The 143,167-nt window shown below is 43.4% G+C and overlaps 5 protein-coding genes across 9 annotated transcripts; 1 reads left to right on the plus strand and 4 right to left on the minus strand.

The window, feature by feature from the left end:
• Positions 1 to 5,215: 5,215 nt before the first annotated feature.
• On the minus strand, positions 5,216 to 15,997 carry GDF6 (growth differentiation factor 6). Its single transcript, XM_051785293.1, has 2 exons — positions 15,592 to 15,997; positions 5,216 to 6,110 (listed from the first exon to the last, which is right to left on the minus strand). Exons 1-2 carry the CDS (start codon positions 15,926 to 15,928, stop codon positions 5,248 to 5,250), a joined length of 1,200 nt encoding a protein of 399 aa, XP_051641253.1. The 5' UTR covers positions 15,929 to 15,997; the 3' UTR covers positions 5,216 to 5,247.
• Positions 15,998 to 48,521: 32,524 nt separating this feature from the next.
• LOC127470132 (cytochrome b-c1 complex subunit 7) lies at positions 48,522 to 53,195 on the minus strand. The gene is made up of 4 exons (XM_051785320.1): positions 53,095 to 53,195; positions 51,794 to 51,865; positions 49,949 to 50,115; positions 48,522 to 48,761 (listed from the first exon to the last, which is right to left on the minus strand). Exons 1-4 carry the CDS (start codon positions 53,111 to 53,113, stop codon positions 48,684 to 48,686), a joined length of 336 nt encoding a protein of 111 aa, XP_051641280.1. The 5' UTR covers positions 53,114 to 53,195; the 3' UTR covers positions 48,522 to 48,683.
• Positions 53,196 to 54,603: 1,408 nt separating this feature from the next.
• Positions 54,604 to 67,919, minus strand: MTERF3 (mitochondrial transcription termination factor 3). 2 transcript variants are annotated; one of them, XM_051785282.1, is made up of 8 exons: positions 67,804 to 67,919; positions 66,908 to 67,258; positions 65,291 to 65,443; positions 64,158 to 64,347; positions 60,841 to 60,988; positions 59,539 to 59,610; positions 56,624 to 56,785; positions 54,604 to 54,857 (listed from the first exon to the last, which is right to left on the minus strand). In XM_051785282.1, exons 2-8 carry the CDS (start codon positions 67,236 to 67,238, stop codon positions 54,663 to 54,665), a joined length of 1,251 nt encoding a protein of 416 aa, XP_051641242.1. In that variant the 5' UTR covers positions 67,239 to 67,258; positions 67,804 to 67,919; the 3' UTR covers positions 54,604 to 54,662. The 2 variants fall into 2 exon arrangements, with proteins under 2 accessions (XP_051641242.1, XP_051641243.1); XM_051785283.1 differs by having other exon boundaries at positions 67,707 to 67,811.
• Positions 67,920 to 67,968: 49 nt separating this feature from the next.
• Positions 67,969 to 96,406, plus strand: PTDSS1 (phosphatidylserine synthase 1). 4 transcript variants are annotated; one of them, XM_051785271.1, is made up of 13 exons: positions 67,969 to 68,295; positions 73,451 to 73,542; positions 75,057 to 75,101; positions 77,282 to 77,406; positions 80,365 to 80,523; positions 83,397 to 83,548; positions 85,519 to 85,660; positions 86,609 to 86,721; positions 88,114 to 88,179; positions 90,766 to 90,865; positions 92,019 to 92,087; positions 92,599 to 92,668; positions 93,954 to 96,406. In XM_051785271.1, exons 1-13 carry the CDS (start codon positions 68,117 to 68,119, stop codon positions 94,064 to 94,066), a joined length of 1,425 nt encoding a protein of 474 aa, XP_051641231.1. In that variant the 5' UTR covers positions 67,969 to 68,116; the 3' UTR covers positions 94,067 to 96,406. The 4 variants fall into 4 exon arrangements, with proteins under 4 accessions (XP_051641231.1, XP_051641232.1, XP_051641234.1 ...); XM_051785272.1 differs by having other exon boundaries at positions 93,957 to 96,406; XM_051785273.1 differs by lacking the exon at positions 67,969 to 68,295 and adding an exon at positions 71,745 to 71,815.
• A 7,620-nt stretch (positions 96,407 to 104,026) lies between these two features.
• Positions 104,027 to 109,821, minus strand: LOC127470127 (uncharacterized). The gene is made up of 2 exons (XM_051785308.1): positions 109,188 to 109,821; positions 104,027 to 104,848 (listed from the first exon to the last, which is right to left on the minus strand). The coding sequence occupies exons 1-2, from the start codon at positions 109,813 to 109,815 to the stop codon at positions 104,739 to 104,741; spliced, it is 738 nt and encodes a 245-aa protein (XP_051641268.1). The 5' UTR covers positions 109,816 to 109,821; the 3' UTR covers positions 104,027 to 104,738.
• Positions 109,822 to 143,167: the final 33,346 nt, after the last annotated feature.

The raw sequence follows: 143,167 nt of genomic DNA on the forward strand, positions 1-143,167 counted from the left end.
ACTTTTTCCAAACTGCCTATTGTCTTATTAGTCTTTCTCCTTTTGGCTCCTCCTTTCAGACATTTTCCTATTAATTGCCCAAAGTGAGGAAATCTGCCATACAGGAGTCATTTGGTCTTGCTCTCCACCTCTCAAGCCTCCTTTTCCATGGACATATGAGCTCACATTGCCTTCTAGTAAGCTTCTCTTTCATATCTATCATAGCTTATCTGGCTATGTCTCCTGTAACTGCCTCCACTCTGAAACAAAAGGCTGTCCCAACACATTCAAAGAACTTGAGGAATTTTTTTGTGCTGTGCTGTTGGGGTTTGGGTTTTTTTAATTTTTCTTACAGCAGATAACCTAGTTAGACAAAGTCCTTGATTACCATTACCTCGTATCCTCAGGCAATGAGTTGTCAACCAGACCTCCACTTTTCTTACTCACCTGAGGTCTTTCCTGCCCACCCAGTCAAAACCTTCTGTCTTAGGAGCCTTTTCACTAATTTTTCTCTAGTAATAAAATTCTCACATTCTGGAAAACAATGCTTTTTCACTGATTAAACAATGGTCCATGGGATACATTTTAGGAAGACATGAGGGTCTTCCTAAAAAATGGTGCAGAAAGTTGTTAGTAGAAAGCAGTCTTATGGGATAAAGGTCCACAGTCTAATTTCAGACTTCTCAGTTCCAGAGAGAGGGTTGACAGTGCTCATAGTTTAAACAAATACTAGCTTTGTCAAAATGCTAGCACATGGGCACATATAAAGTCCTATACTCTGCATCAGGCTGACATTGTGCAAAATTGGCTCTGGTTAAAACCTTGGGAGAACTCTTTCTAATTCCCAGTAGTATAACACACTAAATAATAACATATATTAACTAAGACAGTGGTACTTTTCAAGGCTGCAGTCATCAAGGAACAGGCTGATGATGAGCATAGCGGGGACAAGATGTTAATTCTTCTCCCTCACAATTATGAACAGCTGGAACATCCTCAGTTTACAATGGGTCTGACACTGCAAAGAAACGAGAACAAATATTTGGAAATCTAATCACATAATATAGCTGAATGCTGACAAGAGGACCCTGCTCCAGGGGAGTATACTCCTTTATAGCACATGGCTGCTATCTGAGAGAACAAGTTACATACTACTGAAATCTGCTGTCCTGCTGCCCAGCCTCTGAATTATTGACAATGGTGAAGTTCAGTCACTCGACTTCCTCAAAGCTTCAGATGTGCTTCTGAAGCAAAGATTAAGAGGTCAAGAAGGAAAACGTTTCATACAACACAATCAACTCTGTCCCTCAACTAACATTTGAGGTTAAACATTGAGACGTTAAAAGTAAACATGCTGATTTTATAATTTCAGTAAACAGAACAACCTTTCATCTATATGAAGATAACAAGGAGGAAGAGTGGGTCAGCTCTTCATGGGGAGTTTCCAGCTTTTTACCCACACATTTTCAAAAATACACCCCTCCCACAAATAAATGCAAGAGGGAGTCTATGGTCCAACAGAGATGTACTTACAAAGTAAGGGTTACTTAAGTCTCACACTATCTTTTTTCATTCATGTACTCAGAATTTGTTCCAATGCATATCTATACCTCAAAGATGAGTCAGTGGTTTTCTTGTGCTTGAGCATCACAGCCAGTGTGACGGATGAATCATGTAAAGTCTGCTGATATGCATCGCACCATCAGCCAGACCAACTCCAGCTGTCTTCTGTCCATCGGTGTCTATTCCCACTATTTTATAGATTCTGCTCCCTCTTCTGGCCAGCAACATAATAAAAGAAATAATTTCCCCTTTTTAAATGAAATTTTGAGCATGGGGAGTTGAGAAACGGAAAAGAAACTTTGTATTACTTTGGCAGGACAAAGAGATCTGAGCCGTGCATCCACTGCACTTCCATATTAGGATTTCTCTGTAACAAAGGCTTGCAGCATTTGTGGTAAAAGCTGAAAAAATAATTCTGGTATTTTTTGTTCAATGTACTGGCTATCTCTTGGGGGGAGGGTGGGAGAGAGGAAGAGAGATGCAAGGAAGGAAAACCATCGATCAGCTTTTCTGTATCTTTTCACTTCTCCCCCTCAGCATCATATTGCTCCTTTTCAGATTTCTACAAAAGAATACTGCAGACCTAAAAATGGAAGTGAGGAGAAATTCCATCTTTAGGAATAGCAGACTTGCCAAAATGGGCTCAGACAATGTTATATTACCTATAGCATCCAGAGCACACGCTCAAAAAGGCCAGTTTTCTCTCTTTCAGTATGTAAAATCCAAAAAGTGTGTCTCCAAAGCAGATACTGCAGTTTACAATTATTTTTGCCTTTTTTCAGGTTCTTTCACTTACCTTTGAGGTTACCAAGCAGAGACATTTGGGATAAAGGGCTTTGAAACCTTTTCTAGCCATTAAAGATGTCACCAAAAATTCAGCTAATGTAGATGGTACAAACTGCAAAATGTTGCCCCTTTGACAACTTCCTTTGATGGGAGATTTCTGAGGCCTCCCACAGCTGAACTTTGTCTGATGAAGCTCCCCAAAGCCACATCTGAGGTGGAGCAGAAAGGACAACTCAGTGACAGCACTGCTTGCCACCAAACGTGTGATAAGCAGGCTTTCAACAGAAGCAGTATTGGGTTTTACATGGAAAGGAAACTGCACTGAAAATCTCAATGTATGGTTTTAGCCAAAGCATTGTCTGTACACGCAATAATTCATTTGCTCAACAGACAGTAAAATGAAGAGATGATTCATTCAGCCTTCTCTAGTTGAGAATTTTGTAAAATTTCAGATTTTTACATTATGCTCATTTCAAGTGGCCATTGTCTCACATATCTTGATTACCTTTCCTCAGAGAGTACACTGCAGCCTGTTGGGCTTGAGCCACAGCAAAAGACTGAATTGGTGTGGTCAGAACAGCAACCAAAGTTTGCAGTGAACCTGGCTTTAAAACTAAAGCTGTTTTTAAAGCTGCAATTTCCAAATCTACTACAAGTCAAGAACACTTGAAACACTACTAAGTACTAGAAAGCAATATTCCTCTGGCAGTTATACCACCCCTAAGCCTAGAGTCTTCTACAGGTCTCTGCTGCTATTCACACACTCAGGCCCAATTCTGCACTCCTTTGTTCAAGCACCAGTCCAAGGGAGTGAAAGCTGGTCAGAGAAAAACGTGTGGCATCAGATCTTGAGATATGGTAAAAAAATTACACGTTCTATGAAAGGAACCTTGTTTTCAAACACATTCCACAAGGTGAGCAGCTCTTTCAGTCCTTCTGCATGTAAGATGAGGGGTTTATTTTTTTTCCCTGAGAGTGGGGCGCACAGCCCCCACACTGCTTGCACCATCTTCTCCGCACGCATCACTGAGAGAGGAGGGAAATCCTTCTCTTACTGAAACAGCTACTCATTGAATAGTTCTTCATTATCTAAGAGATAGCCAGGAAATATTTAATAAATATATTACCCATTGCATCAAAATAAATATAATTTATAAAACATTCATTGTCTTTTGCTCATCATCATCATCATACAGTGTATATTAATGTCCCCAGTACAGATGAGATTTACAAACGTTTGCCTGAATTCTTCCCCTTAATGCATTTTCCCACTTACAATAATCATTGCATAAAATGCATAAAAACATAACGCAGCTTTATGCCACTGGCATATACGAAAGACAAAACTAAAGATCTTGTGAATACAAAAAGTCTTCAGACAGGAGGAATGGCTTTAGGTACGTCTTCAAGTGGCACTTGCTCCAATTCAACTGTGCAGCATTTTAGAACTAGAGCCAATGTTTACTTGAGAACTCAGAGTTACTTAATCAAATAATAGAACATATAAAAAGCAAGCTGACTTTTTGGAAAAAAAAAAGTTTAATAATACAATAATAGTTGTAGTATCGTCCAGTAACGGTGTATTGTAAAAATGTTCTGAATATTAATTTACCTCAGATAACTTTAGAGTTGTAAATACTTGCATTATAGTGAGGTAGACAGTAAAAAAAAAATCTTTTCTCCATTATTAGCACAGAATTTAAATCTTGTAATAATATCTTAAGGAAATGATAATGTTAAGTAAGGATGAAATATTTGATTAATGCTTAATTCTGTACAACTCAAATATAAACTTTAAAAAATATTAGAAATTATAACATTTCGAGTGCATATCATGTTTTGTACATTAAAAAAGAAATGCATGTTGTTCATCTCCATTTTGCACTTTTCAGTCTGTTTAAATAAACAAATATTTACAACTTTTATATGAACAACAGTGCATCCAAAGCAAAATGTGCATTTTAAATTAATGCTCCTGGTCGAGTCTTTTTATCAGCATTTTATATTATTATTCTATTCTCTTTTTAATTTTTTTCCACGAGTTTGTAGCTCTGCAAAACCAGACAAGCCAACAATTCTAGAAATCAGTGTGGGAAATCCTGAAACTATGAACATAATAGTTACATTAAAAAAGGGCTAGGCATACTTCGAAGTGCACTTCCCTCAGGTGAAGCCACAGCTGACACCAAGGGTGGGAAAGAAACAGAAATCTTACACAGAACGCCTTTTCCAGCACAACATTTTCGTATAATACTGCTGCAAGTTGCAAAAGCTGCCGAGTCAGAACTACCCAGAGACCTGGCAATGGCATCCTTGCACTGTTCGTGAGATCCGAAGGAGTTTTCTTTCCAATCCACCCCGGTTGTCCTTTCTGTAACACTTCGCTTTTCACAGTTTTTCTTTGCTGTCTTAAAATGAAACCTAGCTGGTAATTACAATCTTAAGCAATTCTTTTTTTTTTTCTTTTCTCTTTTTTTTTCCCTTTAGGGGGTGGGGGCCGTAGGCTATTTCTGGCTGGTAAGCTTGCAGGAATGTGAAAGAGAGAGGGCAGAAATGAAACAGCCCTCTTCAGAGCAACTTCAGAGAGAGGGATCAGTCTGCTCCCTCTCCCTCCCCCGACTCTTTTTGTACTTGGTAAATTGCCTTCACCTTTAGAGGGAGGAGGATAGATCGCCAGATAAACCCCGGGGGGAGGAGACGGGAGCGGGGAAGGGACCGGGCGGGGGCCTCGCCGCCTGCCCGGCCCGCACACCCTTCCCCGCCGCCACCGCGGGCACCGGCACCGGGCCCCGCCCGCCCTCGGCCGGTCCCTCCGCCCCAGCCGCGCTCGGGCGGGCGCGGGGCGACGGCCCCGCTCGCCTTTGCCGGCGCTCCTCCGCCAGACGCAGACCCGGCTGCCGCCGAGGGGCGTCCCGCCTGCTACCTGCAGCCGCAGGACTCCACCACCATGTCCTCGTACTGCTTATACACCACGTTGTTGCCGGCGTCGATGTAGAGGATGCTGATGGGAGTCAGTTTGGTGGGGACACAGCAGCTGGGCGGCGTGGAGCCGGGGTCCATGGAGTTCATGAGGGTCTGGATGATGGCGTGGTTTGTGGGCTCCAGGTGGGAGCGCAGCGGGAAGTCGCAGACCCCCTCGCAGTGGTGGGCCTCGTACTCCAGTGGGGCGATGATCCAGTCGTCCCAGCCCAGCTCCTTGAAGTTGACGTGCAGCGGCTTCTTGCTGCATCTCAGACGGGACTTCTTGCCGTGCCGCTTGCCGTGCCTGCTGGCGAAGGCGGCGCGGCGCTGGCGCCGGGGCGGCGGGCGGCGGGCAGCGGGCGGCGGCGGAGCGCCCAGCTCGGCGCGCAGCTCCCCGAGGAGGCTCCGCCGCCGGGCGCGGGTGAAGACCACCAGCAGCGCCCGCTCCTGCGGCGGCCGGGGCCGCCGCCCGAAGCCCAGGCCTCGCAGGTCCAGCCAGCGCCGCGGCCCGCGGTCCGCAGAGGCCCGCAGTTCCAGGCACAGCCGCTTCCAGGGCCGCTGCTCCCGCAGGCCCTGCCGCACGTCGAACACCTCCCAGCCGGCGGTCGAGGCCGCCCGCGGGTCCAGGGCGCGGGAGTCCAGGGGCCGCGGCGAGAGGCAGGCGGAGAGCTGCACATGCAGCGGGGCGGCGGGCGGCGGGCGGCCGCGGGGGGGCCGGCGGAACAGGCGCAGCTCGGCCCCCACCAGCTCCTCCGTCTCCGAGAGGGTCGACACATCAAACACATACTGCTGCCGCCTCAAGGGAGCGGGCGAGAGATCGTCTGCGAGATAAAAATAATTACAGTCAGTTGCGCTCGGGGGGGATCTGCCGAGAGGTCTCTGAGGCGGCGAAGGGCGGCCAGCATCGCCGGCGTGCCCGGCCGGGGCCGCTCCTGCCCGCCTCACCCCCGCCCCCAGCCGGACCGGGACCAGGGGAGGGCGGGGAGAGGAGGAGAAGGAGAAGGAATATGGAAGGACCCGCACCAGACAGGAAACCACTCTCCAGCACCAGAGGCACACCCTACTCCACGCACATCTTCTGCCTATCAGTCCCACCAACAGTGTGAGACTGGCAACATTTGTGTGCCCACGTGCATTACGCAGATACATGCATATACATATATACGTATCTATTCTCCTCTAAGAGAAAAACCTGGACTTCTTTTTTGACACATCGGTGTACAAAATGCAGCGCAGAAAGCAAACCAGATTCCCTTGAACTGCTTTCCAATAAAATGTTTACAACCCAGCAAATACAAAAATTCCCAAAACCCCTGTGTTTCCCCAGAAGCTAGTAAAGCTTGTGTAGATTTCTATAGTAAAAATGTCACTGGAGCCTCTGTTCAGCAGCCCCTCGCCGCTTTTCCAAACTCAGCTCGCTCCAGGCATAAAAACAGATACTAAAGAAATATACACCCGCCTGTTATTTATCGATATCAGAGGTCATTGCCATTCCTAATCAGTGTGCTTCACAACCTCGGCTCTACCTGACAGGTCTGGGGGAACCTCTTGCGGGGCATGAGGGACAAGGGGATGATTTATGCAAACCAACATCTTCAGACGCGCCACAGCGATGTAAAAATCAATCCGGATTAACGTGCAGTTAATCAGTGCGGATTAGCATACTCGACAGTCGCCCTGCGTCGCTGCGTGTTCCCCTAGACGTGAGCAGGGAGATGGAACGTGGAGTGCAGCAGGGACAGCGGGAATTGCTGGGAAAAAGACCTGCCCAGCAGCCAGGCCATGAGACTCTCTGGCAGAGCCCGCCTGCCTGCCGAGCGCGTCGCCCCCACCCCGCCGCCCGGCCCGGCCCGGCATCCCAGGATCCATTCAGAAGCTGGGCACTCGCCGGGCCCTGCACACCTGCTCTGCCCCTAGAGCCAGGCGGCCGGAACACGGCCGCGCCCCCCGCCTCGCCCTGCGTGGCTCAGGGGGTCAGCGGGAGAGGGAGTTCGCGGGCCGGAGACTCCCCGCCTCCACGGGGCTTGCGCGGCGGCGGGAGCGGTGGGGAGATCGGTCAGGCCCTTCAGGCATCCCGGGGAATTTGAACCCAGGCCTTCCGCATCCCTGCCGCCGCCTCCCCCTTCAGGCTTAGCTGTTTCCTCGCGGCGGGGCTGCTCCTTACGCAGCGAGGGGGCGAAAGGCCGCCCGGCCGGCCGCGCATCCTGCTCGGGGGAGGGCGGGAGGAGACTGCAAAAAACACGCACCGAGCCTAAAAAATGTCGTCACAGTCCGTGTGACGACAACAGCTGCTCTATCAAGCTTCTGAAAATACAACTGAAATCCATCGGCAGCTGCCTAGAGGCGCTGGACGGTTTCGTCAGCGCTGCAAGTACGGAGCAGGATTTGATCCATTGTGGATTTGAGGCGGGAAGGGGGGAATAGTTCCCCCCTTCACAGGCTTGGGCCGTCGGGGCCGGGGGTTGAGGTGCACTTGGGTTGCGGGAGGAGGATCTGGCAGCTTGGATCTCTGGGACCATTGCCCCTTCCTTCAAGGGGGTCCTTGGCAGGATTGGGGGCTTCAGATAGAAGGGGATGTGCACCCCTCGGGTAAGAAAGCGCAGGTTCTCTTCCTGCTTCTCCTCCTCCTCCTCCTCGTCTTTGGTTTTTTTCTGCGTCCAGCATCTGTCAGATGCCCGGACACTCGACAAGGCACAGACGGATCTCCTGGCCCTGCCGAACTGCCTCAGACCTTCTTTCATGGGCTCCAGCGACCGTTGAGGAAACCAGATCAGCGCCTTCTCCTGCCCCTAACCCTGGTTTTGCGGTGTGGGCAGAGCTGGGCCTGGGCACAGATCTGCTTTTAGTTGCTCTTTTTGCTTAGGGAATGAAAAGGGGGATGTCACGCTTCGTTTCAAAGGGAGATGATCGCTCTCTTTGGTACTCCTTGCGATGGGGTGGAGGTGAGGAGAGCGCTGCCTGCAGCCCGCTGTCCCTCCGGACACTCCCGTGTCCTACTCTTGGCCAGTGTCACCGTCCTGGGGTCCCCCGCATCCCTGCCGGGGTGAAGGAGCAGAGCAGCACTGCCCGGCAGACCGAGCTTTCAATGAAAAGGCGGCCCTTTCCCGGGGGATGGGGGACACGGAGGTGACAGCGCCCACCCTGTCCCATTCCCAAGGAAACCTCACGCAGGTGACCGGCCACGGCGCGGGGAATCGTCCCATTGGGGGTGACATCCAAGCATGCGTGTTAGACGGGAGAGAAGCGGGGAGAGCCTGAATTCCCCGCGTATCCTCGATGCTGAAAACGGGGTTTAAAGGGTCTGCAGACCCCTGTCATACGGCGGTGCTGGGGGGAAGCCAGCTCCGGCACTGCCGGTGTCAAAACGCTTGCCGAGGGTGTGCACTCCCCAGCAGCATCCTTTGAAACTCCAGTTTGGCAGGGGTTGAAGGCATTGCAAGGCTGCTCCGGCTCGCTCGGTGGCATGGCACGCTGGGGACACGGCCGAATAGCAGAGAAATGTGCCCCCGGTCAAGGGGTTTCGGCAGCAACGACTCCGTGCTGGTAAAGTCCCACTGGCTTACGCAGCTGCCGGCTCCCGCACCTCTCTCCGAAAGGGGCAGAGCTGCCGGTTATTTCAAATGAGCAGCTTTGAATCCGATCAGATAAACGCTATTTATTCACTCTTGTAACCTAATAATTCCAGATGAATACATAATCCTAAAACAGTACTGGCTCGCTCCCAGGGCAGTCAAGGGGGTGGGAAGAGCAGCGGAGGGCGGGGAGGGAAAGCGCGACCTCCGGAGCCTCCACAAATCCGGGAGAGACGGGTCTAGGTTGGGGACCCTTTGTTCCAGCGAAGATGCCGTTTTCTCAGCACACAAAGAGTGGCAGCAGAGACGGCGTGGGGACACGCTGGCTGTCCTTCTTTCTCCCTGTGAGGAGTGCACACGGATCGGGGCTGGTTCTCTTCAATATTCCTTTAAACCCAAGGAGCGGCTGAAGTGTAATCCGGGGTTTCTAACAGCCAGCTCGAGATTTGCTTTTTTTCTTAGGCCAGTTGAGGCTGTCATTAGCGCTATTCCCGTTACTGAAATACTTGGTGAGAGCAGCAAAGTCATCTCACGTCCATCCGGGCTGGGGAAAGCCACACTGCAGAAAATGCACCAGAGAGGTGTGTTTATATTTGTAACGTTAATGTAGATGAATGTTAGTTCCGCAGTACTTAATAGTTCTATTTCGGCTCTCCATAGTTCATTTTTTTCGGGCGAAAATAAAATATTGGGAGCGGGAAGGAGGGTCAGAAGGAGGAACTAGGTCTATCTGGAATTTAAGGATGTATCAGTGGTGGGGGAAAGAGAGCAGCCCTACACCGTTCTGCCTTTCCCGAAGTGCCCAGGTAGCGGCGTGCCCGGTGCTCCCGCGGTCGGGCCGGGCCGGGCCGGGCCAGGGGGGCTGCGCCGGGTCCTCGCCCACCTTCTCTCACGCTTTTCTCCGCGGTGCGGTGGCTGCGGTTTTAGCATCTCCAAGGTTAAATGAACGACTGGGCTGGGACGTTTCCCTCAGCTCCCTGTGTGAAACCGCTCTCGCTTCCTGGGTCGCTCTCTCGCCGCAGCCTGGGCTTTGAGGCGAGACGGGGGTTAGCGAAGGCTACACAAAGTTTGCCTTTTCATGGCAGATCAGGTACTGGGCTCCCAGCCAATTCATCAGGGCTCAGATCTTAACTTTACATCACTGCAAATTATACCCAAACCACATTCAAGAAGAATTTTCCCATTCCCAAATTCTCTTTCAAGCCATATTTAAACTCGCAAACCAAAAGCACATTTGCAGTTTAAAGACACTTTGCAGGCACTCACACAACAATAATCTGGAAATTAAAACATAAATTGTCCCTAATTGCGAAGGTCTGCCCACACGTTGTCTGCAGAGTCGCAAGGCTGACAGGTATTTCTTTCGGAGCATTACCCAAGCTGTGGAAACAAGGGGCTGACTCTCCATGTGTGGTATTTCTTCGGGTTTCAATTCCGCATCTCCCAGCGCCTGTCTCGCCGTGGTTTTCTATTACATCGAGTGATTAGATTTAAATGTATCGTTCGCTTCGCTATCGAGTAACCGAGAAAGACCACACCTTCCTCGGACGAATTCCCAATCCTGCCAAAACCCCAGCTCGCTGATGGAGGGCTGTTTCCTTTTGTTTTGTTTTGTTTTGTTTTGTTTTCGTTTATTCTCCTCGGAGCGCGGAGGCACCTGGCTGTGATGTACCTTTGATCACCGCTGTACTGTACCTGCTCCGGGAAGGCTGCCTGCCCTCGCCCCACTGCCCCGCTCGTCGCCGCCTCTCCGCTTCCCACGAGAGACACTCGACCCTCAGGCGCAGAGGGACCGTCACAACACCCGCGGGACATCCCGCTGGGCTCCGGCCCCCTCGGCTGTTGGCATCGTCCCACGAGATGCGCGGAGGCGGCGAGGAGGTTCCTTGAGGGTTTCTACCTGCTGTAACAGACCTTAAGCGAGGACCCTTCCCTTTCCCCGTTTGCGGTGGTTACGCTACCCTAGATATTTCGATGGAGGAGAAATAATTCCTCCAGAATTATTCGGGTTGAGAAAATCGGACTAAATATTCCCAGCGCTCGGAGCTAAGAAATGGAGCAAGGTAACGCTTTGGAGTATATTTCTGAGCGATATATGTGGAAGCGCCGGGATACAGCAACAGAGCATACAGATCTGACTACAACTAGCAAGAACTGAAACGTCCCCTTTCGCTCATAAATCAGACTTCAGGCACGGGAGGACTCGCAAACTCAGTTCCAGCCTACCCCGAAATCGCAAGGAAAGGAGGATTTCTACGATCGGCTGGTTTTGGGTTTTTTTCTATTACGAAACGAGGATGTAAATGAGGGGAGCGAGGCGCCCCGCTGCCCTGCCCGGCGCCGGGTGACCCTGGCCTGCGTCGGTTTTCCTCCCCGCGGGCCGCTCGCCTCCCGGCTGGGGCCAGCCCAGCTGCGGCACGGCACCTCCCCGCGGGCGGCGGAAACTACACAGCTCCGAGGCGGAGAGCTCGACCTTCCGTCCCCCCAATCCCCTCCCCGCCCCTAAAAAATCAAACGCGACGCCTCAGCAAGTTCCGCAGGAGAGTTTCTGGATTTTAAAAATATTAAAAAAAAAAATCAGGACCGGGTCCGAAATGAGCCACCGGAATGGTGGCTTGACAGGCGTTAACTGCTCGTTAACGTTAGCAGAGCGGATCCGCGGCCGCGCATCGCCCCGCCGACCTTCTTGAGCCGCGGGGCTCCCGGGGCCGGTGTGCGCTGCTCCCCTGCATCGCCCTCCCCGTCCCGCGGCGCTGCCGGTGCGAGCTCCCGCGCCTTCGCAAGGACAACAAACAAACGAAAGGTAAATAAAAAAATACCCCCCCGCCGACAGCCCCGATTTTCACCGGGAAGAGGCGAGCGGTGCCGCCGCGGTTGCTGAGGGGACGCTGCGCTCCGCTCCCTCCTGCAGCTGCTGCAGCGCGGGGGGTAAAACATCGACCCCCGGAACACCCCTCCGGCGCAGGCAGCGCGGAGCCGCCGCCCGCTTCTCGCTGCCCCCGTGTCGCCGGCTCCGCGGACGCCGGGGCCGGGCCGGGCCGCCCGCTCCTTCCCCGGGCGCACGGCGGGGATGAGGAGCGGCTGCCGCGCTCCGGCCGTCTGGTCTGCATTAGTGTTTTTATAAGGGTCTCAAACAAATCGAATACAAGGTCACCAAATAATTAACAGTTGTGAATTCCCTCCTTCCCCATTAAAATACTTCCCTGCTTATTTTTCATTTTCCCTCTGCCAACGACAACATTGCCTGGGCAAAGGCGCTGCAGAGATTACACTACATTGCAGCTTTCGGTCCACCCAGAAACCCGCTGTTTTGCATAACTACGTTGCACTAGATGAACTTTAAGTGGGATTTACACTCTTTGCTTCTGCCACATGCACAGTCGGGCCATTTCCAGTTTCTCTGCACACAGGATCCCCCTTTTGTCCTGCCCCTCTACTCACCCCCCTCCCGACCTTCCTGGCAAGAGCAAAATAGCGATGGTCGGACCCCTGCCCATCCAAATCAGCTGCCCTCCTAACTGGAACGCGAAACTGCACAAAGAAAACGGGGAGGGAAAAAGGAGACGATCTCGACCTATTTCGACTTCCCCGTCCCTTAGGCGCGGAGCGGAACATTTCGCATGCGGCCGCGGTCCCGTGTCTGCGGGCAGCTCTGCAGACACAAAAGGGAAAGGCGAGGGGCACCCGCGGCAGCCGGCCCTTGTGGCACTCCCTTCCCACGGGAGATCCCTTCGAAAATCGCGCTCCCTCGCACCCTGGCTATTTCCTTTTTGTTTTCGGTTTGTTCTGAGTCGTGCCGCGTTTCTTGCTAGCCACGGAATTGCTTGTTTATAGCTCCCTTCTCCAGCTCCCTCCCGCTCTATCCTTTTTTTTTTTTTCCCCTGCCTGGTGGAGTCCTTGCAGCTCCTAATTGTCCTGCCTTACTGTGGAGCTCCAATGCTGGGGGTCCTGAGGCCAGTGAGAGCACCATCTGCGTTTTAATGAGTTACTTCATGTGCCAACAGTAATTTTCCTACATTCAGCTAGGTCCTGTCTGATCTTGCGACCGTAACAAGGGGGAGCGAGTGGGGGGCGGGAGGGGGTGGAGAAGGGAGAATCGCAAACCCTTTCCCCCCTTTCTGCACTCTTTTTTTACCGATGGGGAAAAAATTATATATATATTATACAGTAGTGTGGCTTCACTCCTTCTCGAGCTACCCTGAAAACTATCTTATTAGCTTCAAGCGGGAAGGGAAGAAACAAGAGGCGAAGGGAAGCATTTGTCAGTGTCCACACCGAAGCCTCGGAGTACGGTGGGACGGGCGGGCTTGGGACTGCTGCGGCCGAGCTGCCTGTCCCTCCGGACCCTCTCACGGACATGCGGGCACAGCAGCCCACGTCGTAAGGGAAGGGTATTTCGCGGCAGGACTAAAAGTTGTCTCACGCTTCTCTCCGGGCTGCTGTCCCCCCTAAATGCTACCATGAAGGATGGCGTGCGGCAGGTGGGACAACCACCGTCGTCTCCCCTGGGAGCTGCCGCTTAGGTAAAGAGCAGCTCATCTAATTGGGTCAATTTGGGCGGCTATATTGTCTGCAAATGAATTGACAGAAACTCTGATCCCCTTCCCCGTTTTCCCTGAGCAAAGACTGTTCACCATCAGCACAACTCCAGCTCGCCAATTAACTGGGCTAGGAGCCCACGGGGAGGTGGGCAGTAAAATAGCTACCACTTCAGAGGAACGGAAGCTCTCTTGAAGTTTTTTGGTGATGTGCCATTGGCTGGTCCGCTTCATTATGGGAGACTAGACAATATTTGATATGTTATGACATGAACACTCAATTAGATCACTGAGTTGAAATACTCCAATCAGTGGCTTGATGCTAAGCAACCCTCAGAAGGTCCAGCAGAAGGTCACAGCCTGTGACACATCAAATCAAAATCAACGGGGAAAAGTGAGGCTTTTCCTTAATCAAACCAGGACTTCTGTTAGCAAATCACTTCCCCTGGAGTAGAATCTCACATGCAGCGAGATGAGCTAAATTTGTTAAATTAACTGTCTTTCTTCTGGTTATCAAGAATAAGATGATCTCGAGCGCGGCTCCATTTCCTGCGGCTCTCAGACTTAGCATCTCGTTTCCTCTCCGCCAGGAAGAGCGGGCCAGCTCCTTTCTGACGGCTGAATTTTCGAAACCTTATTTCTAGAAGGCGAGTTCTCTTCCCCCCCACCCCCGCTTTCAACAGCGACGAAGAAAACAACCCCCATAAGGCGAAGGTAGATAGGAAAACCCGTGTCTCGTCTCCCCTCGGAAACGTCTGCGCTCTTCCGACCGTGAGGAGCACACAATGTGGGCGCTTCCACGCACCCTCCCGAGCCCAGAGTGGCTGGACGGGCACTGGGACGGGAGGCGAAGTGCCCCGCCGAGCTTCTTCCGCGGCTAAGAACACTCCGAGCCGGGGATAGCGATGGGGCAAGGGGCTGAGCCGTGGGTGCCGTGGGCGGGGAGAGGCTTCCGGCTCGGGGAGGCGGAGAAGGGGATCGGTTTGGGTTCGGTTCGGTTTAGGGGGCGATCGGCTCCTGTAGCTCCAGGGAGCTGCTCAGTTTTCCTGGCACTGCGTTTTGCCCTAAAACGGCTGGGACGCGGGGGAAGGGGGGCGAGCTGCCCCGGCAGCGGCGGGACGGCGCTGCCAGCCGCCGGCAGGTACACGAGGGCCCCGGGGGGCGCGGACGGAGGGGAGGGTCTTCAGAGCTGGGAGAGGGGGAGGAACGAAAGCACAACCTTCATTAAGAACCTGTTAATTAGTCTGTTCTTAATGGCTCACAACCAGAATAACGAAAAAAAGAAAAAAGGGGGAAAAATGGAGGCGTTTTTTATGGAAGGGAAATTTTACTCTGGATCGGCGAGAAACCTGCACCCGCTGCCCCGAGTACGAGCGTCCCGGCCAGAGCTGCAGGTCATGGAGGGGTCCCGGGAGCCCCGCGGCACCGATGCTGCCCGGAGAGAGCGGGGGCAAGGCGTGGGGCCCGGCTGGCCCCGGCGCCACGTCCGCCTCCCTCCTCCGGGGAGGCAGCCGAAGGCCCGGGAGAGCGGCCTCGGCTGCTAGTCCCAGACCGGGGGTGGGTGACAACCAGCCCCGTACACACCAGGCTCAAAGGGTGCGGCCCCGGAGCAGATGTCAAGTTCGGCCGCCCCCCCACTAAGCCGCGGGGCCGCAGCGGAGCCGGCCGGTCCCAGCCCCAGTGCGCTCGGATGGGGCCGGGGCTCTTCCAGGTAACCCCGATAACGCGACCCGAGGCGAGGGCAGCTTCAGGCAGCAGATATTTGCCCTCGGTCAGTTTAAACTTTCTTTCTGCCGTGCAGCCGCGGCGATAAGAGCGACCCTTTCTCCGGCGGATGGAAAGAAACCAGAAGAGTGATACTAATTTTCTTTTTTTTCATGACTGAATTTACGCCCAAAGTGCGCCTGCAAAGCTGGGACGTGTTTCCCACCACCTCGTGACGATTCGGGGAGGAACACGCGTGTTTCTCACAAGCAGTGCTTACGGCTGCCACGGCGCCGTTGGCTTTAAAATAAAACAACGCGTCCCCCAATTCACCGAAAAATCTGCACTTTTCTGCAATACCGGGGCGGAGAACAGCACCGGTGACCGCTGCAGAGCGCTCCCCGACTCCCCCAGCACCAGGCCCCGCAAGAAGGGGCGCCTGCAGCCCCGGCGGGACGGCGAGGGACGTGGAGGGGGCCAGAACTTACCTCGTCCCCTGTCTACAAAACTAGAGATGGTGTTGGCGGACTTGGACGACTGAAAAAAGCTGGCGTTGATGCCCAGTTTTTCCGCGATGGAGTAAGTCCTGAACAGAGACAACATGTACTCGTGGGGTTCTGCCCGTGGGAGCGCCCGGCCCATGGCGTGTCCCCCTTGCCGCGGGCGGTTCTCTCGTGGAGACCGCGGCACCCTGCGGCTGCGACCACCTTTGGAGGAGGCGGCGAGCTCCGAGGCGGCGGGGAGGGAAGCCGGGAGGCAGCAAGGTAAATCCCAGAGGAGACTGGCGAACAAGGCGGCGGAGAGTAGGGCCCGGCGTGCATTCATAGCGAGAGGCGGCGGCGGTGGGAAGGGAGAGGGAGGGCGGCCCGACGGGCGGCTCCGGCGGCCCACGGAGCGGCGCGGGGACTGCGCGACGGCGTGGCGCGGAGCGGGGACTGCACCCGGCCGGGCTCGGCCCGCAGCAGCCCGCCCCGCCCCGTGGGTACCGCCCCGCCGCGGACCGCCCTGTGGGGGCACCCAGCCCGCCCCCGCGGGGCGGTCCGCGGCGGGGCGGGACACCCCTTGGTCGAGTGCTTGGGGGTCCCTATGCTTTCTCCTTACTATGGACGCCACCCGGGAAGTGGACACGAAGGCTGGGGAGAGATGCTGTACATCTTGCTGCCTCCCTTCGGGTACCGCTTCTCATCAATCTGCCGATGGTTTCATCTGTTCAGGTGCCTCGCAGGTGCTTCAGTTTTGGGTGTGGGCAGACTCGTGTGATGTTAATGGCTTTATTTGAGGCTCTCTGTATTCCTGTGGCTGTGTGCCCAGGAACTTGGCACAAAGCAGTGGTCTTTCAAGGAAGAGAATTTTGTGGAGAGTGTCTCACCTTGGGATGTGCCAGGGCCCATCTAGTGAGCGCCCTTGAGGCAGGCCCTGCCACCCATCAGAGAAGGAAGGGAAAGCATAGGAAGTGCCAGAGACCATTCTCCTTGTCTCAAAATCTGCAAAAGATGCCAAAGAGGGGACCAGTCTGAGAGGAGCACAGTGCCAACCTGGGGCCTGGGAAAAGGCAGTGCTGGGGGGCACTACTGGGGCAGGCAGCACTGTCAAGATAATCAGGGCAGCCTGGGGCAGGCAGAAAGACTCCTCAAAGCAGGGCACAGATTTGCCTTGCACTGATCATGAAGAAGACAGCAGTGAAGCAGAAGTACGAGTATTCAAATATTCACCCACCCCTTTTCATTTGGCTTTTCAGAGGTACATCCTGCAGCATAAGACTGGTGTCACCTCTCCACTGTTTTCACCCAAGCACCTGTCCACGGTTCAAAGCCATGGTCACACACTTGTATTACCCTATCTGTCCTGATCACTATTTACTTTCTCTTCACCTTCTCATCCTTCTGCCTGAACCATGGCAGTGCTGCTGCAGGCAGCTACAAACCACCCTCCTCTGCTTCCCAGTGTGGCTTTTCTTTGCCCTATGCCAAGCTTCCCTCCTCTCCTCTCCTGATCTCCCATTTTCTAGTTCTTCCTACCTCTCCTATCTGCCCCAGCTCTGCCACTGGTGGATTTTCCTCTCATTGCAGCCAGAGGTCATGTGCATTTAGCCGTGAAAGCTTGGTCCATAGTAAATAAAAGGAATCTGGCTTTCACCCCACATTGAATCTGAGATTCCTGACCACGCTCCTCCATCAGGTGCTGTTCTTCATACGTTGGACATTCTTGTCTTTTTCTTCCCTGTTCTCATTTTCCACCAAGAGAGAGAGATTCATACCTGGACTTTTGGCACCACTCCCAGTGCAACACAGCATCAGTGAGATCAGGCAGACCCTGACAGGGCATATGGAGCAGGTATCTAGCTTGGCAGGTCCCAGCTTGCCTGTAGGGTCCTCAGTCCCACTGTTCTCCCCAGCTCCTAGGGAGAGATTCTGGGGGAGATGAAGAGCATGAGGGGAACGTTCAAAGCAAGTGAAAAACTCACATTCCAAGTGACCCAGGCTGCATCTCTACTAGGGAAAAAGATAATTCCGAGACAGGAGGTCCTGCAACCCTCCATACATGGCTTAGAGAGCTCCCTGGTGTGATTTTGGCCCATGCCAACAAGTGCTTTCCCAGCTGGTACCCAGGCCTGTTACAAGTTATGGCTTGTGCCAGGTGCTCTCCCCAGACGGCCATTTGGATGTGACCATGTAGATGTGAGACACATCATATAGCTGGTATTAGAGAATGGGGTCCATCCTTGCCTTGGCTTCTTTTTAGTAGGACAGATGTACTGCAAGGTGCTGGCAGATGAACTGTGAAGAGGCAGGACTACAAAAGAGTATCAGTGACAGTGCAGAAATGAGGCAAGTGTTCTGCAAAAACAATTCCTGCATCATTTCATCCCATTTTTTCACCCCATTTTATTTATTGTGCTTTCAGTCCTCCGGCCTATCCTCTGGCTTCACAGATATCCTCTTGACCATTTCCCTCCCCTTTCATCATCTGCTTTCTGCACTGAGACCTTCCCCTTTCCTCCTGTCCCTTTGGCTTCACTTTTCTGATGCCTCACTTTTGTTACTTCTGCTGCCCTTTGCCACTTCCATCCTTTCTGCATTTTCGCTATTTTTTTCTAGCCATGACCCAGTTACTTCTGGCACTTTATCCTCACTTCTTTTTTTGTTTCCTTCTGCCCCTTTTGTGCCCTATTCACTTATTTCACACTCCTGCCGACTATCTCCAATCAGCTGCCCAGCTCCAGTTTCTCCTCCATCAACTTCTGCCCAACCCTAGACCCCCAGGCTCTTTCTTTTCTCTCCTGCTGCATTTCATTGTCCTATTTTCCTTTTCTGATATTGTTCCCACTTCCCACATCCCCTCCTTGTGGTCCAAAGTGCTGCTGCTGCACGGCTGCCCTTTCCCACTCCCACCCTGCTGTTTTCCAGGGACCCCTCATTGCTCCTGGAGTGTCTGTTCCCTTCCTGCCTTTGTCTCTCAGTCTGTCTCTCTTCTTCCCTCTTTGTTCTCAGCTTTTTCCTCCCTTGGCCTCCTCCTCTCCCAAGGGAAGGTGGTTTCATACTAATGCAAAGCTTCAAGGATTGGGTGGTCTCAAGAGCAACTTCCATCAGCCTGATTTAATTTCTACCTGCTGTTTTTGCATGTTTTAATGCATTTCTCTAAAATTGACTTGGATGGCTGCTTTTCACTCTCACTTTTTTATCAGGAGCCTGACTTGAAGCCCTCTGCAGCCGACGGGGGCCTTTCCCTTGGCTCTGGTGACCTTTCAGGCAGTGTGGAGGCTGAGGGAGGCAGACACCCTGCTGGTAGCACCCCAAGACTGCGTTGCTTACCAGATAGTAGTACACACACAGGTAGTAGTAACAGTCATAAAGCAGGCAGTGTTGCTTTCCTGCCTGTTTCTCTCAGAGTTAGGTTGCTCAGGGTGTCCTCTTGCCATTTCGGAAGACAATGCCATTGTTCAATACAGCTAATTGCTAAGACAGTCACTTAAGGGAATGACAGTGCAAGAAACTGTGGAGATACAGCACTTGTGGCACCCTATGCAGCTACACAGTCAGGTCACTGCGAGGGACTTGAATATATCAAACCATCTTAAGAAATTTTAGTTTTGATTGTCACTGAGAAAACTGTTTGGAATTGGACCTGGGAACTGCAGGCAGGAGTGGGCACTTTGCGGGGCAGCATGGAATGGAATCGGCGCCTGTGAAATACTTGGGATCCTGCCTTCAGTGCTCAGCAAAGGGCGTAATAATGGCAGAAACAATAAAAAGAGTAAAATAATAACAGCCACCAGAAAAGAAGAATAGCATTTTTTGAAATTATGTTCTTTCCGGTTTTCTCAACAATAAAAGTTGGCCAGATTTCAGTTTATAATTGCATCATAAATATTTTGTAACTATTTTTTTATTTCAAATATGTTAGTTTGGAGACAGCAAAAATGCAGTTTTAAAACCAGTTTTATTAGTGTCCTTGCACTAGCACGCACAGTTTTCACATCTTTCACATTTTTTACTTTCTGTGAATTTGCTGTGCTGGGGAAAAGAAAAATTAATGGAGGCAAATTTGAAAGTCAGAAAGCAGTGCAAATGAAAGGTGATTTTTTTTTCACCTCGAAGTTTAATGGCAATGTCTCTTGCTATAACCATAACATGAGCAGTGATGTTGAGGAAGGGTGTCAGAGGTTAAAATTTGTCCCTGCACAAGTGGTCAATTCAAGACCTAAGCATCACTTATTTCACCTCAGGTTTGTGGCCATTTGTAAGAATTACGGTGGTGCATAAAGGGCATTAGTACAGAGTCGATCAGTTTGTAGACAATCCTTCTTAATATCTTTTTATTTTTTGCATCTAGGTTGTGGCTTGTTTTAACATGAACTATCCATTGTAGGATTTTTATTTCTGTGAACCAAAATCATTCTTTATTAGGATGACTAGAAAATGTACCCACTCAAACTATGGACTTTTTCTCCCTTTACCACAAAAAGCTTCAAAAAGACTGTGGTCACACCACATAATCATGAGGTAGTAATTCCTACCCACACAGCAGTTAGCACAACATTTTCTGAAATGCCTGTGTAGTCCGTATGTGCTGGTTTTCAGCAAAACACCAGCCTTCACAAACCTTGGCTTTCAAAACAGGACTTGTCTTTCAAAGGCCCTGGTTCTGAAGCATTAAATTCCCATCGCTTTTAGCCTCATCATTTTTAGCACCTCTGCTTCCTTGCTGCAGTGCTCCTGAAAAGCTTGGGTTTCAGTGCTTCATACTGGCAGGAATATTTATTTTCAGTAGGTATATTTTGACCCAGGCGTTGTTTCCCCTTCCCCAGGTGGACTTTCCCTCCTGGGTAAGGTGCCAGCTCCTCTCCCTGCCTCCCTGCTGGCTGGGCTGCCCTGATCTTGGCTGAGAGCATCTTCCGGGATGGAGCACCAAGCTCCCTTCTCTGCTGCCTGCATCCTGAACCATCACATTAGCCAAATATATATTTTTTTCCTTTTTTTCTTAATATGGAAAACCCATGATTTTTTTTTCTAAACGTATTTATTTCAGCCTACCCCATCTCCAAACTGTCAACATAACCCTCAAAAGTCTATGCAGACCAAGATTTTTAACTGCCAAAACTATGGTGTGCAAGCTAACAGGAGGTAAAGGGGCATAGCCAAATAAATAGGGTTGCCTCAGGAGAGTCTGAACTATCTCCCACATTGTGGTCCTCCAAAGAAAGTTCAGTTTCACTTTCCAAGCATCCCACAAGGGATCTGCACCTCTCCCAGCGCCTCACAGCCCACAGGGCTCTTCCAGGCAAGTCCTCCGCGTTCCAGCTCAGTGGAGGCTTGTGCAGCCCCACAGCATGAGGACAGGCTTTCCCATTTCTCTTCCTTTTGCTCCTGCTTTTGGTGGTTAGTCTTTTCACAAGAAAAGTCATGAGAAGGAGCAGGGCTAACCCTACACACCGCTGTTGCTTTTTACAGTGTTTTATTTTGCCACAAACCAGTGGCAACTTTGCTTCTCTGCAAGCTCTCTGCATTTTTGTCGCTGTCGTAGATTAGAACCATATTGTCTCTCACTCACAGTTAAAAATTTAATATATGGGCACGAAGAATGAAGCCACTCCTGCATTCTTGGTGCACCAAAACATATCCTGACATCAGGGAAACAAACTGTGGCACACAGATCAGGAGAAAGGGAAGAGGTTTGCAAGAGTGGTTCTGCTTTCATTTGCTCTGATGTAGAAAACTAAAATGGTGTAGGAAATTGTTTTTCCTGTTTAGAATAAATTTGGGTCTGAAAAATTACTGCTAACTTTGTAAACATTAAAATAGATGCAATAAAGATGTGAAATTTCACACAGGGGATCTACAATGTTTGTATAATTATAAGCATATGGTTACTTTACATGAGGTCTCTGTTATACTTTTATTTACTAGTGCTTGGGGAAAACAGAGGTTCTCAAATTCAGTGTTTATTTACATGTGTAGGGAATGTCACAGTTCCCATTAACCTGTCATAATCTGTATTTCTGTCTCGGAGCTCCAGCTATATAAACCGAACCCCCACTCATACTATCATTTCTAATTTGTTCAGCTACATTGCTAAATCAGACAATTTCTGTAGTTTCTAAAGAGTGCATATCTGTTGCCGGTGGCAGGATGACAACTGCTTACCACTTCAGTGCCTGCTCATTTCAGCTCCTACGGGTGTAAAAGTGAAAGGCTATTGCTTCAATGCAGTTTTCTTTGTTCTCAGGAATTCAGTGGCACTTAAATTTGTTGTTTTCTTTTTAGTCTGACTTTCCACAAGGCTAGGAACCAGCCCCAGAGGATACTCAACATTTCTTCTTTGATATCCAAAATTCCTAATTTTGTAGGACACAAAAGGAACTCAGATCCAGCAGGATTCAGCCCTGCATTTATGGGCTGAATTACATTATTTGTTGTCCTTAATACTGAGTGACCATATGTCTAGGACTGCTCTCCGCTTCAGTGAATGCAGGAGCTCCTATATGCATAGTAACTTCTGATCTTATAAAAATATGAAATAATTTGCAGACATTTCTTGCACTTTTTCATTCCATGTAAAGATACTTATAGTTTTGATAAGCTAGATTTAACTGTGTGTTTGGGTTTTTTTGGGGGTAACTACCTCAGCTCAGTCTTCCAGCTTTGGCTTCACTCGGGCTATTGCCAGTAAATGATGCTCGCTGTCACGAATTATCACAACCACACGTTCTGACTGGAGAGGGACAAGGACATACAGCAAATTCCTTTTTAAAGAAGATGAAGGAATCTGTACTAAGTGTTGCATCATCGCAGTCTGGCCTAACAGCACAAAGAAATTTATTTGCATCCTTTTATTTTACAATTCCTTTCTCGCTCCTCTCTTTTCCCTCACTTCCCTCTTATCACCTCAACACTGCATGGCCGCTTGTGGCATGGTAGCTGGGTTTTCTGACAGACCCTGAGATGACTTCAAGATGTCTCATTTACTGTTCTGCTACCAATTCCAGAATGCAGACAAGCAGCTTACCTAAGACTGCAGTGATATGTGTACCAATCTCACCTATACTCACACTACCTCAGGAATGTCACTACATTTCTTCTTACTGTTATTTCTGCCTCAATCCTTGTTTCAACTGCAAATACTTCAGGACAGGATATGCTTCCCACCATACCACTGCTGTTTATTTTTTTCTTGGTAGGAAAAATTTAATTTTTCCTTACACTTATGCAGTTCAAAGCAGTCTACCAGTGCCAGCTCTGCTGAGTCCACTGGGTGTTACTTAGTGCCTTCCCAGCCATTTCCCCTAAAGTAACCCTTTAGGAGCAATGCAGAAGAATCATTGCATACAGACCCAAACCAGGGGCATGCCAATGGAGCAGCCCCTGGCAAAAAAATCAAACTCCTGGGAATTACAAAATTTATGTTGACCTTGGCAACACTTTGGTGTTGGAAGGAGATGAGCTGCGGCAGTCCTCAGGCTTGGGATGTTCCCTGGTCCATGGAGGTTATGCCTGAGGATGGGTGCAGGGGAAGGAGAGGCACAGACTGAACTGAATTCCACCTTTCCCCCCTCCCCTTCTCTTTTTTGTTTGGTTTAGTGAGGAAGGAGTGAAATGCATAGATGGGAAAAGGAGGGGATCAAGGAAGGAGAGGAAAAGGCAGGCTGGTAGTGGGTTTATATCAAAAGGTTAGCTATCAGCTGGATATTCCCTACTAAATAAAGGGGCACGCTCAATGTGAATTCAACTCCGTCTCAGAAAACATGCCCACATGCTGCAAGTGTTCCTTTCCCTTGATATTTCTTTCTTTTTTTTTTTTTTTCATTTTAAAATCTCTGTGATTTAAAAAGTTGCTTTTGCTATTCCTCGTACAGCCTGAGAGACAGGCAGAGCAAAGAGAAGCTGATGACTTGCCTTGGAGAAACACTTGAAGTATTTCTCCAAGGGGCAGTGTTACAGCACACAGCCCCATCCCTGCCAGCTGCCACCGAGAGCTTCCATGCTCCTACTGCAGCCAGCTGTGGTGTCCACATCCTCTCCTAGTCCCAAATTAACTTGGCTATTTTGCTGAGTAAAAGATGATTAAACAAGCAATAAGATGTTAACATTAGAGGCTTCCTATTAAACTATGACTATAAATACTGGCATAGGGAGGATAAAGCTTCCTCAAGCTAAGCATGTTGGAAGCTAATGTTTCCTTAAACATTGTCCACAAAATGCATTGGTTGACCGAAGTGTTTATCAGTACTACTTCTTAGGAAACCAAACCAGTTTATTTTCAGTTTTTCTGACTGCTTTATATTTAGTGCAGTATATGTGGTCACCTTTTACATAAAACTACATCATTAAATAGATTCTCCAAACCATTTTCAACACCACAAATGCAAAAGACTCATACAAAAGAATGCAAAGGCTCAAAAAGAAGCATTCACCAGCTAGAGCACAGCAAAAACCTCTCATGCATAGCATATTTCATTTCCTTTGCAGCTTAATCATAATTCTGGATTCCCTTATATGAAATGCCTTTTCTGGGACTAATTAAATCAGCTGGTCTGATCCTGGAGCTACTAATGTGTACACTTATTCTTTCTTAATGTGCAGCAGGTTTTTTTCTATATATGAGGAGTGGTAACAAGCCAGAGCAACACCAGTGTGCCACAGCAAACAAAGAGCTCTAAAGCAGAAATGGATATCGGAATATCTTTTCTCCCCACAGATGCCAATGCTGCCCCGGCGCAGAGAATCACACTCCTACCATGTCCATGACTACTGGTGTGGGCTAACACCAGTGAGGCAGGAAGGAACTGAGAGTGACGGCAGAATAAGAGTATTACTGCATTTACAACAAGAAAATGTGAGCATGGCCTTTATCCTGGGTATTTTATCCATGCCAGTCAAGCAGCAAAAAAGTCCTTTAGAAAAACCAAGCTGAAACTGTGCAAACAGCGCAGATAACAACCCCCATGCTTGCTGCGGATGAACAGAGAATAAATATGCAATAGTTCGGGAGGTGTTGGTTTGCCTCTGAATTTCCGGAGTTTGCAGAGATTTATTCATTTTGGGCCAGAGCCCAAAGCCATCCACAGGCAAGGGGAGTCTTGGCTGGGGCAGAGAGCTGACCTTTTTATTGTGGGGCTGGTCTACTGTGATCAAAATAGAGCTGCTGCCGTTCAGCCCGCATCTTCTTCGCACAAGGAAACGCATCAGTGTTGCTCTCACTGACATTAATGGGAATTATTGTCGGAGTTTAACTTTCTCATGTGCCAAGGTATCCCACAGGTAATGACCCGGGTGTGTGTATATGAATTAGTTCTTAAAGCCGCACACATTTCTTCTCTTTATAAAAGAAGACCAGGCACTCTATAACTGCTAAGAACAGGCTGTCTGAAAGGTGTTTTATTAACTAAAGTTGGGGAAGAAAATGAAACTGAAAAGAATACGACTGCATATTAAACTACATGAAGTGGTCATGACAACTGGGGATCTTGGTATCATAAAATTTTAACAGCTGGATGCAATCAGTGGGGATTTTCCATTTTTCTTTTTTGTTAAGCTTAAGAAAGAAAGAGAGAAAAAAAGGGGGGCGGGGGGGAAAGGCTTCATTTTACTCAAGCAAGCTCTTTATCCAGCTCAGCTTTCTTTGCTTAATATCAGAAGTTGTCTTTACTTCTCTATAAATCTCAGCACTGCATGTGCTTGGTTGACATCGTCCTTTTCCCAGGGCAGGGATTCCACAACAGGAGGTGTTCAATATCCCCAACAGCAGCACGACAAGGAATGGAAACCAGAGAAATGCATGTTATAAGGAGACTTCCCCAGTGTGTATGCAATTTTCAGAACTTACCAAATAATTAATCAAAATCAAATTTTGCCTCACAATTCATCAGGACTCATTTGTGCCTGAAGTGCCACAGTAGTTCTTCAGCAACAGGACTGAGTTCCAGGGTAAGTCAACAGAAATACTTTAATGTTTGTCTGGGCATCTTCCATTTCATTGTATATAATCACAGCCCAGGCTTTCCCTTATATACATTTATTTTGCTCTTCTTGGTAATGTCATCACTTGCTTTGAGGTAGCTGAAGAAACATTTCACAGACTGAGCTCTATCAGAACTATAGAAATGGAGAGCATTGCCAAAAATAATGTAATTGACTTCCTACCCTCTAAGAAAAGCACATGTTTAGAAAACAAGTTCAGAATTATATATAACTTACTGGAATTGTATTCCTTGATAGCTCCAGTGAGGACTGGCTTATTCATCTGGGGAGTAATGGGATATTGTTCAGCATAACTAAGTTTGATGGCTCTCTGTCTGATTTGTATGACTTTGCTCAGGCAGCCTTACAAACAAGCAAGTTTTCTCAGTTTGTTGTAATTTCTGTGTCTGTTAAAATGCAAATCAGCTGCAAACTTCTGACTTCACCTTCCAGTGGTTACATGTGCTTGTTTGTTTATTAAAATAACTTAATTTTTCATTTACTGATGGCTCATGAAGCCTACAAAAAAATCCACACATCTGAAGAAAATCTACTGCTCTTGCTGCATTTTCAGCCTCTCCAAATCCCACTTGTCTCTGAAGTCACAGGTTTTCCAGAACAGAGGTTGCATTCTGGATAAACTCCTAAGCCCCTGTTTTGAGGACTGTAGATGGGCCTTGCCTCTCTTGAGGGACTCAGCACTGCACACTCATAGCAAGGCTCAGAGCAAGGCAGGATGGAGCACTGAAGCTGCAAAAAGAGCAGATGTCAGCCTGCGGAGTTTTCACCTTCAGTCTCCTGATTCCTTCAACGGGTTGCCCTAAATAATGTTTTCCACATTTCTCCCACAAAAGTAGTTTGGAAACACCTGTAGAAGGGCCAAAATAAACATTAGCTGATGGTGGTTGGAAAAGGTCATCGGCTGCCCTTTGCCAAGGTGCCTGGGAAGGGAGTGGAGCACATCACCTGGCAGTGCCTGTAGCAGTGAGCTATGGAGAGAACTGGTGAGTGATAAAACACTGGTTGGGCTTGGTTACTGCTGAGACCTGAGATGGAGATCTAGTCTATGATTTTGGGTGAACATGTCTGGACTATGAAGGACTTCTGAATGGTATGATTGCTTCAATGCCAGAAGTCTCTGAACTGAAGTAAGCCCTTTCCAAATGATACTGTGAAGCTGATGCATGTACTTTGAGCAGTGAGGTGAGCTCAGAGCCACCAGCACAGGTTAAGTGATCAGAGGGAAGAGCCAAGAAACATGCTTGTCTATGGAGGACTAGTTACTAGTAGGACCAAACCACTGTTATTAAAATACATGATGTATTTCAAAGGCACTGGGCAGGGATAAGGTTTTTACTTCTATTCCAAGAGAAATTGCCTCCTCAGGGGTCCTACGGGAGGATCACCGAGTCATTCCATGCATTACTCAAAAAGAACTAGCAGGACCCAAGTGAAAACCCGGGCAGCCTATGAATGAACATCCTCAGAGGGAGATGTTCGAGTGAAAAAAAGGATCGTGCTCAGACCTGACGGGTGTCACCAGTGGGTGACTCGGAATGCGCTCTGTTGGACTGGCACTTGGGCTCTGAGCAGAATTTTCCCCCTTAAGGCCAAGGGTGAGCCAAGGGAGCGTCCCTGCTCCCCTCCCGTCTCCCAGGCAGCCTCCCTCCCTCTGTCCTCCCTCCCTCCCTTTCCCTCCCCCTTTTCCCTCCTCCCTCTCCCATTCCCGGCGCCGCCGAGGGGCGGTCGGGCCGTGCCCGGGACGACAGCGCCACCTGGCGGCTGAAGCGCGCCGCGCCGCCGGCCCCGGGGGAGCCCCCCCGGCCCTCGGGGGTCTGCGGGCTGTGACCCCACTTCTGACGGACGGGCGCACACAAGCCACGCACACTGCTCGGAGTGTCCCCGAGCGCCGCTGTGACAGTCACACAGGCCTTTTCGACGTCGGTTCCCTTATGTTTCCATTCCCTGGGGTAAGGCTGGGGTGCCTCCACTTCCAAAAAATTTCTGAGCTTTCTGTGTTCATTTGTTCCGTGTGCTCAGTCCTGTCCCTAATGCAGCAGCCTGCAGACAAATTTTCCCACATGATGCTTGCCTTGCAGAAATGACAGCAGAGACATGAAGCAGCTACAGAGAGCCCCCTGAGGTGAGGAAACGAGAAGGCAGAGGTTGAAACAGTGGCAATCCAACCTGGAAATCTCATAGCATAGGGGGATGATGGGATCAAGGCTTTTCTTACAGTAATGAACTAGAGAAATGCGAGGATGTAAAAAATCGAAAGTTATTTTCCTACACTTATTGCAAGTCCTGGAAAAGTGAAAAGTTTGGAGAAAAGCAGCTCAGTGTGTGCTGGTCCGTGACCACTGGCAACCTGATGGGTCCAGCAGCTGCCCAAGGGACTCATGCAGCCTTCAATGCAGGTGTTCCTGCAGAGGATGCAAACTTTCCTATGATTCATGCTTTTTTTCCACATCCTCACAGGACAGTTTATAAACCCTGTGAGAGTTCTGCCTGAGATTATAGGCTCTCAAAAGTACACTACAAAATGATAAAGCCAGCATGAGCTTCAGGAGCAGTTCTGTAACTCCTACAGATCTGAAACACGAGCGCATATTCTCATGAGGCTGTGCTGAAGCCAAAACTCTGCCCTGTGTGTCACTAATCAGTATCAGAAACACCACTTGAGTTTCCAGATTACTCTGTCATGATGGTGTAAAAGTGCTAGACCACGACTGTGGCAGATAGAGGCAGGTTATATTCGGTTGTGTTGCCCCTGCTAGGTAGCAATGACTTCCAGCAAACCACCAAGAGTCTGACACCTCAGACAGGCATAGTGATGTCTAACAGCCTGTCTGTCTTCAGGAACCATAGACACACAGGCTTAGCATCCAAATGGTCTGTGAGATGACACATACGGTTCTGCACTTCTACTTGCGCAGCCAAGGCTCAGGTGCAGAAGTAAGGTTCTTCTGTGGCACCCAAGCCCTGCAGGTTGCTGTTTTCCACTCCTTGAAAGATTTATTCTTGATGTAGAATGAACTTTGAATGATTTTTTTTTTCTAACATGCACATACATTTTCTTCTTTCAACCTACTGATGAATATAGCAGCCTGCTTTCCAGTTTCCCAATGTGTTTTGCCCATGAACCTAATCTTCTCATCAGATGTTGAGAGCTGCAGAGGCACTTGGAAAGTTCTTGGCTCATATGCACTGGCCCAGACCACACCTTCTCCTTGAGGAATTCACAGGCTTTCAACTCCAGACTGTGATCTCTGTAAACCCTTGTCTGTGATGTCTGAATATTTGTAATGCTTCTCATTGTTCAGGATTTAGCTCCATCCAAGTGCATAAGGTGACTTGCCTTTCACCAGCAGAAATGTTTCAGGCTTCCTCCAGAAAATTTTTCTCACCTCTCCAAGCTCTCCTTTGTACACTGGCAGGCTGTCAAGGACAGCTGGGAGCAGAAAATTGTGGTCCCCTCAGCAGTCAATAGAAAACTTCCCACCTGCTTTTGCTGAGTCCATGCTGTGCCTTCCATGCCTTGCTGGCAACCCCAGTTCTTCAGCAGCGTCCTGGATCAGCTCCCAGTGAGGACTTTGGCTTCTCCCCATGGTAAGCTGTGAGGTGGAAGCGTCCATGGCCAGGCAGCGAGTGTGAACCTCCCTCAGTGCTGTGTCCTGCTGGGTCAGCCACTGGCCATCTTTGTTGGATCCATAGAGCCACACAGTTGTGGATCCTAAAGTATTTTGTGGGTGAGAGCAGAAAGACTGCTCTTAAACACACTCTCTCTGGGCATGTGAAAGATCAAGTCTTCAAATTGTACTTGGACTACTTGGTGCTTTGTAAGCTTTGGCGCAAGAAAAGGGAGAGCCTGGGAGTTCCAGTGAAAGAAAAAAGCCCACAGTACATAAATAAAATTTAAGACTAATGGAGCTGTAAGAACAATAATTGCAGAACTACATGCTGGTAAATTTTTATCACACAATAATACATATGGCACCAGCAAAGAGAGTCTCTGATTTCTTTGCTTAAGTATACGAAGTACCACACATTTATAAAAGCAACCATTTTTGTTCTCCTATGCTGTTTGGAATATGTTTGAAAAGCACATTAAAGTGTGGGGAAATGTCCAAAAAAGTTGCATCTGTCTGGTTTATGACTGACAGGAAAAGCCAAGCAATTATCTGAACTCCTGATGGGACAATTTTGTTCAGATGTATTTTGGGGTCAGGAGGCAAGGATTTCATCAGAGAGAGTTCTTCAGTTTATGAAACATACAATGTGTCCAAAACGAGGTCTGAAGTTGATTAGACATAAGTATTCAAAAGGAAATGATTTACATGACAGCCCTGGATGTATCGTCCTCTCAGTAAGATCTGACCCATCAAGGCTGAGAAAACTCACTTATGAAATAGGGCTTGTGGGCCCAGATAGACAATATTTTTTTTCATTATAATGCTTTGCAGGGAATTAGTTTATAAATCTTCAGGAACCAGGTGAAAATATAGGAACAGTTCTTCAGCTGGTGTAAATCAACATAACTCCACCAACTGTGCTAGAAAACTGGGGACATGGTTTCTAGATGGGCTGAAAGGTTTTGCTGTTTGGATGCTTTTGGCAGGTGCTTTGAAAGAGGCATTTTGGGGTATTTTTGCCAGATTTCTAAGTACCTGCCACAGACAAATGACGGGTTCATGGATTTTAGTGAAGCTCTTGTAAAACGATGCCAGTGTGACTGTTCAGCACTCAGGTTGCCCAGGCAGTTATAAAGCTGAGCATGTGTGTGGCATGTGCTGCATCTTCCCCTTCTATGCAGCCCATGCCACACACACACACAGCCTTGTCATGGCCACTGGGTCCATGGGGCCTGCTCAGGAACAGATACCAAAGACAAAAGAAGCAGCTCCCTTGTCACACAGGGCTTTGCCACCATGAGCACATTGGGGACACCTGCAGTTGGCACTACAAGGGAGCAAGAGGACAGAGGTTTTGTCTGGAGCAGCATTCCCCTCTTCTTTATCACCCACAAGACATATAGTCTGAGTGCCTTCCTAGGAACAGATCACATAAAAAGTATTAAAATAATAGTTTCCCTTCATGTTCTCCTTTTCCTTATTTTTCCTGTTACTTTTTTGGAGGAGGGGAGGGGGTATTGCAGCAGACAAAGCAGTCTATTTGCAAGTGTTTCATCTTTGCTGTGTTGAAGCATTTTTGTTTATTTCTATGAATTTTGCATTTTTGTCTTCCAATTCTAGAATGCACGTAGACTTTAGTGTGAAAGATGAAGAATAGGTATTTTTAAATACAAACAGGTTCACTTTTGAAAGCTTTCTTCTTACAGGTGAGATCTCTTTCTCACACCTTCTTAGAGGGCTTTGCAAAGGTCCCTCATGCTTTTAGCGAGACAGGCTTGATGTCTCCAGAAGATTTATTATGAGTCACAACTTAATCAAGGAACCAAGAAAGATTCATTTTTCATGCAACTTGTACAGCATCATCACCTGAGAGGCTCAGCACTAGTAAATCTTGCTGCCATACTGTGAAGGGTGATCCCAAGTTTTCAGAGACTCCCCAAATGCAAACTGAAGGGATACACTGCTTTATGTCTCCTTCCAAGCCAAAAAGAAATATGTTGGAGAAATAAGCCCTCTAGATGGTAATTTAATTTGGGGCAGATGTGCCCAACAGCTATGATATCATCCTAAGGCTGGTCTTTTCTCCTTCTTCACTCACCCCCTCCCCAGCTTTACAGGAAAGATATGGAACATAAAGGGATTTATCAGGTGTCTTATCATAAATGTGCTTTATATCCTGAAGTGCATCTGTGAGCTGGTTCTCATAGGTAAAACCAGCTGTTAGCTTTGAATCAGGACAAATAAACAGAAAACAAAAAAAGACTGTGCACAGGAAAGAAAGAATTTCCAGCAATCATGTGTGTTGTGGGAAAGAAGAATAAAATCAAATATACATCTCATTGGTCTCTAAGCATGTGATTTCTTTCACTGTTAGAACTGTAGGTGAATTTGCTTTCATCTGAAAGTGAATTCAGCTCTGCATTTAGCAGCAAGCAGTGTTGCTCACTACGAACCTGGAGAGACAGTCTTTGGCTGATGGATCAGGCTCCATCCATTTAGTCATTGGCACCTCTGCTGGGGCAGCCAGCGCAGATGTACAATAATGGGTTCCGGTCTCTGAGCTCCTCTTCTCAAAACTTCCAGCCACCACCAAATTAATTTAACATTAATTAACAATTACCATTATGCCTGAGGGACACATGGATGTCAGAAGGGGCCTGGGAAGTACCCGATTAATGTAAGTACCTCCTGGGAGGACGTGACTCTGGAGACTAAACCATAGCCTAGGATCTAGGTGGATTTTTGAGTCTAAAGTCCCAGTTTAGTTGTGTTTTAGGTGGCCTAGATCTTGCCCCTGTTTCATACCACAAGAATTATACTAGAAGGAAGAGACATGGAGCTTTGAGCTGCAGAAGGCATAAAGGGATCTTGTAGAATGCTTTTGTAGGCATAGCATGGAAGGGATTTTTCTCCATTTTCCATAGCTGTCCCAGGAAGCATAGAAATCCCTCAATCTTAGAGAGCGTTTTTTTAATATTATGATTTGGGGGTTTTTTATGTGAAGGTCTTTAGGTTTTCAGAGACCAGTAATGTCCCGCCTTTTGACAAAAATGCAGAGATCTCTTGGCATAGTCCAGCTTGTAAAGGGGAACATATAAGATACCTTATCACTTCAGCCAGTGCATGTGCTGAATGCTGAATGTGAATCCACTGCATGACAGAAAAAACCCTATTCTTTCACCACCCAAACCCCACATGTTTCCTTGGGTAAGGGGGAAAAGTTTATTGCTCATCACTGCACAGCGCTTGCTTCATGTCCACAGAAGCATAAATATCTGCCTAAATGAAAAAAGGAGAAGGAAAAATGCTAAATGAAAAAAACCCAAACCACCCAAAGTTAACTTCAGTACTTGCTCTTTTTGCTCCTTAAATATCTGCAGCCTGCAATGCTCACAGGGAGTGCCAGGAATACGAAAAGGTTGATGAAGGGTGAACACCAGCGATCTCAGTCTTTTCACACTTGTTGCTGCTGAATCATACATAATTCCACATAACTCCACATAGCCCCATTTGGGGCTGTGTGAGCCATTGCCAAGAGAGTGACATCTTTGGGCCAGCATAGCTCTGCAATGCGGAGAGCTGCATTGACCATTCTGAGAGAACTAGTGGGGGCAGAATTTATCCAAGCATAATAGAAATCGTGTATCTTGGGAAAAAAAAAAAAGGATCAGGATAAAATTAATTTTTACTGCAACCATTTAGGCCTTGGCTTTGTGAGAACTGCTTCAAGTCATTGCCTTTCCTTAGGAGGGTCAGCAGGCCAAGTCCAATGATAAATACAAAACTCTGAGATCATTATTCCCTTCTTGGATTTTAACTGATGAAAAGCTCCATTCTGTTTGGCTGGGCTGCAGTCCAAAGACCAGTGACCACCCTGCTGCAGCAAAATGCTGAGTTAGGGTATTCTTGAAAACCTAAAACATTGCTTTTCCTGATAGGACACAGATAAAAGTCCACTGTGTCTCTATCTTTAATTGTCTATACCCTTGCAGTCCTCTTCCTCTAGGCTTGGTAGACCCCTATTGCATTTGAAGGGTGTAGCAGTTTGGGCTCTTGGTGCCAGCAGAGGTTTTAGCACAGGGATTTCACTTGAAGCCAGGGGAAGGCTGGCTGCTGGCCAGGCAGTGCATAGGCAAGGCTACCTTAAGCCCCACACAGGCTGAGCTGGTGCTGCTGGCTGAGGAGTGACTAGGACACCTATCTTGCTGCTTTTTGAAGGTACCCACCAAAATCCGGGTTGAGAGCATCTTCTTCACTGGTGTTAGCAACATCTATGGGATCATGGCTAAAGTAACATTTACTTTGTTTTAATGTAGAGCATGAGCTCAGTGCATTTTCTGCAGTCTTAAACACTGAATTCCAGTTATCCTGTATGTTGAAGCTGGAATATTTTAATTTTAAACTCCACCACGCTTCTGATTTTAAGTGAGGATGAACATTTCAGGACAAAGAGAAACCCAAACCCCTTAAACCTATCCACCTCCACTGCAGTAGGTGAAACTTGCTTTCCACAAGAATTCCCAAGCAAATTATGGCAAACTTCCCCAACTTCTCTGCAGCTGTGCTGGCAGGGGGCCAGCAGGCTAAAGGCAGTATCAAATTGAATGTAAAGGTGTAATATACATAGCCCAGAGCTACCAGCAGAAAAGACTCTGCTCCAAATCCTGTGGCTGCAGAAGCCACCATGGCACCCAATATACACCCAGCCCTGGGCAACCAAAATGTGTATTAAAAATTATCTTTCTCTTCCCTTATAACAAAGTTCTGTCAATCCTGGAGCATCTTGTTCAAGCCTGAGCTTGAAGAGCATGGAGAACCTTCTCCTATTCTCTCCCAGGAGGACATTTCTCCTCCCTTTGACAGATCTCCCACTGTTGGAGGTTTCCCCAAAATGCATGTGAGGGCTGCATGGAAATGCTACTCCTTTCTTGAATAAAGGATAATGATTTTTACCTTGAAATAACAACAGTATGGCATTCCTCGGCCTTTCTGAGTCTGAGAGTACTTCTGCTCTCACTGCTGACTGCCAGAGGTGTTGGGTTTTGGTTTGGAGTGGCCTATGTATGTATGGACCCAGGTGTGGATCAGGATGAGGGAAGGTGCCTCGGTACAGGCTGCTGCTTCCCATGCGGGACGCTGCCCTGGTCTGCTCTTCCCTTCTTAGCTGTCTCCTTGGGTGCTTGCTGGTAACATTACAGACTTATGATCATTGCAGACCCCAGCACTGATCAGCAGAAAGAAAAAATGTATTTAACAATTCATTTTTTTACAGTTTTAAAATAGCAATTGCCCCTATTGAGTGGGGCATTTGAATGCATCCCCATGGTGTTCTCCTAGACAGCTAAGGAAATATAGGCTAGGTGAAATCATTAGGCAGTGGGTGCACAAGTGGTTGAAAAACATGCTGAACTTATCACGGTTTGTCATCAAACTGAAAATTCACTTTTAATAGGGTCACCCGGGGTCTGTTCAAGGCCTGTTTCAGTTTGATATTTTCATTAGTAACTTGGATAATGGAATAAAGTATGCTTATAAAACCGGCCCATCACACTAAGCCAGGAGGATTGCGAGCATATTGGGGCCCAGGATTAAAATTCAAAATCGCTATGAAAAATCGGAGAAGTTTTCCAGAATCAACAAATGGAACAAAAGAGAGATACATGCAAAGTGCTAGGAGGTCAAAAGGACTTGTACTGAAGCAGGGGGTGACCAACCAGGAAACAGAAGAGACCTGGAGGTAAGCACAGCCCAGGTGACCACAATGACACCCACAAAGGTACCCATGGGGGTGTGAAAGGGAAGGGTTGAGTGGTAACTTCATGGCACTGGGGACTTCTCAGCAAAAGTGTTGCATCCAGAAACTGGACATCACCTTTTAGGAAAGACATAAATGAAATAGAAAGCCCTGTGACACCAACAAGGATGTTTAGAGATTTATAAAACCTGACCTGTGAGGGGAGATTGTAAGAGTTTGGGATTGTTTAGTCTAGTGAGGAGAAGATAGATAGGTCTGAAGGGAGCAGGGTAACAGCCTTCAAATCTTACTGTAAAGAGGATGAAAATATGTTGCCTTGATGTTCACTGAGAGTGGACATGGGGAGTACTAGATTTAACAGGATGCAAGGGAGATTTAGATTTGATATTAGGAAAAACGTCCCAATTACAATCAAATAAAAGCTCAGGAGCAGGCTGCCTTTGTGGACCGGGGGAGTGCAGTCATTAGAGGGTTTTAAGAACAGATTAGATGAATGGCTGTCAGAGACAGTCTATTACAGCTCTTCTCACCTCAGCATCACAGAATAAGCCACATGGCCCTACCTTGATGGGATTATTTTTTCTTTCCCTGCAGTAGTTGACAGGACTTCTGCAGGAGCTGAGGAAGCTGTGCCAATGGCTCTTGGTCTGCTGCTCAGGAAGCAGAACAGCTCTGGCAAGAGGAAAACCCAACCATCTACCTGGGACGTGAGTAACATGAGCATGTGTGATCTGGTAGTTACACAGGCATTAGCCACAGCTGCATGCCTTGGCTTATAGAGCAAGTCATTGCAGAACTCCAGTTCAAGCTGTCCTTGGGCTTCCTTGCTCAGTTGGGTCTCCTTTAACACATCTCCTAAGGCACCCAAAGGCAACAATTAAGTGCTTCTCTCAAGTCATTCCTGATGTTTAAGCAGATTTGGTCCTCAGAGGCAGCTCTCATAGGCACCATTCTAACACCACAGTACTGAGGTTTTAAACTGAGTCAATCTCCATGACATAGTTCTTATTTAAAGGGATGAAAAGTAAAATATCACAGCTGTAAATGGCAAAGGCAACCATACTGCTTTGTACATTAAAACAAGTGTATGCTGATAATTCATTGTCTTCTGACTTCCCTACCTTTTTTTTGTGTGTGATACAGCCTGTGATAAAACATGATTTAAAAAGCAGATGGTTAAACAAGATGTGCAATCTGCTTACTATTATAGCTTCTACCCGAAGCTGTGAATTAGTGCCTCTTCACTGTGACAGTCCAAGATTATTCAAGCATATAGGTTTGTGTTCTAGGAAACAGTAAAAATTGTCTACTCAATGGTAAATAATTGCTTCTTCTTTAGAAGCACTTGTTATCACCTCCTCATACTGAATATTTTTAGTATAGCAAAGTATCTTCTTTTCAGCTCCCTTGAGACATCTGCTCTCCATATGGTGGACTTGCCTCTGCTTATACAGCCGGTTTCTGGGAAGGAGTCTCCCGGTATGACAAATTGGAATTATTTCCAGGTCTTCAAACACTTCACTAGTTCCTGACTTGTGTAATTGAGCCTAACAAATTCTGCAAGACTGTACATGTTTTAATCCCTCTTGTCTACCTAATTTTTGTCATATTGCTTCCACTGACAGCAAGCTGCCCTTAAAACATCAACACCAGATTGTCAGCAGTAGAGCCACTTAGGAGCCAATGCTGGTGCTGAGCCCAGCTAGGATACATCACCTCACCAAGCTGTCCTGCTTCTCTGCTCTTTGAAGTAAAGCTGCTGCAAGCAGCACGGTCACCCCATTCTGGCCATGACAATGGGGCCACTAGCAAGGGAGCACAGCCTCTTTGAGCATCTGTGCCAGCTTCTTAGCACTGTGACTCTGAAAGAAAAATCGGGCCACCCCATCACTATGGGCCACAGTGTTTGCTTCCCATGGTTTCTGAACTGCATTCTGTGGAGCAAAGACTCCTGCAATCACACAGAAAGGGGACAGCATTTTTTTTCCATTGGTTTGACAGCAAATGCCAGAGAATGAATCAACACCTAAAAAATAATCACTCATATTTGTGTGTTATGCATATATCTATAGTTACCCTCTTATTCCCCATTGTAGCCTGTGATGTATGTGTACTCTCTGACCTTGCACTATAAAACATATGCACTATTCAAATATATTTCCTCATGCCTTACTACAGAAACTGCCAATTTTAATTTTTCTAGAAGCTGTTACAGTACAAAGAGACACAAAGCTCTGTCAAGTAATTTATTCCACACAAGGTGATATTGCAAGTAACAGTGGAGGAAAACCACACAGATGATATTTTAAGAGCAAGACCTTTGTAAAGAATCAGTGGACAGCACTGAATATTGATACCTCTGACTTGCAATGTTTGTGTATTTTAATAACACTCAAAGCACCCGTTCTCCTTCTGTGCTTACAGAAATCAGGGAAGTGCCACATGAGCTAATGAGAAGAAAGCTGTGTGCACGGGGAGGACCAGCACCAATGCCCTGCCAAGCTGCAGAGAAGCAGGGAGCACTTGGCACTGGCAGACCCCCATCGTGCTGAGCCCCCAGCATGCACTGGCCATAGGTTATACTGAGCGAGCTGTGATTTCATCTTGAAAATCTAATGCTTTAAACTATTCACACAGCATTTTTTCCAAGATCTATAGCTAAAACTCCAAGGATACAATATGTAGCCTTGAGAAATGCATCTAGCCATACTATCTTTTCTATGGTACATATTAAATCCTTCTTAATTAGAAATAAGAGGAGTCAATTGTTTTGGCATCTGAGTGACACATACAAAATACCTGGAGAATAGAAAAGTATTCCGGATCCTACTGAAAATACTGGGGCCAAAGTAAAAGCAGAGTAACCCAGATGAAAACTAAAACCTGAGAAAAAAAATCACAATGTTTTTCTTAAATTTTTGGTTAGTGAGAACCTAACCTACCTGTCTTTTTATCTTTTAAATAAGATACATGAAACAAAGATTTCCTTCTTTGGAAAGTAAAGTAATATGTGGACTTGTTCTTTCGAGATAGCTCAGAAATCTGTGTTTTATGGAGTTGCAAATAAATTTGCTTATGAAGCAGCAGATAGGGCACATTCAGCAAGCATGTTATTACTTAGCTTCTGCATAAGAGACAGTTTCTCCAGCTAAACAATATTAAATGTTTCAGTAAATCATTGCATCGTTAAGGACCTAAAGGGCAAAGATGTGTCAAATTGAGTATGCTGCTTTGTCTCAACTTTTCCTACATCCAAGGTTACAGCAGGACAGTTCAGTGGCATGTTCCCAAACATTGAGCCACTGCCAACATTTTCTTAATGGGATTAAATTGTGCCTTGTTACTGTACAAAGACACATTTTAAGTACATTTGGCCATTTATTTGATGTATGATTCTCTTTGGCTGAATTATTAGCCTGGAATTGTGAATGGTAAAGTCTGTATTTCATTACATTCTGTAATTCTTCTAAAATTTATCTAATTAACGATAGAGATATTAATAGAATGGAGAAATAAGATGGGTCATTTAGCAGTTTTCCCCTCCTGTTAGTATCTCTATCAATAATTGAATAAATTCTAGGAGAAGTACAGCATTGTGATGTACGTAAAATTAAAAGAAATATTGAACTGGTAAACAGTTGTCAGGAGGAACTATCCTGAGATGGCACCATGCCTTGCAGAACCAGAAGAAGGGGAATACACATGGCAGCAATACTAACCACAGCTGGGATGATGGGCATGGGTCTTCGTCAAACTGGACCTCTGGTACCTTTCTGCCACAGGCAATGGAGCAGCAGAGATTATCTCTTCAAACAAAGTAATCCTTGGGCCGTGGTACAGGTGACAGCCACAGTCACAGCAGATTAAACATGCTGAAAATATTTCTGGTTGCTGCAAATTCTAAATTAAGTTGTAACTAAAAGACAGTTTTCCCTCCCTTGAAGCTGGCCAAAAAAACTTCTGCAGTATGCCCAACTATATCAGGCTTCTTTCCTCCCAGCTCAGCTCTCTCCCAGGAAAGCAGCAGCACAGTCTCCCAGGCAGCACAGCACAGCCTGGCTTGTCCTGCACTGGACCCCCACAGCAGGCACTTCCATCAGGCTAAGCAAATCATGCAAGAACTGCCTGTTGCAGAGGTGGGGAGGAAATCAGAGTTTAGATGCAATTAGATGTGTTACATGTAGGTGTCAACTCCAGGCAGGTGACACTCATGCAGGACTCCAGCCAGCAGCACTGGAGACCTCTGCATTCCCACAAGTGGGTGGCTTGCAAGATAGCAGCAGCATGCTAGAGCATTACAATAGCCACAATTGGTATTAATCCAGACCAAGCTCTTACTGCAGAGTTGTTAACCATCATAAAATCTATTCTACAATAATTTTTGAGAACTCCACACTCACTATGAGCATATCACGACCAGGACTCTACACTGCTTGGTTCCTGCAATTGTCCAGCAGTTGATGTCCTTCGCTCCCTAAAACGTTGATTTATTAAGGACTTGATTCTGATCTTATTTCACAGGTGTATATAACTCCACTGCTATGACGTTATCCCAAGTGACTTTAAAATACAATGCATAAATGTTGAAAAATTAGAAAGATTGCCAAATGATGCATGGGCAGAACATCCATGTATTTCATTTTGATGCTGAAGACCATAAGCCTGATTCTCCCCTCTTGAGGACTAGTAGAAACCAGAGCTCACATATATTGCATTTAGGAGGATAAATACAAGCATTTAATTAAGACAAATATTTATATCACAGATCAATTGTCTGTCTTTTGTTTTATTCTAAAAACCTTTCAATTTCTGTGTATAATCACCAAGGGTGAGTATTGTTGACTAACTGCTTTATAATGAAGCAGGGTTGCCCAGCTCCTTTCTACAAAGGATCCAAGTCAGCACTACCAAGGTCTGCACTGCTAACAAGGACTGTATCACTTCCAGTGCAAAAGCCACCATTGGTAGAATTAAAACAAATTTATGGCAAAAATTAAAACATTTATATTTTAACATCTCCAGACTTTATTAGGTGTTCTTTATACAGTCATCTGGTATGTTTAAAGAGTGAGCAATCATATAAAAGGAAATATGGTCATAACTGATTGAAGTAATAAAACCCTGGAACTAAATAACATCTCATAACTCATTACACAACATATATTAGATTTCATTACATCAGCATATGACTTAGTAGTAAATTCTCCTGTTGGTCATAAACCTCTAAAGTGTTGTCATCCTGAAAAATGAAATTAAAAAAGGGAAGAAGACAATGCCTGGACGCTCTGGTGGTGCTTGTACTGTTACAGCACAGCCCCACCTTGAGTCAGGGTGAGCTGGCTTTGATGGGTGATGCTGGAGATCGGTGATGCGTTTCTCCACCCGTTGCCACTGTGTCCAGGACAAAACCACCCCTCCACATGGGGCATTGGCATTGCCAGGGGTTCATTTTTGTACAGCCAACCTGCTGCTGAGTTTGTCACCCTCGTGTACTGCTGAAGCCACATCCATTTCCATCACTGGTCAGCTCCTGCAAGAGTGGTAGGTGAGCATACCCCTCCTGTGTACACCCCATTCTGCTGGGGGTCAGCAATCCCCCTGAGCAGGTGCTGGTAAGGCAGCAACATGCCAGTAACAGATGCCAGAGCCATGGATTTCCTCTGCTGTGGCACCAGGCAGTGTGAGCTGCTGGGGTTGTTTGTCACTCACCGCCTCAGGCAGGGCACATGGGGGGTTGCTGCCCACCTATCCTCCTCATCTTCTGCCAGAGGCCACATTTTCACTTGCCATTGTTCACAGCCTGACCTACTGCTGTGAGCCAGCAAATGCAAGCTGGTAGCTCTGTCACGTGCCCTGGGCTGCGGGGAGCTGGCTGGACACCCCAGCTACTCACCACGTAGGAAGTGGGCAAACAGCCCAGAGGGATGGCATGGCTGGAGCCCAGTAGGCCTATGAGCTGGGGTTGTCAGAAGGGACCTCGGAGAGGCAGCTCACCAACTCATGTTACCCCATGGAAACACCAGCATGGGGGATTTCCAAGATCCCCTCTCTTTCTAAGGTGAAGCTTCTCCCAGCACTTGGGTTGCTGAGTCCCAAAGGCTATTCAGGATGCTACAGTCTTCTAGTATCCTTCAAAGGGCTGAGCAGAGGTTCACTGATGACCTGAGCATGCCCCTCGAGGCCAATGCCCTGCTTGTGGGTGCAAGGATGGTAGTAGCCACCCTAGGGGAGGAGAGGAGTCAGGGTTCATTCCTGGCATAAGCTCACCAGCCCACAGCTTCTCTATGCTACAAACAGCAAATGCTTCACAGAAACTGCACAAAAATGAACCTTTGAGCTGGAGACAGGCTCTGGTAAGTGTCTGAGCCACCCAGCTACAGCATCAGGGACCTGCTCCCCATCTTCTTGCAGCTCCCAAAGTCTTGAACTCCTGTTGTGCTGCAGCACAGCACAACACCTCATCTGGAGTTCCCTCCTCCAGCTGCACAGGCCCAGTCCAAGTGGGGGACCAGCCTTTGGGATGGGAAAGTTGTTTTCCCCTAGGGCCAGCAAGGTGGCAGTTCTTCCCTGTTTCCCCTTCCCCACTGAATGTCATCTGCTGCCTCAGGATCAGATGGGCTTCTGCTAGTGAGGTGAGGGGCAAGTCCCTCACCCCAGGCTGGGAGATGCTGCCAAAATTATTTCTGAGCAAATTTGCTAGGATCATCCCACAGCAAACTCCTTGCTGAAAGGCTCATCTCCTCTATGCAGTGTGCCATAGCTCAGGCATAAGTTCGGCTCTGAGGTATGTCCATGACACCAGTCTGGCAAAGCCCAGTATAAGCAGAGGCTGTTGCGGCTCTGGGTGTCAGCTATGAACAGTGAATGTTCTACTCTTCTCTTCCCAAAAAAGGTCTTATGTTTTTTCCTCTGAGAACCAACATCCCCTCCTCCATTTGACAGTTTATAATTACCCAGAGCAACTGATCGGCAACTGTAGCATTTGCAACATCTGGGAGATCTTAAGGCATATCCCAGTCCAAGCTGCACTGATGTAATTGTTTTGCTGGGTGAAGGACGATAACTCTCCCTGCGTGTGTTTATACTCCTTCAAAATAATCCAATGGTTTTTTTGAAGCTCACTTATGTCAACACGTGCTTTATTGTGTCTTATATGTTTTTAAAGTGCTGGGTGGAAGCAGCTGGAGGAGAAGTCCCCTTTCAAAGCATACCTCCACATGTTCTTTTTGAAGTAGCTCGTTGAATAAGGCTTTAATGGCTGTTTTGGAGGTGTCCAGACACGCCACTAGGTTCAATATACTTATGAAAAACCAAAGAGAAAGAGATCCCCCAGAGCTTCAGAGGCGGAAGGGCTACACCTCTTCTTTCCATAAGAAAACGTAAGAGCCTGTGACCAGATAAGAACAAAGCTGAGCAAAGTCAGGCACTCTGCTACCCAAGCTCTGTACCAAGAACCAGCTCTGGGGAACAGCTGCCAACCTAAAAGTTGGCAGTTGGCCCAGCAAAAGATGCTGCTTCCAGCAGAAGTTGCCCTGAAGATCTGGGCAACAGAAGGGGTGATACTGATGCTCTTTGAGGTAAGCCAGGTGAACATGAGCTACCTCGTGCAAACATTAAACTACAAATCTAAATGTCTAATCTGTCATAATCACAACACCAGTCTTATAATAGGAATAGCAGCCTCTCTGTAAGACAGATGTAAAACATGTACTTTGAAAGGAAATATGCTCTGTTACTTTTCCCCTGGAATTTCTTTTATTCTGGTTTGTTGGTTTTGGTGGTTTGAGTTTTTTTGTGGGGGGTTTTTTTGGGGTTTGTTTGTTTTAGTTTGGAGTTTTTTTAATAGAAAAATTAAGCATATCCATTTGCTGCCAGTGACAACCTAGGTCTTGACTTTGCCCCTCTACAGCCTAAGCGCTCCTAGGCAGGGATGACTACCTCCATCGAGCTCTGAAATGCTGATCTCACCCCTCCTCCGGTACCTTGGCTTTTGCAATGCACAGAGCAGAGCTGAGTCATTCCTCACCTACCAGCAGAATGCATTTTGCTTTTTATCAGAGCCACCTCCACACTGCTGTGACAGTCTGGTGAGCTCCAGCAGACAGCCTGGGCACAGAGCATTGCTGGGGGCCTGCCTGCACACTGATGGAGTTTTCTTCCATCTTCTTCAAGATGAGAAACTGCAGCTGAGAAACATGGAGGATTTGGAGAATTTTTAGTTAATTGAAGTAAACCAAACATATCAAGCTGCTTTTATGACTATTTCATAACAGAATCTTTTTAAACTAATACTCCACCGGGGAACACAACTTGCAGACAGAAAACCCTCTGAAGTGCCTTGAAGAGATCTGAGCTTTGGACTCTGAACTTTGCTGCCTATAAACAATCACTTCAATCTGCTTGGCCGCAGTGGGAGTATGAGGCTTCATAAAAGGGCTTAGGTGTTGTAATACTAAGTGCAGCAGTGCTTAACTCCATGTCTCGCTATCCAGCCTCCCCATGCAATCCAGAAGATTTAGACACAAAGAACCAGATCTGTGCAGGCCAGTGGGGAACCGCTTTAGGAATGGCTGAGGAGAGCACAGCCCAGCTGTGCTGAGGTACCTCTTTCTGATCAGGTTTCAAAGTCCAGATCCTTTCCCAGCACAGGAACCAAAGCAGCACACTCTCATAAAAAAAAGCAACAGCAATTCCACCACTTGCTTAGGGTTTAGAAGAGAAAGAGCCAGTGCTCCTTTTTTGCTGCAGAGATGCAAGCATCCAAAATTCAGACCTACCCTAGAGCTGTTGGGGCTTATTCTTGAAGCTGCTCTAGTTTTCACAAAAGGAAACATGAGGTTGGGCCACAGGAGATGGGCACTTAGGCCATGTCCAGACATCATGGAGGCAGGACAAGGACAGCTTGGGTTCCACTCATGTTAAGGTCCAATGGATGATCCTTAAATATTTTTTAGCGAAAACTTAAGCCTCAATGAGTGCCATGAACTTGGCAAAATTAGGACACATAGGTGTCTCCCTCTGCAGTGGCCTGCAATCACCCTGGCCTTTGCCAAACCACCACATACCTCACTCCTCAGTATCATACTCAGTGATTCCATTTCCCAAAATGCATTCAACTGTGTTTGTGCATAAATGCATCAACTTCATCTCATCCTCACCATGCACCCTCAAAGCAGGCAAAGGGGATTGAGGTCTACTTATTTTCCTTATACTTCTTTCAGATCCCTGCACCTGGTTTCCTAATCCTGGGTCTGTCTCAACCCCTCACCCACTCTGCATTCCTCGCTCAAGCCCTTGGCATATCTCCTTGATCTGGGTGCCAGGCTTCAGATACTACAGGAGAGAGCAGGGCAGAAGCTCATGGGCAGTAATTGCCCAAGCAGGCAAATACCTCTAGGCAGGTGGAGTCAGGCATTGCCCTTATTTTGAAGCAGCCGGTAAATGAGCCCAGAAAGCAGCCGTAGCCAACCAACCAAGAGCGTCTCCTGGTACAGTTCATTAGACCTTTCATGCAGAACAGCTGGCCAAAGGGACTAAATAGCCCCACTTGCACTCCAGAAAATATATAAGTCAGAGATCTAATGCATTTTCAGAGAAGGGGACTGTGAATCCACACCTTTTGTGTGGAAGAAAAAGGAACTGAGCCCACAGGCTGCCAGCATAATATAGCTTTAAATCACCAGTGAGCAGAAGGCACTGAGGGCTCCTTCTCCAGACGCACCATGAGAACACTCACCTTGCCAGGAAGGCAGAGGTGCAGACGCTTTCTGGCATTCTGGGGCATCAGACCACCGCGTCATCTAGTCCCAGCACCACCAGCACTGAGATTCTGGGTGAGCCAGGAACTACCCGACACTGAAGGAAGCTTACAGCTCTGCATGGCCTGCAGGAGAGTTTGAGGAAACAGAGTTTTGGGATCAGGCCCAGTTCAAGGGTACTTAGATGCTAACATAGATTTTTTACAGTGGAGTTGGTTGCCTACAGATTTTTCAAGACGTTAGCCCTTTGGGCCCTAGACCAGCTAAATGATGCTTTGAGAAGTGAAGAAGTCACCCTGGTCTCACGCTGGAGCAGCAGTGGCTCAGGTTGCCTCTGCCTGTTCTGCTCCACAGGGTCAGCCCTTACCCCGGCCACAGTTTTAGTCTGTGAAAACTGACTGCAAAGGCACAGCAGCACTGTGGGGAAACCCTGAAGATCATCTTGACCTTTGCTATCTAGAGAGAAAATGCTTCAAGTCGGAATGTGTTTACCATATTAATGCTAAAACAGTTCCATTATAATGACAAGCATGATGTTTCATCAAAATTCTTATGAGATTTATATGTGCTGTAGTTCTCCTTCAGATGGAAGTTGGATGTAAAACAAGCATATGTTTCTTGTTACAGTGCTGAAAAAAATCCATTGTTTCTGGGTTGACCGATTCAAAATTTAAAGAAATCAGTCTGACATAACAGACATGATCTTTAGCAATCAAAACATATTTTTATATTTCACTATGTATTTAATAAAAAAAACTTCCAAGTGAAGCACAGGTTTGCTTAAAAGTGATGAAAAATAATTCAAGATAAAACTGTCATCAAACTACAGGATTAGCAGTGTCAGCTCAGACTCTTACACACATAACTTCGATGTAGTGAACTCAAACTACAAAAAGATCTCAGTAATTTATGGAATCTCTGTAAAATTCATATAAAAAAACCTACATTAACCAAGATGAAGGTTTCAAAATCAGGAATTAGGAACTGCAAGATTCACTATTGCCTTGTGCATTATGATATGACTTTAAATTGCAGGCTCGCATTTTTCTCAGTAGGCACTCCTCTCATTCAGGAATTCTTTTCAATCCTCTTCAGTGCACAGTTCAACTTTGCTTCCCGAAAGCACTTGGTACAGAGGTCACAAATGTATCAGCTTCTTTGTAAGTATTTCTGCACTTACCATCAGAGGAATAAGGATTGTGAGAATCCCTGTGAAATCTGCTCCTTGTACCACCATTGAGTGTATGGCCGAATATCAACACTTTCACCTAATATTTACAGAACAGATCTACTGAACCTAGATATGGATGTGATTACTCTGCACTTCTGCAGATGTAGCCCCAAGCACCCACATATTAAGCATTTAGCAAAATTCTTAGTGGGCTTCTGTGAGCCAAGTGACTTTATCAGTGTTATAGAAGAACCTGGTGACAGCAGCAGAAAGAAAATCCAGTTCTCCAAACCAAAGAATGGTCTTTCCTTCCGCATCAGACTTTTCTTCTTTTTACACCTCTGGCAATTTGACCCCTTTTACTGTTATCAAGCTTTTCCTTAAAATGAGGCAACTTTGCAGATAGTGAGCCAACGGCTGCACACTCTGCGGTCATTGACTGAGGAGCACGTAGCCTGCACAAGGAATATGGCAGGATCCCGCAGAGAGCTGTACAGGTGGGAAGGAATCATTACAATTAATGGTAGAGCTGAAAACCCATTTTTACAAGTCCATTCCTTCCCATCCCAGATATTTTTAACGATAAATGCAAGTATTAAAAAGATGGGAATCATGCTGACCCTTCAACTTGTCACCAGTAGGATTCAGATCTCACACACAAGAAAACTCCAGTTTCTTCTAGCTACAGATTAATGCTTGTTTGCTCAGTGTATGCCGAGGGAAACACCAGAGGGTGAAATATGAAATGTCTTCCAAGTTACTCATGCACTAGCCAGCAGTACAAGCATACAAATCTCACATCACATATTTTAGAAAAGAGTTTACAGTCTCTAACACAAAACTGCTACAGCTCCTGGTTCCCAGGCAACAAATATCACTCTTGCACCCACTTCCTTCCTCACCATTTTTAGATAATCCTAAACGTTTCAAAGAATATACCTCCATCTCTGCTAAAAAAAAAAAAGACAAATAATATTTCTTTCAAACACCCTTCTAAAATACAATAGTATTCAGTGAAATTTTTCAAAATACTTCAGCAGGAGATTACTGCACATTATAGAAATTTAAAGTTAAAAATTATCACTCCAAGTCAGAAACATCTAGAAACACATCTAAATGAAAGCTGCTAAACAGCCTCAGTGAACAGGCAACCTCTTAACCTGGCTTCATTTTCCCTCCTCCCCTTGAGCTGCCATAAAAATGTAGAAAGATTCTTTTATTAACTTCTACTACTCATCTCTGACTCTTAATATGTTACATTTGAGTGTAAGGGCATCAGTGATTTTGGATGCTTTAGGCCAATTGGAGCATGGCTGCTTTGCACTTCACTCAAAGCCTATTTTTAAGTGCCTGATGCCAACAAAGTCCTTTTCTCTAAACCAAGTAATTTTTGAGAGATTTTTTCCTCAATCCAAACTTACAGTCAAATAAGCAGTGACTGTCTTTCTACAAAATTCTAACTTTTGTAAAATTTGACCAGCTATGCCTTTCAATTATCTAACAGAAGTAGCTCTTTAGACTTCTAATATTATCCTAACAGATAATGAAATAGTTCTAATTCTATTAGAAAAGTATATTCTAATAATTCCATAAAGAAAAGTGAAACTTCACGTCCTATTTGTCTCCTGGGAAAAAACCAGAAAGTTCTCAAAAATACATCAAATTATATATGATTCAATCACTAGATTTTACTGTAGGAGATGTAAGGGACTTTAGCAAGCAGACAAAGGTTAATAACAGGGCAATGAGCAAAGCTAAAAGACAGCTTCCATTCCAGCTTCTAATCCAGTATCATATTTCACTGATCATATCAATTGAAAACTGCAGGTGTGTTTTCCTCTTTTTTTTTTTCTAAACTACTCTAGCTTTTTGGTAAATGGAGTGTTGCATTTGGCAGACAAGCATGTGTAACAAAATGAAAAAGACAAAAACCTTGAGACTATCACAGAAGCTGGGTACTTCATACAGGCACATCTAATACCAATATCTGTCTCAAATTAACACTACCGTTAAACTATGAAGACTAAAGGTCTTCAGCCAGTGAGAGCCAGTACTTTCTGGACACCAAACACTGTAAACTACAGCATGCTTTAGGTAATGAAAAAAATACATGGGAAGTTAAATATGTTCTTGAAAGCACATCAGAATACCACTTTTACCCTTTTAAAGAACAAAAATTCTAAAGAAGCTGAAGTGAGACAGTCATTACAGTTTATATGAAAATAGTCTTTTAAGGATTAACAATGTATATGATACAAAAAGCTAGTGAAATATTTCCTATTTTATGACTAAGGAATCATCTATATTTTCCATTTTTTTTAATATGTAAGTGCTCAGATGCAGATATTACACTCTGTTGTCTTACAATACCATTGTAACATCAAACACTGGTCCAGTATTGTTATCTAGAGAGAAGTGACAAATGAAATACAAACTCCTTTTTAATTTAACAAAGCAACTAGCACCAACAGCCTTCAATGTTTCTTACCTAATCCTACAACTGCAGAAAACAGCTGTACTATGAAAAGAGTAAGAATCAAAAAGCTGGACTGAAGTCTGCATACCACAAAACTAATATGTAATGTATATGTTCACAGGAAAGATCTGAACATTAGCTTGTTAACATTCAAAAAGGACTCATCCAAGATTTTTTACTTTGACATGTTTATTTTGGTTGGATGAACAGACTCAATGAACAAGCTGAAATAGTATTCTTCAGCCACACAATTGCCTCTCTGTGGACTTTTATAACTAAATGTTTAAAAATATCAGAAATACGTGGATATTTTCATGAAGTAGTTCAATAGTTACTTCTTATTCCATGCTTCCTTTTCACGTCTCTCACGGATTACTTCTTTTAGGTATGGTTCAAGATAATGGTTATCCTAAAAAAGAACAGAATATATTTAAATTTATAGTGAGGTCCAGAAACATCTCAAGTCATTCCTACAGATTACTTGTCTCTCATTCCTCCTCAGATTTGACTAAACACCAACCTAACAAGGGAAAAAAAAAATAAATCAAGCCTTACTTAGTCTGAAAAGGTAAACTTTCTATCTGCCAAGTCTGCATTGAGAAGTTTTCTACTACAGCAACCACTAATGCCTAATTCCTCACCAACATTAACAAGTAAAGGGATGCTCCCAGCTATAGCTTTAGAAGCCACGTTCTTTTGGCAGATACCCAAATGTACAAGATCCACTTTAATTAGTTTAAAGTCCAACTATAATGTTCTGGAGAATCTTTTTTTGAGCTTAACTTCTAAAACTTGGGATTTGGTGGAAACTTGTAAACTTGAATTTGGTGGAACACCTTGACCATGTTTAACACTTACAAACCAAACTGCTGCTTTAGGAAATATGTAACTGGTTATCTGACGCAGCAGTTACCCAGATATACCAGCAAGACCACAAGAAAAATCCTCTGCTTACACAGAGACACATTAATACTCTTATACTATCCTATAGTCAAGAGTTTAGCAATAAGATTCTTCTCTGCCTGGTAATCTGGAAAAATCTGAGGTGGACAGTAATGCAAAGTATGTGAATCAATTCACTTCTAAAAATAAAAATTAGTTAGATCTGAAAAGGAAAGTGTAGTTTGCTTTTCAAATTACAAGATGATGCTTATTTTAGTGCAAGATTTCCCTTTAACTTATTCTTCCTTGGCACCCTCATGAATAAAACCTTTGGCTCGAGATTTTCTGTAAGATTAAGATATTAATCAGAAAAGCAAGAGACCTTTTGTAAGAATTTCCAAGCTATTTACAAAGTATTTCTTTATCTAATAGCTTAGAAGAAATATTTTGTCTGAACACAATGTGCTGTGATTCTGAGCTGCAGCTTGAGCTTCTGTCATTGTGAGAAAAATTTGGTAATTTCTACCAAAACCCAGAGATTTCTAAACAGCCATCAAAAGCTGTGTTTTCCAGAGGTGTTCTGTGAGACACTGACTCATGTACTCATTATAAAGAACATGTAAGCATGTGTCTCTTCAGCAAATGACAATCCCAAAGACCAGTCACAGCAGTGCCATCTAAGACCTCCACCCTGAAAACGCTCTGTACACACACCTCCTCATACTTCACCCACTGGTCTTTCGGAAGGATCTGATGTTTCAAGCTCAAGTCCAATGCTCGCTTTATGCGAAATATTCTTTCATTGTAAAGATGTTCTGGAAGTCTCTTCAGTGCTTCTTTTACATCATCGTCTTCGTACAATGTATCATCTCGCATTAATCCTGTACCAAGAAGTATCACTGAATAAATATTCCTAAACAAGATTTAGGATTGACACAAGTGTTTCTAAGTACCATGGGCAAAACACTTCCAAATGCAAAATCATGAAGGAAAACCAATCCAGGAGAACCATTAACTGCTCACAGAGAACATGCAATTCTAAACAATGGCTTTCACATACTCTACCTACTTTTTTTTTACTCCTTTTCTTAAAGAGAAATGAGGAAAATAAGTATTTAATTCAATGTGTTTAATAAGAAAATATCCATACAGAACAGTAACTTTTCTGGATCTGAGGGGTGGACTTATGCTCATCTATTTTTATATCTGTATTTAAGATGACTGTCTAGGCAAAGGGTTTAAGAGCTCTGAATCCATTAGAGTTAGTCAACCACAGTTGACTGACTCCTTCAGTACTGAAGAATTATGCTCTAAACTCCCCTATCCATAACGACCAGATCTCCACTGATTATATTAAACCACGGAAACCTGAAGCTCTATGTTTGTGCATGAGTTCCAAACCAGAAGTTAAACCAGGGAGAAGCACCCTGTCTTCTCAAAGCCAAGAACACTCTCCACACCATTTGTGGAACAAAGAGTTCTTGAAATTCAACCAACCCTGCTTAAAAGGTTCAGTATTAGCAAAATAGGACAAAATATTATTTCTGTAGCATTCCAAGACTGATGCAGATTACAAGAGTATACCTACTGACTTGTGGTCAAAGGTTTTGGTCTCAAAATAAAACAAATCTCTTTTGAGTCATATATTCTTGAATTCAATTTTATAACCTATTTCAAAGGCACAGGGAGAACTGCTGCTACTTTAATTACTACATTAAATTTGGTGTTTCTCAGTTTTTAGTCACATTTCCAGAAAAGCAGCAGAAGTAAGAATTTCAGCAGGTAGACATAAAAAGAGGTGCTAAACACTTCATCTCTGGAGGAAAGGTCTAAGCTTATTCCTCTACAGTTGTCTTGCAATTATTTTCTCTAGCTTCCCCAGGACAGGTATATTACATTCCTTTAAAAGATTTGCACTTATTGTGGTCAGCAGCAAATTACAAGCACTGAATATTCAGGTTCTTATTCAAGAGCAGTTCAACCATCTAAATGGTTGAAACAAATTTGGTAACAACTCTGAACAAAGTGAAGGCAATACCATCAAGACAATCTTCTCTACTTAAGGAAACACTGTTTTGACACCTATTCCAGCACTGTTCAGGCCAGGGTGACACCAACTGAAGTTATGGTGACACAAAGGGCAGAACTAACTAAAACCTCTTCTGCACTTCGGATACTTTGCATAAGTACTGTGGACAGACTGACTGCTATCAGTGGGAACCTCTCCAGCTTCAAGAGCAGTCTTCGAGTTAGAAGATACCGGCCGGTGAAAGTGACTTGGTGAGGAGAGGTAAATAATCAAGCTTTCAGGACTGCTCTGTGAAAACTTTTTCAACTGCTCCAGCTTGACCTTAGCTGTTATAAGTTAATTCACTGAAAACATGAGCAAACACAGAAAAGTCACTGATTCATTACTAGATAGATATCACGATGAGTGAAGCTACTGCCAACCTTTTTCCTCCACAAAAGTAGTAGCTAATTTTGATCAAAAAGACTTTAGCTAAACTGCATGTACATATGCCAATTATGAACCATAGCTAAATTCAATCCGACACTTACCAAGCTTGTTGAACCCAGCTGCATTATAGTACCACTTGCGAATGCTGTCTATCAGGCGACCACCTCCTGTGACTGAACGTGACCATCATCAGTTGCAGAGCGAGACAAAAATGAACATTACACGTTCCTATGACAGTACACAAAAATTCGCTGGCCTCCTTCATATGCAGTAATATAACACTGCATCAAGTTTGAATCTCAACATATACAACTTGGCCTCTCTTACTCCTCAACATCCCTTAACTGACACTGACCAGGTAGGACTCTCATTATGTACTGCAGTTCGACCTGTTTCATGAAATTTCAGTATGAGACTGCTTTAAGAGTTTAACAAGGAATTGGTCCACTGTTCCAAAACAGCACCAGCACTTCTACGCTCCATAACTCTTACACGAGCCAAAATGGTAGCGTTCTACAGAAAGCAAAACCGTCATGCTTTTCAAATAATTTATCAAAGTTCCACAACAGTGGGTTAATGTGATTTCAAGGCCAGTATATTAATATGTTGTTAACCTTTTGCTCTCCTCTCCAGTTACTTGACTGCTATTCCACAGCTTCCTTTATCAAGAAACTGCCTAAGTGAACCAGAAAGTCAACACTGAAAAGTACCCCCCAACAGAAAGATCAAAAAACAGTTTTAAAAAGAAAACATAAAAATACAAAGACACCACATATAGCACATTCATCTTTCATTAAATGTGATTCCGGATGGAAAAGGTGCATTAAGACATAATTAAGTACGATGGTACAAATGCCATTGAAGTAACGCAACAAGGGGTACAGCACGGTGTGGGCAATGCAGCCCGGGCGAGCTGTCTTATGTGACTTTTAAGACGTTTGTCTTACCAAGTCACCCCAAAAAACCAGTGCTACGTGTGATACCAGTGCGTCATTAGCGCACTATCCCATTCGGTTATTTACTGACTCCTGCGTGCTTTAGGGCCTGAGAAGGAATAATCTTCCACCAGCCATGCGTGCAGTCGGTACCCGCGCAGGATAGCGACACCCGAAGCCCCCCCGGAGCTGCCCAAAGGCTCCTCCAATGCTCCCGAGCACCCAGAAAATCCCGGTATCGGAGCCAGGCTCCCTCCACTACCACGGGAGGGACGACAAGGAGACCCGCCCGCCAAGGTTGTGCCGCAGCATTCGCTACTCCCGTCAAGGGCACACGGTGCACACCGGCTCCCCGGTTTTCCTGTCCCCGTCGCGGGCCGCCTCGCTCCCCGGCGTTGTGCGGGTTGAGCGCAGCGCCGCAGGCGGAGCGGCCGCGGCCCCGGCCCCGGCGCCCCCCGCCTCCTCACCAGACGCCCTCGCCGCCATCTTGACCTCTGCGCCGCGCGGCCTCCTGGGTAACCCGCAGGGGCGGGCGCGCGCTCGCCAATGCCGCCCCGCCGCCGGCGCATGCGCCGGGTTAGAGTGGGGGAATTTGTGTGTGCGCAAGGATGAATATTAGCGAAAAATAACGACAATAAAATTTAGCTTTGTAAAGCACTGTAAGCAAAGTACCGATCGATCACAGGAAGAAGCAGAAACCTCTCTCTGCTCAGGTATCGCAGCTGCCCGGTGAGCAGCTCTGCATTCTGAGGCACAAATAGCTGCCTCTCTTCCCAGCAGTTCCTTCAGGAATGGATCACTGCGTTTTAAAAGAAATAAAATGAATACGTAGGATTAGTCCAGAAATACGGCTGCAACAGGCAGTTTTTAGTCAGGAAAGCAAACAGCAGAGTCCAGACTGCCCCAGGCCGCGAATGGTCTTTGCCGTGTTGTACCCAGCGAGCCCCAGCGAATCAACGTGTTCAGTCCAAGGCTGCCAGCCCTTGTCAGGAATAGCCGACTACAGTAAATTGGGTAATTCTAGCCCAAACATTTCTTCTAAAGATTCTTTTTTTCATCTTAGAGCCACAGATTTTTTACATGATGCTCAGAAAGTTCTTCTATCCTCTTTTCCCTTTTAGCACTCCCATAAAATCTTTTGCTTCCTTTTTTCATAGTGTTTCTGGGAAGCTATTTTGGCAGAAGCACATGCATTTAACATTTCAAAGAAACTGGTTTAGCTCTGGCAGCGATCAGGGAAGTAAAAGTTCAAAGTGTGAGGCATTCAAAACAAATTAAAACCTCACAAATCTCTTTGGGGTGTGGGGAAAACTCAACAAGGGAAAGAAAAAAGTAACTTACATAAAGATCCTTCTAGATTTCAGGGACACTGGAATTTGCCTGGATTCAGTTTGCTGATTTTTTTTTTTTGACATTTCAAACCAGGCTGCACAGCTTTTAGGATATTAATTTCAGCAGCCAGCTCCACAAGGGAACACCTTTGTAACCTGTTGAAAAAACGCCTTTTTGTATGAGGAACTTCACATACTTAATGGTGTACTTTTTTGTACAGGGAAAATAATAACATTAGCTCAAGCAGGTAAACACAACACTTCTTCACTACTGCATTAGCTTGCTATTCTAACTTTTGGGAAAGAGGGTGAAGAGAGAAAAAGATAATGGGCAAGACAGGGAATAGGTCACTAGCTAGTTTTTCCATTTCTCAAAACTCTGCCACTATCGAAAGGAAAAAAAGAAGAATCCAACTTTAATTTACTTTTCTGTTAGAGTGCTGCATCATCCACTTTGAATAAAGTTAGTGATTAATGACAAGGATTGCATTAATAGCAATCCATGGAATGAGTATTCACTCAATCCTTCTGAAAAAAACTTTAAGTTACTATAAATATTACTGTGAGCCTTTAAATCCTACAAATGTTTCATAAGCAATGAAGTCTTAAACGACTAATAGAAAAGTTTAGAGTCCTTAAAAGGGATTGGTTCCATAAAGTATGTTTATTTCATAATTGTATTCTATTATTTTTTACATGTGTTACTAAAGTGTTTTTAAGAAATTTTCGAAGTCCTGTATAGAAGCTTTGGCAATCTCTGTACAAAACACCTCATCAGGAAGGGATACCAGCTGGTCCAGAGAGATGTAACTGGGTTCTGCTGGGTCATACTGGGCTCTTCCCAAGAATGCAAGAAACATGTGCCTCTCTCTGATTCGTAACAGCTTTGAGTTGAAAACCTAAGAAAGAAAAAAAGGGAAGCAATTTTTAGGCTGTCTGAATTTCAGACTACAAGGCATCTAAAATAAGAGCATTTTTTAGACCAACTGAAGATCTAGGAAGAAAACAAATCATTTGCATATTTTCTTCTAATTTATGTCAAACACCAGGTAGGTTACATTTATATATAAATTACCTAAACTCTGAATGCCTCAATACAATACACTGACCTACATACACAAAGACAATCAGACAGATACAACTTTCAAGCACGTTAGGTTTTTTACTTATATATAACAACTATATTATTTTTGTGTAATCACAGCCAAGGAAGTGGAGAAGAGATATTCAGAAATAGGGAGCATTTTCCCTGTACTATCAGGATGCAAACTAATTGAACTAGGAGAGAAACAAAACTACTGTTCCTCCTCTGCCTTCCTTGAATTTTAAGAGAGTGTCAGAAGACAGGAGAAAAAAATTTCACCACCTTTTGTGGAGTTAGCTGATAGAAAGAATGGTTATGAGAACAGCTGTAATATCAGAGAGCATTTGATGAAAAAAAATCCTGTATACCTCTTATCTTCAGCATTATTGTAATTTGGGATAGAAGCAAGTACAGATAGAGACATATATACATTTGTAAATGCACAAGTTAAAGGCCAGACCACCAGACTGACTTGCACCAACCATATCCTGAAACTCGCAGTTTTTGAGGATGAAAGGGAAGAACAGGGAAGAGAGGAAGTGACTGTGCCAAGAACAAGGAATAGAGGTCTCCACTTACCCTTCCAAAGAAGGGGAAGAAAAATAATGAGGTGAACCACAAAGCTAACAATAAGACAACTGAGAAGGAAGTGAGAAAGACCTGTGGTCACTTATATATCAAGGAGGGCAAAACTGACACAGATCGGAGTTACTGCAAGCATCCTCCTTAAGTAAAGATATATTAAACAGCAAGAGAAGCAATCAAAATCCTGGGAAGTAGTTTTATTTCCCCATATAATTTTGGCTTTTTAGCCAGTTAGATTCTCTACTAGACTTGCTTTATAAGAAAATTATTTCAGTTCAGAAGTTGCAATTTGTCCTTTCACTTTTACCTTCTAAGAAGCTAGTGCGACTGCATGTCAGCATTGAATGAAGTGACTACAGCTTTCAACTTTTGAGAGGAAATAACAGTAATGAGGAGATAGAAAAAAATTAGTAATCAGGGAACTAATCTATTTTCAATCCTGTGATATTTTAGCAATTGCCACAGCAATAGGAACACCAATGAGAATCTGAGTGCCTAATGGACAGAATTTCTCTTCTCTTTACACTCTTTTCAGATCCTAAATCTCTAAAATTAGTTTTTTAAGTAAACAAATCTGAAAGAAATGTTTATATGTATACATGTTATCTAATGAACAGATCTCCTGCATAATCAGTCTTCCCTTGTGTCTCTTCGGTAAGATTTCAGGACAAGCAAATCCCTAAGCAGGCAGTAATCTCTCTTGCATGAATCCAGAAGAGATAAGCATGACTACCTCTGTTGAAAACCTAAAAATTCACAAGACTCGGGTTAGTGATGTAACGTGTCAGGGGAAAAAAAGCAACACTTCCACACTGGAATCCTCCATGGTTTCTGAATTGCCAATATAAGTTGTCCCAGTTACAGTAAAAGTCACAGGCAAGTTGAAGAATTCACACGTGAATTCACTGCATACAGTGAGGCTCCACCTTCAGCACCATATTAGAGAAGTGGCTGTGACAAAAGCACCTACAATTTGTTCCCAGATTAACAACTCACCTGAGGAAAGCGAGTAAGCATGTGGTGGGGAATGCCCATTATGTTGTGTAAGTAGTCAAATGTCTGTCTGAGCCTCTTTTTACTTGCGGTTAAAATCTTGGGGGTTTTATACACTATCTGTTGAATTTCATTGCGTTGGAAACCAAGTTCAATCTGACAAACCTGAAAAAGAGCACAATTTTACCTTCACAAGTTAGCTACAGCAAACTTGGCTTATTTAAATGTCCACTGAAATAAACTGATGTAAAATTCTTCTACCCTTTGTCACACAGCAACAAGAATGCATCCCACAATAATATCCACCCCTTCAGTTGTTCTGAAGTCAGACAATGCAAGTTATCATTCTGGATTAAAGTGTAATTTCTTTACAGACTATCCCCAAAGTAAAGATGACTTCTGTGAATGCTATGTTTTTTTCAGCTTGTCTGAGATATCAACAAAAACCAGTGTCTACATATGCATGGCAGTCACAAGCATAAAAATTCTCCCCTAAGATCCTTCACCAGTTTCAATACCAAGCTGTCAAAAGACTGACTTTCTTGTTGTGGAGCTGCTGAGCTCTGTAAAACACAGCAATGAAACATTACTTCTTTGCTAATGTATCCAAGTTACATTTTTTATAATAGGGAGCATAATTTCAGTCCTGTAGTCTTCAACTGAAGACTGCTGAACCTGAAAGAGCTGTGTAGAATATGCAGTGTTATCAACTTATTTTACAGTTCATAATGTCTAAAGTAAGATGTCTTTTTCAGAGACTGCCTTGACTTCAATTATGATTTCCCAAAAGGAAAACAAAACACATTTTTTCAATAAAATCATAAGCACTCCTCCCAGATTGCAGAATGGCAAGCAGTTCATTGAGTTGTTGAGAAAGGAATTCAGCATACAGGAGTGTCTGGTAACTCAGCCATTTCTTCTGTCTTCCAGTGACATTTATAAGCAGCTTGTTTCCAGCCATGAAGCGGGTATGCTTGTCAGTCAACATAACCAGACTTTTAAATCCAACCCAGGTACTACTTCAATTGGCAAAAATGTGGTGCTTTTTGTTTGTCCAGTTTGATGTGCCAAGACTGCAGCTCTTTTCCAGAATTGCTTGGCAAATACAAAGGGAAGGGCTTAGAAACTGGGTTTTGAAGATACCTTAGGACTTACAGATCCTCACAGGGAATTGCTTCAAGAGGTGACTGTAATCAGGTCTTTCAAATCCTGGTTTTTCCTTATCTGCTTTATAAATATTTGTGCATCACAGAAAATACCAATCAACTAAGACAGCATTCAGGCATGAAAAGAAGTGTTTGCATTCAGTAGTATCTTCCATGGATCTGAGCTGGCAGTGGTAAGTTACTGCATTACGATACACAACCTGATAAGACCAAATGTTAAATCACTGCAGATGTAAAGCTGGGCCCACTGTAGGGGTAATTGTGACAAGAGTCCTGACCTTTTATCTTCTACTCTTTGAAATGGAACAGATCCCTCATGCCAGGACCTGTGAGCTCAAGTGTAAATTGCTTTGACTGCACTCAGTTTGACAGCAAACATATTTAATATTCAGTAACTCTCTAGGCCACATATGCTAATATTCTTACTGTGTAAGTCTCAGCAATATTCAACTTATTCTATATTATTCCCACAATAGGCAGTGGTAATGCAAACTGTCAGGTTTTACTGTGTTAATCTCTAATCGTGCTGGATGAAACCTTCAGAGGATGGAACAAATAATAATCCTTCAGATCATTTATCATGGCAGGTATCTTTTGACAGCCAGTAGCTGTTTCTAAATAACAGTCCATTCAAAATGAAGGAAATGACCTGATCACTTCTGAACTGGTGATACATGGTTTCACTTTCCAAGTACTGCCCTCCCACCATCAGTTTAGGACATACAGGTCTGAACCCAGATTCTGAAACCGAAATATCCAACCTCCTGAAAGGCCAGAGCTTCTAATTACGAGCAGATTTCAACAGTGAGAACCTAAAAATCCTACCTCTCTCTCCCTCTCTCTCACACACATGTTAAAAATAAATGCTATTTATATATATATATATTTGGTAGATAAACAAGATAGTCACATAGAACTGAGAATCTTAAAAACACATTCATTATAATATACTGAATCCCTAGCCTGTGGAAACCATGTTCATTAAAAAGAAAGCACTATTAATTAGAACAGTCTGCTACTTTCCAGTCTCCTCCCTTACCACACACACATTTCAGATTGCAAGATTTCTAGTGTTTAATAGTTTCAGAGCAGTGAGTCCATCTGAAAATTATACATTTTAATTCACAGTTATGCATTATAGGATAATGGAATTTCACAAATTGTTATAATACATCATGCTGTTTGGCCTCGATGGCTTTACAGCACAATAATTAAACCAATACATAGTTACATTTTCAAAAGGGAAAGGAGTCTCTGTGGGTTTGAAGTTATTTACCCAACAGTTGTTAATAACGACCATCTGCTATCAGACAATAGGTGTCAAATGCACATTTTGGCAGACTAGCTACCTGCCAAGAGGAAAATAATCAACTGCACATTTCTTGCTCCTAAATACTCATGGACAGCCCAAGTTAGCAAAAACCCATAATAATTAAGGGGGGGGGAAAGAGGGAATGTTTTTCTACTCATAAAACACGGGTAACAATTTGTGTCATCAGATAGCAACTTTTGGCAGGAGGACACTGCATCAGAGTACAAGACAATAAGATACTGCTCCATGTATTCTATAAGCTTGCACGATATAGAGGAAAATAAATTTTTGAACAAAATCCTCAGTTATTTTATATCTCCACTAAAATTGTTTCATTAAATACTTTCTATGCATTAGTCTCCTCTAGGAATTTTATCTTCTGACAACTCTTGAACTATATGGATACACAATGCACTTTTAATATCTATTCATAAACTCACCTGAAGATTTTCTTTTACAGGTTCTAATTTGCCAGTCAGTAGCCTTGGAAGACGAACTACCAGGTCCTTTGTCTACAATTAGGGAAAACACAAAAGGAGTATTACCGAAAGCTTGTTTGTGAATTCATTTGTGAAAGAAAGATCTCATATAAACTTTTTTTTTCTTTTTTTTTTTTGCAGCCGGAAGAGGGATGCAATTAATTTTTATTTCTACACCAAGGAGGAGTTTGTATGAAGCAGCAGCATATTAAGATGCAAAAAGTTACTCAAATGGAAAACAAAAAACAACATAGGTGTTGTAAAGCAGATGGGAAAAGGGAGTAAAAGCATGTGTCAAAAGCATGCTCAAGAGCTCTATCTCAGTGCTCAAGCTGTTTCTTCCCATCTTTTTAAAGAAGTTAACAACACACTACCCAATAAGGCTATAAAAGGATTTTTCAGCTCAGTGGAGTTTGTCTAATTCAGGATCTGGTTAGACCATAGTATAATGGCAACGCAAGAAATTACTCCACGTCCCCTAAGCCACGTGATCACTTGTAATCAACCCTGAGCACAAGGCAGTGACTAAACCCTTTTCTGGGGAGGTCTCTTACCTCAAGCATAGAACGGCCAGCAACAGGCACTGTGACAGCTATGACTGTTCAGCTGATAGAAGCCAGCAAAGCAACCCTGATTCCACTTGGAATTTGACATTCATTGCAATCCTCACCTACTGTAGGAAACACCTAACGCTGCCCACTTATTCCAAGCAAGTCCAGCTACTACCTCCCCTGAAGATCCCAAAGCAGAGTGCTGAATACCTGCTAAGCACAAGTGTGATACACCGTCACAAGCAAACCCAGAGGTTACTCATGGTGAACTGAGTGTATAATTTGGCATTTAGTTTGATATGATATAATATTCACAGATTAGACAATTTTTCAATCATGAGTTAAGTATTTTGCAGTATCTTGAGGAGATGAAGAGAAGCATTTAATTTTCCAGAAGTTAAAAGGTGCTTGCTGTTTCAGTAATGAATTCAGTCCTCTAACTCACCTCAAGTAATAAAATTGGACATATGCGAGCTTGTTTGTAAATAATCTGTAGCGAGTCATCTTCAAAACCTGTACTTCAGGACTTCTGAATGTTAGGTGTCTATATCACTTCCATAGGCAGTTAAAACCATGTTACCCTCTTGTAACCCTCTATGTTCTCATGGTAACGTCACTGATGTTTGTGGATAACCTCCAAACACTTGAAATATTCATACTGCAAGCCCTTACAGTTGTTAATAAGAAAATAACTAAAGACTTCAGTCTTTACCTTCTTTACACTGAGACCAAGTTCATTTTTGAAGAAACCCAGTCTGTTATCCAGTCTTTCCACTGAAAACAACAGCAGATATGGAGCTCTCGAGACCATCTGAGCAATTTCTGACTTACCAAATTTTTTTGATTTTAGGTAAGCCACTCTAGAAAGAGAACAAAAACAAAATAAAATCCAGTGATGAAAATTTTATTGCCTCCATTTATTCAGTACTGCTTAAATTCCTCAGTGATATCTTATAAATGGACAGATGTTCTAGCATTAACATGCAACCCTGCCAAAAATAATTAGGATGAATTCTGCAGTTATCGTAAAAGCAAAATACCCTCCCTTCCAATTAATTAGAAGTAAAATAAACCTCAGAGCAGAATGTCAATACTGAAGACAGATTTTAATTCCTTCCAGCTGTACTTAAGCAGATAACTATGTTAACCTACATTTAACTACCAGCCTGTCTCCTAGATTGCAAACACATTAATAGATCATCATAGGGTATGGACAAGAAGATATATACAGCTTTTTGCTATTTTAATGAATTCCATTTCTACTGCTGAAAGAACATTGTACTATACCTCATACATCCCTGTTTTGCCAATAGCACTGGAGTAGAAATACCCTACAACAACGTTATGTGTAGAGACATTGTCCGAAAAGGCATCTCTAGATTAGCTGAAGTTACAGTTGTTGCAATAGGTCCCTACTTTCAGTCAGTGGTCCAACGATTAAGTAACAAATATCTGGTCATCGGAAAGGAAAAGGAGCTGACTAAAGTTTTTATGTTTAACAGAGCTTTCTTTCTTTCCAACTCAATACTTTTTCCAAACTTTGTTAAATTCAGTGAAGGTGAAATCTTATTTCAAGTACTACTTGCAGTAGATGATTACCATACAGGATTACCAGAAAAAGGAACAAAGGAGGGCCAATACAGCACATAAAGAGAGACACAATTAATCCATGTCTCCATCTACAAAACAACTGAACTACAGTTTGGAGAGATTTCCTTTGGTTGTAGATGAGAGTGTATGGAAGTATTTTCTGTCAGATGAAAGCACATAAGAATTGTTTTTATCTGGCAGTAATTTAGATAATGGAATTTAGAAAATGGATTGCAGAGTATTCTGCAGAAGCAGGTATTCAGCAAAAAACAGGCTCTGTGTTAAACCACATCTTGTGCAGAGAAAAAAAAATTACCTTCCAGTCACTACAGCCTCCCTCTTTCCACAAACCCTCAAAAATGAAGTCATCACAAGCCAAAAAATGTCCAGAGAGAAAGATACAAGAACAAGCTCTAGATGACCAATTCCTGATTGAGCAGGCACCCCAACAGAGAAGGTAGCAGCCTAGGCTCCAGACAGTGCTGACGGAACTGGCTGCAGAAACCTCAAAGACAAGGAAAGGTTAAGAGGGGGAGAAAATCAGAACACAACAATAACCACCTGGCCCTTCAAAAATTATCCCATTATGTTTTAAATGCTGCAGCTTGGCTACACTATACTTCTTCCATTCATTTTTTCAAGGACACAGTTGCCAATCATCCCAGAAACACAGCTAAATGAGCAGATGAAAAATAAAATCTTTTGGCTGTCCTGGCTCCACTTGTTTTCTGTTAACAAGTCATTAAGATTCACACCTGAAGCATTTCTTCACATTCTGGAAAGGCAAGAAACTTAAAAGAGGGATGGCAAGATTGTAATAACCTGACTCCAGAAACTGGTATATTAAAGAAACACAATCATCCAGCTTGGCCAAAGTTTGAGATACATCTGTGAGTGTTGGCACCAAGGTTAGCCCTCGTTGTACTACAGGGGTCAGCAGTTCTATGTAGCATGTTAACAGTTTTAAGTCATCATTAACAATAACGTAAAACAAAGCATCTGGTGCAGCTGCAGTACAGACACTGATTTGCAACTGTCAAAATTGTTATGAATTATGGAATGTTTTGACTTTTATGATGTTTATCTGAAGTCAAATGCCAAATCTATTGAAATTTGTGTTTTGTTTCCTAGCAACGTGGAATCCATAGCAATAAAACATTCCAGAGTGATGTAACCAATACCATGTCCATCTGCACTGAACTGTTTATGCAAAGGTGATACTCAGCTTTCAAAAGACAGCTATCTGAGACACATTCACTTCACAGCCTTCACAGCACACTTGCTTTAAAGCTTGCAGGAAAGCACTCACCAGTGTCAAACTTACTGAAGAATTGTAATGCAGAAAATTAAGGAGAAATTGGACTGCTCTGTTCAGTCCCTACTTCGCAAATTTGCTTTTCAGTGCCACAGGACTGTCAGTGAAAAGCAAATTTGACTTCACAGAAGTGTCAGGATATTTATCATAGCAAAAAAAAATAATACTCTTTTCAGCAGAGTATAAATAACTGATATCTAGACTCAAAACTACTGCTGAAAAATTACACAGATTCTCTTTGGATATTGTTTCTGAAAGGCCACTTACTGAACAGGAGGTTTGAAGAACAGAGAAAAAAGAAGTCAGGTTTATCTTATATATCCAGATCATGTGCTTGTTTCCAAATATCCGTACTTTCAGATTTCTGTCTTGGACAGCTACTACATGCAAGAGCCAAGCAGACAGACTTTCTTTTCTGGAATTTTTAAATACTGAGAAGTTCTGAGTTCATTAAAAAATGTATGTACATTCACACACGAGTTCTTCTGAAATAAACTGTTGAATTTGAAGTAATGTTAAGAATAAAAGTCCATTTTATGGACTGAGGAACAGTGTAGGGCCATAAAGGTGTGAATGAAAACACACACACACAAATTAGTTCATTGTAGTCTTGTGTTCAGTCTGAGCTGGACAACAGGAAAAAAGAGTGTCACCAAAACTTTCTGTTGCTATTAGATGTCATCACGGAAGAGATCTGGTCTGCTTCTTTTACTGCAGAATTTACAAGGCAGATGTAGCATCTAGAAGAGTGGTTTCAAATCGTGACTAAAGAGGTTAATATATTTCTACAAAGCCTCAGGGACTGACATTTTGGAATCCAAGCTGATGCAGGTAAAGCAAGTGGCCTAGGAGGGCAAGCTGCTTCCTCTGTGGCAGAGAGATAGGGATGGGCAGTAAAATTTTTTAATGGTCAGTTTTAAGGCAGATCAAGATGTTGACTTGACTTATGATATCACCACACGTCAGTGCCAACAGATGGGAAGGCACAAGAACAAGGAGCCAGGGATTGAGTCAGAAAGGAAGCAGGAGGCAACACACGATCCTTCAGGCAAGGTTAAGCCATAGGGGAAAGCAGATCTTCAACCCAAGGGGCTTAACACCCCGCTGCTGTTTGAAAGTCTTACCTGGTTTCTAAAGCTTCCAGATCTTCACCAAGGATGTATGGATTTTTGGTCAGGAATGGTCCCAGCTGATTGTCTTCTACACCCACATCCTTAAGAAACAGAAGTATTTTTCTTATATCTTTTTCAAAGTCCAAGGTCAGTAAGAGCTGACCTGCCTTTTGACGTTTTTCCACTTGGGATAGGTCAACTCCTACAACAAACAAAAATAAAAATTGTTTTAAATAAACTCAGATGTTACTTCCTGTAAATGTTTCACAAAGGCACGTTGGAATTTACAGGACTACTCCTTTTTTTGCACTGATTTGGCATACTTTAATTGTTCGACACAGCAAGGTCATAACACCTTGTATATTGTGGAAAGATTCCAGATAAAACAAGCAGTCATTTTAGACACTTTTGCTGAGTTTATTTTTTGAAGGAAGACATTTGCAGTGAATCCTGCATGTGCCATATGCAAGAAATTCCCAACTCCATTATACAAGGGAAGAGAACAATTGTGCAGTGAAGTGCCTTTATATACTGACTCACACATAGTAATTTGTTACTACATGGGGCCAGATTCCCCCCTCTCAAATACTTATTTCTCCAACCTTCTTCTAGTGTTCCTTGGATGTTTGGGCAACAAGGAGGTGGCCAGCAACCTTGAACTCAGATATACCTGCAGTCCAACTGCTTTTTGATGAGAAGTAAGGTTCTTTTCCATCCTTCACTCTTGCCTCTAGTTTACTGTGCCCCACTTCTAAGGTTCTGCACAGCAACCACTCTCCTTCTTTCCAAGGATGGAGAACTGCATTTTCTTTTGCAGCAAATTAAAACAACCTTAGCCAGCCCAAAAGAAGAGAGACCACTTAAGTTACATAGAGTGTTCCCCATCTCCAGAAGCTGTGAGAGATGCCTCCTCCTGGCACCCAAAGCGCTAAGGGACTAAAACTAGCCAGCTTTGTTTTCAAGAAATATGGCATTGCTATTGAGTGACACAGTCCCCTTCTTTTTCCATTTACTCTGGATAATATTCTGCTGCTTTTTGCCATTAGTCATCATTCTCTCTTTCAAGTTTACAAGGGAACCAGTAAAACAGAAGAATCTCCAAAGCTCCAGACACAGGCAAACTACACAAATAAAATCACACATACCTAGGTGGACAAGCTTTGCAAGGGTTTCTGAATGATCAACATAATCTCGGAGCGTGGTAGACTGAAGGGGAAGAATCGGTTCTGCGATGATCTGTACAGCTGCTTCCTCAGAAATCTCTTCCAAGGCAGATGAAGGTGGGATGTCATCCCAATCTAAGAAACAAATGTGGATGACCCAAATGCATTTTGTGAAAGACAAAGCTGCTCCCACCAAATGCTATACAGATCTCCTAAAATCCAGTTCAAAATGCAGGAACACTGTGCACGAGATGAATATTCAACCTATTATTTGAAAACATAGACTGTACTCCCAGTTTTTGCCTCTGTTCCATCTCCTTGACACTGCTCATCAGCTCTTGCTCATGTGTCCAAATCAGTGTAGTACCCAGCCAGCCTGCCTTCAGTCTGCAGATCACATCACCTTCTTGAAAAAGAATCTGCTTTCATGTCTTCACAAATGCATTCTTGCCTGATCATATCCAGAAAAAAGGCTACCGCAAAGATTATTTTTCATAACCTGACAAGCCCACTATTTTATGCCTCTTTTGAATCTGATGCCTGAAATATACTGAAAGTTAAAACAACTGCATTTCACAGCCAACTCCAACCAAGCTATCATGTCTTATCCATTACAGAATGGCTGCTGACTGCCACCACCATTAACAGCAAAAGAAATCAAGCTCCATTTCCTACTCACTAAGGTTTCAAAGAGAACATTATTATGCTTGTTTCCCCTTAAGTGTTTGATGTCACAGAGCTTAGTGTCCTTTAAAAAATACTTCTATAAATGGATCTATTCTTCCACTGACAGGAGCTCACAGCAGCTAGATTTACTGTTTCCAGGCTGGCTGCTAGCATCTTCCTAAATTATCAGATTGATTATTGATCAACAGCCCTGATTATAAACTCTTCAGGATGGAGGTTTTCTGTCCCCTGTACCTTTGCACAATGCCATCCTAGAGACTAGGGTAACACTCTTCCATGTCGAGAAAACAAAGACACACCAGAACTACCAAGACAGATTCCACAGTAAGTAGCATGATCCTAATGTTTCAGGAAGAGCTGCACATTGTATTTATCTTTTTTCATCTCCTTTCCTCAGGAGACAGTTGGATGAGCATTTCTCGTCAGAGCAGTGCTTAAAGCAGGCTTCACACTGCTGCCTCCTGTTGTTCGTTCCTGATCATTCAAACGGCTGTATTGCGTGAGCTGCTTCAGGCGTGGACTCCCCCAGCCTTGTTCAAAAAAACCCCAAACAAAACACCCAAACCAATCCCCTTAGTTTGTATCAGCAGGTATGTGAGGGAAAGGCAAACGCTCAACTACTGCAGGTAGATTTATCAAAAGAAAAATCCTTCAAATGGCAGCTCCAGACCTACATTTCTACCCAAAACATTTTATCTTCATCTCACCTTAAAGGTATGCTTTGGATGCCACGGTGACCACAAGAATATCTGCATTAACTACGGGGCTAAAACCAAGTGAAAGTCAGGAACTCCAGATAAGTGTTTTAGATAAACGGGCCAAGAAAAAAGAACCCAGCTGGGGTTAAACCACAACATACTGAAAGCATGATTTGAAGATTCGGGAAAAATGGTATCCCTTAAAACCTCTTACCTTCATTCAGTATTTTTGCATTCAGATCAGGTAATGCTTCTACTTTTGCTTGTTCCTGTTTTACTGGTGAAGGCAAATTACTTTCCAGAGGAGAGAAGGATCCATCCTTGGCACTGTCGGGCGCGAAACAGCTTCCTACAGACACATGCCTGCATGCCTGTAGTCTCCACAGAACACCGTCCTTTCCGGCGGGCAGCAGAGCCAGAGGGGCGAACTCACGGCAGGTCCGTGCGGGGCTCCCGCAGCTCCTCAGCCTCCGAGGAAACCCGGCAGCGCGGGCCGTGTTCAGCAGGCAACACCAGCGGGAGGCCTGCCGGGCCCACAGAGCCATCTCCACCTCAACACAGCATCCTGCCGGGAGAAAAAGGGCTGAGGGGCGGGAAAGGCGCTGCCTGCCTGGCCGCAGAGCCGGGAGCGCGAATACCCTGGGCGCTACAGCAATGGCTCACTACAAAGCACCAAGGAGAGGCTTTAAGGCTTTAAACGCGTGGCAAACGGAGGAGGCAAAACTGGGGAGAGAAGCCGGGTCTGAGGGCCACTGCCCGCCGTCCTGTACGACAGCTGTCCCTTTGGGAGCACGGGGGAAGCCCAGCCAGGACCTCAACCCTCTCCGCGGGACAGGGCCCTCTGCGCAGGGCCGTCACCGCACAGCGCCACAGGGGGGGGAGGCTGGGCCCGGGCGCGCCGCGCTCGCCGTCCCTCGCAGGCCTCCCCATGCCGGCAGCCTCTGCGTGTGCAGGAGAATGTGGAGACCATCGAGAGATCACGGAAACACCCCCGAGACCCGCCATCACCTCACCTGCCCCGCTCGGCGCGGCCTGACCACGTGTGTGCCCCGCCCCCAGCCCAACCCAGGCGAGACCATCCGCGAGGAAAGGGGGGGAGGGGGAACATACAGGCACCAGAGAGCTTCCCACCGCTTGCTCCAAGGGGGCGGTGTGGCTCCACCTCTCCCCCTCCGGCGCTGCCTTCGTCCTTCCCTCGCGCGTGGGCGCGGCCCGGCGAGTTCCTCCCCTGCCTTGCCCTGCCCTGCCTCGCCTCGCGCTCCCCTCAGCGCGGCGGGAGCGGCGCTGCCCCGTTCGGCCCCGCTCGGCTCCCGCAGGGGGACGCGGCGCGGTCGGGCAGCCGGGCTCGGGCTGCGCCGCCCTGCCCTGCCCCGCCCCGGGAGAACCCGAGCTGCGCTGAGACGAGGGGAGAAGAGGGGGCGAGATGGCGTCGTGCGTGGGGAGCCGGACCCTGAGCAAGAACGACGTGAACTACCGCCTGCACTTCCGCATGATCAACGAGCAGCAGGTGGAGGACATCACGCTTGAGTTCTTCTACCGGCCGCACACCATCACCCTCCTCAGCTTCACCACCCTCAGCCTCATGGCCTTCGCCTTCACCAGGTGCGCGGCCGCCACGACGATCCCCCTCCCCGCCCCCGGTGCGGGCGGCCCCCAGCGAAGGGGATTCCCGGGTCAGGGATGGGGAGGGTCCGTGCCCGGCCCCAGGGCGGGCACGGGCAGCGCGGTCCCTGCCGGGGCCGGGCTGTCGGCAGGGCCAGAGCCGGGCCGTTCCCGCCGGGTGGTCCTGGGCCGGGTGTGCCGGAGCCCCGTGCGCGGGAGGCCCATGTTTGGAGAGCGGGCATCCTCTCCTCCTTCCCAGAGCTGCTGTCCTCCCCACTGCAGTTCCTGGGAACTTGATGATAGTTTCGAGGCTCTCTGTTGAAGTCTTTATTAAAATGCATTTCAAGTAGTTGCCAAAAATGGCTTTTACTGGGCTATCAAGCGGCCCAGCAGTGACATCACTCAAGCAGATGATCTACAAGCGTGCAGTAGACAGGAGTGTTGTGTAGCATCATTTCTACACAGCACTGTCTGTGGCCAGTCACAGGTCGGCTTAGACCCTGGCACCGATAGGATTAGCCACATCCTTTGCACACTACAGGGAGAGCTCTGTGGGCATCGCCCCTGCAGTCATTCATGGCAATACTGCTAGGAATGGACACAGTCTTTTTCAGGAGCCTTGTTTGAAAGCAAAGGGTATAGCAGTGCAGTCTGATGAGTATCTTGCATGTTTTTCTAAGTTGTACATACTTGTTATTGCCTCCTACTGAATGGGGTTGTGAAGAGGATTGCGAAATCGTCCTTTAGAGTAAATTGTGCAGTCTGTAGGGAAACAGTGATCCCTGGGAGGTTTTGACTGAGTAGTGCATCATGTTTGGGGCTCATTTAAACTTTCGTGGCGTTGTGTGCACACAATTGCGGATTTCAATGGCCTTGTTGCTTAAACTTACCACTAGATGTAAGAAAATCAGGATTTATCCCTAGGCCTCATGTACAGTTCAGTGTATAATCTTGTATTTCATTCTAAGAATCCAAATGTATAGTTTTTATTAGCTGTGGAAATAATGGCGAAGCCTGGCTTGAGCTGAGACAGAAGCATAAGGAAATGTAAAATAGTGTAACTGCAAATGGTCTGAGGAGTGCCTTTTCTTGTTTCATCTTATGCATAGCCCCAAGGAAGATATTTTTGAACACATTCCTTGTTCTACTTGGATCCCTTCTTAACTTCTAAATCAGAGACATGTTTCTGTGCTTTGCTACCACGTTTAATTACAGACCTTGCTACAAGTGCTCCTCTTGTCCTGTCTCCCCTCACCCAGATCACTTTTCCTTCCAAAGGGCCAATTTAGGTCAAACTTGTGAGTTAATAAGATATTCTCATCAAGACATAATTCTGAAGGATTAATGGAACTGATGGCTCACCTTTGGGGAAGGAATTTTGCCAATTCTTTCAAGCAGAGGACGAGCCAAGAGCGATTTCAGAACTATGGTGTTTTCTAGTCCCAAATAATACTGCTTTGCTTCTGGGATGTTGCGTTTTTTCAAGAGTACTGCTAGCATTTTTTCAAGAGTACTGCTAGCATTTTTTCAAGAGTACTGCTAGCTCTTCATTCCATTTGTTTTGTTAGCTTTCTAACTTCAGCTTCTTCGGTTTCATTTGCTTCCCTCTGTTTCTCTCTGCCTCACTTCCTGTGTTTAAATGCCAGTTGATTTCTCTTTATGTCTTCTCTGTTTCTCCTCTTCTCAGGTTGTGGAAGCTACTCAGATTTTGTTTTCTCCCTTATCCCCCTTTTGCTGATTTCAACTATTGTAGAAGTTTCCTAAATCAGAGTGCTGCCTCCATGCCTTATTTGGGACAGTACCCAAATTGTATGCAGTCTTTGAGAAACTGGGGGAGAGGAGATATTGCCTTACGTGCCTACAGTGTGTGCTCCTAGGTCTGGTCATTCTGCTTCCATCAGCTTATTGCCTTGAGTCTCCACTGACTGTGCTCATTTTTCCACCTCCTGAATGCAAGGCACTGTAGACTTCCCACTAAGGTGTCACAAGTGATTGATTCTTTGCTTCTCCTGTGCTGTCAGTTGTTCCGTAGCTCTCCTGGTCAATTTATTAAGCAGGGGATTTTCTATGATAAATTCATACTGATGTTGTTAAGTAAAATTTGTTTTTTCAGGAACTTCATCAGAGGAAATTTGCTTCCCTTAAAGTCTTTCTTGTCACTTCTGTACTTCTTTTGTGCCAGAGAAACTTGAAAAATGCTTTCCCTTGTGTATACTAAGCCATAATGTGGAGTTTCCCTTAGGATCACTGAGAGCAGCTGATACTATCTTTGAGCTGACAGATAAGGGTGAAGCTGAACTTCAGATAGCAGTAATTTTCAGGTAGCAATAATGATAATAATAATTTAGAAAAATAAATGTGTGTTTCATTTCACTTGAACAAAGTGGGGAATAGAGGGTGTTCTGTTCTTTAAAGCACATCCTTCTAGTGGTTCTGACAATGGCTGCAGCTGCCTTGGTTATTTCCTGCTGAATGAGCCAGACACAGGCTCCCCTGCTTCTACTCTGCACCTTGGAGCAGTGGTATGGAGTGGCTGTAGCCTTCCCTGTCCTCCTCTACCCTAGAGAGAGTGATGTGGCCTTTTCTGAGCCCAGAGGCAACCAGCAGGAGGGCAGGTGAGTGCTGGAGGGGATATTTTGTGGGACACAACAATAGGACTGAGAAAGGTGACAGATTAGTAGCTGCTCCCATGAGGTTTCAAGGGTTTGTGGAAGCAGGAGTAAGACCTATGAGGATGTAGGGCTGTTGTCTTTCATGTACCTTATTTAATGGAATTGATTAAACTGGATTATTGTACATTTAGATTTGCTTGAGTTTATGGAAGATTTCTCCCCCACCTCCGCCCCCATTCCAAATTTAGTGTCCTAGCTATTTTTAACTCAGTTGAATATCCTTTTTTTTTCCTTTTTCTTTATGATGTAATAACTTATTAGTTGACGTTTTTGTAATGTGCAAGTGTAATGTAGTGCTCTCAAGAAGAGCAGGAGAGAGAGATTATGTGCTTTATTTTTTATTACTTCTTCTCTAAAAAGTCACAGAATTGAAATATGCCATGGTAAAGTGGGTTAAAATTGAGAGAATTCTCATCTGTCCTCCCACACAAGCATTAGAAACCTTGTTTTTACTGCATGAATGCTTATATTTCAAAATCAGCTTCAACATTTATGGGGCTAAATGAGGAGATGATTTAGCACATTTTCCCGATTGCAGCTCGTCGTAATTGTGTCTTTCCTTTTGGCATTCCTCAAAATAGTTTTTTCAGGCAAACACTATACTAACTAGTGCACAGCAGTGAGTTTCTTGCTCTCACCTGTTCTTACCTGCTTCTGGCAAGGAGATTGGATGTCTGTCCCTTTTGAAATGTATCTGCAAGCCAAAATGAAATGCCTTTGCCACCCACTTGGAATGAAACACAGTTTAACACTGCATACAACATCTTTGCTGATTTTGGGGGTAGTGCCAATATGACTTGGACAGCTTTCCTGAAGCTGAGTAGTACTCAGAATCCTGATACGCAAAGGTGAGTCATCTCAGTTGTGCAACAGTTAAGTGATGCGATCACAGTGTCACTTCTTTCTTGGCCATGATGAATTGATGTTATGTGACTCTCATTATTTGTTCTCTCTTAAAAAATAAATATTCATCCTCTTGGTGGCAGCCATGACAGCACATTTGTGTGTGTTATTTGCCTGTGTTAAAAGAGGAGTATGGTTTTGCTGTCTGAGCTGGCTAGGAAGTGCAGTGGATGGCATGAGGCTCTTGGGATTGCCAGGGGAGCCACAGTTAAGTTCTGGAACCTGGGGTTTATAGCTGGTGTAAAATGTCATCCTATGCAGCATGGCTGCTCGAAAATGACTGGTAAATCTGGACTCAGCTGATTTAAAAAAAAAATGCTGTGGGGAGTCCCAAAGGCCTGCAGAGAAACCATTCATGTTTAATGTATTTTACCTGCCTGACACAGTGCTTAAATGCCTCACAGTGATGAAAGCCTGCTCTGGAGCTCTTAAGGTTCAGTTTTGAACAAAAGAGAAATAATTTGGCTAAGTGAGAAATATTTTCTACCACAGCAAATATCTAATGTGGAGAGCATTTATGCTGTCATGGGTTCTTTACTGAACCATCCAGAAATTTTACAGATAATCTGCCAGGAAGAGCTTTGTCCCTCTGAAGTTTGCTGGGAATTTTTTATTAGCATGTTGGGAATAAGTAAAGGAATATAGTTAAATAGATAAACGAATCCTAAATACATGAAAATTACCCAGATAGTAAAACTTTAACTTCAGCTGTACTGGATGATACATTATGAAATGGTAGTTGTTCATACTATGATAGTCTGAAGTTTGTTTCTATTTGTATTACTGAAGTATCCCAGAAGCTTTCTGCTGGTTAGAAGACTTGGGTGAGGGTTAATCTTGCTGCTATATACCATATTCTACCTGCCTAAAAAAGAAGAGCTTAGTCAAGTTTGCCTTGGCATTCCAAACTGAATTCTTAAGTTTATCCTCTGGCCGTAATATGACAGTAGCAGAGATAATACCAGCTATTTTGTTCAGAGCTTTGGCTTAACAGATCTGGAAGCAAATTAATATTTTTCCTTGGCTCTATTAAGTTCTGCTATGTCTCTGTTACAGATTCTAAGCTGTATATTCATTATTTCCAAAGGCTGATTATAGTAATTATTTTTGCCCTCTCTGCACTCACCTCAAGCATTTGGCATTGGGAATAGCAAAGGGAAATGAATTGCGAGTACCACCAAAACAGCAGAGAGAAACCTAGGAATTGCATCCAGGCTTCCAGAGATTTTAGTTTAGGTCTGTTTGCTGTGTAAAAGTACTTTTGATGATGTTTCTGTGAACATTAAAGCAGAAAGATTTTCTCACCTTGTGTTAAATTTAGTCATTGCTTCTACATAAACTTCTAACAATGCTTATGGCTTGCATGTGTTGATTAAATATTTAACTCTCTTGTAAGAAAGGAACACCCAGAAGTGTAGTGTGAAAATCATTCAGTGGAGTTACGATCTTAACTGTTATATAATCAGCATGCATATTTTTTATATTTAATTTCCATGTAGTCTTTATTTGAATAATATATCTTCAGAGCCTTCTGGCTTCATCCTCATAATGTACTTGACCACTGTTGTCTGTCTCTTTAGGGATGATTCTGTACCAGAGGATAATATTTGGAGGGGTATCCTCTCTGTGATTTTCTTCTTTCTAATCATCAGTGTTCTAGCTTTTCCTAATGGTGAGTAAGGTTTACACAGTTTGTACTTCACTTTTTTTTTACATGTGAATTTCTCTTTATTGCCACTGTATTTTGATTTTTATTTAAATACCAATTTTCAGTGTACTTTTTCTTTACTCTTTTGAATTCCTTTATGTTAAGTCTAAAAATGTTTTGCAATCATACTGAGCAGAGATAACAGTAAAATGTGTTATTTATAGCTTGCCTGTGTTTAACAGGGAAGTCAGGTTCTCAGAACTGGTGTCCTATTTGCAGATGTGCATTTGCAGCTCAGATTGCTAAGTAATGATGCTAATAGACCCTTAAATAATGTCTAAAAGGACTCTGCCTCAGTGTGTTTTAACAGAAGTGTCATTCTGAAAATTCTCAGAGACAACACCTTACATACAGCACCTTACCAGAAGGTAGTGAAAGAAATGGTCTAAGTCATATTAAAATGCAAACCCACAGTTGCTCAGTAGAAGGTTAAGTTGGACAAAAGTTTTGGTAGTTGTGTGAGGAGCAGAAAGTGCAAAAAGGTAAACAAGTTTGTGTGTCAATTCTGTGGAAGAAATGCTTCTACCTGGTTTGCATGGCTTTGGTTTTTTTAATTATTATTTTTCATTATTGCTGTCAGCAGAATCATGATTCTTGTGTCAAGTCTAAACTATCTCACGATTGGCAGCGTTCAGGAAGAAACCAATTGTGGTCAGGGCAGCTTTGTACTTCAGAGGTGGCTGTGTTTTTTCCATATGTTAAAAATCCTTAATCCACACTTTTCACTAAGTATTCTCTGAAAAACTGAATGCCAGGGAAAAATGAGCTTTGTGCATACAGTGGTAAGCAGTCCTCAGTGTGTGCTGAAAATATTTTTCAGCCACTTCTTACTACCTAAATGTACATTTCGTATTTAGAGTTTTTCCAGTTTCATCAGACTTACCTTCTCTGCTCTTCCTATTAACTGAGAGGTTTTTAATCTAATAAATCAGTTTGATCACTGGCTCTAAAGTAAAGAATATGGACACTGGTAAGGAGCACAGGTATTTTACTTATTGTCAGATATCTATGATACTCAGTTTGGAAGCTTCAGGAGGCCTCTTTGGTAACATTTCATGTTGGTCTGAAGGCTCCGCACCATGTATCTTTGGTAACACACAGAAATTGGTATTTTTTTACTTAATTGGGAGCAAGTTATGTGTGACCTGTAGTCTAGAAACCAGGTCAGGAGATCCCCAGGTGACACTTGAGATGTGGTGTCTGCTGAACAAACAACATTCTACTGTTTTGAAAACAACTCCATAAAAATAGTGGAAAATTTTGTCTACATGCTACTAATTGGCAGTCTCCTTTTTGCACTCCAAAATCTGCTATTACTTTTTTTTTTAACATAGCTGCCCCAACTTTCAGGTGTATTTCATAGTTTGATGGAAAACTGATCTGTGCTCATACCAAATCCTCAGATGAGATATACTAAAAAATAAATTGTGTTTCTTACTGACTGGCTTCTAATAAGCTTTTGGTTTTACTGTCCACAGGACCCTTTACACGTCCTCATCCTGCAATATGGAGGATGGTTTTTGGTAAGTTTAAGATATGTTTTTGACTTTTTCACTGCTTCTGCAGGATCTGCCATTTTCTGATAAAATGGAATTATCACAAAACATAATTGTGCATCAAGCCTCTATGAAGCTTCTCCTGCATCTGAGCAGTTCCTTAAAATCTATTCATAGTTGTGTTTGGGAATGTCATTGTAGTTACTGCTTGTCAGGATGGTGTAAACTGAATCATCAAAAAGAGATCATTCATTCTGATACTGTTTTAATCCTGTTGTGTTTGTGCTTCCTAATCTCCTTCCCCCGCACCTTTCCTACTGCCATCTCTTCCAACCCCAGAAAGGTTTGGCATTTTTATAGCTACTGCATATACTATCTGACTTCTAAATCCAGTCGAGTAGGGTGCTGCTTTTCATTATTGGCAAAATATGCTCTTACTTTATATGCTTATTAAATCGTGTCATTGTATAGCTTAACATACCTTTATTAATATTTGTAACATATATATTCATATTCTTAACTTATAATTTCATTAAAAGTACCTGTAAATATCAGTCGCGTTCATAGTTTGGAAGATAGTTCTATTAACTACAGAACTAACAAAGTGAAATCCTGCTCCTTAAATACCTGAATTACACAGCAAAACTGTAAGGAGTTTCATTTTTAAATAATTCATGGTTCACAGAGCATATCCTAGACTGCATATTTGCAGAGAATTAGGCACATCTGATTTAAAAGCTGATCTGTTTATTTTTAAGGATACTGAATGTTTCTCTCTCCTTATATAGCTAAAAATAAGTAGCCTCTCAAAGTAGATGATTACTCATCTGTTGACATTGAGAGGGTATTGCTGACTAGACAGTACTCGTTAAAGAATCCTGCTTCTTGGAAGTTTGGGAAACTCAGGTCCTACTGCTCATTTGTGGTTTCAGCAAATGTAAAGTAAAAGGTCATTCTCAATGTTGATGCTGTCAGAGCTTGAGCCCTTGTACTTTTGGAAAAAGGCTGCACACAAAACCAAGAGCAACATTTTCCGTGTTCAATTCTGCTTCTTCTGGCATGGTTCATTTAGCCATGCTTCAGTTCTCAGACCTGTTCAGTAGGTAAAAGGAAGGAATAGCGTGTCCTCCACATTTCGAGATGCACCCTCACCTGTAGGCTGTGCTTCTTGCAGCAGTGTGACACTTGTTTATCTGATGTATTTTTAGGAGGGACTGCAGAGGACTGTTTGTGAGTACTTGAACAAAAGTTGCTTTCTAGCATAAAGTGGGGATTATTAACACATGAGTTCTGGTTATAGTTTAAAGTACCATTTTAGAATTGCTGTGGTTTATTTTGGATGGCAGATACTAAGTTTATTTGCATTAATCTTTCTGCCTTTCATGACAAAGCTGCAGGATACGAGTAAGTTCGAGACTGTGGAAATAGTGTTTATATGCCTCTTCCAAATGTGCTCTTGGATATTGGTGAACCTGTGAATATTGTAAAGATATGCTCCAACAACAGCTTCATCTACCCACGGGTCTGTAACCAGGACTCAACTTGTAACAAGTTTTTCTTTAAAAAAAAAAAAATCCATATTCAGGCTTTGGGAGGAGAGAACTGGTACTCTCAAATGCAAGTGTTTAATAATTTATAATGGTGAGAAAATAAATAATCATATTTATCTTTAAAAGCTTCAAGCAGTGAATTTTTGAGCTCACAAAAGTAACTCAAACATGCATTAGTTTATATTTATAATTACTTTTTATTGCCAGCACAGCTCAGAATTGCCAGATGGCATGATTAAATTGATCTTTGTGTTGAAATCTGCATATAGGCATTAGACATGCATTAGTTGAGACCAAGAATACTTAAAGCAAAGAGGCAGAGCTAATCCAATCGTGGATCCTAATGTATCTCTTACTAAAGAGCTTCCTGATTACAGACTTGTACTACGTTTCTAAACTGATTAGCCTGATTTTGTTTTGATTAGGTTCATGCAGTGGAGCATATATTGTATCACTTCTCCCAGGAGGTGATATGAAGGGCTGAGTGCTCGGAGATCTGACTTGTCTCTTCAGCTTTTTTGCATGTAGCTGCTTTATAGAAACTCATCTGTGCAAACTGGGCACATGTAGAGCAAGTTTGAAAGCAGCTTTTTGGACTCTCTATGTTCCAAGGAGGTTTGTGAGTGAACATGATTTTAAAGCTGAGTCTTTTTGCAGGTCTCAGTGTGCTCTATTTTCTGTTCCTGGTGTTCGTGCTCTTCCTTAACTTTGAGCAGGTAAAAGCAGTGATGTACTGGCTGGATCCTAATCTTCGATATGCCACAAGGGAAGCAGATATTATGGTATGTATCCATGGCACTTATTGTACATTTTGGCTACTTCAGGCATATTTTACCTGAGTGGAAAGGGATAAATTTGAATTTGCTGGCATCAGCAATGCAAGTTTGTGCCTATACTTGACAGAGTCAACGAGCCCTTTGTGTCACCTACTGTTTATTTACATTGAAATTAACTGATGTGAAAAAAAACTTTTGTTTTCTAATGCAGCTGTTCAGATGAGTGTGCAATTTGAAATGGGATATGTGTTTACAGTGAGGTGACTTTGGATTCCTTTAAGTAATAGATATGAGCCTGGATACTGAAAACAGACTTAGCAAGGTTGTACCTAAATGAAACCTCCATGGTGTGTGTGTCCCAGACCATTGCTGCTGCAATGCTACACTCAGAGAACTTGGGTATTGCCTTGTTGCTCTGAGATTAGTACGTGACTGGCACGCTACAGAGTATGTGGAAATGCAGGTACAACAACTGCAGGATTCTGCTGCCTTCCAGTCACTCAGCTGAGCACTGATGCTGTTACCCTTGGGAAATTACTCCCATAGACCTTAGTATGTTCTTCTGCCTGTTGAGCAGCTTGCGAAAAGTTTTCCTTACAGAGAACATTCCCCCTCGGGTGGGGACACTAGCACAGGGAGCTGAGGTTGTAAAAGGAGGCCTGGGAGAAGTATGTGAGTTACGTTGGGAGGCAGGCAGAAGACAGTGTGAGCAGTTGGGCACCAAGAAGAAGAGGGTTACTGCACTCTTACCTTCCTCACTATTCCATCAAATTACTGCTCACCACCTGACCAGCATGCTCCCTTGCCCTTGGGTTTGTGCATCTGGCCACCATGATCACCTCTTGTATAGTCTTATAGTCTCATGCCTCGTGAGTAAGGAAATACTCTGGTTGTCTTTCGCACAGAGCAATTTACTGCATGTGCCGACCGCTGCACAGCACCTCATCAGCAGTGGCTGCAAACTGTAACACATAATCAGGAGTGGAAATATTTACGATGCAGTAAGCTTACGTTAATGAATTGATAGTGATAGGCAGGCTCCTTACCTGGAAAACGGGATGCTTCAGGCATTGCCGATCAGCAGTACCAGATTGTGCAACTCCAGCACGTGAAGTAGGGCCGTGACTTTCGGTTCTGCAGGAGACCTGTGGTGATGACATGGGCAGCTTGCTCCTAGGGTGGTGGGAGGACACATGGCTAAATGGAGCCTGAGCATGGGTGTTAGTGATGTTGCTGAGCAACAAGATGGAGCTGAGACGAGGAGTCTGTTGGTAAGTCAGGTTCACCTGGCTCTCCTGTCATTTAAGTTAGAAATAGATTCAAGTCACGGGAGGACTAGTATTACTACTGGCACAGAACCACAGTACAGCAGATTCCCCAACTGTAGCAATCAGCAGAAACTTACTCTGTGCTACTTTGCAATCCTGATATTGTCACTTAAAGTTGGAGCAAATTAAAGTGCAACTATAATGAAGGTTGCAGCTTGGTTGCTTGCACAGAACCGGCAAAATTACTTTGGTATACAAGAAAGTTCAACACATTTTGCTGTGTGGCTGGCAGAGCTGCAGCCAAAAAGATGAGATAGAGAGGAAAAAAGCCCCAGTACAAATAAAAGCAAAAAAGCAAAAGCCTTGGAAAAAAAACTTACTTTTGGAGTAACCTCATTGTGCTCACTCATCATAGATATCATGGTGTAGCTAGGAACCTGCACCTTCTGTGGTGCCCTCCAGGTTTCTCCTGCTGGCAAATGAGCCCATTTCAGTTCTTTTGGGTACATGCACTAAAGCTGCAGGATTGCCATCCTTAGAACAGGTGGTGCACCTTTCTCTGAAGGACCAGCAGCATAGGCATGCACAAGAAGCAATACTGTGCTTTCATTTCAGGGAGCACCAGCATTAAGGGTTTTATAGTGAGATTTAACTGCCTGCTGATAGAAGGATTTGTGTAACAGTGTGCATTCTTTGTGGTCGCCTGGATTCAAATCTTTCTCTACATCTCCGTTTTAGCTTGATCAGGATTCGTTTGTGTGGGATTAGCAATAGTTCTGGCCTGAAAGAGAATTCTTGGTTTAACGGTGTTGAGTGGTGCCGTGTTGTCACCTGCAGGTGGCAATGTATATTTTAGGAGGATTGGAGACCAGGGGTTTTTAAATGTGTGTTTCCTGTTACGAATAGTTAGTTTATGCCCAGTGACACAACAGAATGCCACAGCTGCAGTCTCCTGATGGCATACAGATTTTATTTCTTGTTGGGCAGTGTTTTCTTGCGCTTGCTGTACAACATGTTGAGAGAACCCATTTCCTTTGTTATTGGAGACTAGAATATTAATTAATATTCTTAAGGAATCTGTCACTCATCTGTGACAACACAGTTGCAAGCTCCCTTTGATTTTTTTTTTAAATTTTTTCAATTCAGGCCTGCGACTGAACTTCCTCAATATGAATGGGTTCTGGAAAATTGCTTTCATGAGGAAAATAATACACAAAAGATACTCAAGTAAACACTGATACAAGTAATATTACATCACAAACTGGTGAGGATTAGCCACTGATGAGCCACATCTCAATACCAAACAGCATCAAAATGGGGAGAGTTATTTCAAATCAAGACTCCAAAGAAGGGTTTTATTGTTTTGTTGTTGCTGGTTTTATTGTTATTGATTTTACTGTTCTTGCTGTTTCTCTATCACATAAGAAATATATGCTTCTTCAGGCACCAGGATCTATTGTATCTCCCTTTAAATTAGAGCTGTACTATGATGGTACTGAGTCTTAATACTGGAAGTTTTCTGGCAGAGTGTAGAAGGACAAGAAAACAAATAATGCTTATTTTAATACCCTTATAATTTCAGACTTGTTGCACTAAATAGAAAGATGTTTCTTCATTCTAGTTTTTCTGAAGTTGTCTGTTGATTGAGTATTTTTGTTGGGTTTGGGTTTTTTGTTGGTTTTTTTTTTCATAACAGGAGTATGCAGTGAACTGTCATGTTATCACCTGGGAAAGAATCCTTAGCCACTTTGATATATTTGCTTTTGGACATTTCTGGGGCTGGGCTATGAAGGCTTTGCTGATCCGCAGCTATGGGCTCTGCTGGACTATCAGCATCACCTGGGAGCTCACTGAGGTAGGCCACCCTTGTATCTTAATTGTAAGCAAATGTATGAGATGTGTTCTTGTGGGAAGTGTGGATGTTACTAGAAGGATGACTCTCTAGTCCTCAGCATAGATTTACATTTTAAGCCTTATAAACCAGGTGCTGAGTAATTGATGCAATTGAATTAGTAGACAACAGCAAGCTGGGTTTTAGGTAAGTGGCTTATTATTGCTTGAATGGGAGGGAGATCTAGGCCAGCTTGTTGGTGCCATTCATAATTTATTTTCCTGCTGTTAGGGAGATCATGCTACTTTTGCTACTTCAGATATTTCCTGATTCAGAGCAACTGTTCTCCTTTTTCACCTTGCAATATCTATGGTCTACTGTCATGATCCCCTTACTCCACATACAACAGGATTACACATTGTGTATAGTCATGCATAATGTACAAGTGAAATGCAATTGGGGATTAACACTTGAATTTAGTCTGTAAAATCAGTTTTCTGTAAAGCTTGCCCTCTTGAGAATGCTTGCCTCATCTGACAAAGCTTTTATAATTCAGAAACATAGATAAGGATTTATTTGTATAAAATTAAACTTCTGGGTTTCAAAATACTGGTGCCATGAGTTCCTCTTCAAAACATATTTTTGTTCTGTGGCATTGAAGGGTATGCCATTTTCTAAGTTATTTTGAAATCACTTAAGATTGGGATTTCACAAGTACCCATCTGCAAAAAAATAATTTTTCTAGTTATTATATTCATATTTTCGCTCTGGAAAAGAATGTATTTGGATTTCTTTCACTTGTACTGTTATTGTGCATTTGATCATCACACAACCATCATCTTCAATTTGACACCACGTGGAGTGTCTTCCCCTTGTTGAAAGGCAGATTATTGGAACAGACAATGTGTTGGATAAGGTTCAACATATGGATATATTATCACCGCTTAAATGGATTTTTGATGAATTAGACAATTCAGGAGAGTAATTTGAAACCTACAGAAGTTGTCAGGGCAATTACGTAGGGATTTAGCTGTGCATCTCCTATTAGCATTTATGGGTTACAGCTGACTCCCCATTCTGAAATGGGAAACTTGGCTCATGCTCCATACTGTAGGATTAAAGTTGGGATGCAGGCAGACCTTGGTCTCTCATTCTGAGAAAGCAGCTAGCACCTTAGAGGTGATCTGGCTAACACCCGTGCTCTGGGCTTTGCTGCCTTACATTCTCTAATTTCTGGTGTCTTTGGTTGGGTTATCGTAGACTGAGATTTGTAGCCTATTGTCCCTTTTAGGTTAAATTAGTTAAAAACATGAAAGGGAAACTTCAGTGGGAAATGAACAACATTATATTGGTTGGGTCCTGAAGAGAAATTCAGGTTTTCTTTTTTACAGGTTGAAATTCATATAGCCTTGTCAAGGTAAAACAAGTGATTTTGATATGCTTTTGCAAGAGTTTTCTAAGGAACTGTCATTGCCAATAATAGTCACTGTAATGTGCTATAAATGGATCAGTATTCGTTTTTGCTCTATACAGAAAACATTCTTCTTGTTCCTTTTCCCGTATCTGACTTTTTCAATATTTTATTTATACATCTGTTAGTAAAAGATACTTTATTATAAAATCATATCAGTAATCTTCCACGGAAAGAGTCTGTGTGCACTGACTGACAAAAGTTGTACTGTTTCTGTGGAGGTAAGAATATACTTTAATTTGCTATGTGTTTTGTAAGTATCTCCTTGAGTGTTCCAAAGAGACTGCTTAACACATGGCTGTCTTGATTTCCAGTCTATAGCTAAAATTTTCTAATCTGTTTTTTGGGTTGCAGCAATTTTTTTTCATAAAATAGAGTGTACAATTATTTTCTCTTAAAGGAAAGCCACTGAATCCATTTCTAGCTCTTGGTAAATTATATTTATATCTTATTTTAACTCTGGCCAGTTGTTCCCCTCACTCCAGCAGTAATGTAAAGTCACCAAATGTATCTCTAAGTACATTTAATTGCCTTACTAATGCCTCATAGTGATTTTCAGTTGAGTATTCTGAAAGGAACAGATCGCTTCAGAGGTAAATGATTTGCGCACTTTCCAGAGGAAATCTTGAAGGCATGGGATATATTTTGATATATCCAGGTGGTGTCAGCTCTTCAATCTAATAATGTTTTTTTCTGGCCTGTTTTCCAGTATCTTCATCATAAAAGTGCCTTCATTGTTATAGTACTTAGCAGAGACCAAGCAGGAAGGCAGAGTGGAATGTCCTCTTAAATTCTTGACACAATCTGGATCAAGTCTAGCAGCAAAACTTGTAGAGTCTGAAATGTTGGTGAACTCCTTATCTTTTAGAGTCACTAAATTTAGATGAAAATAATAAATGAAAGATAGGGTTTTGAAAAAGAACAAGTATTTAGTCCTGAACACCAACATGCTTAAGTACTGACTGTTGTTACAAGTGCATCCATTCCGCTTACCGCTGTTGCTGGTTTAGAAAACATACTTCTTGAAACTATTTAGCAAAAGTAAAACAAAGATTCTTTTCAACTTACTTTTAAAGCACAAACCACCTTATTTCCTCCAAGAAATGCAGTAGTTCTGCTTGTTTCATGCATTTCTATGAAGGTTCTGTGTATCACCTTTGAGAGGCCAAGAGCTGCATGATCTCCTTATATACAGCATAGCCCCAACAGGAAACCATGAGAAGGAAACCTCTGATGTCTTGTGTGGTTCTGTCCAAGGCCTTCTGAAGTTAAAGGAAAGATGTCTGTCAGATTTCAGTGGTTGTGGCTTATGTCATTGAAGTATTCTGTGTACTGAAAAGCTGATTTTTCAATGTGTACTTAAAAAGTGAATTTATATGAATTCTGTGCTGTTCCTCACCCAGAATCTCTTTGCTGTATTCTGTAGCTCTTCTTCATGCACCTTCTGCCTAATTTTGCTGAATGCTGGTGGGATCAAGTCATTTTGGACATCCTGCTTTGTAACGGGGGTGGCATCTGGTTGGGCATGGTAGTTTGTCGTTTCTTGGAGATGAGGACCTATCACTGGGCAAGCTTCAAGTAGGTCTAAATTAAAGCTTGATAAACATTATGTTCGATGTTATAATGTTAAATTTGTGTCCTTGGGAAATAGACCACCTTCTTTGCTTAAGTAAAATACATGTAGTATAGAAATAGCACGCAATCTGCCTGTGCTAACAAGGCTGTAATTTTATTTTAAATGTTAAATATCAATCTCATCATAATGCTACTGTACAGCATATATTTGTAAATATGACTGTATATATAATTTTCCTTTGCAGTCCTAACTTACAAGCATTGATGCCAATGGAAAATATAATGTAGTAAAGCTATTTGTGTTTTCAGTTAATTTTGTACTTTGAGGAAGGCAGGGAGCAAAACAAATTGTACTTGTTTTCTCATTATACATTTTTTAAACTAGATTTGGGCTCAGCTTGAGAATGCATTAGTGTGGCAATCTGTCAGCACTAGTTGTAATTGTAGAAGAGGCATCAGACTGATTGTACCTATTCTGTGAATTGCCTTACCCCATTGCTGACCCTCTGAAATAAATGGAGTAATTGCAAAATAAAGAGGTATTTGTTGTGTAAAAGGGCAGCAGATTGTGACCTAGTAAGTGTCAGTTCCTAGCTGTCCACATGGTTTCTTCCATAGTTTTTAACATCTCTCCAGCCTTCTTCCCAGCCAGTTGGTAGCAAGCATGGTTATCTGCACATTAGCAATGGTATAGATGAAACAGGTCGAGTACAATGAATTGCCTCGAGGGATGGAAAACGAGCTCAAATCTTGACTTCCAAATTTGTACGCCATGTGAATTTCTGTACCGATTTCTTTTCTTGCTCACAAATTTGTTAATTGCTCTAAGCACCATCCAGTCTTTAGCCTCAATTCAGTTTTCCTTCATTTCCATTAGAGTTGATGATCCTTCTGTTTTTAGAGTTCACTGAAAGTTTAGACAACAGAATATCTATGGCACAACTAGTCTTCACTGTCTTTGTGGAATGATTTTTCCTCACATTCTTTTAAATGCATGGGTAGATTTTTTGATCTTTAATATGAAAGTGCTGCATAAAATTAGAAGCTTTTGCTTGGGCCCTTTTAATTTATTTTTCTCTTTTTTTCATTGAATAAATATAGATCTTAAAATTTAGAAGATACTCTCTCACCCAAGGTCTCTCTAGCCTAAAAGAACACAAATATCAGAAATATGAAATCTGAGTCTCTTTTTTTGTTCAGAAAGGCCAGAGAAATAACAGGGTGAAAACTGACTTCTAACCCTACTAGTCTTCCTTCATAAAAAGAAGCTCTGGGTTTTTCTTAGATTCCCTGTCCTTTGGATGCTGTTGCTCATCTGAATCAATGTTATCAAAAGCAAGAACCAACTAGTAATACATATGTCAGATGAACCTCCATTAAAATTCCCTTTCAAATTGGAATTTAATAGATTTCTAGCTTTTAACAGTGCTATCGCACCTCTCCAGGAGGTCCACATGTATCTTATATCAGAACAGCAGGGGCTATATGTACTGGAAGTGTAGTAAAATCTGTATCAGAATTTTTAAATGTGTGGAGCCAGCCCTTTATACAATGGATGAATAACGAATCTGACAGATTCTTGAAGGATTGATGTCAGTGAGCTCTAGCACAAGGAGTCTTTGGGAGTCTGCCAGTAGTGGCAGCATAGACTAGGAAGAAATATCCTCTAGATTTTCCAAGGGGGTTGCAGAATTGCAATCCTTGTATCTTTCCTTTGTGGAGAGGATGATAAATGTTTTGTAGTTAGTTAGTGACTGAGGATAGAGAAGGGTGGGCTTTTATAGCAGAATAGCACCCTGACTGAAATGCTTAGTAGGTAGTTCCTTAATTCACCCTTGTACATAGTCGTGTCTGTGAAGGTCTCTGCTGTCCATCAAAAAAGTGTGATTGTTCCAAAACATCAGTAACATGACTGTTGCTTTTTTTTCCCTTGCATATTCCTTGTATTTACTCCAGCCATTCTTTTTTTCTAGGGACATTCACACAACCACAGGGAAAATCAAAAGAGCTGTACTGCAGTTCACCCCAGCCAGCTGGACCTATGTCCGCTGGTTTGACCCAAAGTCATCATTTCAGAGAGTGGCTGGAATCTATCTTTTCATGATCATTTGGCAGGTAAGAAATAAATTCTGTGACCTCAAAGCTGCCATCAACTCAGTTACTTGTTGGCTATGTTAGACTAGAAAATATTCTAATGCAATGTAGATTGCATTAGAAATACACAATTAAATGAACTGATAATACACAATTGGTCAGGATATTGCTCAGAGAAGTTTCATGATAGTTCATGAATGTAATTGCAGAACCTATGGAAGAACCCAAATGTTACAGATTGCTGTACAGGCCATCAGATTGCTCTTTCCAATTGATACAGATTTAAAAACTGCTAGACAGTGGGGGCTTGAGATGGTGGATTTTTAATTTATTTTGGTTTTGTTGTGTTGATTGGGGGATTTTTTGGTTGTTTGTTTTGTTTGGGGTGGTGGTTTTGTGTGTTTTTTTTTTTTTTTTTTTTTACTTTCCCATTGACTACTGAATGGATCAGTGATGCTCAGGATACTGGCCTTGACTCTGTAACATGTCCCAACTGCTTTGGTACTTCATCATGAAAATAAAACTAAAACTTTTTTTAAATTTTTTTTTTACTTTGCTAATTTAGTTTTTAAAAGGAGATTTAAAAAATTTTTTTTAATGTGTGATCTCTTCTCCTTCTCTCCCAAAATTGCCTTTGTCGTTCATACCCGATTTAGGATATGAAAGTTTTCAAGACCTCTGCAGTGTGAATGAGTGTCTGGTCCCTTAATTTGTTTCTGGAAAGATAGCAAATACTTTCATAGAGGTGTCTAGGGCAGAGTTCTTTGTTTTACTTGTATATTCCTTGCTTGTCCTAGAGCAGGAGTCTTAGACTCTTGAAATGTTCAATCTAACCAGCAGGGTTATAGTAGAGCATAAATAGTTTTTCTTCCATGTTTTAGTTTCTACATTAATCTTTGCACATTTTCTGTACTAATTCATTAGGTGTCATGTAAGTTGGACACTATTAACCACCTTTTTTTTCCCTAGCTGACTGAATTGAACACATTCTTTTTGAAACATATCTTTGTGTTCCAAGCAAGCCACCCTTTAAGCTGGGGGAGAATTCTCTTCATAGGAATCATTACAGCACCCACTGTAAGGTAATTTTTTTGATTAAGTGGTTTTTTTCTTCATTTTAAAGTAGTTTAACTTCTAGGCATCCAAGAACTGCATAGAGTTTGTGAATAAGTATGGCACATTTCAAGAAATTTATGCTTTTGCCGCCATGAAAAGCAAAACAATCATATTTTTCAAAAAAATGTATTTTCTGACAAGTAAACTGAGGTAAAATGTGTATAAACAATTGCGTTGCCATAGGGATACAGAACTAATCTGTTCCATCTTCTATTTCATGACATCTCCCTGTTTTGTGAGATAGCTGCATATGTTGTCCTTGAGAACTGCTTGTGAAAGTATCCAAGTTAATGAGTCAGGTACTCACAAAAGTGTAGATGAGGATAAATAGAGTTATTTGTTTTTCTAACAGCTCCTTACTGTGTCTGTCTACAGGAAATATTAGCGTGTTATAAGAAAAGAGCGCAGTAGCATATTGTGAGAACAAAACAGTATATATGCAGCATTAACAGATGTATAGAAACATTGATCTGCTTTTAGTCATGCATGTGATTTCATGTTATTAGCAGAGTACCTTCATTTTCTCTTCTTTTCCCATGCCATAGTTGGCAGTAGACAGAATGCACACAAATCTGAAGTTACAGGCAGAGAATCACATTAAACATCCTGTGAGCTGTCACATAGGTGCACTCTTAAGGGGTTTTTTATGGCACTTGCACACCTGTGGAAGTCTTTATTCTTTAGCAATCCTTGTATTGTTGAATAATAACACTTGTCTTCCCGATCTGTCAGTGGAAATCAGAGACTGGGAAAAGGAACTTTGGTTCCACTTCTTTGTAATTCCTCTCTATAAAGTCTTAAAATTCCAGATCATAAAGAACAGGGCAGAATGGTCCCCTGACTGTTTTCAAAATAGTGAGAAATTCTAGTGGTTTTGAGAGGAAAATATGCCGATGGTTAGACCACTCAAACAGGATATAGAATAGCCATATTCAGTTTCTTTCAAGACTTAAACCCACATTTTTCAAGAAAACACAATTGTTAATAAAGACAAACTGTGGATAAAGTGGAGGTCTCTAATTCTTTCAAAGCTGTTGCACTTTGCCCATAAGAACTGGAGATTCATTGGAGAAGCAGGAGACAAATTTGTTGCTTTGTTAGCCTACTAGTTTGGGGACTTTCCCAGTCCTCAGTCTCAGGGTTATTTTCTGTGTTGTTTCAAGCTATTTGATCTGTGTGATAATCTGTCCCACTGGAATTGAAGCCATCTGGTAGACATCCAAAATGATTGCATGTGAATTTAACCATCAGCACTTCATTTTCAGTGTAGATACATCTGTAACATAAAGTTGTTTTCTAAGTGTAATGACTCTGTGACTTTCAACTTTACTGAAGAATTTTCTTGCTTCCCTCCTCAGGCAATACTATGCGTACCTCACAGATACACAGTGCAAGAGGGTGGGAACTCAGTGCTGGGTGTTTGGGTAAGTGTTCTTGCTGCATTCTTGGAGCACTTGGATAAGAGCTAAGTATGGGTCCAGCACAGGAACAGGCTTTCCATGAAGCCAGTCCTTGTCTTGTGTTGGTTTTGATTTTGCAAGTTCAGAGGAAAGGAAAATTATGAATTTGGAGGTAGAGCATGGAAAGTGATGGAATGAGTAAGGAGAAGAACAGAAGGAAGACTGGATAAAGCTAGGGGCTCCTTCAGAGTAGCATTGGCCTTGCTACCCATATTCTCAGTCAGGTGAGAAGGATAAAACTTTTGCCTCTACAGCTGGTTGTAAGAGTAATGCTTCCCAGGCTGTCAAAGTGGGCATTGCTGCAGTTAGCAGAATCACAGCAGAAGACAGTGAAAGAAACCACAGTTACCAACTATTTCTATGGAATGGTGCTATGAGCAATGGTTACCTTGGCTACAATCTCTTTGTCTCTTGGAGCAGATTTTTAAGTGAAGAGTTTGCATGATTGCTTCTGGTGAGAACTTCCTTCGCTAGATGGCTTGACTAAACCGTTCTGAAAACCTGAAGCATATTTTTTTACAACATATAGAATATTTGTATATGTGGTGACCAAGACACACTTCTAAAGGCACAAATGGAATTCTTAACAGCCTAACCATGGAAATAATTAAATTTAGTGCCTTTCATTAGCACAAAACTGTTTCTTTTCAACTTGAGATATACTAAAGCATCACTCTTGATAAGCAATGTAAGGTATGAAGAAGGCCAATGCAACAGCCCCACTGGAATTGCACCATTTTCATTAAGATGGAGCCTTCCAAAAAGGAATATCTGTTAGGATGTTGCAAGACCATTTCGATTGAATAAAAACTTACTGTCTTTAGTTCTAATGAGTAGTCTTATCACCCTTTGGTAGGACACTAACACCTTTCACTGTTAGCATGCTTCTATCTTTTGTTTTACCACTTCATAAACTGTAATAGCTGTCCTATTGTACAGTGTACTTAACTCAAGTATTCTTGACAGGAATAACCGAAAGAATGTATAAATGCCAGACAAACAGCTGTGTTGTTTTTTGAGTTGTTATTGAAAGTAGTCTATTGTTTTGTTTATACCTTTGAGTATATTGCAACTCCATGTTTGTTTCCTTTGTTCCACACTATTTTTCTGATGATGGTCTTTCTGTTCCTACTGCTGTAGTATGGTTTAATGATTTTTTTACTCTGCAGCTGAATCAGTAAGAATAATATAAAACCAGGAAAGAAAAATAGTTGATAACCCAGCAGAGTAACACTGCTCTCAATTTTTTACTAAAATGCACCTCATTAATTTTTAGTATTAATCAGTTGGGTGTTACTTCCACAGTTGTAAGTTTTGGCCCCACTCATCATGCTGCAAGTCACATTAGATAGTACAGAGAAAGCTGTCATTTATTATGTGCACCAGGATCATGTCTGCAATACCAGTGGTTTAGTCAAGCACATGTCTTTCCTCCTTCTTTGATCAGAGGAAACTGGGTCTTCTTGGACAGGTAGTAGTGCCATTTTTGGGAACTCCCTGGTTTTGGAGAGTGCTGATAGGAAATATGTCCTGCAGTATCAAACTTGGCAGACTGGAACACTTCACATGATGTTAAGTGTGTCTGCACAGGAGGAGTTTTCATGCATTGCTCGTGTGTACAACCTTGAAGTCTCTATTGAACAAGTTAAGTATTAAACTTCTATGAATTTAATAGTGGTTTTCATAATTTCCTTCAGATTAAGACAAGTAATTTTTCTACACTTTTACTGCACCAGTCATGTTTCTACTCTTGTATTGGTTAAACATATCTAATTTTGTATTTAGGACCTATACAAACTAAATGTATTTCCATGGCAGGCGATGGAAGCTTTGGATTCATAACCCCATGTTCCATGCCAAGTGGTGGACAAGCCTCCATAGCTTTGAACCTGAAAAGGAGTGGTGGCAGGGAGAGAGATGGAGACACTTTTTTGATTCTTTCATTGTCAGAGAGGAAAGTAAAAACTAAATTTTTTTCCTCTCGCATTTCTCCCCAAATCCTCTGATGCTGTAGTGTGGACCTGAGTTTACAGATGAACCACAGCAAATGCGTGAATTCTCAAAGAATTTGAAATGCTGTTTCTTATGAATTTTCTCATTAAAATCCATGTGAGGCAAGCAAAGTATACAGTTTAGAATTGTAGTAAATTTACATCCAGTAGAGAAATACACAAAGCATATTCTAGTTCATCCAACAAGGGAGTCTGTTGGTTGTTCAGCATAGAAAAGAAATTTATATCTGATGAGAGCTGAAGCATAGTGGTAGGTACAAACAAAAATTCTCTCCTATTGGCACACACTCCTGCTTGTTCCCTGGAGCCCCAGGGAACAGTAAACTACCACTTTGTGTGTGCTGTTTATGCTGAAAAAAGTATAGAAAGAAAAAGAAATTTCTCAAAGAATTTCAGTTAATGGTGGTGTCAGGGAGGTGTGTGCTCACTAGAGGGTAGTGCTTGTTTAGGGCTGACAGTCTGGGATCTGGGTTGTGATCACGTGAGTTAAATCCTTAGTGTTTGTAACCACTCTCCCCCCTTTTTCATTTATCCACAGGGCTATTGCTTTCCTTGAAGCTATTGTGTGTATAAAGTTTGGACAAGATCTTTTTTCCAAAACACAAATCCTGTATGTTGTGTTTTGGCTTCTCTGTGTGGTAAGTGAGATTTCTCATGTGAAACCTAAAGCATGAGAAAAGCATTGAAAGCATCTAAATAGCTTTCTCTGGAACATTGGCAGCAGGGGATCATTGTGGGGAAATACTGGTAAAGAGCTTTGTACACGTCCTAGGAAAAGCAAATGCTAGATTGCTTAGAGCTCACTTTGAAGGGACTAGAATAAGTTATTTTCTTATATCTATAAATAGCAAAGTATAGCGACTTTACTGGTGCCTGACAATGAAACAAACACTAGTTTTAGGGTGCTTTATCCTAACGAGAGAAGGTGTCAGTTCAACTGAGCCTAACTTTGGTGGTGCTTGCTGTAGTGCCTGCTGGAAGTGAACAGGAGTTAATAGATAGTGCTAATAAGTAATGTGTGTTGTGTCACACTGAAGTCTTACAACTACATAAACAACTGTGCTCTATTAGGCAAATCATTCACACTCAGCCTGTAACTTTCTGTACTTCAGTGTGATTACTGCAAATGCAGCATGAAATGCCCATTTTATAACAGTAAATGGATGTTTGCCTTGCCAGACTTGTAACTCTGATGCCAAACGCATTTTTCATGGTCAGTGAAGAATAAGGCATTTATAATGGGCTGACAGATAAATACTTCTCCCTTCTAGTTGGGAACACAGTTTGAACAGGTGATGGGGAGTCAGAACTTATTGTTCTCTTATTTAGCGTGTTAATTTTATTCCTGAAGCTTCAGAAGAGAAAAGTATTGCATTGTTTCCTGGATCAGAGCACCACAAAAACAAACATGCAGCCTAGCCTGAAGTATGGGGCAGGGAGAAGGAGAACTCATTTTTCTCCTAGACTGGTTGTTCTTGATAACATAAGTACAAGTGCCTACTGACTCCCTTTGTCAGGTTGTGGACAGAAACTGTGCTGGCACTGTGGGTGATCTGTATGTATTTTCATGCTCCCGTTGAGAATTGGTCTGCATACCCCATGGTGGTAGAATCCATGAGTACCTTGAAGTTAAAGCACGAGTCTCTACTCATCTGACAAAAGATACAGGAAGAAACAGAACATGAAATCTAAATGTGAAATCTCCAGGGACTCTGAGACCTTGAACCAGCAAGAAATTTTGAAAAAGTTTTACAGATTATTTTTTTCTTTTTCTTCTCCTCCCTTGTTTAGGCCTTTACAACTTTCCTTTGTCTGTATGGTATGGTTTGGTACGCAGAGTACTACGGCCACCGAGAAAAGGTACTTAAATTAAAGAAACCTGGTTTTGTTTTATAACAGTTAAAACTACAAAGCTCCTAGATATTAGAATTCTTTACCAGAGCTAGTATAAATGGGGATGAGGGGGGATGGTCCAGAGTCTAACTGAAGTCAATAGAAAGAGCTCTGAATTCAGCAGGCCTTGGACAGATCCCAAATTACACTGTGGTTTCTAAAGAATGCTGTCCTCTTAGTTGCTCAAAATGAGGCTGTAATTTTAGCAAAGCATTCAAGGATGAATGGTTAGCTAATGTTCCCATTGTACAGGTGGAATGCTAGGGGAATATTAAGAATACTTGGTTACACAACATATCACGTGGCAAGTGGTGAGTTCTTATTGTATCATTTATGTTGTACCTTCTAACTAGGAAGGGAAAACTCTTAAGTACTGTATGAATGCTTTATGAGGACTTCTGCCACAGTTTAAGTTTACAAGTCCAATACTGATCACGAGAATCACCAGCACCCCAATGACGTGTCCTTGATTTTGCAGACTTTGTCAGAAAGTGAAGACAGTCCATACAGTCCAGATGCTTCCTGGCTTCATTCTAAATTCACCACAGGTATTGGCACTTCTGTAGCTATATTTTTGAAATGGTAACATTAAGGCTCAACACTAGAAAATGAGGCTTGAGAAACTTAGCTAGCAAACAGCTGGACTTATTTAATATCCCTGCAGGAGCTATGTGGATAAATCATCTGCAAAGCTATTTTGCTTTACTGCCTTTTTTATTCTAACTCGTGGAAAAGTATTTATTTTTTAATGAATCAACTGAATTTTTCTGCTGTTACTCCAGGTCATTCTTGTATGTTTTGGGCATTATGCATTTCATAACTGTTTTGGACAGGTTTTCTCTCTGAACATTTTGTGTTTGATTTGAAACATATTAATGTGAATTGTGCTTTTATTTCTGCTTGTTAAGAAACAGTCAAGAATGTGCCCAGGAGCTTGTGTTCTTACTGACACTTGCCTAGTCAGTGCAGTGCTGATGGTCATAATAAACAGCTTTCTCTGTATTAAGCAAAGGCAGCCTTCTTTTGACTTCTTTTCCCTATGCTAGAGGTCAGTTATCTGCCTCCTCCATTGGGTCTTTAGCGTGGTCATGCTTATTCACACCTCGAAGTTATCTCTGTCAGAGTTTATGCTCCAAATGTTTGTATCGTTAAAAATATTTCTTATTTATCACATGCTTGCAAAGCACCTACAGCAGAGCTTCTTTATATTTCATATGTGATTTTTCTGGATGTTTATTCTCAGTTAAGTAGATTTGTGGACTTTTATATTTTCGAGAAAAATTACTTGCACTCAAAATGTTTTTCCCATGTATGTATGCTGGAGAAATCTGGCCAAGCAAGTCTTTTTCTCTGACCTCTGAATTACACACTTCAGCCTCTTTCACATTTTGTCCTTCATTTCTTCTTTTGGTCTCCTCTGTTTTCTCAGTGTCAAACATGGCCTGTCATATGAAAACCTGAAATGTACTCTTGCAAGGATCTGTGACCTCGTTTACATAGTTCTTAATTTCTAATAGTAGTACCTGCCACTAAGAAAAATGTGAAAGTTTAATTATTGATGTGATTTTAAATGGAAAATATTTCACCACTATATTTTGCTATAGCAAACTTCTGATTTTATTTTCTTTGGTGGAGGAAGAATTTTACAGGAGTCTTGAGAATTGCTTTTTAAAAAAAAAATATAGGCCACTAGATGGAGTACAAGTATCAACCAGTTTAGCCTGAAATAATCCATACTGTTGTAAACACTGTAGCTCTCAAAAGCCTTACTGTCTTTCAGACAAGAACTTGACAATGTCAACTATATATAATAAAAAAATATTTATTTCTCAGCAGGTACTGACAATAGTCCACCAAAACATTCAGTCAATAGTGAAAGCCACTCATCTAGAAGGAGGAATCGGCATTCCAAATCAAAACTATCAAATGGAGTTGGCAAGAAATAAGAGTGGTCTCTAAAGACATCCTACAGTGTGACCAGAGGTCATGAAGATCAGACCTGGCTCTGAATTGCCAAATGGAAGGTGGATTTTTAAATTAAAAAGTTTAAAAAAGGATGAAGAAGAATGGAAGAAAAGGATGATGAAGATGGAGCCACCAGTGTAGTGCAGATAATTGCCTGCTGACACTTGCCATTCACTGATATAAATCTAGTTTCTTCAGCATGTGGCACCAAAAGCTCATGAAGGGTATGCTGGAAAAAAAGTGTACTGTTGTCATAGTAGGTACACCCTGTTTTGCGTTCAGATATTGCAAGTGCATTTTTAATATCTTAGTTGAGGACTTAAACACAAAGGTTAGTAAATTGATAGTTGTCACGGTTGGATTTTTGTTTGTTTGTTTTGGTTTACTGTTTTTGTTGTTTTCTACAAGAGTATGCAATCCTTTGACTAAAAGCAACTCTGCCCTTCTTTCTGAGTCTCGCACCAAAACTTCTCCATACAACAGTTAGTAAAAGCAGTTACTTGTTCCATACAACAGTTAGTAAAAATTTCATACTGCTTGCTTTTGCTTAAAGGCTCTTTAGACCTTGTGTCAGGGTTTTATCAGCAAGGAAAATGAGTCCAGGTTTCTTGTAAAGCATGTGACATTAATCTTCTAACAGTTTTTTTGTTCTATACTGTCCTGCTTCATTGATACATGCTCAATTTCTTTTGAATTTTTAAAATACATATATACAAACCTGCTCCATAGTAGAGGGACATGCCTCCTGTCCTCAGAGACAGATGTCCTGTTATTTCATTGTTTTTCCTCCTTTACTGCAATGTGTTTTGCATTTTCAGGTGTAAATATGTCATTTTCTCAGCTGTGCCATATTGTGTACAGTGGTCCTTCCCACTCCCTTCTAATTTGCCTCCATCTCAGCTGGAACCAGAAATCCCATTGTTTTCAGACTGATACCAGAAACTGCTTTGAAGGCTCAGATGCCCTGCTGAGCTTGGTGATAAGGCAGTCTTTCGCTGAAGCAGAGTTGCTTACCATCTCCGTAATTACATGTGAAGATTTGCTGTAGTCTTTGGTGTCTGAGAGGCAGCATGATGTTACTCTGATATACCCCATTGCTTTGGTGTTTCCTATCATGCATCAGACACCGAGCAGCAAAGTTGTTTTTTTCTTGCAGGTTTTTTTTTTTTTTTTTTCTGAGGGTTGTGTGAGGTTTACTTTTTGTCTGGGTGTTGTTTTGTTGCCTTGTTTATTTTTTTTTAAGTGTATTAATTCTGACATCTGGCAGTGGATAAATCTCCAGCAGTGAATGTAATTATTAAGTCAAGAGGTAAACAATCATGAGCAATCAGCTCCTGTATTAAGTTATCCAAATGTTTTTGTGCCAATTAAATTTTAGGATTCAAGGTGTTCAGAGCTTAAGTTGCTTAGTTTTTATGGGAAAATGAGATTTCCTTTTTCTTTGAATAATATTACTGTGATTTGCCACAGGCTAAGTACTAAAAAAAGATGCAGCAGAGAGTTTGTACAAGTGTATGATACTGTAAATAGAAAAAAGTATCCTCTGTAATCCATCAGTTCCTACCTGCCGTAGATTATCAATGTTTTCAATGCACTTAAGTGTTGCTGCTGAACTCCTCAGAGGCCTTTCATTTCCCACCCTGCTCTTCAATCAAACATAAGTGTACAACTTTGGAAGTAACACAGTAGAAGCTGCAATATCATCATTGCTACAGTGACATTAACTGTTACATGAGAAAAATGTAAGGAAGATTTTCAGGCTCTTCTACAACTACTTGGTTTTCATTCATGCTATAAGAATTCCACATGCTGCCTTCCTATTCGTAATGTACTACATATGGATGAATGTATTTGTAGATTTCTTTGGATACTGAGACTTGTTACTTTTTTATTTCCTTGGCTAATAACTCAGTCTGAGTAAGACTGAAAAATGGCATTGTAAATTTTCTATTGATTCAATACCAAAGCAAGAGATTTGAAGTCTAATGGTTTAGATATTTTAAGTACTGTGGTTTTCAAAGGTGAGAGCCTGTTTTGTACTTGCAAGGTGTATACACACCAACTATGTATACAAAGCTTACATGTGTAAGCACATGCTGAAGTACCATATTTACTTGCCTGTGGGGACAAACACATATTTTGTAAATGCAGACCTGGTGCTCACACTGCTGAACTGCACCCTAAAAATATTGGAAAGGTCAATATGAAGTGTCATCTTGTTGGAAGCTGACTTCTGTATACTGTTGTAACAGCTTGACCTTGAAGAAATGTTGTTTGACAACACCTTTAAAGATATTTCCAATGAAGTCTTTTTACTTTAATTTTTTTGTGTTTGATTGGTTTTTTTTGGTTTTGTGGTTGTGGGAGTTTTTTGTTTGTTTTTTTTTTTTTTTTTTTTAGTTTGTTTGGTTTGGGGGTTTGTTGTTCTGTTTTATTTCAATTTTAAAAGAGGGATGGCTAGGGAGAGGTGAAACTTAAGTAAACTATTCAAGTGCTGCTTGGAAAATGTCACTTTGTCTCTATCAGTGGTTCTGGCTGGAATTGTCACAAGTCCTCCACTGACTGACAGCTGTATTTTCAGCCCATCATTTTGGACATGAGCTTTGCACTGGAAGGCATTAGAAAGGTGCTTTTGATCACTGCTGTAAAATTAGTGATCTCAATTTTATCAGTTACTGTGCTGCTGCTGAATTCTGTATGTGTGTAACACCTGTAATGACAAATCACTGAGCTGTTTAGCAACAAGCATCCATGTATGAGTTCTGCTGCTTAAACAGTGTTTTGTAACAGTCATGGATGCACTGTCCTGTTTTCAACTACTTGTTCTGTCACAGCCACTCATTCCTACTTTCCTGCTTCTGGCGTTCTTTCCTTTCTCTGTCCTCTAGTGATCCCCCCTGCTGCTATGGAGAGATCTGAATTGGCTCTCCAGAGGCTGACCATCAGTAGTGTCAGTCATTGAAGGGAGGCTAATTCAAGGCAGGGTGGTGTAAGCAGAGGGTAGTGGCAAGAACTTTAAGTAGTGGATTAAATAAAAATGGAAAGTTTTAAAATGCAGGTGTACAGTGAACTAGAGCTAGCCTTGAGTACTGAATTCCAGTATTAAAGTTGCTGCGTGGATCATACACTGCATCTAATTAAATATTTGGAGTGTGATTTCAACCAGTTCTTTTGTTACTCTGCTGTGAAGATCATCATTTCATGTTCCAGCTGTTAAAATTTTAATATTTTTTACTTTGTTATCATAAGAGGACACAGATGTTGCCACATATTTAGTAGTTTTTGAATAGAGTTGCTCTGTATTGGTTGCAAAGTACTGTATTTTGCAATAATTGAGTAAATCAACCCATGTCACCAATATGTGTGTTTGTCTGTACCTATAAGGCATAGGAAATGATTACATACTGCTTTTAGAAGCCATTATGTTTTATTCTAAGTAATTGCATTCTGACAAATGCAGTGGTTCTTGAGCAGCTTACAGTAAACTCTAAAGTTTTGCTGTAATTTATTATTTTGGAGCAGCAGATCTGATAATATGAACAGTTATGTTACCCCTTCTGAAGTCTTTCTAGTATACAGGGTAAGTTCTTGTCTTACTTATTCTTTCTGGATTTGTTTTACTATTGCATGGGAGAGCTGAGTTGTGAGATGATCTCATGGCAGACCTGCAAAAATGAAATGAGACCTCTTGTAGAAGAACCTGTAAGACAGGCTAGTGGAAAGTAAACTTTTGCCAATATAAAGGTGTCATTGAGTCTCAGAAACACTTTGCCTTGGTTTTTACTGCTAGCACAGTTTCCACAACAGCAATTTCCAAGTTTTTTAATACCTAAAACCTGTTGTGAACTGGTGATTGCTCCTCTGCTGTTGGCACTAGCCTGTTGTCTAGTCTGTAAAGCAGCATAGCTTTCCCTTTCTTCCTCAGTTCCTTCTCTATACTGACATTGAATACTGGGACTTTCTGCCTTTCTGGGAAGGGCTTTTCTTCAACGTGAATTATCTTTTTGAATACTGATATATAGAGAGCCCATAAATTCTGAGGTTGTAGTAAAATCAGGAATAGCCAGAACTTAATCTTGTTCATTCCCTGGGAAAAACGGCTACGAGGCAATTGTTCAGCTTGTAAATCTCTTCTGAAGGGTGGGAAAGTACCTGATTAAACAATTTATAAGAGCCACCCCTCTCACAGAACACTGCTTACTACATTGAGTCATAGAATATACTGAGTTGGAAGGGACCCATCAAGATCAAGTCCAACTCCTGGTCCTGTGCAGGACGTTCCAAGAATCACACCATGTGCCCAACAGTGTTGTCCAGACACTTCTTGAGCTTTGTCAGGCTTGGTTCTGTAACCACTACTCTGGGAGCCTGTTCCAGTGCCCAGCCACCCTCTGTTCCTGATATCCAACCTAAACCTCCCCTGACTCAGCTTCATGCCATTTCCTTGAGTCCTATCACTGGTCATGAGGGTGAAGAGATTGATACCTGCCCCTCTGCTTCCACTTGAAAAATGTGCTCCTTTGTAAGCATTGGGCTCTACTGTATTTGAAGGATCAGTCTTTGTTGTGTGTCTTGGTAGTTGCTGTTGTGGGTGGAGCTCTAATGAGCAGTGTCAGGATAGGGTCAAATGGGCCAGATGGCTTCAATTTCTGCTCGGTTGCCCTGTGACACAACTTGCATGCTATTTAGATCATGTGATTTGGCACAGACTGGAAGCCAGAGCCAAAAACTGGCATCATAACAGCCAAAAACTGAAGTAGGTTTTGGTGTCCATGCTTACTTTGGTGTCTGCTCACATTCAGCTACATCCTACTAACATGTGCAGAGGCCTAAAAACTCTCCTGTGCCACTGTGTTCCCACTGGTATATGCTGGAGCGCTATAAGGACTACATGATTAGGTTTAACCAGAGGTTTCTGAGCTGATTTTAAGCCTTGTATGCTCAAAATACCTCCTGCAGTACTCTGGCTCCCTCTCCCTGCAGGTCTGATCTGCTGCCTTATGTATACCACATAGTTCTGTTTTCTGGAGCCCTGTCAGGGCCAGGTCCTAATTCAGCAAATTTAGGTAGTTCCCTTAAAGTGGAAATGTGTTTTGAACAAACACCTGCTCCCCTTACTCACTTTGCATTTGCTTTTGAATGGCTGGTCAGGAATTGGGGATGTACATTGTTACTTAAAGAAAGTGGAACTAAAAAACCACAAGCTCTTCATACACTGGGCTGAAAAGCACAAGAACAACCAGGCTCATGGCTTATGCCCAACAAGCTGCATGGTCTGTTATCTTTATGCCTGCTCACTCATCTAGCAGAGCTGTGTCTGTGACTGCAGGTGCACCTCAGGTGCCTTCCCCTGTGCTGGTTTCATGTGCACGAGCCCCTTCTGAAGCCAGTCGATAATCAAGCTCTGCTGCTCCCAGTTTTTTTTGGAGTAAGTGATATACACCTTTCAGACTTCTCAGCACATCTGGGACCAGAGGGCTTACCATTGACAGTGTGAAGATAGTGAGTAGGTTTTCAGGCTTGCTTACATTTTATATGGTACCAATCAAGCTAATGACCTGCCTGTATGTGAGAGTTCTATGTATAAACAACAAGGCTGGCTCTAGAAACCCAGTTTGGGTCTGGAGAAAGTACTTTTTATTTTATTATTTGTTCTTGTTTCTGGACAATTCTAGACCCGCTGTTGCTTTTGGCAATATACAGTTTGCTATACATTTCCAGAACATCATGAAGAGCAGACCCTACACAAGTCTGTAGTGTGTTTTTCACCTATCTGTTCACTTTGGAGAACTGCTCAGGAAAATTCATCAAGTTCCCTCATACTCTAAAGATGAGTCCAAGTCATGGTTATCTCAAAGGACTTTTAAAACTTTGGATATCAATTTTTATTTCCAACTCCTTCCTGTGTCTTTAATTTGGACTGTATCTTCTTGTGTTTCCATCACCTCTCAACAAAAGACCAGAATTGGTGTCTCATCCTTGGATTTTGGTTCTCTCACAGAGGAGTAGTCCTGCCCTCAGTAATCTAAATTATGCTATGGTAAGACCAAGTGAGTTTTTACTTCAATGCAGAAAAAAAAAGAAAATGTGGGAAAGAATGCAAATTGTAAACATTAGATTCCTATAATCAGCAACAATGTAATTGCCAGACTATACTAAGGATACACATGGGCTTAATTTTCTTCATTTTTGGGGATCTCAGTTTGCTGATGATCATGAAATAACTGGATGGCTTATTTAATGTTTTTAAAGTAGGGGAATTTACAGCAGCAGCATTCCTATGGCTGTGATCCAAGTATGTTCTACAATTACTGTGCCCTCCAGTTCAGTATTTCAGTGGTTCTTGCTTAAAAAAATACATAAAATACTTGTGTGTGTTTGTATATATATATATAAATCTACCAGATGAACTTTCTCATCAAAATGCTCAGGGCCTGGTTCACTGTAGTCTCTGTGACAAAGATTACTGTGCATCTAGACATTTGGAAGCATCCAAGTCTGTCTGTACCCTGTAAAGTCCAGGATCAGTAGGCATTAATCTCAGTTGCAGCCCCTAGGGGATGCTGTAACACAAACCCACAGAGAACGTGACCTGGATTTTCAAACATTGCTTCTAATTTTGGGTGACTGGCTTTAGCCACCCTGGCTCAGTTTTAAAGATTTCATAAGTTCTGTTGACTTTAATTACATGTGCTGTACACACAGCCCTGCAAAGTGCCCTTGTTGTCAAACTTGCTACAGAACAATCAAAGCATAATAAAATCGAATGAGTAGCTTTGGGGAGACTTTCAATTAGTTAAATGATAGCTCTGGTCTTTGTAGAGCAAGGGCAAGAGACTTCTATTTCAGTTTCCACCATATACGGACTACCAATTTGTTGTCTGGGTACCTTCCCCGTTTGAAGGGAGCACTAATTTCTCCAGAGGACTTTTGGGATGAAGCTCTGGGCAGGGTTCTTCTGGCTTTCCTGCTATTCCCACTGCCCTTTGTGTAAGGCATTGGGGTGGGACAGGGTGACTGCTGTTTGAAAGGGTGGTTTGGTTTTTGCTCCCAGGAGCTCAGCTGGACCAGGGCACAATCTCCAGTGCTTCAGTTTCTGGCTGTAGCCGTGAAGTTGTGAGTTTTATCTGCTTGCTCAAATGAGCCTGTCCCTCATCCCTGCCAATCTCTTTGGGACAGGGAAGCCACTGTGTGTAGAGTGTTATTGCTTCATATCTTTGTGTGGCTCAGAGTTTTGGATGGTTCAGAGTATATATCAGCAAGCATTCAGAACTTCATGCCATCTGCAAAGAATTCCCATTTTTCCATTAAGAGCCACTAAGTGTTTTTTCTAAAGATTTGGAAAATTCTACTAGCCACAAACCTCAACAGGGCATCTGACTTGTTCCAATTACTATGATTTCTGTCTGTTAACACTAACATGTTACTATTGGCTCAGGGAAAAAAATAATTTAATTTTTATGTGATCAGCTGAAAGAAGAAATTGCAGCCCTTATTCCTTGCAGGAGGAAACAGTGTCCTTGCTCTTCTCAGTCTGGGTCTCTATAGAGTAGCCACTAATAATCTAAATAAGCCTGTGTTGGTTTTTTGCAACCTGATTTCAGTACTTAATGGAGAGGAAAAAGAATACAGTGAAAAATTTCACTAAAATGCACATATTTCCATTAAATAAATAACCTGGAAGAAAACCAAGACCTTTTATTAAATTAGCTAAGACATTTAGGGTTGGGTTTTTTTCTTATTTATGTACTATGAGGGTTGTAGGTGATGCAAAATGATGCTTACAACTTGTAAAATATTCTTATTTCTGCCCATTGCTGACTTCTCCATATTTGGCTCCCAAATCCAAATCTGCACATTACCTTTGCCCACATTTAAAAGGCATCTGGAATAGTAGGATAGAGGTTGGGGCGGAGAAACCAGATAAAGCTGAATGCAACTTCCTGGTGACATGTTCTCGAAACATCCCAAAATATCTCTCAGAGTGAAATGTTCCACTTGTTGACTTCAGGTTTCAGCAGCACGCGCTGTTCATTCAGTCCCGGTGCTTCTCACAGGGATGGTAACATGATTACCAATAATGATCTTTCATGCTGTAGAGTTTTCTTCTTGTTGGAGAAATTTCTTTGAAACAATGCATAGGATATTGCAAACTTGATTGGGGGAGTAGTCAGTAAGTTCATGTTAAAGAACAGAAATGGGGACAAAGGGTAAGTCACTTGTCTACATTTCCTCAGGAAGCTGAAGACAAAGAGAAGAGTAAAATCCCAGACCTTTGGTTCCCATGCTGTTACCAGGAAATTACCATGGGATTTGCTAAGAAAGAGCTTCTGTAGTAAATCCAAGAATGTTATCTGCAGCGGCCAGGTGGAGGGGAGCAAGAACACCGATACGATGTAGGTAAAGCAGAACTCCCTTTATTGAAGCTTCTATGGCTACATTTATGTTTGTTTTACTTCCGTACACGCGATCACGCATAAGCTTATTGGCTAAGTCACCTTGTCCACGCGCCATACATGCGAACAAGGGGTTCTCTTCATTGGTTACCTATATTGGCGTCAGCAATGCTTCTGCGGTTACAAGTTCCTGTTTTTACTGCCCAACCTGACATCCTGTTTTTCTCCTTTTGTCCTTTGTGGTCAGACATGACCTTCTCATCTTATACACGACTGTATACACTTTCAACTGTTCTCAATCTCCGGCCCCCTACATCTCCCCCTCTTTTTTCAAATAGCATGTCTATCACTTTATATATTTGCGACAACAGACATTGTAATAGGCAAGGTCCACAGCAAAGGCAAAGCAATATAACGATAAAGGGACTGGCTAAAGCTATTATTATATTGCGTAGCCAGCTTCCTATTCCCCAAGAGCGTAGCCAACTATCAAAAGGGGTGCTCTCGATCATTAAATCGTGCATGCCGTCTTGTAACTGTTGTAATTTCTTATGTATTGACGCAGAGTGATCAGAGAGATTAAAACAACACATGCCTTCAAACTCTGCACACCCATGCCCATGCGCTAAAAGCAAAAAGTCAATAGCTGCTCGATTCTGTAGTACCGCATGTCTTACAGAATCAACATCAAGAGTAAGTTGCCCTATAATGTCAGAAGTGATGTTGATTTGTTTCCCAGCCCAACATGCTAGCCGTGTTATTTGTTTCAACGCATGGGCTGCTGAAACATGAGGAGCAAAGATAGAAGCTAAGATTTGGATAGGAGAACTCCACAAAACTATGTGAGAGTTGCAGTTCTGATCCATCATAGTTATACTCCTTCTTTGCCGTTTGGGTGATCGGGTAACATTCTGCAGGTCCCTTAGTTGTGGGGAGAACAAAGTCAATTTGCCTAACCAACAGGGGCCTCCCCATGGGTTAGCTGGAATGCCGTTCCATGCCCTATCTCCACAGACTAGAAACGTAGCAGGGGGTAAACGCCGTGGGGATTTGTTAAGCGTCTCAATAAAGTCTACTCCGTTTAGGCAATAGGGGCTTCCTATGTTGTAATTATAGAGCTCAACATTAGAGGGGGTTACTATTACACTGTCATTGACTGGGCGCTTGTGTTCTGGGTTATTGTAAATGTCTCCGAAAACAACACAATAATTTCCTGGCTTGGAGCCCAGCAATTCTAACTCTTGTGGTTCTAGACCAGTATGATTTAAATCCCGTAATATTTTACGTGTCCACCATGCAAGCCCCCCTTGGTACAAGGCTAAACCATTTTCGCTTCTTTTTGCAATCTGTATCTGACACCAGGTCGTATTACCCCAAGTGCTTCTGTTATTGCTAAGGCTTGCTGTAGCTTTGCAAACTTGAATTATGAATTGACTTTCATTGTGGGGCATTGGAACTTTGGGCTTTGTCCATCCTCGCATAACCAAAAGGTCGGTGTATGACTGAAAGGGTATGCCTAATAGACAAGTGCGAAATGGATCGGAAGGTGTGGCTAAGGATAGGCAAAAAGATGTTAGATTAGTTTGATTAGCCCATGTAAGCCACATGTTTTGCCTCTGGTCAATTTTCGTTAGCCAAGAGGTGACGCCAGAGGCGAACAGTGCGAGCAGTGCTATGATAGCTTTCATTTCTACGCAGCCTTTCAATTGCTTCTGCTAACGCTTTATCAGGGCTTCCTCTAAAGGGCCCTACTGATGTAAAAAATCTCAGGGGTACCGCCCGACTGCACCGTGTTTGAAGTATGTATGTTTTCCCCTGACTTTCTAGGCGCTGTACCTCCTTCTCCAATGCCCACCTACAGTATGCTACTATTTTCTGCTCTAGCGATTCAAAGTGTAGACGTCGCTGTTGAATGCGAAAAAGTTCTTGCTCCCACGTTGTGGTTGAATAGCTATACTCACACCTTGGACACCACCTCTTATTAAGTAATCTCTGATTCCACCAAATTTTGTGATTACAACCCCCACACTTTAGAGCAACCCAGGAAAAACAGAGCTCACTTTGACATACTAAACAAGGCTGTTCGTCCCACCCTTTGCGAGCAGTTACTGATAATAATTCAAGGATGCCCAAGTAATTATTCAATGACGGTTTCTGGTGGTAATACCAGCCACTGGCCTCCTTCACTACCGCCGAGCGCAGCAGTCTTTGTTGTACTAAAGCAACCTTTTGTTGTATTCGCTGTCGTGATGTTTCGTCAAGCTGTCGGAGCGCTTCCTGTATCGCTATTCTCGGCTGCTGCTGCATCCACCTTGGAGAGCCAGGGTTTCACCCACCGAGCCGGTATCCACCGAGGCTGTTCCTGTCCTGTAGATACACAAGCATAACCCCGACCCCAGGTTAGTAATGTATCGGGTACAGTTCCCCATTGTTGGCTCCGAGGGTCCCACGTTTGTACGGGGACGTGCAGCACTGGATTTTCTTTAGAAAAATGAATGTCCGTGGGTATCACGTAACGGTTGTCGTGAAGCTGTACTGGATTTTTCCAATTTAGTACGTAGCAGGCTTTCATCAGTCTGTCCTGGGGAGAGAGCAGCAGCTCCCCCTCTTTTTTCAAAACGCGGAGTAAACGCTTAATGTCTTGATGTCTGCATTCTACGATACTCTGACCCGTGCTATTATAGGACACTCCAGTGATATGCTTGACTCCCCAAAGGTGCAAAAATGAGGCGGCCCATTTCCCCGTATAACTGGGACCATTGTCGGTCTTGATGGTGCCGGGGAGTCCCAAGGCTGCAAAAGCTTGTAACCAGTGGTATTTCACAGCGCGAAAGGCAGTAGTTGTAGCGGCTGTAGCCCAAACAGCATGACTAAACGTGTCTACGGACACATGAATGTACCGAAAGCGTCCAAAAGGAGCAAATTCAGTAATATCAGTTTGCCAGACACCTCGAGCCCCCAATCCGCGAGGATTTACCCCCCCCGTCTGGAGGGGCAAGATACGAGCACAGTCCGGGCAGGCAGCGACGATAGCGCGCGCCTGGGCCCGAGGGATGCCAAATTCCATTTGCAAACCTCGGGCAGACTGGTGATAAAACGCATGCGCCTGCTGGGCGGCTGAAAAACCGCGGAGGACCAGTCCACTAGCCACAGTTGCATCTATGGCAGCGTTGCCTTCCGCAAAGATACCAGGGAGAGTCGTATGACTGCGCATGTGAGTACACCAGAGGGGGTCGGCTCTTTCAAGGATCAACCCACGTAAAGAAACAAGTAACATAGCAATTGAAGGGTTACTAATTTTCCCAAACTTGGCATAATCTATGCGATTAACTAATCCTACAACATACACTGAATCAGAAATAATATTGAGGGCTTGTTTGGGATGATCGTGTAGGGCACAGACTACAGCTTTTAGCTCAAGAACCTGTACAGAATGAGCATCTTTATCTTCGTATACCTTGGTATTCCACTTTCCATGCTTTTTCCAAGCATACCCAAATTTGTGCGAACGACCGCTCGCATCTGTAAAAACAGTAAGAGCATGGGGGATAGGTTTCAAAACGACTATTGGGCCTCGTGTGATAATAGAGGTGGTCTTAAATAAAGGATGGGGAGGATAATTAGTACTGAGTGCGATGCCAGCCGTAGCCAAGGCAAAAGAGTAACTTTGTTGTGACCATTCATGCACCAATTGTGTGGTTTTCCAGGGGACAATGAACGAGTCAGGATCTTTCCCAAACACTAGACGAACTCTTTCTTTAGCTTTCAATAGTAATAGGCCTACATATTCTTGGGGAGTCAGTATGGTAGTAGGGGGTAAAAAAGGGGGAAATACCCATTCTAAAATGGTTAAACTCTTTTCCTGAATTTGAGCAATGAGAGCTGACCTGCTAGAAAAGGAACCATAGATTATAACACAGATAGGGTAAGAGGGGTTATAGCGATACGCTTGTTGTCGGTCTAGTTTTTGTTCGATTATTGTGAGCGCATGCAGCGCTTCTGGAGTCAATATTTTAGGTTCCCATGGTTCTTGGGAACCCCTCAGTAAGGAAAAAAGAGGGGCTAAATCTTCATTTGTGATACCACACCATGTCCTAATCCATTGTATATCGCCAACTAGCTTTTGAACATCATTTATAGTAGAAACTGAACGCTGTAATTGTAATTTTCCTGGCCGAACTCGCGTTTCGGTCACAAGCATTCCTAAATATTGCCATGGGGGTCGTCGTTGAACTTTTTCGGGGGCAATAGTAAGTCCAAATTGTTGTAGCCTATGAATTAAGTCTTTTTCAGCTTTTTCTGGCATGGGCTTAGGAGATGCGATTAAAATATCGTCCATATAGTGATATGTAATGTATTCAGAATGTTCTTTTACCCAGGCATCTAAGGCTAAATCCACATACCATTGACAAATTGTAGGACTATTTCGCATTCCTTGTGGCAAGACAACCCATTCGTATCGTTTTGAGGGTCTCCCAGCATTTTTTTGAGGGACTGTAAATGCAAATCTTTCAGTATCTTCGGGATGCAGTGGAATAGAGAAAAAGCAATCTTTCAAATCTATAATTAACAGTTGCCACTGTTGTGGCAGTGCAGCTGGGGAAGGGAGGCCAGGTTGTAAAGCCCCCATGGGCTTCATTATGGCATTAACAGCTCTGAGATCATGTAATAAGCGCCACTTCCCAGATTTTTTTCTGATAGTAAAAACAGGAGTATTCCATTCACTAACAGAGGGCTTAAGATGTCCCAGCTCTAATTGCTCTGCAACCAGAGCTTCTATTGCTCGCAACTTCTCTTCTGATAAAGGCCATTGAGGCACCCATACAGGATTGTCAGATACCCATTGAATTTTTAATATGGGTGGCCTCTGCTCCTCAATGGCCACTACCGTAAATTTTGAGTACTCAGCGTTATGTTCCATTGACTCATAGCATCTCTGCCCAGAATCCAAAGAGGGGTATGCATAACATAAGGTTTTACCCAAGCTTTTCGGCCTTCTACCTCATCCTTAAAACAGACAAACTCTTGACTTTGCATAGATCTTGAATCTCCTCCAACCCCATTAACTGTGATGGCCACAGGTTTTAGTGGCCAATGTGATGGCCAACAATCAAAAGGTATAATAGTAACATCAGCCCCCGTGTCGAGTAGCATATTAACAGGCGCAGGATGAAGAGATTCTTCCCGTAGGCTAATAATGACAGGACGTGTCGGTCGTTCCTCAGTAAGCACGGTGGTAAAGAAAACTGTGGGCTCGGATGTACTACCAGTACTGCCAAGCCTTCGGTCCCCTGGTACTTGAGCCTTAAAAGGGATCAATTTCGCAATTTTACTTCCTTGATGGAGAGTGACAGGGGGTGCAAACACCTTAACCATTATTTTGATGGGACCGGTATAATCAACAGCAATTACACTAGGGAGAACAAATATGCCTTGTCTGCTTGCTGAGGAGAGACCAATGAGTACTGCACTTAATCCATCTTTAAGCGGTCCTGACATAGTAGAATCAAGCACTGTTACAGAAGAATCAGATACAGTTACTGTTCTTGCCAGGGCCAGATCGACTCCCGCTCCTCCTGCTGTGACTGCGGTGAATTCAAGGGGGCAGTCAGCGGGTCTATAGCTGGAGTGGATTGGCCCATGGCTGCTACCAGAGGTCGAATTGTTGGGTACTTTGCAGCCGCGCCCAACCCGCGGCGCTGGGAGTTTACCGGCAAAGGGGTTCCATCTCTCTTAAAACGAGACTTACATTCTGTAGCTTTGTGTCCTAACTTATCACATCGGCGACAAATAGTACTCCCAACTATTCCTTCATCTTTACCCACTTTTTGTTTGCCTTTCTTTGGGCAGTCACGCTTAATGTGTCCCAACTGACCGCAAAGAAAACATCCTCCGGAGCCCCTATCACCGGCCCCAAGTCCGCTTTGTTTCAAAGCGGCGGCAAGAGCGACTGCATGTATGTTAGCGCGCTGTTTCTCTTCTTCCCAAGGTGCATGCGAACAGCGATCGATCATCTGTACTAAGGTGGAACCTTGCGGAAGCGACTGCAACAAACGTTTACAAGTACGATTTGCGTTTTGGGATGCAACTTCTTTAAGTAATGTTGTTTTAATGGTTGCATCTATGTCGGGCACAGCGTCGATCGCTTCACGAATCCTATCAACAAATCCTAAAAAGGATTCGTTTTCTCCCTGCCGTATTTGAAGGTAAGGAGGGTTCGGTTTCCCTATCTGCGGCAGGGCATGAAAAGCCTCTAGAGCAGCAGCCTTAGCTTGTCCTAAAATTCTAGGGTGCAAGGCTGCTTGACGTTGCGGATCTCTAAATGGACCAGACCCCATCATCATCTCCAGCGTGGCTACCTTTAGGGGGTCATCATCGTGTAAATTAAGATTTTGTAGCTGATATGCCTCTATGCGCTCTTGCCATTTCACCAAAAAAATTGTATACGCGGTGGCACCAAGTAGAATTTCCATAATCAGCCTAATATCGGCAGGAGTAAGCTCCTGATATTTCAAAAAGGCACTCAATTGTCGCTTCACAGCGGAATTGTGGGGCCCATATGCCATAACGCTTTGCTGTAATTTAGAAATCATCGCCCAATCTAAGGGAACCCACTCTCTACGACCATTAGAGTGGACCTGTACTGGAGCGGCAACAATGGGTTCAAAGACCACTGTTCCCTTTAAATCTGCTTGACTCAATATACCCTTCCAGCGCCTGGTCGGATCAAAAGAATCATCTCGCGGAGGCCCCCGGGCTCCGTCTGCCCCACGCCTATCAAAAGGGTCTGGCCCACGTTTATCAAAAGGCAGTCTCCTACGGACATCTATCTCCTCTCTGCCTTCGTCTACTGCCCTTTGTAGTTGTTCTTTCTCTCTCGTCGTAAGCCCTTCGTGTGCCCCTAGAAGTCGCTGTATCAACTGCTGTCCTTCTACTATTGTCAACCTACGCTGCAGGATGGCTTGTTTGATTCCCTCTCTGCCTCCCCATTCAGCCACCTCATGCCTAGTAAGCTGCTCTTCTATGTTCTGTATCCCTTGTTGTACCGCTTTAGCCGCTTTCTCATATAACTCCCGCATTTTGCCCTTCCCCCCTTTAGAGTCTATTTCTTGCATTGCCCCCAGTAACTTAGCCATCTGCTCTCGTTGCAACCGTAGCTCGTCGACAAGAGGATTCTGAGGGGACGTTTTTCCGTCCTCCGGTAACGGTACTTTAGCTGGATCAACCTCCATAGCCTCCGGGGGAGGGGGCGCAGAAGGCGCAGCAGCTGTCCCAGCAGAAATCTCGTTAGGGGTCCAAGGGGGAATGAGATCCTCAAACTCTCCCCGGAACATAGGCGCTGCTAGTGGGGGAGACGATGGGGGAGGGTCAGGTTTTGCCTCCCAGTCTATCAACGTCGCACAACTGTCCTTTCCCTCCTCGTCTTTTTCCTTTTCCTTCGGCTGTGTAGAACAATCGAGGGCTTTTTGCAAAGCAGTGGCGATTTCAGCGTCAGCATGGACTTGTTGAATCATCTCCCGAACTATTCGGAAGATTTGTGCCATCTGCTTGCTCCCCTTTTGGCCGTTCTGCACACTTTGCCATAATTCAGACCCAATCTTTTCCCAATGTCCAATATCAAACAATTGATCAGAAGAAGTCAAGAGACCACGTCTCCGACACCAATACAAGAAGTCCACGAGCTCAGCTCGAGGGAGCGTGTGCCCAGTCTTTTTCGCTACACTGAGCAGCCCGTCGACTGTAGCTCGTTCTATCGCTGATACAGCGGCACCCATCCCGTCCAGACCGCAGTCTGCCTGACTCACCGGTCAGCCGTGGCCACAACAAGGATCCTGCTTCTCGAGCAGCCTGCTTCTCGAGCAGCCGGGATGTCTCCACCTTCTCTCGTCCGCAGCGTCCGTGCAGTATCACGTCGGGGTCACCACAGTGCAGCGGCCAGGTGGAGGGGAGCAAGAACACCGATACGATGTAGGTAAAGCAGAACTCCCTTTATTGAAGCTTCTATGGCTACATTTATGTTTGTTTTACTTCCGTACACGCGATCACGCATAAGCTTATTGGCTAAGTCACCTTGTCCACGCGCCATACATGCGAACAAGGGGTTCTCTTCATTGGTTACCTATATTGGCGTCAGCAATGCTTCTGCGGTTACAAGTTCCTGTTTTTACTGCCCAACCTGACATCCTGTTTTTCTCCTTTTGTCCTTTGTGGTCAGACATGACCTTCTCATCTTATACACGACTGTATACACTTTCAACTGTTCTCAATCTCCGGCCCCCTACAGTTATCCACGTCTCTTAGTCCTTACAAATGAAAATATAATGCAAGAGGGAACAGGAGGTGATATATTCTGTTTCACTGGCTTACTTCAATTTACCTACCTTTTCCAATGAGCTTTCATGACCAACACCTTGGCTGTTGATTTAAAAGTAGGGTTTGCTAAAGGTGGGTCAGGTAGGGCAAGGTAGAAGATCTTGCATACAGACTGGGAGAAGAACTAATTGAGAGCAGCCCTGTGGAGGAGGACTTGAGGATTCTGGTGGACAAAAAGCTGGACATGAGCTGGCAATGTGCACTCACAGCCCAGAAGGCGAAACGTGTCCCGGGCTGCATCAAAAACAGCGTAGCCAGCAGGTCGAGGGAGGTAATTCTGCCCCTTGTATTCTGCCCTTGTGAGACCCCACCTGGAGTGCTGCCTCCAGCTCTGGGTTCTCAGCATAGGAAAGACATGGTATGTTGGAGTGGGTCCAGAGGAGGGCCACAAAGATGATCAGAGGGATGAGCACTTCTATGAAAACAGGCTGAGAGAGCTGGGGTTGTTCAGCCTGGGGAAGAGGAGGCTCCAGGGAGACTTAATAGCATCCTTCCAGTACCTGAAAGAGGCCTATAAAAAAGAGGAAGAGCAACTTTTTACATGAGCAGATAGTGGTAGGATGAGGGGGAATCATTTTAAACTAAAGGAGTGCAGGTTTAGATTAGATGTTAGGAAGAAATTTTTTAGTGTGAGGGTAGTGAGTCACTGGAACGGGTCGCCTAGAAAAGCTGTGGATGCCCAGTCCCTGGAAGTGTTCAAAGCCAGATTGGATGGGGCCCTGAACAACCTGGTCTAGTGCAAGGTGTCCCTGCCTGTGGCAGGGGGGTTGGAATTGAGTGTTCTTTAAGATCCCTTCCAACTCAAGCTCTTCTGTGATTCTGTGATCTTTGGATCTCAAAGGCATGCTGGGGCACCATGGTTCTGAATCAAAGTATTGACTCTCTGCTGTTCTTGTTAGCACTTCTAGTCCAATACATTTGACTTTCCAAGGGAATGAAACAGGCAGGCTATGTTGCCTGCTTCACACTTCACAAAGTCCAATGGTCCTGGTTGAACCAGGGCTGCAGAAGGGACAGCAGCCAGAGGTTGTGAGTGGGGTTCTTGTTCTGTGTTGGAGTTGGAACTGATTTCAAAGGGAAAACTTAGTCCTTTGAAAGACTGTTCGTTCTCCATGTACATAAAAAAAATAGCAGCTGGAACTATTCTGAAATTAATAACAAGACAAACTATTTGGATCTCACGGCTCCTTATACTTCTTTGGGCACATGCAGGTGCTCTACCCATTCTCCCTGCAGAGCTGCACTCTCTGTTGAGATGCTCCACATCTCTCTTGGGGTATGAGGTTATTTTGCCTTTCTCAGATGTGTCCATTTCTCATGAGCCCAAATCAGTTTTGTCTCTCAGCTTACTGCCAGATTGTCCTTATTTGGGCATCCACAGTCACCATCACTTGATTCTTGCTTATCTGACACCTGAACACTAGCAATTTTCCAGAGGACCTTTCTGAGAAAAGCTGCTGTGATTAGCTGATAGCACACTCCTCCCGTGTCTCTTTCAAAAGCAAATCTTTCAGATTTCATTCTCCTTAGCTTGGTTATGGAGATGGCTATGAGTAGTGCTTGTGTGCTGCTGGCTATTAAAACTGGCATGGGTCATGGCTCCATGCCAAATAACCACAATATTTCCAAGCAACTGCTGGCTCAGAAATACACTGCTATAGATCCCTTGGAGCACCAAGCATTGAAACATCACTTGTCTCTCTGAAGATCCTGATGTCTGCAGAGTCCAAAGCTGGGATGAGGTAGGAATCTGACCACCGCTTTTTTCTTTTTTTAATGAACAACTCCAGAGAAAGTGGTTTGCTGTGAGTTTGTGTGCCCAGGCATGCATTGCCTTCTTGCATGAAGAAACTGTAATTTGTAGAAGTGGATGATTTGGTACAGTCCTGCTACTTAACAGCAGGACCTTAAGGCTCTCATGGTTTTGGTTTTGCATTTATTGTAATTGCTAAGTGAGCTGATCTCCTTTGCATCATGCTGTTTTCCCTGTTTTGTTATAGCAAGAATTAAGGAGATGATGTCACGTGTCTTTGTGCCAGGTTAAAATGTTCTGCTTTTCAATGTTCTTGAACCTGCCCAGATCCTGGAATTTGCTTCCATCAGCCCTGTTTCTCTGCCTTGATACGTCAGAGATCTTTCATCAAGGATTAATTACTTTTTGAACTTGATGGGACAATCCCGGTCATTTTAAAATGAAAAGAAAAAGGAATTAAAATACAGCTTTTGTCTCTGAGCAGGGTTCCTGGCTCATCTCTATCCTTCCACCTAATGTGACCCCACAAGGCTTCAGCTTTCAGCAGGTGATGGAGGTGTTCTGGTGACAGTCTGGTTCAGCCTCTGTTCTGCTCCCCTAACAATTACCTTTCATTCCTCTCCCTCAGCAGCCATATCACTTTCCCACACACAGGCAGCCAGCCTCTCCCCTTCTAGCAGCAGGATGGGATGCCTGGATTCATCTCCACTTGAGACAATTGACAGAAGAGCCTTTATTAGGTGCAGAGTCCCCGTAGGCTTCCTTGACAGTCAATAATATTCAGTAGGTCCCTTCAAAGAGCAGGGGAGGTTGTACATGGTTTAATCATCCTTTGGAGTTGAGGTGGCCTCCAAAGGATCCTCCACTGCTGATAGCAGATGTGTAGCTCTGCCAGCCTTCTAAATGCATCACCTCCTGGTAGCACCTAAATTACAAGGGATGAGTCCAGGCCCTTGCTCCTGTTGCTCCATTGGTTTGAGCCATCCATCCCTTTTCCCCACTGGTTCTCACAGCATGACTCTGTTTTCCAAATGCAGAAATACTGTACTTCAGCAATGGACAATTCCATCTAATGGGGTGGGAATTACTTGTCACCTTTCTTCCTGATGGTGTGCTTTTAGGATGCTCCTGGTACTCTGAGCCCATCACAGTGTCAAAAAGGAAACTAAGGGTTTCGTGGTGGAACAAACATGACATTCACCCGCTTTCTTACAGGACCTGCTAAATTTGAGGCTGTATTCCTGTTAGTGTGATAAGCAATATTCAGCATGGAAAAAGATAAGAGACAAACCTATTTTTCTTTCTTCTCTCAACTCTCCCAAGCTGTAATTCACCTTCTCCAGCTTCCTTCTTGAGGCACTGCAGCTGTTAGAAGAGGGTTAAACAATCTCACTAGGAAGCAGAGAACTTTATCATAGCTAAAGAGGATTAACACACACATAATCCCCTTACAAAGCCACTTGCCTTCCAACTCCAGTGCGTAAAAATAAAAAAAGGATTGCATCAATGTTATTTTTCTTATATCTAATTTGAGAAACAATAGAGCACATTAAGTAATTAAAATGTTCACCTGTAAGGTGCTTAAAGCAAGTCTGCTGGCAGATATATAATTAGCTCCAGTCAGCTGCTTGCTTATTTACTTCCATTAATTGACACAGTGCGGGGTCTTTGGGCTTGGAGCCTTATTTAGAAAACATTTTATTATTGCATAAAGTAATGCAGTGGATAGGCAGGGACCAAAGATAGAAAAACAGAAATTAGATCATTTACTGAGCAAATATACATGCTAATATAGGGTATTTCAGGTCCTCCTTGTTATGCCGTCTTCGGATACTGGCAATTTATCTTTTGTCAGAACTATAGTTCTTAATAGGCTGGGTAAAATCACCCCAAACATTACTATTTTTCACATGTTGTTTTTCTTCCACAGAGGACCCAGTCCGCTCTGCCTGTCTCTGCTCATGAAATACAAAGCAGTGGACTTTCAACTTTCTTTAATGTAAGGATGACTTAGAAAGATGCAGAGCTGTGCATTCCCAGACCATGTGAGCATTCTGAAAACAAGGAACATATCAAGACTACTACCTGTAATAAACAGCAGATAGTAAAAAACAGCATTTAAATTATGGGGATTCACTTAGTATTTGTATCTAGTCCTGTTTTCTTTGCTTGCATGCATGGGGATGCACATGAAGGGGTGGAGACCAGGATTTTTGCCTTGTTTCCTATGCCACTTCTGCCAGACCCCTGGCTGCCGGCAAGCCAGGGGATGCACATTGACAGACCATGGCAGGACAGACAGAGATCTGAGTGCATGGAAAGAGAGAGGAGAGAATGGCAGGCTGCAGTTAACAGCTCCATTGCCATGAGCTATAGGCACCACTGCCCATTGGTCAGGACCATTCATTTCACATGGATTTTATAGAGTCTTAAAAAAATCTGGCAGCACTAGGAAAACAAACCTTGGGAATGATTTACAGTTATTATTGTTCATCTGTGTGAATGGGTGACTCTGCAGAAGAGCCCACAGTTAGCATTTGTGATCTGGGTAAGACATATGGGAGACTGGAAGGTAATGACTGGCACTGGGAAGGAGGGGGAAATATTATTGTACTGATGTTGAGTGAGCACTGTAGAGGAAGTGAGCCTTTATAGTGTAAAACCTCTAGCACTGGAAAAGATAAGCAGTGCCTACAGAAATCAGCTGCCTTTGAAGTTTGGGGTGTTGTTTTGCTTTCAGTACCCCCAGGGAAGTTTTCCCGCCTTTCAGTCTTGCCCGTTGATCTGAGCTACATCCCCAGACCTGTAGGTGTCTGTGCTCCTGTGGCAGGCTATGATAAAGCCCAGTGGTTTTTTGAATAGTATAAATTATTGTACCTCCCTGTAGGTCTCGAGTTCAACAGCCACAGGAGACTGAGCCTGTCAGCAAATGAGCCCTTCATGGCTTCTGCTTTCTTAGTGAAGTGTTGGTTTCATGGCTTCTGATAAGTGCATCTCAATATAAAAATCATGTGTGCAAGTTGACTTTTCTCTTCCCACCCCCCCTTTTTTTTTCTGTGGAAAACTTTTCTTTGCCTTCCTGTATTTACTCTCTTGCTTGGGGATCAAGGACTAAACATGTGCCTGCCAGCTCCCCTGCTGAGTCCAGGGCTCCACCTTCCCTCCAGGGACTGCATGTACTTTAGGAAACCAGTTGATGTTCAAGTGGCCTTGGACAGAATAAAAATGTGGAGAAGCTCCTCCATCACAGAATCACAGGAACACAGCATCACAGAATATTCTGAATTAGAAGGGACTCACAAGGATCATCAAGTCTGACTCTTAAGTGAATCACAGCCTGTTTCAGCCTTTCCAGCTGTCAGCAAGCTGGAACCAGATGCAAATAGCTGCTGATCTAGGATAAGGTCACCAAACCTGGGGGAGTTTTACCAAAGGTGGATCCAGCCAGCCAGCCATCTGTCCATTTAAGTGAATTCTAAGGCCAAGTAACTTAAGTTGCCTATTTACACCCACAATTTACTAGGTTTGATTCAAAGAATGAACTAGAAAATTTACTATCCTGGAGACAATCTCTTTTAAACCTGTTTCTCACTGTGAGGAGAGTTGCTTAATGCAAGGTTATCACCTTGCCCCTGTGACACTTGACTGATATTACAGCTCAATACCTCCAGCATCATCAAACCTACCAGCTCAACAGAGATGAATACATCATCTCACCCAGCCTACAGCCACATAAACACCTGTTCCTTATAGAGTAGCTGCTGCCTTTCTGAGCTGACCCAGCCAGAGTGCAGGAGACAGCCATGCCTTGAAAGCTTGGGACCTGTTCTTCCTGCACTGCTGGGGGAGCTTGCCCACCACCAGCACTGCAGGATGTCACAGCCCAGCTGCTGCTCCTGCTCTCAGCCAGCAGCCAGGCACATTACAGAGCCTTGAAACTCAACTCAGGCAACATGCACAGGGGTGGAAAAAGGACAAATCTCAGACATATGGTATTTCCCCTCTTTCCTATCCCTGAATGTTTCCTCTGGCAGCCTGTGTTTGATCGACAGTGAGTCCATATCAGCTAATTGGTCCTCACTCAGTGTGTCCTGAGTACCTCCAGCTGCTCCTCAACAAATGGTGAAGAAAGTTGCAGAGCTTGGACCTCATCAAAGAGACCCCTGGGCTTCTCTGGGCTTCCCCATAAGGGGATGGAGGCAGTGAGTGGAATGCTCAGCCACTGTCACATGCAGACATGCTCTCTCCAGCCTGGCACACACAGTGCCACATCAGCAATGGGAATTCCTACCAGGGAGCCCCAAACCAGGTTTGATTTGTTCTTGAGGCCTGACAGGAGGCTGCAGGAGAGAAACAGGGGTTTGTGTTGACCAAGCACAGAAACAGCTACCTCAGGGAGGGGCAGAGGTGCTTCAGGTGCTGGGTGAGTACAGCTAAGAGCAGCCCAAGAGGACACCAGCTCCATCAGAAACGCCTGTCTGAACAGCTGGGTTCCAGCAGGAACTTGAAGCCACATCTCCAGATGAGAAACTACAGACCTTGAGAGACTGACTCGGAAATGGGACAAAAGGTAGCAATTGTGTTTGTTTGCCTCGCCCTCTGACTTCACCCTTCCTGTTTCAAATGGGGTCACCCTGACCTAATTTTCAGACAATATTTTCAGACTTCATATGGAGTCACGATGAAATCTGGATAAGGAAGAGCACAGAGGGCTTTCCAAGTAGGTTTGCATATGCAGTTAGGCTTGGATTAAATGTGGTGGAAAAAACTTTTTTCTTTCCCCTGGTCCTGGAGTATGGTGTTTCCTTTACGAATCTTTTAGGTCGCTGTTGACGGGTTGCAGTGATGTGACCAAAACAGCCAGTACGGGAGTGCATGGGGCCATGGCTGAAGAAATGTGTTGTGGGGTTTTCCATTCAAGCTAAATCTCTTCCTCCTCAACAGGGTTAAAGTTAACTCAGCTGTGCAAACTAATTTATATTCAGCCGCACGTGGCTATAAATGGTACTTTTTGTTCCTGACAAATATAAATATGATATTTGCTCTGAAAATTCACCATTTCTCATGCAAAATCTTTCCCCTTGCCATTTGTCTCCAAGATGTTGAATTTTATTTGGCAGATGGACAGTGCAGGAGGGTGGCCAGCCTGCGTGGGAAAGAGTGAGTGGCTGGGATACAGGGCATCCTCTTTTTCTGAACTCTTGTGCAAGTTTTGCTCATTTAATACAGTAAAATGCAAGTGGGAAAAAAACTGTTCTTCCAAACTGTTGAGCACAAAGGGAAGACATCTTCCAGTGAGAGGATGGACAGAATAGTGGGCGATATAATCTCTTAGTGAAAGCTTGTTTCAAGCCATTTTCCAGCTTGGAGATTGGATTTAAGCAAGGGAATCTGTCAGGACTCAGAGCTGTTATTCAAAGGCGGGGTGTATTTTTTCAGCTGCCCTTCCTGTACTGTTAGGTCTTTACTCTGGATGTAATGGCCTGGCATACAGATTTTCCTATCTAACTGGTAGGAAACACCCACCTTCACTTGAATGATGGTTGTTACCAAAGAGCATCCATCCTGACCAGCATATCACAGGACTCATCCTATAATTTTTGATAGTATTAAGAGAGCCATATCAGACACATCTCTCAGTTAATCAAGCAGCTTTAGCATTGCATAACAGAGCTAGTTGAAATGGTTAAAATGGGTCTGTCTTAGTATGGAAGTTACTCAGTGAAGAATTTTTCAAGGATTTGAAAACTTAATTTTTAAAATCTTCCCACTCTCTCTCAAAATTGGCAGGCTCTAGCACCCTCTTTTTTTTTTTTTTTTTTTTTTTCTGGAATTATCATCTCTATCCTGTAAAAACTTTGAAATTACCTATATAATGTCAGCCAGACAAACTACTCCGATAAATTTCTACTCAAGCTTTGGAAATATGGAAAAACTCTGCACACAAATGTTGCAATGTCAGAAAATACATATATTCGTGGGTATATATATGTGAACAATTTCACATTGTTCCCCTTACTCTGTGAGCTGGGAAAATAATGAAGAAAAATTATTAGATAATATTATGCTGTTGCCCACAGAGCTGTTGCTCTCAGCACAGAAGAGCTGACTTTACATTCTGCTTGTTCCCAAACCCATCACATTAAACACAGGAACTAAACCACAGGCACAGAACTGAGGAGCACGGGAGAAATGGAAAAGCTATTCAAGAAGCTGGCAGTTGACAATGGGATCTTGAAAAATTATTTCCTTGGATTCAACTGAATTTCTTTTTCCTCTGTTCCAGACAGGGCTCTGCTAGGAGACAGCTTGGTTCACTGTGGTTGAACCAGCTGTTGAAATCCCAGCCAGCTCCTGAGCAAGCGAAAAAGTAATCAGAAGCTGCCTTCAGCAAGCTTTGCTTTCCCAAGCACTGCTGTCTGCTCACTCCAGCAACGTGCTGCCCATCAGCAACAGGCATCTTATTCCTGCTTGGCCCTTCAGCAGGTGCCTCTACCTCCTGGCCCCATGCTATGCCCTGATTGTAAGCCCCCCCACCCCTCCCTGCCCCTCCATTCAGCCCCTTCCAATCATCTACAGCAGTGAAGTATTTCTGATGCTCTAATGGTTTACCCACTAGATTTCTGCCAGCACAACACTACTGATCTAGGACCAGGGGGAACTTGCAGACCTTACAAACAGTACGTCTTTGATCAAGAGATCAAGGGGCCACGAGACACAGCCATGCTTTGGTTTGGTGATGGGCAGCGTATTGCTTGGGCAAGGAGGTGGTAGTGCTCAGGAAAGCAGAACTTCTTGAAGGCAGTTTCTGGTTGGTTTTTAGCTCATTCAGGAGTTGGCTGGGATTTCAACAGTGGGCTACAAATGCTGTTCATCAGACTTCAATTCTGCCTGCTCCTTTGCCTTAGTGTTAAATACATCTGTGCATCTCAAAGACCAGCGCCAGCTCTGGATTTAAAGGCTAAAGCAGAATTCAGGCTCTGGAAGTACAGGCTCTCATTCCCGTTAGCATTTTCTGACAATTCCATCCCCGTGTCCTCACCTTTAACCAAATGGAGAATACTTCAAGAGAGAGGCATGTCCCTTCTCTATGCTATAGCGTGCACAACCAATCTGGATTAAAAGGGGCTTGTGTTTTCCTGGTTGGCTGCCTGCCTTGGCTCACTGTGTGGGTGTCTCCACCATGGCTGAACAGGGCACTGCGGAGCCTGTGGAAACAGCAGAGATGTTGCTAATCCTGTGGAAACAGCAGAGATGCTAAGGCTGGATACATGGTTGTAGCAATTTAAACATAAGCATAGCTAGGGCTTGCACTGAAGTCCTGGCCTTGATGTAGTCCTGGACACAAGGACACCTGTGACTGGAATACCTGGGGTCCTCCTGCTGCAGAGGTAGCCCCATCTGCAGCCCTCCAGCAGTCCTTCTCACTTACATGTGCTGCAAACTCTTCTCCAATGATTAGATAAGAGGAATTGCCCATTTACTTTCATTTCAGCTGTGTGTGACTGGATCAAAGAATGTATGCTCTCTTTCCTTCAATTACGCATTTTGGTCTAATGTAGTCCAGATGGCTATTTCATCTCAGCCTTTATATTTATTCACGGCCTTTCTGTTTAACTTTTCTAAAACAAATACTCACTTGTAGGCGTATATTAATTCAGGGAAAAGAACTGCCTCAATCAATATGTTGAGGCTAAGTTTCTATACCACAATAGGTCTTATGTACATAATTTCTATTTTTATTACCCCACTACATGAGCAATTTCTTCAAAGTGTTTGCTTTGGCTTTTTCCTAAATTGACACAAATTACATCTTCCCTGATTATTAGATTTACAATATGCAGATATTCTTTCATTGACCTTTCAGTTAAACCTTTCTGCAAGCTTTGGCTGAATATGAGTAAATCTACAAAAAAACCAGGGTGTCCAAATGTTTGCCAGCATGATATTGCACCACCTCTGACCACAGTGTGCCTGTCCAGCAGAGGATAAAATTTGTTGTTGAATTTATGCGCAATCTTGCAACCAATGTGTGAACACAAAGAGAGGAAAAGCTCAAGAGACCAATGAGATAAAAAGCCCAGACTTCTCAGCTTTCATTTACGTGGTCTTTTAAAATGGAGCTGCAGGTTGGGTGCTGTGAATTGGCTCAGAGGCTGCTGGTGGAGAACCAAAGGCAGTGCCCGGTAGGAGGTGTCCAAGGGGGGGCAATGCCTGGCTCTGGGCTCAGCATGAGAGAGGGGACATGGGAAGCCACTGTTTAATCTGTCTGGTATTTGATTTGGGCTTTTGGTCCTTGTCTGGATAATGGGATTGCAATTCCTCTTGGTACACTTACAATAAGAACATCTGAAACTCAGCTGCAGCCAGGCAACAGACCTTCATTTTGGGTAATCTGATTTTAGCTTTGGTGATTAGCTGCTCCATTGTCAATGGCCAAATCTAATTGTCATTGTAGTTCCTCTTCTGGAGCCAATACTTGTTAATGTCTTACAAGCCGAGTTTTGCTTCACACCTTCTCTTCTTAAGTAACTTCTCCCAAGGTGTTTACAAACATAGAGGAACTGATTTCAGACCTAAGCATGAGGAAGCTGGTAGCAATCACTAGTCAATTTTTCTGTTGCATGAAATGGGCACAGTGGAGCACTTCTAACATTCTGGGTTTTAATATTGGCCTGAATATCTTATAGATATTTATATATTTAATATTCCTAATATAAACATACTTTTGGTTATATAGATTAGAGGAAGTTTTCCAGAACCAGATCCTCTTCAGTATTTTACACCCGTATTTTTATGTGAGTGACTGCTCCAGGAATCAGTGTGAAACTGGGACAAAACAGGTCTCCAAGTTTCATCGAAGATTGTTTTTTGTTTGTAAAACAATTTCCTCCAGGGTTTGTTTGATTTAAAATTAAAAAAAAAAAAGGATGGTGAGACGATTTATGACTTTTTAGAGCTTTTCCCTCTCCTACCAACCCTGTTAAATGAGAAAGACGGTTAGAAATGTAGAGTTAACCTAAGTACAAATCTTTAGCCTGGGAGGAAAAGGAGACAGCAATGATAGTATCAGGACAAGTTTTTTGTAATGCCACTTTCCTTTTGGCTGGACTTCTGCACCAAATGAAGCTTTAGGTTTAGATCCGTAGCCCATTGGCTCTCAGGAGACACCATTCCAATCTTTTCTTAGGCTAAAAGCAGAAATAAAATGCAGTGATGGCTTGGAAGGGCAGATGAAAGACAGCCTGCTCTATTGCATGTGGTGGGATAACATTGCTGACACCATATGTGTGTTAAACAGCATCCACATAGCACTGCTCCACAGCCTTTGGACTCTCTGCCCATGGAGCTCCCTTTGGGAAACCCTAAAAAGCCAGTTAAAATTCCCCCCCCCCAGTCCATACTTCAGAGAAAACCCCAAAAACCCACATGTGAGAAAACAAGTGCTTTCCAATGAAATGACCTCAGACTAATTGGAAAAGCAGGAACAGTATGCAATTGCCCTCAATGCAGTGATATTAGAGTTTGCCTGCACGAATTGAAGTCCACCCATCTGTCAATATTTCTCCAATTTCTAGGCCACCAGCATGTTTGCTTATTCCCAGCTCTGCGTGGCGCCGGCCGCTGTGGGCAAGCACACACTGTCTGTGCCTGCCAGGATGGATGGAGGCAGGACCTGCTCAGCTGGGTGCCATCCACAGCAGCCTGTGGAACTTTATAGGTACCTAAACCACTCCTACCCTCCTGCTGGTGAACCTGAATGAGGCATCTTTTTTTTCGAACAGCATGGGCAAGACTGGGGCTGGCCTCAGGTGCTTGACACTGCACAGTATTTCCCCCTTCAGCTGGGGTCTGCTCTGCTCACCCCCGTTGGTTCCCTGTCAGCAGTAGCTGCTACAGGCAAGGAACCACAGTCTTGCAGAGATGGTGTAGGAACAATAGGGAAAAGAGAAGAGATAAGGGATTTTCAGGGCTTAAGAGATAGTCTTTCCAAAGACGGGGAGACTGTTTCACTCCAAAACCTCCACTGGCAAAGGTCTCAGTGAAGAGCCTTGGAAAAATTCAGACTGTAGCTTGGCTTCAGAGTCACTGTGCATACCCTGGGCAGCGTAAATACTTTCAGTTGCTGTGGCTACAAGAAGAATTGTTAATTAGTCAATTTTCTGGGGAAGCAATAAATACACGTTACGATAAAATCCGACCACAAATTTGCTGGTTTGAATTTCTGTCCCTCAAATAACATCCTTGTGAGCATGTTTTCCAGATCCCTTCCCAGACTTACCCATGCCAAACTACCCAGTACTTTGGAGGGTGTAGGCTCATGCAGGGCCAGCAGCAAGGGAAGTCAGCACAGTATTTTGGGTTATTCTCACCAGTTCTTACCTTAACAGCTGAAAGCTTCTGGAAGACTTTGGATTGTAACTATATGATGTATCCTGCACACACATACACCTGTAATAATCACACAGAAATGTAATAACTGTTAATGGTGTTGCAAAGAGGAGTCAGGTTTCTTACTCTTTACTGTTATGCATATTATCTTGGATTCACTTTATTGCTGTGATTTTCTTTCCTCTGTTTTAACACAGCCCCACAGGCTGTCTTTAGCCAGATTACTGACAGCTGATTTGATTTGTGTTATAGGGATGAACTCTGAGAAAGTCTGATGGCATAGTGTGAGCTACCTGGAGCTGGCAACCAGTTGTAACATACCCCAAGTAGTTTTCCTTTTCTTTTTATTTTTGTAGTCTTGAGTGATGATGCTCTTCTTCATAAATGAATTGGTTTTGGACAACAACGGGATGCCCCTCTGTTTTGAGAGTTTGTTGTTGTTTTTAATAAACATCACTGTAGTGCCAGGTGGGAATTTAACTCGTGGTTAAATCAAGAGGCCATCAGTTCTATGCCCAGCTTAGACAGGCTGAGTCAAACCTTCTTTTGAGTACCTCTGTGCGGAATATGACAGTGTGAGTGCAGTGCTAAGGAGCTGGAGGCAAAACAGGTCATTCGGAACCTTATGTAGGGTGCTGGGGAATGGACTCTGCAGGACTCTGCACGGGCCAGCTTGCGCATGAGGGCAGGTTTGACTTCTGGTGAGGTGTTGGCTGGGTAGAGTGATGTATGCGGGTGGCTCTGAGTCAGTGGTGTTACCAGCTCTTCTGGCATGAGATCAGTATCCAGGAAGCATTAATTTTAGCAGCAGAACGTGACTTTTGTTGAGGGGAAGTACACAAAGAGCTTTGAGTAAAAGGCACATGACTACAAAGAAGGGTGATTACTTCCGAATTGTGAAATAAATGAAAGTGACTTGTATGTTGTCTTTCTGTGGTGGTGCTTATAGACAGCAGTTGTACAGCAGCACTAGAGTTTCCTTTTTGGAAATATGCTGTAGACCACAGGAAATTGCTAAGTCTAAATAAACGGGTTTATTAACTAAATAAGAAAGCTACCAATTCCGGACCCTGTGTGATCACATTTCCCATTACATTCTGGTAACTGTTTGAAATTCAGGCAAAAATCCTGAAACTCCAAGTAGCAGAAGCCACATGGACTGTCCCTGACTTCAGCACGGCTGCACGTGGAGTCTCTGTGAAGAGGGACTGAAGCACTGACTCATCCAGCCTTAGATATCTCACCCAATCTTCACAGCATGGAATCTCAGATGGCTCTGACTACCCAAAATTTTGGATTGCAACTCTCCTATTTCCTTGCCATTTTCTCACTTTCCTCACTTTGACTGGAGACTAACTTTGCACTATGGAACTAATTTGTTCTGGCAAGTTGGAATGTGGTACTTGTCATATGCCAGAAATTGCTGCAGCAGAGCATGCCTGTTTCTGAGATCCCACCAAAATGACTTGACTCACCTTGGAAACACTGGAGGTAATGGCAGGATTGTATTAACTTAATACTGCCATGAGGGGAAAAACAAATCACATGGGGGCAAGCACAAGAAGCTTCTGACAAGAAGATATAATGGAAAAATATTATGCTGAAAAAAAGTTGCTTTAAGGCCATTTGATTTGTTGGTTTCCTCTTTGGAAATGTAAAAGAAGTGAAGAAAACTACCCTAGAAACAGAACTGAACTAAGCAATACCCATATTCAGGAATAAGGAGGAACCTTTTGCTGCAATAGTGTGGGCAATGATTGACTAAATGCCATCATCAAGGGTTAATATCTGAAAGCAGTACTGGCCAGCATTTCTGTGATTCTGTACAACATTCCACAAGTCAACCGTTTGATGCTGCCAGACATGCTCTGGGAACACAGCTGGTACTACACGGGTGGAAAAACACAGCCCCTATAGCTTTCTAGGAACTTTGGTCTCTCAGGTCACTAAGCAGTGGTCCAACAACTCATTGAAGTCCTTTACTAAATAGATCAAACTCCATCTTAAAACTCATCAGCTTATTTAGTTCCCACTGCCCTGATTAGGAAGCTGACCCACAGCCTCCATGTCCTTGGATGGCCAGGAAAGGATTTAGAGAATGCAGTTTCCCGAGCCTTGCTTTGGTGGGCTGGAGGAGCTGGCCCCATGCATTTCTGTCTAGTAAGAACAGACTGGGACAGCCGGACAGCCAGAAACCCAGAGGCGTTGGAATGCTCTTCAGGAAGCTTTTGGGGTGTTACTCCTTTCATTACCCAGGTCAAGGAGCTGCCTATCTGTGCTGCATTTGTCCTGACCATGCTCCCAGGTTTCACTCCTACTAAATCCACAGTGGGAAGAGGAGGGATCTGTGCTGCCAGCTCATGCCTTGTTGCAGGTCAGGATGCACCTGGCACATGTACTGACGCCCAGGAACTGCAGTCTTTCTGGTTTAGACAAGTTAGACGTTGCCTGTTTCTCCTTCCTTTCACTTTTTCAGGCTTCGTTCATCCTTTCTGAGTGCTGGTAGCCAGAATTGAACACATACCTCTGGGTTACATTTTACCAGTGCCTTGAAAAATAGTACCAACAATTCCTGTTTCCACTGTCCCGTTTCCTGCACTGTCTGTCACATTCTGTTGGCAATTTATAGCCTGGCAATAACTGAGGCGCCTACATCTTTCCTTTCCTCTATCCCTTTTAATATCCCGTTTATTGTAGGAATCCTCATTTGTTATCACTGAAATCCTGGATTCTCACTTTTCATTCCACTTCTTTAAGTTCCATCTGTTACCTTTGCCTTCAGAAGAGTCACCTCATTCTCTCCATCCAATATCCCATTCCAACCTGACAATATTCTGGAGCTCTATGTCTTTCTCACTGAGATTCCTCCTTGAGTTCCCCTCTTCCCCCTTTCAACAAATAATTCCCCTTCTGTCCTCCCATCAGTTGTTTCACTAAGTCCAGACAGATGAGATCTATGATCCTTAAAATTTCCATCATCTATCCAATCAGCTCCTTATCAAAGAAATATCTCTACATCTATCATTTTATCCCATTTTTCAGTTACCTCCATGCTTGTAAATACTTTCCCCCACAAAATGTGTTTTAAATTCTCCAGAGCCTTCAAGAACTGGACTTCTTGGAGGTTAGGGAAGTAGTCTGGGGATTACCTAGTTTGTTTTCCTCTCTGCTCCCTTTTTAAATATAGGGCTTTGATTCTCTTAATTTTGAAGCTGTCCACTGCTGTTCCTGATGTGAGGTATTTATTACAACTCTACATTGCTATAAAATCTTCACTTTTGTACAGTGGCTCTTCAAATAAAACTCAAGAAGACTTTACTCTCCAAGTGTTGCTTCTCACCTGACACATCACAGTATTTGGTGATAATGAGGGTGACTAAATGATGCAAAAGGTGGGTTGACTGGCATCTGGGAGGGGATGTTTGTACCCTGCAGGGAAAAGACAAGGCACAGAGAGAGTAGGAAAGAGCATGGACCCATCAGGATGGCAGAGGCCAGCCGAGAGCCACCTTGAAGCATCCACCACTTTTGCTTGTCGTCCTGGGCTGAGCTGTGCTGGAGATTGATGCACCTGGCTCTGTGTCATCCCACACAGCACATGGCCACAGGGGGCAGAACCAGCCCTGTGTCACTGAACAAGAGCAAACATCTGACTCTACCAGGGAGAAAATGAGTTCAGGCCTTCAAGACAGCAGTGACAGGTCACCCTTCCTTTGTGGGAAGGAGCTTTGATGCACAGTTATGATGTGCAGTTATCTCTCTGTCCAATTAAGAGGCAAGGCTAATGAAGGCAGTCCTGTGGAAGGCTACTGGCCATTGCCTGAGCCTGTGCACCGCCCAGAAGTGCAGCTCCAGGGGTGAGCCCAAGGAGACTTGGCTGATGTTCACCCAAATGCCCTGCAAACCCCTCCGGAATCAACATCTCCAGCAACTTTTTAAAGAGCTGGATCTCAACATAAATTTCAAAGGAGGTTTGAATTACTTGCAAATTTGTATTACAGCCATGTTACACTTGAAGGCTGAAGTGTCCACGAGGGTTGTTCAAATGCTATTTTTGCTTCTGCAAACAAAGGAACCCTTGATACCAAATGAGTGACTATATCACCCAAGTATGCTGTCCTGTCTAAAGATGGAGATATTAGTAAGCATTTATTTTCATTGTCCAAAAAAGGAGGAATTGCTATTTCCATTTTTTTTTGCTGAATTTTAATACAAAGAAGAAAAAAACTTTTGGATGGGGACACTTTTTTATTTTCCCAAGAAAAATTACTTCTGTGTGTGCAATACTGGACTTGCTTCTGCAACAAAAAATATTCTTTCGGGATATTTTGATGATGTCCCTTGGGGGGACATCATCATCAGCTGTTTTCCAGATGTTTTAGTCTTTCTTAATCATACTCTTTCACTAGCCATGAGATCTGATTCAAAGCTGAAGAACGTCATTCCATCCGGCACAGCTCTTCTGAGTCCCCAGGAAGTGTTTGGGTTTTACAGCTTACAGATATGAATTTAATTAAAAGATAAACTGAAATAAATCTATTTACAGTGTAGTTATGCCTACAACACACTATTGACAGTCTAAAGCTACCAGCATTGCCTCTAGGAGATACATGTTCAAGGGTTTACATCTCATGTGTTTTATGCATCACATTGAACTTTGTAATTCTGCCCTGGGGAATGCAGTGTGCCTGGCTATTCTGAATACTTACAGAAAATGTTCTCATCTTGCTGTCCACCTCTTTGTCTAGTTCATTTATGAGTCTGTTGAACAGCAGGTCCCACCACAAATTGATAAATTCTTTTGGTGACCTTCGTCCATTGCAAAAAGTTGTGGTTTATTTCCTTCTTTGTAACCAAACCTGAGGAAGTCTTCCATCATCCCCATATCACCATTGGCCAATCAGAGCTCAAATCAGTCCAGCAGTTTAATTACCTAGGTAACCTCATCTCCTCGGATGGTAAGATTGACAGAGAGATAGACAACAGGTTAGCAAAGGCATTTAGTGCTTTCAGAAAGCTTCATAAAAGAGTTTGGCAAAATAAGCACTTGAAGAAAAGTACAAAGATCAGTGTTTACAGAGCCATAGTGCTGTCTACTCTCTTATATGGATCTGAATCACCGGTCATCTACCATCACCACCTGCGTCTCCTAGAACATTTCCATCAACGCTGCCTCCGTACAATCCTAAACATCCACTGGTCAGATTATGTGACCAATACATCTGTTCTAGAACAAGCAGCAGTCACAAACATTGAGGCCATGTTGATGAGAACACAGCTGCGCTGGGCAGGACACATCTCAAGGATGAGGGACCACCGCCTCCCTAAGATCTTGCTTTATGGTGAACTTAGCACCGACTGCTGCATGAGAGGAGCCCCCAAGAGAAGATACAGGGACTCCCTGAAACAACATCTCAGCCTTGGCCATATTGATCAACATCACTGGTCTACTCTGGCCTCCAGTTGGGAGGTCTGGAGACACACCATCTATAAAGCTGCTGATGCCTTTGAGAACACACGCAGGATCACTCTCGAGGAGAGAGAAAGAATTGTGTCTTGCAGAATTTACCACCTGAGGAGTCTTTCTGCTGTGCCTTTTGCAACCAGACATGCCTGTCTCGTATTGGCCTTTCTAGCCACTTGTGACAAACGTGGGTAGAGACCTTTCCCTAATCTTCGTTCGCGAAGCCCAGCCGTGATGATGATGATGTAACCAAACCTGCAGCTACCCAAGTCTCTGATGAGGAGTATTGCCAGGAGCCTTTGATCAAGCAGCAAAGCGGTCTGATTCTCTGCATCTGCCAAGAATCAGTGCGCAGTGGTTCCTGCACCAGCTCCACAATGCAGGGGTCTGCCTTTACCCAAAACACCAAACTTTGGCTTTTAGACTGAAGATCTCCATTAAAAGGACTGTTTCCCCCATTGCTCCATTCTCTGTATAGTTATTTATTCCTACATGTAATAGAGGTAAACTGCTCCTTAATCAAAACCATACCCTCCGCATCCATTTCCTATTGTATAATAAGAACAACTTGTTGTATACTTCTGCTCTTAAAAGTAAATTGGCTCTGCATGTCTCAGGGAGTTTATGCAGGGCCTTGTTTGGTCCAAACTGTGAATGAGGCCCCTGGGTTTCTTTCCCCTGGAAACCTAACATGCAGATGACAGCCCTCTGTGCAATTGGGATCATGTCTGCTACACACATGGCCATGCTGACATTTTCCTTGCTCCATCAAGAGATGTAGTCCCCAGCTAGCATAACAAAATGTAGGAGAATTTTTGAAAAGTTAAGATCTTATTAGTTCTCAAAAAGCAGCTTGGGGATTTTTTTTAAAAGTATTTTTTCCATTAGTTTCTCTAAAAAATGAAATATTTTCTTTTCATTGTTCTTATATTATTCCTTCAAAAATCTTCCTTTTATTGAATTCAATTAATTTCTTTTGTTTTCATTCATAAAGGACTGAGTCCTACAAACACCTGAACACAGGAGAGCTTTATGGGAAGCAGATATATCCAGCTTTGAATGCACTCTCACTCTTAGTTAGCTTCCCAGAAACGTATCAGCCAATATCATTTTTCTTTCAAAAGGGAGGGGGAAAAGAAGATCCTGTTTATATGGATGGTGACAATATAATTTTTTTAAATGGATTCCAAATATTGTGCTAACAACCTTAAGAGCTTGGTCACGCCTCCAAAAAATGCAGATGAAGGAAAAACTCTCTAAGAAGTTTTTTCATGTTTTATTCTGGATTTTTCCAGTTATCAGACTCCTGGGAGTCCAGTTTTGGGAAGAATGTTGAGGTGTGGCCCCTTCACTTTGCAGAGCCTGAGAGTGCATGAGGCGTCCTTTTGCCAGAAAAGACCTACCACCTCCTTCCCACTCCCCTGTTCCCCCTGCTAGTCAGAACACACAGAGCGATCACAAGTGAGGCTGAGGTCACAATGCCACCAGCATCCCAGGATGAGCAGAGAAAGCCTGTCAATGACTGCAAGTACCTGCGTGCCTGGGCTGGGGAACTGTCTGGGAAATGTGGTCCTGCTGGGCTGGTCTGGGTCTATCTGGTTGCTCATGTTTCTCTTCTTCTGCTATATACAGACATATGTGAGCGCCCTCCCACGGCTCATTACTGAGCACACACATTGTCAGGCTTTCATGCTAAGGCCACCTCTTTTTTTCTGTCTCTCCAAATGCATGTTGCCAGCCAACTCGGATGGCAGATCTTATTTACGTGTCCACGCCTCAGCACTGGGGTTGTGACCCCATCCATCCTTGACTTCCCTGTGACATATTCAGACAGGAGGAAAGGGCCCAAACATAAAAATTCTCAAAAATGTAAGGTAGACTAATTATTTTTCCTGTCATTTATTTTCATATGGAGTCTACCACTGCTGTGGGAGGAGAAGTCGACAGAAGTGAACAGCAGAGTAGGTGGATTATTCGAGCTCACGAGCAGTTCCTATTACCACTGACCCATCTGCAGGGGCTGCAGACTCCCAAAGAGCTGGAAAGGGAAGTTTTTCTGATGTGGGAATGCTTGAAATTGTTTGGGCACCTGCTCACATACTTCCACAAGTCTTGGTTAGGGGAAGGAAGAACCAAAAAACATAGGAAGAAAACACATACATTGGAAAGTAAGAATTGCTGGGGTCTTTTGTTTGTTTGTTTGTTTGCTCTTGTAAAGGAAGCAGATGAAGGTAAATAAAGAATGCAGATTCTAATTTCTTGGCATTTGATAATTCAAGTGCATTAGAGATAAAGCAAAAATCTAAGCCACAGTTTGGCAGAGTACAATACTATTATCCCATAGGAAGTACAGACCATTTATTTCAGTGCTATCTCTTCCTGATTTATAACTCCCATGTAAACTTTATGCAGACTTCACAGAGCAGGACTGTGGCAGGTTCAAGGAGTAAGGTCTTTTCTGTACAGTTACATTGAAACAAACCTCATATTTGCCAGAGGCAGTCTCCAGCTTGTTTTCATAAAAAGGAAGTGTAGTGAACTTCTTCATGCAGCCTTCACTTACGATCTTCCTCATTCTATTTCCCCTTCATCTTAAAATAGACCTTTTAGGCTGAAAGTTAATGGTTCCACTTTGTACACGGAAAACATAACAGAATGGTGTGAGGTGAAATGTAGGAGCTAGTCCAGAATGATGCAAGGAAGAAAACAGCTTCAGCTGCAAATGCTGAACCAGTCAGGGTGTGAAAATAATTTCCTTCCTTCAAAGTGAAACAAAAATGTAGCAGAAAATATACTTTCTGGGAGGCATGAGCAATAGTCCTGGGATCAATTGTAAAAAAAAGTAAATTGTTTAAATATATAAAGTTTGTGTTAGGAGCTGTTGCAGGGTAGAGAAGAAGGAATTATTTGCTGATTGTGCCATACATTTTAGAGGTTCTCCTCATTTATTCTAGTCACATACATACACACTCTTTTACTACAGAGAGCTATTTTCATTCAGAGAACCACATTTCAACGTGCATGCATTGTAAAACCACTATAGGAAGAGTGTTTAGTGAGCAGCTAATGACTTCCTTAAAAGGACAATACAGTTAACAGTTGAGAGGATGTACAGCTAAATATGGCCCTTATAAAACTTAGAAGATTCCATTAAAAAACAGACGTGCAGGAAGTGTCTAGTTCCTATTAGAATGAATTGTACACAGTTGCATGGGAAGAAATAAATTTAGTGTACAGAATTTTACATCACATCCTTTGAAAGCTCTGAAATTCTCTGGGGTCTGCAAATCTGTGCATCTGGTCCACATACAGATACATACACACACAAACAATTAACTGGCGTGCAATTACTTTAAAGGAAAATGTGCATCTGAAAGTCAAAGCCTACACATCCTGAAGTGGAGGATAATGTTCTACTGACTGCAGCAGGCTTGGGTTTGGTTGTTAACTTACAGCCTAACCTGTAAGTTAGGCTCTCCTCTTACTGATACCACACTCACATGGAGGGACTCCAGGTCTGTGCAAAGGAGGGAGGAATCCATTCCTGTAATTTCTGTGTTAGAAAAGTAATCCCATTCTCTTCTTTGATACAATTTTCTACTTTGAAAATTAAAACAGAGCTAATGCTAAAATTTCCTTTGTTGATCATTTATTCATTTCATTTATTACGAACTGCAATTATGCACTCAGCCTTAATCAAGTTAAATGATTTTATGGGACTCTGCATGTTTATTTTTAAGGTATTTTCAAGAAAAAGATCTGGAGCCAGAATCATTTAGCATTGAAAGGTCACTGTTCACAGGAACCTGAAAAGCCTTTCTCAACTGTATTTGAAATGATTTTTAATTCATTTGCAAGGACATCAGAGAATCAATTTGCCTCTAGCCACAGTCCCGACGCCGGCGAGTAAAGCCAAGAAAATCACCCAGAGAGCATCAAGACAAATCCCTGATGAGATACAAGGCAAAATTGCCTACCGGAAACCTAAAGAACTAGGGTCAGATGTTCATGGACACAAATCCAGGATTTTTTTTCCCTTCAAAAGGCTCAGTTTTCATTGACACAGTGAAGCTTCAGGCTTGTGCTGTGAGGATGCCCCAGTTGGGTTCAGGACCTTAGGAAGGAGTGAAGTTTCGGGCAGGTGGGCTGCCTGCAGGCAGTGAGGGCTCTCACTAGTTGCTTGGGATGCTCTGCAGTCCACAGTGGGGACAAGACCCATGTTGGGTTTCCTTGCTCCATGAGGTCTTTTGATCTGGGAGCTGAGGAGTGATCAAGAAAAGAAAAGTTTAAAACAAATATAATTATAGAATCATTAAAGTTGGAAAAGACCTTTAAGATCATCAAGTCCAACTGGTAACCTGGCACTGCCAAGTGAGTCACTAAATCATGTCCCTAAACACCACATCTGCACATCTTTTAAATACCTCCCCACTTCTTTGGGCAGCCTATTCCAATGCCTGACAACTCTTTTGCTGAAGAAGTTGTTCCTAATATCCAAAATAAACCTCCCCTGATGCAAGAGGGAAGTGAAAAATATCACTGTTTGACAAAGAAGGTTTAAAAAATGAAAAGGAGGACTTTTCATTGTGAGGCCTGGGTTTAATGTTATATTTTTATTACTACAGATGGTTTTGTGGGGAATATGATGACTTTCCTGCTGTGATGGAAGAATTACGCTCAATTTAAAAGCCTGAATTTCCAGTCTACAGGTTTCATAGGAAATAAATAAAGTTTCACACAGGAAATGAGCAGAAGTCTCTCTGTGGCACACAGCATTTACAAATCATCAATTTGTCATCTGATATTTAATGGACTACCTTACATTAAGAATATGGCACTGACATAAGCTTTACAAAGAGCACCAACAACCAGACTCCTAAGAGCCCATGCAGAATGAGTGCAGTCCCCAGCATCTCTTGTCGCATCCCTTTTCCAACTCTGCTGAAGTGCTTGGGCTAACAGATGTTCTACTTGTGGATTTTGCATAGTTTGTTCTGAGCTGGAGTGATACATTTATGTATTTACAGATATAAAAATAAAAGCAGGTAACAGAGGTACTACTTAGAAACCTCTTTTAACAACAGAATCAGCATAGAAGTGCTTCTGCTGGGTCTGAGTCGTAGTGAGTTAACAAGGGCAACCAAACACAAGCCACTGCACAAGACAGCAATTAGCTCTGGTGGGACTCTGGTAGAGCAGTCACCAACCTCTTCCTTGCCCTTCCCAGTCTAACCAAAAGGTCACTAATATTATTATTATTAACACAACAGAAGTTGTAGCACATATGAAAAACCTTATAATTTGCCATATTTGCCCAAGATGTCAGTGAAGGCTCAGTAGTTTCTTGCCTCTTCCTCCCCAGCATTGGTATTTCTGGTGGGATTCAGGCTCCCAGACCAAGGGCAGGCAGCAGCTACCCAGTCTCATGACCTGCAAGGTTTACCTCATGTCCCTGGGGAGAGACTTCATTACCTCAGTTCTGTAGTCACATCACACACATCATGTTCCTAGGCACAAGGATGCCAGAAGCCATGGCTGTCTCCAAAGACTTCTCAGGCAGAGTGGCTGTCTCAGGAGCATTTCTTCCCCCTCCTGGGGTCTGGAGAAGTTGAAACTTTGCCCACCCACGAGGTGACATCCTCATACAGCCTGAGCAACCACCCCCAAGCACTTTCTCCACCTTCAATGCAGGAGATGTCTGTCTTCTTTCCAGCTGATGGTTTGTTCACCTTGTTGCTCCAAACCATCAACCCTCTGAGCAGTAACATGACAGACACCTCCAAGCTCATGACATGCTCTTCAAAATGCCCTTGATGGGTGGAGAACCTGTAGTGTCCCTTCTGTTCCCTATGTCTCTCTGCAGGGCAACGTGGCTTTTCCCAGCTTGTACCATTTGTTGCAGTTTCTGTGTGCAATCCCAATTCAGGCTCCCCAGATTTTCTGCCTGATTGCTTCTTTTCCAACAGAGCCATAGGGGTGCCTTGCACTGCCTGCAGGACCAGGTCAACACCTGTCCTCTGTAAAGTTAACTCTGCATAGAATGATTTCCTTTGCCTGTCACAGGTCAAACAGAAGGCTTCCAGCTCCCTATTGCAAATGCCTTCAAGACACAGTCCTCTCAGTAAAGATCAGGAAAAGGTGGGAAAGAAAGGTTTTATGTTTATAACAAGGAGAGAAGAAAGAAATTACAATTGTCACAGCTGAAGTGGCTTTTTCTCACAGCCATTTTATACACAAATGCAGTGACCCATGAAGTTACACCACCACACTATTGCATTAACACCACCAAAGAGCCATTAGCCCAGTGTCCTCTCTGTAGTAGTGATGGATCACGGGGAGGGTCAGTCCTTCAGGAGATGTCTGTGTTACCTGCTAGAAGCAAGAGCTGAGGGAGGCAGCCACATGATCACGTCATCTCTTAAGAGCACACACTTGGGCTAACTGCCTGAAAGACCTCTAGGCGGGGTTCAGCATGACCCAAATGATGTAATCCTAGGGAAATCTCACGTATATCTTCAGGGGAAGGGTATTCTCCAGCAGCCCCAGCAGACAGCTTGAGTGCCCATCCTTCTCCTAGACTAATCCACCAAGATTGTCCTGAACTGCCCCCTCCCCCCCGAGTTCACATGGACACTAGACCACTACTGCTGTATCTTTAGCATGCCACCACTGTTACCAGGCTTCTTTTACCTATGGAGATGGGCTATACCATCTCTGTTATTCATTTGGACAAGCTGTGAGACCCCAAAACACCTTCTAGAGGACCCACACTGAGTTCCCAGGGAGCATATCAGGGGCAGCCCTGGTTAATTGCTGGTGACATCTGCACTTAGCACAGGTCAAGCCCTGGCCCTGCCTTTCTCAAAACAGGCTTAATAATTATTAACTTCAGGCTGGATGAGAAAAAAACAAATTTTAACTAATAACCTTGATTTCTGAGTATACACAAACCAGGGTTTTTTTTCAACATTGGCTCTGCTTGACTTTCTATTTGCCTGGGAAATATTGATTTGATGCTTTACCCTCTTCCTGCAGTTTTATACCAAGGGAAGCCCAGAAAATCTGGAGTGATGAATCAACAACGCAAAGTGAAGTCAGAGACATGCTCGAGTCAGTGGGTATGTGGCCGCACTGACAGAACTGGAGCTTCCTTTCTTCCCCTTTCCTTATGAATTAATTCACCATCATGTCAGTGCACTTGTAACTAAGCCGGCTTTTTTTCTTCCTGTTTTGTTCTTAATGATGCACTCTGCAGCCATCGTGTAGCCTGAGGGGCTCAAATGGCATGTAAATGGATATTGCCCTGCAAGCTGCATTCTGTCATACAATTGCCATCGTCTCCTAAGTCTTAAAAGGCAGGGCATGATGTGAATTACAGGCTTTTCTTCTCCATGTGGGGCTCACAGCTTATAGTCCTAAATTACATTTTGTCAGCCTGTTGTCAAATCAAGACCATTAGAAATAAGCTGCAGTTATGTAAGTGTTTATGAGGGTCTAAATATTAATGTCAGGACTCTGCATAATGGCAATGGTCTAAATAATCCTTTTTAGCCTTTGTAGTTTAATCTTCATTCATATTTTATCCATTAGTTACCTCTAAATAGCATGGTTCTTTTGATAAGTAAGAGGCTGTGAAAAACAGTCACTGAAATTTCAACATTCTTGTCTTTCACTGCAGCAATCGAAAACGACTGTATTCCTGAGGCCACTTGGTCTTTGGTATTTTAATTGCAAATGAACTACACAACCTACACAACCTGCAGCAGTTTAAAAAACAACAAAAAAAGAACAGAAAGCAAGCATCCCAGTGCCCATCTCCTGCCTCTCTCTACCATCTGCAGAGGTATTTGAAATCTCAGCCCACTCACAATTATCAGCACTTAACTCACACCACTTTTCTACACAGTGGTATTCACTGGCTTTCGAAGTTTACCAATAAAATGCTGCCTCTGTGACAAGGTGATGAGATAAAATGATAAAAGGCAGGAATTGGAAGCTTTCACACTGTGCCTAACTAGCTGCCAGTGTCCACAACTGATCTGTCAAGTCAGTGAATTGCTGGGCTTGGATGGAGGCCCCAGCTGTGGGCACCAAAGATGGTATAGCATCCAGCTGTGGAAAAGGAGGGTTTCATTTATTTTATGTGCTTTTGATATGGTACAATCACTACCCTACCAGGGCTTTCATCTGGGAAAAAAATATTATCGATACCTGAATGCAAAGGGTGTAATGTTCTGTGAGCATGGTTTTGGTAAGGGAAAAATTAATTCCATAAATACCTTGGCTCTCTGTTTCTCAACAAATTCAATGAGAGTCTCATTGCCTCAGCATTTTCTAAATAACCGACTACATCAGCTGGTTATAAAGTTTTGAAATCTGTTTCCAAAATGCTCAGTAATTTGTTCGTTAATTTATATGACACTCACTTAAATAAAAATAACCAAGCAAGAGGGATCAAAAAACTGCAAGAGGACTTCCAGTAGGAGAACTGTTACCATTTGCATCCATCCATTGCCATTGCTTAGGGCCTTTCTCATATCCCCCCAGTGTCAAAGGAATGACATGTAGGTAGCCAAGAAAAAAAGTTGTTATTAGGGAATTCCTCACCATTGGATTTGTGGACAAGGATATTTTCTAAGTTGAGACACAATCTCGTGTCTGGAGATCCTATTGTGCAAGATTTGCCATTGGGATTGGGTTCTAAGGAAGTTCTGACAAAGATACATGCTGCTGAAAAAGCATTGCACACTGGTGTTGAATGACTCACTGTGTCACACTGGAGCCTGTTGCAGAAATAACCACTGGTAGCAGGGAGCATTTCAAACTCTGGCCTACAAAGCAGATCCTACAGTGTGAATCATGTCGGAGTGATCCTCTCTCCTTACTTCCAGATGCTAAATTGCCTAAAAGGTTGCTAAAAATATGACCATTGCTTAATATTACCCTTATATGTAGTCTTTCTGCAATATCATCTTGAAAGCTGTGTGGGGAAATCCTTCCACCCATGTGATAAATATATTTGATAACTCTTCAGAATCTAAATTTTGCAGTGGAGGCATTCACTTTCCCTATTTTAAGCATATCCTTCCTAGTTTGGTCAAATGAATGTGAGCATTAGTTCATCAATGAGGTGAAAAGGAACTCTCAAAAGAAAACACACCCAAACCTTCACTTTTTTTTTTAGCACTGGAACCTGCTGATGTGGGGAGGACTCACTGCCAAGCTTTGCTTTTCCACAGCCTCAAAATCCTGCTGGGCACCAAAGCTGCTCAGCGCTCAGCAGGAAGAGTTGTGGAGCAGCAAGGGGGGCACAGTGCATTACTGCCCTGACCCAAAATGCCTGAGATAACTATCACCATTTTTTGTAAATATGCATGTGAAATAGCTGAGTTTATGGTATACTGGGGCTTCTGTTGAAGGTAATAATTCATACATTTTCAGTTGTATTATCCAGGCTCTCTAGAGTGGTCCAGTGCCCTGAACGAAAGCAGAAATAATTAGGTACCAATGCAGTGTCTAAATGTTATTTGATTTTGAAGACCAACTTTAAGGAAATCAATGACAAGTAAAAATTCATCTCTCTGATCTTTTTTGACAAGGATTTTGGGCTGCTAACAAAGCACTAAAAGTAGCATTTAGTGATTCCGTACCATAGTGGGTGACGCTAAACATTTCTTCAAACTTTGCAGAGGGGTTGGAAAATTATATTATATTATGTTATACATCTAGAAACTGCTTGTGTATATGGTATTTGCACAAGGTTAATATTTTCTTCTTCTGTTTGTGCATCCACACATGTCCCTATACAAATGTGTACAAGTGTATGCAGACACATGAGGCTAGATGGTAAAAGAAATCTATGCTTTTAACACATTTTTTTAATAACCTGGGTATGGTGGCATTGTCTTACTGACATTTTGGCAATACTTTGACCACTGTCAATGCCTAAAAAAATCCCATGGAAGTTGATGATGAGCTGTAGAAGAAATGTGTCTTCACAGCAGAACGGCATTGTTTTCTGTCTGCTGTTCTCGCCTCTTCTCTTTAAAATACTTCAGCCATCTAATCCGGGATCAGAAATGACACTGTGTCACTTAAATTGCCAATTGCACAAAGCAAGTCCTGAATAGTGAGTGGCTGAAACAAAAAAAAGTTTGTGCAGAACCTGTACTCTACAGATTATCTGTCCAAGCAATTCAGTGGTCACTTAAAAATAACAAATGCATTTGAGGAAATGGATGGGGGCTCACAAAATGACCTGCTAACCACCACCCAGGACAAAGGGTTCACACCCCCCCACAATATCTACTTTATTGTCACGGAAAATTAGCATGTGATACCTAGGAAATACTTCTAGGGGAGTCTGCAGTGATCTCTCTGTGTTGCCTAATATTTTGAATTGGGCAAGGTTTTTGCAGTCATTTCCTATGAAGCTCTGATACCACACCGATGTGCCCCTGCCTTGGGGAGCAGGGCTGTGGGAGAGAGGATTGCCAACCACCATGTGCTTGAACACAGCTGAAAGCGGAGGAAGGATGATACTCACCCCGTGCTTTTGGATGTTTCCAGCACTGGGCATGATGTTTTGCTGGAAATACTGGCAGTAGGTACTGAAGACTTTTGCAGGAGGCACAGAGAGGGATGCTGAGGGAGGAGGGATGCAGGGAGAGGTACAATGGTGTGAGCATGTGAGCCATAGCTTCTGCCCAAGTAAGGTCTGGGGCTCTGTGCCTTTCACATGGCTCACCCACATCCCAGGCCAGGGAAACTGCTCCCTTTCTTAACACCATCTTGCACGTGGCCTGCAGAAAGCATACATGAAGACACACGGAGTAGCTCCTATTTTCAGCAACTGCTGTATGCATGCCAGAAATAGGCTTTAGTTCTTTGCTGGCTTCCAGTTTGTGTTAACAAAATACAGTGAAAGCGATTGCTGAGCAAAGGCAGAACTGGAGAGAGCTGCAGAGGGTTGGGAGACTGTGAAAAATGAATGGCATCCGTGCCCTGCTACCCAGCAAGAACTGCTGCACGGTACCACTGGGATCCTACCAAGTACAATCACTGACCAGGCATCACATATTTTCCACCTCCCTAAGCAACAAAAACAAAACTAAAAACAAACAAACAAAAAACCCACAAAAAACCTCCCCAAAAAAACAAAAAAAATTTTTTAAAAAATTGCTATTTTCTCTTTGAAATCCTTGGAAACTCTGTTAGAATAAACTCTCTAATCCTGTTTGAACAAGTGTGATTTTATATTCTCAATGTTTGCTTTGCGTTGTATTACAAACCCCCATAGCCACTCACTTGAAAAAACGCTTTTGGCTCAAATACATCGAATAGCCAAAAACAAATACTGTTTATTCATCTGATTGAATTAAAAGCATTTTATTTAAAGTGTTTACAAAATCTTCTACATGTAATAGGAATTCACTGCAAAGTCAGAACAGTGCTTTTAGGACTTTTTGAAATCATTGCCGAGTAATCATGGTAATTTGATTATGTTAGCAAGACTGTTTAAAAATTCAGGAAATTGGGTCTCTGTTCAGTAAAATGAAAATAGGTTGTAGGAAAGAGATACTTGGGCATTAAATGCTACAAGACATCCTGCTGTAGATTGCCAGATGTTCCCATTTGGTGAACTGAACATAGTGAACCGTTTCGATTGAGGATTGCAACATGCAGTACAGAGTAATCAAACCACCCTCAGGCAATGGGATGAAACTCCTTGTACCCTGCTGGGATTATCCAGTGCAGTAAATTCCCATAATCTCTCATCTCAGTGCATGTAAGTGGCTCACACAACCAACTCAGGTCACACATTTAGAGTTTGTCACTTTGGTTCTCAATATCCTGTGCACACGCTTGTCAATAGCTATCAGTTCTGGACACACACTTCTCATTCAAGGTCTTGTTTATATGACTGCATGCCCTGTTCCTGGAGTTCCACTTCCGTTCCTGCTCTCCCTGTGTGCAGGAGACATTGAAAACTAAAATCGCTGTGAAATAAGTCCTGAAGAATTTGGTTTTGTATTGCATTTTTCACACTTGTGTTATATAAGACTGCAGTGGAAATCCATCAGCTGGTAGCAGCCACACAACCATGTTGTGTAGCTAATTCTCAGGAACAGCAGCTCTGGTGGCTCTGGATGACCCTTTCATCTTGTTTAATGGTGAAAAGGAATTTTGGTGACATCGCTGGCGTTACACATTCACTCTTCTGTTTTTTAAGGAATGCCATGGGATTGATCTCTGACCTGGAGGGCTACACAGAGGTGACCTCCACCTCTGACCCCCACTACTCCAAAGAACCCAACTGAGTGATGGTCAGAGCATCAGCCTGTCAGCCCTGGGCTGCTCTGTGAGTACCACTTTCAAGAAGAAGATGTCCTGTGATCCTGAAGTAAATTTTCCCTCTTGTCCACATTTCAGTTTCAGTAACAGATATACTGAGACCCCCCTCTGTTTGGCAAGGATGTATCACTGGAGGAACAACAGGAGGATTTTTATGCAACAGGCACAGCTGGAGAAGATACCACTGCACTGTACCCATTGCAGGTTTGGCCCCATTTCCTGCTGAGCTTATGAAATTGTTCTGGATGATGTCTTGATGGGCAGCACCAAGGACAGGGGAGTGTCCCACAGCAGAGGTGCAGTGGTTCAGCTGCTCTCTTGAACCTAACCTCAGGGTCTGCTTCTGGTACCAGAGGGCAAGTAAGGACTATCTAAGCTAGATGAACACTGAAATTCAAAAGCCACTAAGAGAAGGTCATTTTTCTCTGAAATAACTGTGGTCATGCCTGTGTCTTCCTTGAATCCTTCTTGCTGGTGTCAATTTCCATGGGAGGCTAAACCTTTCCCTTCCCCTAGGTGTTCAGATTTTGGAAATCTCTGCTGGAAACCTCCCAGTTTCCCTTAAGTTAGTATGCCATCACTTATGCCTTCCTCATGTCCATCATGATGTGAACAGGCATTTCTGGCTCCAAATGATGCTCAACCGCTCTTTAAAATCTGAGTTTCCACATTTATTGTGAAGCCGATACAGATGTGAACCTCCACCCACTAGATCATAACTGATGAAAGTTCCTACACCATTTATACCTCTGAAGGGTTTTTCTTTAAGCACTTTTGTCAGCAGCATGTTTTGGATCAATTTCAAATTTACATTAAAAAGGTACACTCCTTATCCCTTACATTGTCACTACTTGATACAGCTTTCTAATACTCCTCAAAGAGTGGGTGCAAATTAGAAATATGTGGCTTTTGCACTGTGTAGAATACCCTTTAACATTTTCACCACAGAGCTATATCACGGTGAGGTTATTTTTCTTTATTCCTTTTCGTTGCTGCCATGACCATAAACTCCAGCACGCTCCTCAGAGAGGTGCTCAGGCAGGGCAGGCACCCCGGCAGAGCAGGTTGCAGAGAAGAGCAGGAGGTCTAGTCTCCATGGCTGTGACCAATTGTGCTGCACCATGGACCATGTAATGCCTGGGAATAAAAAGTGCAGTTACAGAGGCACCAAAATGCAGCAGGAATTTGCAAACACAAGAGTGGCTGCATGTTGCCATCACAGAGAGCTGGAAATGCAGGGAGCTGCACTGGATGTTGATGTTGGGTGTTGATGTGAGGCAAAACATCACTGTGTGGCATTTGTGGCGTTCAGCCATCCTCTCTCCTGTCACTGACACCAACCAGGTGTAAATTCAGGGTTTGAGAGTCTCTTTAGAGAGAAAGAACCCATAGTAGCCTGTTGTGGATAAGAATTCCCTGCAGGGGCTTGCCTAGCCACATCAAGTCAGATCCTCAGCCAGCTGTAGGTGGAGGGACTTGGTCCATCTTGGTCTTCCTCCTTTCCTGTAGTCTAAACCCAACAATGATCCTAACACTAGCTCCTTCTGTGCAAAGCAGTCCAGCTGCCAGTACCTGGGGGGTTTAAAATCAAGCTAAATGTGTTCATTCAGCTTTATCTTCCCCAAGCAGGACTGACTGCAGAGATTGGAGCAATGTACTGTCATTGCCTAACAGCACAACATTGAGGACTCAGCACTTCACAAAGCCCTTGAAGGCATCGGTTATATGGTGCTCCTTGGGCACAGAGTGATGTGCACACAGCTTCTCATTGATGTGATAGCAGAACACCAAGAGACAGCAAATTGAATTTAGCCTCTTAATAGCATTTATTTAGGTTTGCTTTAGTAACAGGCAAGAATAAGGGCCTAAGAGCCCAGGAGACTATAATCCTTTTAGACACTCAAGCTCCTGAGCAGAGTGAGGTGAATCTCCAAATGTCATGTAAAAGACATGAGAGACTCATGACCATGGGAAATTCAGGGAATCCTGTTGCCTCCGAACAAGATAGCGGACGATGGATGCCTCAGATGGTTTTTCTCTCCTGATTTTTGGGTAGTACTGGGCTGAAGAACAGAGGTCGTAAAGACAGACTGAACTGGAATGAAAATTAAGTTTCTAGTATATATAATGAGCTGTCTCTCTTTTCCAGAATTTTTGTGAGAAAAAAGGGAGATTTTGCTAAATCTGCGCCTTGACTATTAAGGCTTGAAGACATAGTGCTCCAAGCTGCTGAAAAAGTATCAAATCCTTCAGCAAAGGATTTGCTGAATTCTTAAGTGAACTCTTTATAATGTGAAGTGGAGCTAGTATCCTTGATAATATGGTTTCTTACCAAGTTAAACAATAACGT

Source organism: Manacus candei, unplaced genomic scaffold (genome assembly GCF_025592945.1).
Source record: "Manacus candei isolate 608988 ecotype Guabito, Panama unplaced genomic scaffold, ASM2559294v1 h1tg000019l, whole genome shotgun sequence".
NCBI classification, from domain to species: domain Eukaryota; kingdom Metazoa; phylum Chordata; class Aves; order Passeriformes; family Pipridae; genus Manacus; species Manacus candei.

Coding starts and splice junctions, on each gene's coding strand:
- LOC127470127 (XM_051785308.1), bottom strand. CDS start 109,815: ATGTTCCGGGGAGAGTTTGAGGATCTCATTCCCCCTTGGACCCCTAAC. Junction 104,849..109,187: donor TCCGACCAGGCGCTGGAAGG/GTATATTGAGTC, acceptor GTGTATCTACAG/GACAGGAACAGCCTCGGTGG.
- MTERF3 (XM_051785282.1), bottom strand. CDS start 67,238: ATGGCTCTGTGGGCCCGGCAGGCCTCCCGCTGGTGTTGCCTGCTGAAC. Junction 65,444..66,907: donor TGCAAAAATACTGAATGAAG/GTAAGAGGTTTT, acceptor TTTGTTTCTTAG/ATTGGGATGACATCCCACCT. Junction 59,611..60,840: donor TTGGTCTCAGTGTAAAGAAG/GTAAAGACTGAA, acceptor CCCTAATTGTAG/ACAAAGGACCTGGTAGTTCG.
- LOC127470132 (XM_051785320.1), bottom strand. Junction 50,116..51,793: donor AGCTGGGTTCAACAAGCTTG/GTAAGTGTCGGA, acceptor TTCTTGGTACAG/GATTAATGCGAGATGATACA. Junction 48,762..49,948: donor AGTGGGTGAAGTATGAGGAG/GTGTGTGTACAG, acceptor GTTCTTTTTTAG/GATAACCATTATCTTGAACC.
- PTDSS1 (XM_051785271.1), top strand. CDS start 68,117: ATGGCGTCGTGCGTGGGGAGCCGGACCCTGAGCAAGAACGACGTGAAC. Junction 83,549..85,518: donor TATCACTGGGCAAGCTTCAA/GTAGGTCTAAAT, acceptor CTTTTTTTCTAG/GGACATTCACACAACCACAG. Junction 90,866..92,018: donor TGTTTTGGCTTCTCTGTGTG/GTAAGTGAGATT, acceptor TCCCTTGTTTAG/GCCTTTACAACTTTCCTTTG.
- GDF6 (XM_051785293.1), bottom strand. CDS start 15,928: ATGAATGCACGCCGGGCCCTACTCTCCGCCGCCTTGTTCGCCAGTCTC. Junction 6,111..15,591: donor TTTTGTAGACAGGGGACGAG/GTAAGTTCTGGC, acceptor TTTATCTCGCAG/ACGATCTCTCGCCCGCTCCC.